Source organism: Tachysurus vachellii, chromosome 5 (assembly GCF_030014155.1).
Source record: "Tachysurus vachellii isolate PV-2020 chromosome 5, HZAU_Pvac_v1, whole genome shotgun sequence".
Lineage (NCBI taxonomy): Eukaryota > Metazoa > Chordata > Actinopteri > Siluriformes > Bagridae > Tachysurus > Tachysurus vachellii.
Window position 1 is genome coordinate 11,488,623 of NC_083464.1, and position 125,668 is coordinate 11,614,290.

General features: G+C 36.9%; 4 protein-coding genes across 30 annotated transcripts in view; all 4 read left to right on the forward strand.

Annotated features, from left to right (window-relative positions):
• The window catches only part of tmem200ca (transmembrane protein 200C, genome duplicate a), a 16,382-nt gene extending 16,088 nt beyond the window's left edge, over positions 1–294 (forward strand). Inside the window, exon 2 of the mRNA XM_060869758.1 lies at positions 1–294. This exon is cut by the window's left edge and continues 2,282 nt beyond it. The gene's annotated coding sequence lies outside the window, so the exon portion shown is untranslated.
• Positions 295–13,529: 13,235 nt separating this feature from the next.
• On the forward strand, positions 13,530–89,989 carry epb41l3a (erythrocyte membrane protein band 4.1-like 3a). 23 transcript variants are annotated; one of them, XM_060869728.1, is made up of 27 exons: positions 13,530–13,686; positions 15,123–15,386; positions 53,715–53,866; positions 54,266–54,457; positions 60,167–60,271; positions 60,364–60,406; positions 61,114–61,189; positions 61,456–61,674; positions 61,826–61,913; positions 65,834–65,986; positions 66,098–66,195; positions 67,305–67,480; positions 69,355–69,438; positions 71,713–71,927; positions 76,186–76,233; positions 76,849–76,884; positions 77,232–77,297; positions 78,987–79,175; positions 80,687–80,779; positions 81,084–81,716; positions 82,729–82,851; positions 83,689–83,814; positions 85,025–85,156; positions 86,324–86,422; positions 87,449–87,529; positions 87,881–87,996; positions 88,915–89,989. In XM_060869728.1, exons 3-26 carry the CDS (start codon positions 53,726–53,728, stop codon positions 87,989–87,991), a joined length of 3,327 nt encoding a protein of 1,108 aa, XP_060725711.1. In that variant the 5' UTR covers positions 13,530–13,686; positions 15,123–15,386; positions 53,715–53,725; the 3' UTR covers positions 87,992–87,996; positions 88,915–89,989. The 23 variants fall into 23 exon arrangements, with proteins under 23 accessions (XP_060725711.1, XP_060725713.1, XP_060725709.1 ...); XM_060869730.1 differs by lacking the exon at positions 15,123–15,386 and adding an exon at positions 15,057–15,117 and having other exon boundaries at positions 13,530–13,685; XM_060869727.1 differs by lacking the exons at positions 13,530–13,686; positions 15,123–15,386 and adding exons at positions 15,072–15,117; positions 35,533–35,623.
• Positions 89,990–94,482: 4,493 nt separating this feature from the next.
• Positions 94,483–97,416, forward strand: zbtb14 (zinc finger and BTB domain containing 14). Of its 3 annotated transcripts, XM_060869764.1 has the most exons (3): positions 94,660–95,007; positions 95,053–95,143; positions 95,594–97,416. In XM_060869764.1, the coding sequence occupies exon 3, from the start codon at positions 95,608–95,610 to the stop codon at positions 96,937–96,939; it is 1,332 nt and encodes a 443-aa protein (XP_060725747.1). In that variant the 5' UTR covers positions 94,660–95,007; positions 95,053–95,143; positions 95,594–95,607; the 3' UTR covers positions 96,940–97,416. The 3 variants fall into 3 exon arrangements, with proteins under 3 accessions (XP_060725745.1, XP_060725746.1, XP_060725747.1); XM_060869762.1 differs by lacking the exons at positions 94,660–95,007; positions 95,053–95,143 and adding an exon at positions 94,483–94,637; XM_060869763.1 differs by lacking the exons at positions 94,660–95,007; positions 95,053–95,143 and adding an exon at positions 94,488–94,642.
• Positions 97,417–97,925: 509 nt separating this feature from the next.
• Positions 97,926–114,772, forward strand: top1mt (DNA topoisomerase I mitochondrial). Of its 3 annotated transcripts, none has more exons than XM_060869756.1 (24): positions 97,926–98,032; positions 98,489–98,605; positions 99,174–99,249; positions 99,329–99,381; positions 99,465–99,525; positions 99,652–99,677; positions 99,804–99,872; positions 100,196–100,229; positions 100,326–100,414; positions 101,541–101,607; positions 101,841–102,196; positions 104,227–104,342; positions 104,429–104,550; positions 104,654–104,776; positions 104,895–105,082; positions 105,360–105,504; positions 106,014–106,157; positions 106,325–106,507; positions 106,676–106,767; positions 106,844–106,980; positions 108,497–108,624; positions 110,237–110,331; positions 110,850–110,999; positions 113,645–114,772. In XM_060869756.1, exons 2-24 carry the CDS (start codon positions 98,529–98,531, stop codon positions 113,745–113,747), a joined length of 2,634 nt encoding a protein of 877 aa, XP_060725739.1. In that variant the 5' UTR covers positions 97,926–98,032; positions 98,489–98,528; the 3' UTR covers positions 113,748–114,772. The 3 variants fall into 3 exon arrangements, with proteins under 3 accessions (XP_060725739.1, XP_060725740.1, XP_060725738.1); XM_060869757.1 differs by lacking the exon at positions 97,926–98,032 and adding an exon at positions 98,118–98,194 and having other exon boundaries at positions 106,676–106,744; positions 106,866–106,980; positions 113,645–114,770; XM_060869755.1 differs by lacking the exon at positions 97,926–98,032 and adding an exon at positions 98,120–98,194.
• The last annotated feature ends 10,896 nt before the right edge of the window (positions 114,773–125,668 follow it).

The window sequence follows — 125,668 nt, forward strand, 5'->3', positions numbered from 1 at the left end:
GTGCCTGAATTCTGATCTACGTCCACCCTCTAGCACAATGAATCATTATCAGGATCATAAACATCTATTCAAACCATGCTTATTCCTTTGAAGTGTTCCTGAAATCCTAAGTGTTTTTTGTAACTGATTATAAGTGTATAATACCATATAATATGTTGAACCATACCATCTCAAATCAGTGTTCCTTGATTCCTATCAAAAACACAAAATCTTATAAGTTGCAGTATTTTCTGAAATATAAACTAGTCTAATGAAACTGATGTCAAAGTAGTCAGTAAGGTTTTAGCATTGAAACACCACCGCACAACATTCAGGTACAAACTGATTTTACAATTTATTAAAGCGATGCATATAGATTACCCATAAAATCCCTCTGTTTTCCGTCAGGATGCGTGCAGGTTACACTTTTCAGTAATCAATTTTTATCTATTTACTTGTATCATCTTTCCTGTTTTTAAATAGAAATTACAGAATAATTACTGATGACTATATACAAACAAAACTAAATGGATGGACTAAATTAAAATGAAACACTCATGCTTATCACCCATGCTAGCTTCATGCATGAAAAACACATATTTAACATTGGAGTGTAAGTTTGTATATAGAGATGGTGCATGAGATAGAGATTGTAAATTCAGGTAACTTTAATGAAATATGATTATATCAATTGATTTAAGGAGAATTGATTTTAATTTGCTTTCTGAAATTCTAATCATAAAAATGTTAATATGGCTTAATGTACAAAAATGACGATCAAGCAAAACATCACTCAATATTTTTAATGCTAACCGTTTTTTATATAAACCCATTATAACGAAACAGCATAACATATTTCTCTCACGGTTTATTAACCATAACTAGTTTTCTACAAAAAATGATGCCATAATCTCATTATATGAACACACAGCTCCAGGGCTTGATACTGAGCTTGGGTTACTGTCTGTGTGTTGTTTGTTGCTCTGTGTGATCTTCCTCCTGTGTTCTCAGGTTTCCTCCCTATGTCCAAAAACATGCTTGTAGGTGCATCGCCTACACTAAATATCCTCTAGTTGTGAATGTGTTTGTTTTGCCATGCTATTGATCAATTCTTCCATTCAGGGTGTGTTTCTGCCTCGTATCCGGCATTCTTCATCGGCTCAGGATGCAGCTATGACCACCGTGACCAAAATAAACCGCAAAATATACAAATTTTGTGCTTATTTTTAGGTTCATTGTTTTGGTAGTGAAAACGTTAATCTGTTTCCTGTAGACATTTCTGTAGGAGATAACAAAAGGCTAGACCTTCTGGTTGGATTGTGTTTTTGTGAATAAGTATGTGACAGAGTTTGGCACTGTTTGGTTGTTGTTTTTGGTACAAATCAAGTTCATATCCAGAATGTTCCTTTATCACAGCTCAATCATGTAGGCTGGATTTGACATTTTATAACCTGATATTAAGCATTAATAACTGAGGTCCACTCTTCTAGCCTAGCTGTTGCTGTTTCATCTTACATCACTATGATTGTTGTGATGTAACTTTAGCACATTATTTTAAATTGGAGATGCTTCATCAAATCTGTATTCTCACACTTCATTTGGCATCCTCTGGAGCAGTAAATGATAACTATTAGTGTTCTAAACAACAAATAAAGTCATAGAAGTGATCATTTTTGGCATCTGTTTTACTGAAGGCATCAGTACAGCTGTTAAGCACCCCCATTGTTTATATTAACATGGATTTGCTAAACATTTGCTAAATTTATAGCCAGGTTTTAAGGGAAATGCTATGACCAGTGTTATGTTCTGCTATTTTTAAAGATCCATTTAATATCATTTTAAAGTTGTTTCTTTTATTTGAAGAGCCCATAGCTTTGACTAATTCACCATGCAGTGGTTTTTGAACAGCCATACGTGTATTCCAAACTGTGTTGTTATTATTTTCTACCATTTATTCATGCAACAGTCTTACAAGAACTAAACAAGTGGGGTAAAATCACTAGAGTAACACTGGCCTAAATGCATACTTAAATATCAGCACATTGTAAATTAATATGTAAAAAAGAGATACAAGAAAACAGCAGTACAAAAAAACAGTGTGTATCATTTAATGACTCAAGTTTCCATTATGCCTCTAAACAAAAACACTTGGGCATAAGTCCTGTAACTATATCAGTTCTCATTTATCACTGAAAATAAGCCATGCATTAAATTAGTTTATGGTGCAGCAGATAGTTTTGTTCTCTCACAGGTCCCTGGTTCAATCCTGAGCTGTGAGGAGTTTTTGTGATCTAATTATTCTTATGTTCTCCCTATGTTTGCATGGGATTGCTCTGGGTTTACTGGTTTCCTTCCACTTCTCAATAATGGCAGTAGGTAGAAGGGCTATTTAAAAATTTCCATTACAGTATGTGTGAGTGTGTGTGTGAATGTGTGGGTGCATAGTGCTCTGTAATGGATTGTCATCCAGTACGGGGTGTACTCCTGCCTTGCATCTAGGAGAATCTGCTGGGATATGTTCTGGATCCATCACAACCCTGAGCAGAATAAAGTGCATTCTGAAGATGAATGAATTTATGTGTCTATCATTTCTACTTTAATCTACTATAGTGCATAGGCACAATTAGTGCAAAACATACAGTAAGTGATCTAGAAACAAATTTGTACTATTTACATGATTCTAATTTTAGGAAAATAATATAGATATTTGAATTAAGGAAAATTCTTCTTACTCTGTGTAATACAATACTCAGCTTTGTAAACTTCTATCTTTCCACCTCTTACTATATTTCTCCCTCATTTTTCTCTGTCACACTTTCTCTGAATCTTTGAATTTTAGTAAGTGCTGAGACTATAGATGCTTTACCCATAACTAAACAAGCATTTTATCTCATCTCATCTCACTCATCTTCTACCGCTTATCCGAACTACCTCGGGTCACGGGGAGCCTGTGCCTATCTCAGGCGTCATCGGGCATCAAGGCAGGATACACCCTGGACGGAGTGCCAACCCATCACAGGGCACACACACACACTCTCATTCACTCACACAATCACACACTACGGACAGAGATAGTCTGGCATCTTTCCAGAGATGCCAATCAACCTACCATGCATGTCTTTGGACCGGGGGAGGAAACCGGAGTACCCGGAGGAAACCCCCGAGGCACGGGGAGAACATGCAAACTCCACACACACAAGGTGGAGGCGGGAATCGAACACCGACCCTGGAGGTGTGAGGCGAACGTGCTAACCACTAAGCCACCGTGCCCCCGCATTTTATCCCATATGACTATGAAATTAACTCAGAACCGAAGTAAATATTTGGCTATTTGGATGGTATGTGTTCATAATAAACTACCAGTAATGTAGTTACATTTACCAGCCCTGACATTATCATTATACACAAATTAATTGTAATAATATAAAGCAAACTTCCAGCTGAACTAATAACCTTGTTTATCCCATTACACTGAATCTTTTCAAGGGTTATTTATATTCAACAACAAATCAATTAACAGACAGTTCTCTGGCAAGCATAAGGATCTAAGTGAGTTTGATAGTCAGAGCTTCTCCATACCAGCAGGTCTTGTGGGATGTTTCAAGTATGCAATTGAGAGTACCTACAAAAGGTGGTTCAGGGAAGGACTACCAGAGAACTGATGACAGGATCATGGGCATGCAAAGCTCACTGATGCATGTGGTCAGCAGAGCAAGTAGAAGAGCAACTGTAGTAAAGTACAGAAAAAATTATGGTTGGTAATGACAGAAAGGTGTCAGAACACACAGTGTATAACAGCTTGCTACGTATCAGGTTTGGCCTTTAAATTTAAAAAAATGTCAGTCTAATGGTGCATCTGTAGGATCTCCGATCCATGGAGGACTCACCTCACAGCTTACAGGATTTAAAGCATCTGCTGCTAATGTCTTGGTGTGTGATACCACAGCACACCTTCAGAGGCCATGTGGAGTTCATGCTTTGACAGGTCAGAGAAGTTTTTGCAGCACAGAGTGACTTCACAATTAGGCAGGAGATTTTACAGTTTTTTTCAGTCGCTAACAAGCGTTTGTCCAAACAGTTGTCACATTTTCAAAACTCTAAACACAATTAGCACAGCATCAGTCTTTTGTGGCCATACCATTCACACATTTCATGTCGTTTTCACACAATATGCAATCAGTGAACACATTTCCACAATGCTTACATTTTCTTAACAGACAAGCTATACCTCCCAACAAAATTATGGATTGTTTTTGTAGTATTCACGAATGTTAACACACAACATCCCACAATAGCAAAAACAATATTCCAAACCTTAGATACAGTATAAAAACCTCTGCTTCTGCAATGATATCAGTTCAAAAACAATATATCTCAGCTGATAATAAACAAACAATTGAATAATTGACACACAGCTGATTTATGTTGGGTGAATTGGGCCAACCACAGCTGATTCCAGTCTGGCTTAGACTCAGTGGCAGGGGTTATTTTTTTCTATTACTATAAAATGAGAACTTTGAGGAGTGATGTTTTTGGAAACAGAAACAGAAAAAGACAAACACTGTAATGTCTGGACGTGAAAGAGGAAGAGCAAGGGGCCCAGGGAGAAGACCAGCTCCAGTGAGAGATGCAGGGCCAGGGAGAGGTGTAGTGAGAGGTGCAGTGAGAGATGCAGTAAGAGGTGCAGTAGGAGGTGCAGTAGGAGGTGCAGGTGCAGTGAGAGGTGCAGTGAGAGGTGCAGTAGGAGGTGCAGGTGCAGTGAGAGGTGCAGGTGCAGGAAGAGGAGCAGGCCCAAGGAGAGGGCAAGGTAGAGGTGTAAGAATGCGTGGTGGTGGCATTCCAAGGGCTGCAAGAACAGTAGTCAGTGATGAAATTCGTGCCACTATCATTGACTATGTAATCAAACACAGTCTCTCACTAAGAGAGGCTGGTGATAGAGTGCAACCCAATTTGAGGCGGTCAACGGTTGCCTCCATTATTCGCATCTTTCAACAAACCAACAGGTAAGTATTGCATTTTACATGGATTGTTTCTATTCTCACTTGACATGTCAATAAGGTCATACAGTAATGCATATGTTGATTTTTTTCCACTCTAAAGAATGCAACATCTTCCCCCCCTCTGGGGGAAGAGGAAAGCTCCTCAATAATGATCAAGAGCTTGCCATTGTAGAAATGGTTGTTGCAAATAATGCAATAAAACTGCATGAAATTAAAACTAGAATTGTGGAGGACCATGAGATATTTGGAAATATAGAAAGTATCAGCCTCACAACCATTACACGGACATTGTCCAAACACAGAGTGCGGATGAAGCAGCTCTACACTGTTCCCTTTGAGAGGAACAGTGAGAGTCAAGGAGCTACGACGACAATATGTCCAGGTATAGTGTATATTCAATTCAATGTCCAGTTCTATAAGCTTTGCACTTTGCAAGTAGGTAACCTACACAGTAATAGGTTACAGTACAGTATGGTATACAGTAATGACATGATATACATAAACTTTGTTTCAGAGAGTTATGGAATTGAAGGCCAACCAGGCCCCTCATGAATTCATTTACATAGATGAGGCAGGATTCAATCTATCCAAAAGGCGTCGACGTGGACGAAATATAATTGGAAAAAGGGCCACAGTTGATGTGCCAGGACAGAGAGAGGCAAACATTACCATGTGTGCAGCAATGGCAAATGCAGGATTACTCCTTCACAGATGTCAGGTTGGACCCTATAATACCGAGTGCCTCCTTGCCTTTCTCAATGATCTCCACCAGCGCCTGGTACCAGAGCAGGATCAGGAGGGTGAAAACAAGAGGACCTTTGTAATTACCTGGGACAATGTTGCTTTCCATCATTCGCAAGCAATAACAGCATGGTTTGAAGTCCACCCAAGACTGGTAAGTCTCTTCCTTCCACCCTATTCACCTTTCCTCAACCCTTTATTTTCTGCATGGAGGTGGAAGGTTTATGACCATCAGCCACATGACCAGATGTCCCTCCTTGAAGCCATGGATGCTGGCTGCAGGGACATCACAGTTCAAGATTGCCAAGGGTAGATCTGACATACCAAGCTGTTTTAACCCAGGTGCATCGCCTTGGATGATATCAGATGTGATGTTGACAAAAGCATGTGGCATAACCCTGAAGATCGCAGGGACTAGATACATTAATTTTGTGATATTTTTAGTTCCCCTCCTCTTATCTGGGCTTTTTGCTGTTTTGTTTTTTGTTTTGTTTTTTGTTTTTCAGAATGCTCTTATATATGATATTTTGTTCACTGTAAGCAATACTGTAAAACTTTTTCTGTTCTATTATATTGTGTTTCTACTGTACCTCCTTTAGTAAACAGTAAAGAAAAAAATAACTGATTTGCTTTTTACTGGAATGCGTTTGAATATGAACATTACTGTACATGTGGACATACAGTTCCCAACTAAGAAATTTTGTGTAAAAGGTGGATTGCATGTGACCTGAAACATAAAAGTCTATGCAGTTTTTCTAATGTCAACAATAGCCAGTATTTTGAAACCTGGTGTACTTTGATTGACTGCATATACCTTGTGAAGTGAAAACAAGTGTTATTCTTTGACAGAATAATTTCATTTTGTGTCAGATTTCCAGTGTTTCGGTAAAGTTAGTGTGTGCAGAGAAAGATGTGTTCTGTTTTGAAATGGAGAGTTAGTATATATTTAACAAAATGTGTTTTTGAGAGGAAAATTATCAATTTGGCCAATTGTGTTTTGTAGGTGTAAGTCTGTGTTAAGAGTTTAGAAAAATTATCTAAAGTATATGTAAGCGCTTGTTAGCGATTGAAAAAAACTGTAATATTATGGTCAATTGGTGTTTGTACATATACACACACTATATATATCCACTCTAGTTTCCACTCTATATAACAGTCTCCTGGATAGTTATATTCATTATTAACCTCCAAATGTAGCTGACTAATCTAATATATCAATTGTATGAAAGCTACAACTAGTAGCTGAGGAGATAATGATACAAAATTACCACAGCTGTGTGTTACTTTACTTTACTCTTACTGAAATTATATTATATAAGAAGGACAGATGCTATGCTCCAGGAGATTGCTCTGCCATACAAACTATTTTTTATATCACTTTAGCATTGTCATGTCGATTAACTCTTGTCTGTGAGTCAGCCGTTTGTCTGAGAAAGAAAGCAGACATTTCTTCACCTCTGTCTATAAATGCAGAGTGAATGTGTATACCCAGTCATGTTCTCAATATGAACTATGTTATTAAATATATATGCTTTCAGGTCAGACTGTCAGGTTCAGTCTACCAGCTACACTGTGATCCAACACAAACCTGCCTCCACATCCATTAGGTATCTAGTTTAATAGCTCTCATGATTTTTGACACTGAAGTAGTATGAGTTTCTGCTATTAATAGATGCACTATATATACAAAACCTATGTCTATGAAATCACAGCACTCCACATTTGAGTGAATAATAATTATTGTTAAAATAATCCATCAAGCTGGATGTCCCGGAGAGTCACATCTCAATTCTTACCATACACAGCTCTGAAAATGCAATTCTTTATGAACTGGTTGATATTACGCATTATACAACAGATGTGTATGCAAACTCCTACTCTAGCATTCTCTTCACATCATAAGAAAAAGAATATGCTATAACATATAAAGTGCTCTACAAGGTTGTTTTTGACTAGCGTGACAAAAAAACGGGATCTTCTATTATTTCACTTACATAAGCTGTTTCCATTACAAACACTGATTAGGGATGGGATGTGGTAGCTTAAGTGGTTACGATGTTGGACTACTGATCAGATGGTTATGAGTTCAAACCCCAGGGCCACCAAGCTGGGCCCCTGAGCAAGACCATTATACCTCAGGTGCTTAGCTGAATATTCAGATAAATGTAAGTCACTCTGGACAAGGACGTCTGCTAAATATTTTTTCTTGGACACACCATTCTTTTTCTGGAAGGGTCCATAGCTACATTAGCTGATGCCACATTTTTGGAACAAAAGTAAATAATAAAACATGTTGATTAATATTTCATTATTGCATTTTACTGAAAGGGCACTGACATAACCAGGACAAGTCAGGACCTATTGCATTGTTAAATCATTTATTTCTGCATACATAAGTATAAAAATATCTCACTCTACAGCTCCATGTTGTAAGTACTGCAATCTCAATGACCATGTAAAATTCAGTGAAAATGATGTGATATAATTAAACCATGAACACAGATGAATGTGTAACAGATGTATTCCATAAATCTTTAATAATAAAATCTTTAATCAATTTTACACCAATTACCAATTAATGAGTAATAACTACCGTACACCTGAAAGTTTTGTATCAAGAACATAATTTTTGTTAAATATAAAGAGTGAGAAAATGACAAAGATTTCTGTTAACAATGATCTCATTCAGTCAGTATTCAATACACTACAGCGGTCATTGTGTTATAGCACAAATAAACACTAAATCTAATGTTCTGCTATTTTTCGGTTCTGTATTTGTCTGTAATTTCTTTAACATGATCCTTTTCTAAAAATAACACATTTTATTTAGGATTTTATTTCACACTGATGTAGAAGTTTGGACTGAATGATGTGAGTATTTACTATTTATTTAGAACTACATTTGTCAATTTTGGGGAGGGGGCAGAAATGCATAAAAAAACCTCATCGAATTGATAACAATATTTTTTTTTAAACAAAAGTAGGAATTTGACTTGTGACTTTCAGTATCTTTGAGCTCTCATCTTTAAGATTCTGTAATTTATTTACAAGTATTCCTCATTTGCCTGCAAGACGTCTGGGCCATGGAGGGTTGGAGCCACATTCTGAGAGCAGACTCTCTCTGGTAGTGTAGGCAATGCAATAGTTTTAGGAGCTTTTTGATAAACATAATGTTATTGATGATTTAGCATGAACATGGCTGGACACCATTAATCTGCTTTGAGAGAGACTATAAAATTCCCATACCATGCCAGGCAGCCATGCACTAAAATGGGCTGAATGCATTCATTCATTCATCTTCTACCGCTTATCCGAACTACCTCGGGTCATGAGGAGCCTGTGCCTATCTCAGGCGTCATCGGGCATCAAGGCAGGATACACCCTGGACGGAGTGCCAACCCATCGCAGGGCACACACACACACTCATTCACTCACGCAATCACACACTAGGGACAATTTTCCAGTTTTTCCAATTTTCCAGAGACGCCAATCAACCTACCATGCATGTCTTTGGACCGGGGGAGGAAACCGGAGTACCCGGAGGAAACCCCCGAGGCACGGGGAGAACATGCAAACTCCACACACACAAGGCGGAGGCGGGAATCGAACCCCGACCCTGGAGGTGTGAGGCGAACGTGCTAACCACTAAGCCACCGTGCCCCCTGGGCTGAATGCAGCCTATGAATATTGAGTTCAGGGCTGATGTGGTCATCTTGGCTTTTCTAAGCCTCCTCAATAATGTACAGTGTCATGAACTGAACATCATTGGAATTAGATGTCATGAAGCCACACAAAATAGCCCACCATTTATTTTTTTATTTTATTTATTATTTATTTATTTTTAATCAAACAGCTACCCATAGATGCCATGTGTTCTAGATACACTTGCTTTTGGAAGACTCCTAAGTTTGATAGAGGACATAATTAAACAATCAAACCCTAAACACTAAGGAGCTTCCAAAACAGTTCCACCAGATCATTCTTGTTTGGTTTAAATATCACAAAACCTGAAAATCCCATAACTCACAATGGTTAACTGAACACAAGAGATTTGATAACCTGTGCCCAAGTGAGACAATTATACTAGCAAAGTAACAAACAAATTAACACAATATTTGATACCTTATCTCCTGCTACACTGTGTTGTTCTTCAGAATAATTTTAGCCAGTGTTTGTTTAAGCTTTGGCCACTAGGTGGCAATATTGTAACATTTTCTACTTGTGAATGGCGACTAATGTTTGAAAAAAAAATGAACAATGCTATCATGAATAATGATCACAATCTTGAACGTTTTGCTGTATATTTGCATCATATATATATAAATTAACCTAAATATTTGATTAACTGATATGATAAAAGCCTCTCCTGCTGAGGTCATCAGTATTTGTTCTTTATTACCAACTTACAGATTTTCCTTACAGACTGTAAAATCTGGGTTTCCTTATCTCTTTGTTTTATTAACCTATGTATTTATGTAAGATATCAGATAAATAGACCAATTGGAACTCAATATTAATGATCATAGGTTTCCAGTGGCAGTCAGAATGTTGAGAGAATCTTCTATCTTTACTGAGTTTTTATGTCATTGCCATAATAAACCAAAAAAATCTGAATATTGAGATAACCAAAAGAGCACCAGTTGTCTTTCATGTGACCTTCCTTCTTCCATCTGTATTTTTCAGAATAATGTTCAAAAAGGTATGACAGAGATAATAAACATTTGTAAAAAATAAATAAATAAATAAAAAATAAAAATAAAATAAAAAAATTACATAAAATTGTGTATATCCTGAAAATGTGTGTTTCAGTTATCTGTGAAAAAACTACAACATGTGTAATCAGTTAACTTATCTGATGCTAGTGGTGGAGTACATGATTTTATAACTGATCCCCCTAATCCCCCTAACTCATCCCTAATATTATCCATTAGGCACACTAAAATAACATAAGTGTATATTAGTTATTGTAGTGTTGCACAAAATAATCCGGTTATAACGATGCTCAACCAACACACATCAAACTCATCAGGCAAATGCTTGCTCTTGTCAATTTAAAGAGCATTACTCATTGACATGTTTGGGAGTAATGAAAGCAGGCAGGCACATTAATAATGATGCATTATGCATGTTGAGCAGAGAGATGTGACCTCAGTGCTCAGACAGAGCATAGAGTCAGTAGGGTGTCCCTGGGTAAGTAACACTCTTTGTGTGTTAGTGTAGCTGTTTGTGATTTTCACGCATGATGGTTATGCATTTTAATGCTCTCTCTTCCTCCTTTTGTCAGTCTGGCAGCCTGGAAGACCTGAGTCCCTGCTCTCTGACTGAGGTTTGTAAGAGTCCCAGACACCCTCTGGTGAGATGGAATTGCATCTGATATGAAATCGAATTCTAAAAATAAGCATATAATCAACATATAATCAGCAGATATAGTTTTATCTGCCTGCTTCTAAGGGTGTTGCTATCTATCTTGTACAATTCATTGCTTGCCTGGCAAGACTGGAATGAGTGATTATCTGAATATGACTAGGAAAATTTGTTTAAAATTACTTTTCAATGTGTTCTATGTGTAAAAGGCAAATAAGTCATATATACAGTATAGAGTATATAAAAAAGTGGTTTTCAAAATGGGGTTATAGCTATTCATGCAAAAGAAAGTCTAATAAACAGACCCCATGATAACTCGTACCCACATAACCAACTGCCTACTTCCAGCTACTTCTTTTTACACAAACTGATTTACTGAAAGTACAAATGCTGCAATGTGCATTTTGCACAATCTACCTGACTATCTAAGGCTGTACAGTACTTACATTCAAGGAAATATGCCCAGGACCACTTTTACTGCATTTTACTGCACCAAAGTTATTTATGCCTTAACCCTAATGTCTTTATTAAAATTCATTATTTGTTTTTATTAAAAATTCCAAATTAATTTAATGATTGGTTCAGGTTCAACAACAAGCGCAATAACCAGAATAACAAAAATGTTTCTTTTAAATTGTTTTAAATCATGCTATATTTAACATAGTAAAAGAGGTACATATAATCTGGGTTTTACAATGATCTATAAAGTTAACATTTCTAATATTCTCTGGAATGCAGTTTATGGGCATTGTAGAAAGGCAGTAGATTATAATCATAAAACTATCATGTGCTGCAGTCGGAAGCGCGTCTGGTTTATTTTTTTTGTTGTTTTTTTTTGCCTGGAGATGTTTTAGAAGTTTAAGAGCAGAAAAATGTTTTATCTTAGCTAAGCAGCAGAAACTGAGGGTATAGCAGGAGTTTGCCTCAGGTTAACACATCACATCTGATTTGAGTGATGCTGGGTAAGAAGGTAGAGTGTTGCTGTATAATGAAAAAACTATGTTCTGTCTGTGCTCTGATTCACTGAAGTAATATCCCCCCATGGTCAATCACCTTTTAGTGTTTAGCTTTGAAAGTCTGGGAGAGGAAGAAGCTATCTTTATTCTAGGTGACAGATTTACTCTGAATAATTCATCAAATAGCAACAGGACAATATTTTAAAAAGAAGACAGTCCTGGCATGGAGTCCATTTGCCTGGAGCAAAGGTGTCCCTTCGGCCACACCTCTTACTAGACCTACAGTTTAGATGGCATGAGGGTATAATAGTAAATCCCATGGATCAGATTATTATAAAGACGTTATTCATGAATTTATACAATACACAAAACACTTTTGTCTCTTCTTTTCTTACTTCACTAGCCTGGCCACATGTTATCTACCCTGAGCCATACAAGTTGCTCGTGCTATTACAAGCCCCTTCAAGCTGTGTGTCTCTCTCTTATTTCCTTGATTGACTGTTCACTGTGTCTTTTACTTCGATATAAAGATTGCAGAGATAACTAGCATAATTAATGTTAATCAATCACAAATACTATAGAAACTGGGATTTGTAGAAATTGTAATTCATTAGAGAAGGTTTAGCTGATTTGACAGGTTCTTAGAGCTCTGCTGAATTAAATGTAAGTTACTGATGTCTTTGCAAATGCTTTTATATGATATTTAATTTTAAAAAATCGACTATAAATTTACAATTCCATTTTAATAGTTTATCAGCTGGCCAACATGTGGGTATTAGAGACTCCAGAGCTCTAAAGTCCTAGCAGGTCCATAGTTTGATCCTGAGCTTTGGTTGTTCTCTTTGTCTCTTTTATGGGTTTTCTCCATTGTATCTGATTTCCTCCCACCTCACAAAAACATGCTGGTGGTTGGACTGGCAGTGATAAATTGCCCCTAGGTAATTAGAAGGTAGAAATTTACACCCAGTTTTTCAAGAAATAATCTAGATGAACTGTAACTCTGACTAGGATAAAGCAGTTAATTCATAGGTGGGTAATTTAACTGATTCTTTTGCTCCTTGCAGCAAATTGATTTAACACACGAAACGTATTATTTGGAATTATTTATAATTTTGTACTATAGTTTAAAATATATTTTATTTCTATTTCTTTATTACAAACGAATTTATTTTTAGCCTTTTTTTTTTTTATTTTTTATTAACACCATCCCTGTATACATTTAAGGGCCCATTTTCATCATGCGGTTATTGTGGTTACTTTCATGTACTTATTGCACAAACTACTGAACTACTGAACATTATTTGTAAACGCAGGTTCTGAATTTGTACTGAATGACACCTGAGTTAGCCAATAGCGTTCCACCATGACATACCAACTTATCATAAATGGGCGTGACTTGGAAAGCTGTGCGCGCGAGGCTGTGTTTCAAAAGGGGCGTCCATTAGAAGGCTGGCTTCAGGTTCTGCAGCTACATCACATTCATGAAATATGTGTGCGCGCGCTCGTGTGTGTGCGCGCTCGTGATCGTGCATGTGTACAAGTAAGTGGCTTTCGGGTCTCCTTTACGCATGTTGGATACGCATGACGCATACTGGTGATTTTTGGCACGCTGTGTTTTGGAGTAACCAAACTGAATTTCTGAACAGGTATGTATGTCTTTATAATGCGCTTCGTCCCACATAACGGTTTAGAGGTGAAACATCTGTTCGTGCGCTTTAGAATCACTAGGTATCTTATATGCTAGAACAGTTTTTAATGACAGTATCATTTCACTCGTTTGTTGTAGTTTCTTATTGGATGGTTGTCTTATTATTACTGTTATTTGTTGCTGCCATTCAGTGTTTGATTTCCAGCCTTGGTTCACTGCACTGGCTCACACTCTGTACATGTTTCTCCAATTACAGGCTTTGAAGGCAGATATTTTGTTTTTAATTTCATACATTTGCCCTATTTGTCTATTGTAGTTTTGTTTTTAATTCAAGAAACTTTATTTCTTTGACGAGGAATGAAAAATCTTTCTTAAAGATTTTAGTGCATCTAAAATCATTTTTTTAGCTACTTGTCAATAATTTGAATAAATCTGTGCACCTAAATATGCAATAAGACATTTTATGAATAAATGAAATGCATTTAAGTTTCATAATCCAATGTTAGCTGCTCAGAACCACTGATCCGTTACCAGTCAGTCTGGAAGCTCCATATGTACACACTGAACACTTTATTAGGAACACAGTAATGCTTATGTTCATGCTTTGCTCTCAAAGCAGCTTCCATTCTTCATGACATGGATTCCACAAAAGTTGAAAACATTCCTTTGAGATTCTGGTCCATGTTGTCATGATTGCATGATTGAAGTTTGTAACGTTCATGAAACCAGTTTTGCTTTGTGATGTGCTTTATCATGCTATTGATAATGTAGATGTAACCATTAGAAGATGATACACATGGTTAGCAGCAATACTCAGATAGGCTATTGCATTCAAGTAATGATTGATTGGTATTAACAGACCCAAAGTGTCTCAAGAAAACCTTCAGTACACCATTATAGCACCTTCACCAGCCTGGACTATTGACACAAGGCAAGTTGGGTCCATAGATTTATGCTGTTGGCACCAAATTCTGATCCTACCATTAATGTGCCTTAGCAGAAATCGAAATTCAATAGACCGGGCTAAGTTTTTCCAGTCATCACTTGTCTAGTTTTGGTGAACCTGTCAAACAATCATTCAACGGTTAAACCACTGGCCTGTATGTGCGTATTTTTATGCATTGCATTGGTGCCATTTGATTGACTGATTAGATAATTTCATGATTGTGTAGGTGTACACGTGCTCCAAATTAAGTGTTTACTGTGCAGTCTCAGTACAAAATCTGCAGACTTTTATTTGTTTCATTGCTATATAAGGATAGCTAAGGCATAAAGCCTTAGTAACTAAATGCTATTATATCAATGTTACCAGACAGTTAATATAAAAATGTTTTATGATTTAATTTCCCATCCCTTTCTATTGTGAACGATCCCGGATCTTCATCGTAACGGATGGATCGACCCTGGATGTGCTGGATGCTCTACATTTGTAAGTACATTTATAAATCACTGAGAGTGTGCTGTGGTTGGATAAAATCTGAATTGTCATGCCATACCTTCATTGCCTACAGTTTATGTGATGGTATAAATCAACAGAGGCATTTCACACAGCAGCCCCATGTGGGCATCAGTGTATCCAGATGGTTTCCATTTTGGGACGCATACTCATTCACAAAACACTCCAAGGAAATGTGGGTTACCACGAGGTGTGCTCACTTCAAAATCAAACAGCTTCCACAACAAGCTACTTTCTTATAGGTCAGTCTTTAAATCTATAGCTAATAGTTTTTACAGCTAGGATTAGTTCTCCCCTTTCCCTGCAAAGCAGCATATCCCTTAACTCAAGTAATGATGACTGTGACATTTACACAGGTCAAGAGAATGCTGCAAATTTTGTTCACATTTTGTAAGATTTTGTACAGAAAAATGTTAGATTATGTTTGTCTATGAGACAGTGTCTTGCTTTGGGTTTTAACTATTTGTCTGGCTTTTAATCTGCTAAACTCCAGCGTGAAGGATTAAATGCAGCAATTTCTGAAGGCTTACAAATGCACAGATTAAAAACACCCACAGTATGACATCTAACCATTTCTTCATTGACTGTGCTGTGAATGTTTTATTGTGCTTTATCTCATTAATATCAAATGGCCTGCTCCCCCTGTTTAAAATGCTGTTAGGAGAGTATTAAGGGAAACATCAGGTGTTTTTCCAATGTGGACCATTGCATTCATCCCAAGCCCTGAAAGCATCAGCTCTGCATAAAGCCAAATGATTGCTATTGATCAACTGTAATAAATCACAGTCCCCTGATTTACCATCAAGTCATGAAGCACTGTTAGAGGAGTGAATCATTATACTTTGCTGTTATTTTACTTGATTGAATACATTGCTGAAAAATTATACATTTCTCTATTCTGTGAATGCCTGAATGCTTATATGAGGTAGTAAATATTTCACATCTTATATACTGCATCTTCTGGTGTCTCGATCCTGGTCTCTGAAGACTCATTGTGCTAATGGAGCATATATGAAGGTTTCAGGTGAACAGAAATTAATTTTTTATTTGGTTTGGTTTTCTGGTGTGTGTGTGTGTGTATATATATATATATATATATATATATATATATATATATATATATATATATATATATATATATGTGTGTGTGTGTGTGTATATACATATATATATATATATATATATATATATATATATATATATATATATATATATATATATATATATATATATATATATATGTATACTTGCAATGACCTTTTAATCTAGGTAAATATATAGCATTTTCTTACATATAAAACAGCTATGTATTTGGTTTTCTGGTTTGGTTTTCTGGTGTGTGTGTGTGTGTGTGTATATATGTATGTATATATATATATATATATATATATATATATATATATATATATATATATATATATATATATATATATATATATATATAATTATGTATACTTGCAATGACTTTTTAATCTAGGTAAATATATAGCATTTTCTTACATATAAAACAGCTATATATTCAGATGTAAAGGTATTCCATTAGAAACAATTGTTTATTAGATGTTCCACAGCAATAATAATAGAGTACTACTTTTTCCTTTTTGCTGTAGAATTATTTATATTAAATACAAATGTAATTGATCTCAGCTTCACAGCTACTGTTTGTAAATGTTAGAAAACCTGAATATTGTGATCTGTTATTAATTGTGATATGTCAACACTGTCAAGTATAATGAGTAATATTCTTACATGCCCACCCTTAAATGACATATAGATTCCAGATGTGCTGCTGTAACTGCTATATCTATCTACAAAATAATATATTAAATCTTAGAATATATGTATAGTGTACATACAGTATGGTTAACAATCAGTGTTCTAAAACAAGACATGGTTAAATATTAATTCATAAGTTATAATTACAATTACAACATCAGATCTCACACATAAACACCACAGCTCTCTAATTATTTCAGTTGCCTCAGGGTTTGTTTGACTAGGAAAATTGGTAGATGAGGACACTCATAGTATATAGTACAAAATAGATGAGGACACTCATAGTATATCAATACTTTAGTGTTAACATGCATGACAAGACAACCACCATTTATTTCTTATATTCTGTACAATGTGCTATTCTATCCAAAAAGGTCAACTTATATACTGTATACACTGTAACAGTCACATTATATTCAGATAAGTTCTCATTTGATCGTCATCACCTTATTTGCAGCTTGGAACTGAATCAGATAACATGTAGTGCTTTATAATTACACAGTAGCTGTCAGGGGTTTATATGGCTTCCAGCTGTACACAGCGATTGCATTATGTGATCAATGCAGAGTGACTCCATGGGGACAGCATTGACTTTTCATGTACTAATATTCATTTACTATTGAACAGATTTAAGTGCCTCTGTTCTTCTAAAGCATACTCTTGTAGCATACTGAGACTGGATGTCATTAGTGATTAAACAAGGGCTGTTTCCAGCTTATGAGGCTTTTTTGCCATATGTTAATATGTTGTATATTTAATGGGAGATTTGAAATGTTTGGGGCTTGTATGCATAAAGTACCAAATTCTCTATCTAGAACAGTCATCTACATCAACAGGCATATCCTATCAACATCAAAAACATGTCTATTTTATCTTATTTTTATGAGGAATTATGTTAAAAATGTAAAATGTGCAGCTCGGTATTAATATGTGAATCAAGTCTAAAAAACTTGAATTAGCTACTGTTCACAAACTTTACAAATCTGTGAACTGAGCACTAAAGCTATAACAGGAATTTCACTTTTATATGATTGAGGCCATTTTATTTGCTGATTGAAAGCTTACTCAAGTGTCAAGAGATTTGTATCTTAGATACTCTTAGATATCTTAGATATCTTATCTTAGATATCTTAGATATCTTATCTTAGATACTTAGGTCCCGATTAGAGTTTTGAAAATAATGAACAGTTGGAGGACTTATGTTCCCTTATGTCTCTGTCAGTGATGAGTTACAAGCACCCTCAATAAAGGCTGTATTCTGCATTCATGACACAGCATAGTAAATGTACATGTACATTAAAAATGTAAAAATTGTAGGATCTCATCTAGGGATTACATCTCTTGCACCAGAGTTAAAAAAAACCCTCTTATTATTTGTTTTTGAATTAGCAGTTACTAAACTAAATGATATTTTCATTAATGAAAATATCATAGTATTTGTTGAAGAAACTGTTGAAGTAATTCAGAACATTTCCTTTTTGCCTTTTTGTTGTACAATGCCTTAGGCCAATATCTCTTTACTTCATGTCATGATTCTACTAGACTCTACACTTATGTTTTGTGGTGTGTCTGTGTGTGTGTGCGCGTGTGTGTGTTGAGGTATTTATACAAAATTACAAGTAGCCACCTGCTGTATCTTGTAATTTAACGAGTTTTTTATATTTGTGTTAGCCATGGTGTATAGAGCAGATCAGTTTTTCAAATCTTCAGGGTGTCTGAAAAGGAACTCATCAGTTTGTTAAGGAGCACCTTTGCTTGTAATCAGGAAGCCATTGTTTTCCCATGGAGAGATAGATTTTGCTTTAGCTGGAGGCATCACAACCTTGAGCATCAATCTTTAAACCAAATTCAGCTTTTTGATGTTTCCGTCTATTCTTTCAAACAGAGATAACTCACTTTATATAGGCACTGAGTATTCTCACTGTTTGGCAGTAAACCAAGATACTAAACAATAGGTGGTTATGTACAAATAAATATAGTGTATATTTTTCTGTTATGAATCGAATATTTTAGAATAACACACTATGGCATTCTGAAATTCACAGGAGGCTGTGTGATTAAAGGTGGGGTTCACGATGTCTGAAAGCCAATGTTGACATTTGAAATCACCAAAACAAACAAGCCCCTAACCCAAAAGGGTGTCACTATATTAAACCGGGTCCTGCTGCTTCTTGCTTTATCGTAAGCCTTTTTTTTCGCTTTTCGTTTTTATCCGCCATGTCAATGTTTCAATTACTTTTTTGCTAATATCAGACATGCGCACTGAACACTCTCTCCTCCGCATATTGACAAGAATTTCTGCTTTCTGCTCATTGGCTACACGTTTGTTTTGTTAGTCGGCCCGGCTCAGTTTTCTGAAGCATTTCTCAAACAATGTACACCCCACCTTTAAATCATAAAGAAAAAAATGATTTTTACAATTATTGTTACCAATGATTTTTCCTGTCCAAATCTGGTAATCTCACAGATGTATTAAGTGCAGAAAATCATATCTATTTAAGTTATAAATGACGGTTTAATTCCTGAAACTCTGGCACCCCTGAACATTTCATGCAATTATGCAATTAGCTATTTATGTGACAGCAGTGTAATACATAAAATCATGAAGATACAGGTCAGGAGAGTTAATTAATGGTCATATCAAACGTCAAAATGAGGAATAGTGTGACCTTGGTGATTTTATGACGTTTGTTGTAGCCAGATGTGCTTGAGTAGTTCAGAAAGTCCTGTTTGACCGGTTGAGGTTTCTAGCCAGTAACAAGAATTTGAGGATACAGTAGTGACTGGCTTATTAACAAACCTGTGCCTGTGACTGGCTTATTAACAAACCTCATTTTTATAAGCCTTAGATTACTTTCCTTTGGCTGACAGAAGTAGAATTCAATGTGGTCTTCTACTGTTGTAGGCAATAGCCTTCATGTCAGCTCAAACCAGTCTGTCTATTTTCTCCTAATCTCTCTTATCAAACAAGGAATTTCTGCTTTAAGAACTGCTGCTGATTGTGTGCAAAATCCCCTGGCAAGCACTTTATTTTAAAAGTAATTGTTTAACATTTCATTCATTGCACACAACTGCATATTCAGATTTTACTCTCAACAATAGGAAAAACTATTTATCTTTGTTCCAGTAAAAACCCATTCTTGTCTTTTCATTCTTTTTAATATTAGTGTTTTCTCCCAAAATTATATTTTTACTAATAATTCACACTTTTAATTCTTCATACTTCTAAAGAGAACTGTCTGTTTCCTGTTTAGGAAGCCAAGAATACTAATTAGTGTCATATAATTAAACTTCATCAATGAATTTTTCACATTTTCTGTATTCTTTATGTGGTGTACAGTATGTGTGTGTGTGTCTGTGTCTGTGTATGTGTGTATATATATATCTTGTATATATGTATATATATATCTTATGTGATTGAGCTTAACACATTGTGAATTAGAATTAGAATTAGAAGCTAATGATTGAATAACGGGTGGACTGGTGTTTAGAAATTACATAGTGCATTTACACTGATGGAGAAGAAATGGCTTTGTGCTTATGCATCTGTCGCCTACAGCACAGTGATTATAAAAAATAAATATCATTTTGTCTTTTATCCATGGATTGCTTTCACCCATTACTATCAAGGTACATAGATCTGTCTGCAGTCAGTGATCCCAGTGGGCAGAAGCACAGAGTGTCATCAGTAACATTGTAGAAAGAACCATATTCCTAAAATAACACCTCAATTTTATATCTTTTTCTTACTCGCTATCACACACAGACACTCACAAAGTCATTCCTCTCTGGTATTCTGTATTCATATATTATCTGATTTTAAGTACTTTGTGTGTGTGTTTGAGTATTGCATGTGAATTAATGTGTTGGTGTCTGAAGCAAAGACCAGACAGGCAGCATGCAGAGTATAATGAAATGAATCATCAACACTATCAGACCAAACTACACTATACTGTATTTGAATGTCTGGCATGTGCTGGTTTTTGTTTGCTCATTTGGTTGGTTGTTTTACTTACAGCTGCTTGAATAACATCATTTTAATAGTACACCTGATATAGGATTTATAAAGAATAAAAGGTTTTTAAAATGATTGTTTAATTGACTATTAGCAACTATTCAAGCTGTTTCTGTGAAAGGTTAATATATAACATGCTAATGTTTTAATGAGCTCTGTTTGTTATCTAAAAATAGCAGCTGCGCTCATTTGGCTAGACCTCACCCTAAATTAAAAAAAATAATAATAATATAATTCATGTAATATGCATTCATATAACCACAGCTGTGAAACTTTCATAAGGTGCTTGAAATTCCTGGCTTATTTATTTATATGTCTATTTATTTTGTAGTGTGTGTGGCCTTGTGCTGCCCTGTTTATACAGTATCAAGGCTTTACCATGATATATTGGAAACGGGAAGAAAAGCAAACATATTTTGCACAGCATGATGATAAAATTTAATAGTTTCTATTGTATTTGCTGCAGTATGTCCAGTCTTCCCAGAATATGCTTCAGAAATATTGTACTTAAGAGAGGAGACAGGAGAGCGAGAGGGCTGACAGGGCAGCGGCAGGTTTACTCCCTAGATCTGCTCAGCCATTCAGAAGAGATGTACAGTAGTGCTGTCACATGAGGGACATTTTGTTTTATTTCAATTTGTTTAATGTGATGTCAGGCTTTTTATATTTTACTTTATGGGAATGCATTCCATATGAAGCTTTGTGTAGAATTATTTTAAAATAGGGTCTAATTATGTGTAACAATCAAAATCAAGAAATAAAGCAACATCCATTTTAAAAAAAAAAATATTGTGACCAAGTAGTTAATGAAGATGAACTCAGGATATTGGTAACAAACAGCAGCAGCAAAGCAAGTGGTTGACAAAAAGCATATGAAAAGCTCCCTAATGGGGAGCTGAAGAAATGTAAGCCCCTGGTTAAAATGAGTAAATAGGAACTGATTAAATATAAAATAAATTGTCATTGCATAAAGTGGCTAACAGACACTTGTTGCTGTTAATGTTACAGCTTGACACCACTTGTAATTTTCAACAATCTTTATAATTGCTCTAAATGTCTTTTCTATGAATCGTTTGTTCTCAGCATTTCACAAGTGCTGATTAAATTATATAATTCTTTTACAATAATTATAGCATATGATTAAATATTCCAGCTATAAATGTCAGTAGATTACAGGGTTTATGTGAGGCAACTCTATCTTTCTGCTTTCTGCTTAAATACAAGCCATCCACAGCACTATGCTCACTTCTGCAGTACAAATTTCCATTAACCAGGCATAACTGCTGAACTCGAAGTTTCTGACCCTACACCAACCCTGATACATTAAAGCCAAATGACAGTTTGTCTTGGCTACAGTGAAGAATGAATGCAAACATTTATGGCTACCCAAATCCTATAGATTCTTTTTCTCTTAACCTCATGAGTACATACATTACAGAGGTAAAGGGAGCATTTAGAGCTCCTTTTCTCAAGAAATTAGAACTGCATAAACTAGAGCAGCTCCCAAGCCTGCAAACTGACATCATTACTGAAGAATCAATTAATATGGTCGTTGTCCCAACCAGTGGTAGTAAAAAGTCTAGAAACAGTGTCTTATCTTGATGACCTTCCCTAAGCCCCTTGGTCCAGTGCTGTCTAGGGAAATCACCTGACAGGGTGACGTACTGTGAGTAATGTTTTTGGAACTTTGAAATCAACCTTTTTTTTTATTTTTTAAAAAGAATATTGATGATCTCCTTCTATCTGCTTTGTATGCATTCCAGTAAAGTGCCTCTGAGGTAATTTAGCATTCATGAAAGTTAATGGAACATTTACAGTAGTATGAATAAAACATGACAAATCCTAGGGTCAGCTGAGGTTGCCAGGCTATTTTGCCCATGGAATATTTGTTCATTCCTTTAATGACATTTTATGTGTTTTAAATGGTTTTGATATTACGCCTCGTTCAGAATTTGGGCTACCTAGTACCTTCATTATGTATGCTGGAATAGTGTTTTGACGAGTAAATTGTCTGGGAAAAAATATTGGGCTAATATTTGCAGTTTTTGTGCATTAACCCCAGCCAGTGCAGATACTAGCATTACCCATTCCATGACCCTCTAGAGATAGTGGGGTTTTAAAATGTAAGAATAATTTGCATGACCCCAGTACTTGCAGTCCATGGATCATTTACCCTAAAGTAAAATGTTATATGAGAATATCTGATAAGATATTAAAGCTTTTTATTCTTTGTGTATTCACAAAGACACACTTATGGACTTGAGAACATTTTGTTTCAAATAGCTTTTACTTTATCACATACTGCTTGGGTGTGAGGATCTTAAAATGGCATACACCCTAAATGTGTGTTTGCCAGCTGGAATTTGGAGTGACATATCATCTGAAGCTTGCCCGCACCCATTCAGTGAACTGTGACATTTCATTCAACATAGCAAAGTATTCAGCAGCAGATACTTCTATCACTGCTATATAGACACAGTTAACAAAAATGATTAACTTATGCTGTATTTCTGCAAATCTACACGTTTAATGTTAGGTGCAAAACTAACAGGGTTTTTAAGTTGAAAACCTAGATAAATAAAGGAGATTGTCTAGAATAGGTCTGGTAGCCTGATCATACACCTCTCTGGCCTCATTACATATAATTATTCTTAAAATCTGACTGTTTTTAATGAAAAATACATGCTCTAACAGCGTTTAAATGTTTTATGTTACCTTTTTACAAGTAAGACTAATAAAATTGCAGGTTTTTATGAAAATCAATCAACAAGCAACAATATTTTAGATTTTAAGGAAAAAAGTAACTTATTCTTAGTTAAAGAACCTCATGCCTATAATAAGGCACTCTGTGGTATTTTTGGGTAAGACTTTAGCAACTGTTATTTTGCCATTTTGTTCCACTTTTCCTGGCAGAAGGCTCCAGATCTAACAGCCTGTGTGGATCACTTGGGCGCTGGCCTTTTCAAGTCATTCCACAGGTTTTTGATAGGATTTGATTTGAAGATTTGTATATAGGATTTATAAACTTTAAAAAGTTTTTTAAATTATTGATTAATTGACTATTAGCAACTATTCAAACTGTTTCTGTGAAAGGTTAATATGTAACATGCAAAAGTTTTAATGAGCTCTGTTTGTTATCTAAAAATAGCAGCTGCGCTCATTTGGCTAGACCTCACCCTAAATTAAAAAAAAAAAATTATATAATTCATGTAATATGCATTCATATAACCACAGCTGTGAAACTTTTATAAGGTCCTGGCTTATTTATTTATATGTCTATTTATTTTGTAGTGTGTGTGGCCTGCCCTGTTTATATCAAGGCTTCACCATGATATATTGGAAATGAGAAGAAAAGCAAAAATATTTTGCACAGCATGATGATAAAATTTAATAGTTTCTATGGTATTTGCTGCAGTATGGCCAGTCTTCCCAGAATAGGCTTCAGAAATATTATGACCAAGTAGTTAATGAAGATGAACTCAAGATATTCGTAACAAACAGCAGCAGCAAAGCAAAAGGTTGACAAAAAGCATATGAAAAGCTCCCTAATAGGGACCTGAAGAAATGTAAGCCCCTGGTTAAAATGAGTAAATAGGAACTAATTAAATATCAAATAAAATGTCATTGCATAATGGTCTAACTGACACTTGTTGCTGTTAATTCTTTAGTTTATTGCAATGCTGGAAGGAGATATTTCTTCATGTTTATGTTAAGCTTAACAAATCTTTAGCCCTGCTGCTAATTGTTAATTCTATAGATAATATACTAAAATGTATCTAAATAACGATACTAGCATTAGAATATAATGCATAGCATTGATCTAGTAGAGATGATCAATTCCATATGATTTACATTTGCAATTGTGTTGTATGTGACACATACTTTTTGTTAAACTTTTAAAAAATAAGAAAGCTTTAATGATTAAAGCAGCTAAATAACATGATGCAGCTAAATAACATGTTAGCAACATGGTAGTCCAATGGGTAGGTCTTGTACAGTAAGTGTAAATGTCAGTTGTTCAAAAGCTGTTTAAAGATTTTTTTCCCATTAAATATCTGTACTTTACTCAAACATGAGTACAGCTATTATAGAAAGTAATAAATGTGCCTTCCCTGGTAGATTCCAGAAGGTTTCAATTCAAGAAGGTTTCTAAAAAAAGGCACAAAAACTTACAAATTTTGAAAAAAGCTATAGCAAAATCAAGCATTTATGTCTGCAACAATCACAGAAAACTCTTGCTGGGAATGATAATGGTATTTATTACGAATACAGTTTCATATGTATCTACATGTAGCCCTGGCTAGTATGAGTCATGAAACAAACGGAATATTAACAGGATTATTAAACTACAAAAATTATAGAATGTTCACCTAAGAAGCACACAATAAAATCTAGACTTCCTTTTTATGAAGTATTTATCTGCCTTTTCTCTTTTGATTTCAATGTTTTTCAAAATTTAGATTTGTTTTTTTTTGCATATATAGACATAGACATAGAATTGTGAACACCTGACCATCACATCCTTATATTGGGTATTGAAAAACTTGTGTATCCTGCACAGAACCCAGACTCCAAACATACGGAGCTCCTTTGGGATGAACTGGAATGTCAGCTGCTTGTCCCTGGCCACTGCATTCAACATCAGTGCCTGCCCTTGAATGAATACAGATCCACATAACCACACTCTGAATTCTACTGGAAAGCCTTCACAGAGGAGTGGGGGTTATTAAAGCAGCAGAAGTGTACTAAATCTTTAACAGGATGTTCAACAATCAAATATGAGTGTGATGATCAGCTGTCCACATCTTCTTCTTCTTCTTTCGGCTTTTCCCTTCAGGGGTCGCCACAGCGAATCATCTCTCTCCACCTAACCCTATCTTCTGCATCCTCAACACTTGCACCCACTAGCTTCAAATCCTCATTAATTACATCCATATACCTCCTCTTTGGCCTTCCTCTTTGCCTCCTGCCTGGCAGCTCCATGTCCAACATTCTCCTACCAATATACTCACTCTCCCTCATCTAAACATGTCCAAACCATCTTAATCTCGCCTCCCTAACTTTGTCCCCCAAACGTCCAACATGGGCTGTCCCTCTGATGTACTCGTTCCTAATCCTGTCCAATCTTGTCACACCCAAAGAGAACCTCAACATCTTCAGTTCGGCTACCTCAAGCTCTGACTCCTGTCTCTTCTTCAGTGACACTGTCTCTAAACCATACAGCACGGCCGGTCTCACCACTGTCCTGTACACCTTCCCCTTGATTCTTGCTGATATTTTCCTATCACACAGAACTCCTGACACCTTTCTCCACCCACTCCAACCTGCCTGCACTCGCTTCTTTACTTCTTTCCCACTCTCTCCATTACTCTGGACTGTTGACCCCAAGTACTCAAACTCCTGTACCTTCTTCACCTCTTCACCCTGTAACCTTACTATTCCACTTCCCTCCCTTTCATTCACACACATGTACTCAGTCTTACTACGACTGACTTTCATTCCTCTTCTCTCCAGCGCAAACCTCCACCTCTCCAGGTTTTCCTCCACCTTCTCCCTGCTCTCACTACAGATCACAATGTCATCTGCAAACATCATCGTCCAAGGAGACTCCTGTCTGACCTCCTCTGACAACTGGTCCATCACTATAGCAAACAGGAAGGGGCTCAGAGGCGATCCCTGATGCAGTCCCACCTCCACTGTGAACTCCTCTGTCTGACCTACAGCACACCTCACCACTGTCCTGCTCCTCTCATACATGTCCTGCACCACTCTGACATACTTCTCTGCTACTCCTGACTTCCTCATACAGTACCACAGCTCTTCTCTTGGCACCCTGTCATACGCTTTCTCTAAGTCTACAAACACACAGTGCAACTCCCTCTGACCATCCCTATACTTCTCCATCAACATTCTCAGAGCAAAAATTGCATCTGTTGTGCTCTTTCTGGGCATGAAGCCATACTGCTGCTCACAAATTTCCACCACCTTCCTTAACCTAGCTTCCACTACTCTTTCCCACAACTTCATTGTATGGCTCATCAACTTTATCCCCCTATAGTTGCTGCAACTCTGCACGTCACCCTTATTCTTAAAGATCGGCACTAACACACTCCTTCTCCATTCCTCAGGCATCCTCTCACTTTCTAATACCCTGTTGAACAAACTAGTTAAAAATTCAACTGCTCCCTCTCCTAGACACTTCCAGACCTCTACCGGGATGTCGTCAGGACCAACTGCCTTTCCACTTTTCATCCTCTTCAAAACCTTCCTGACTTCATCCTTTCTAATCTTATCTACTTCCTGTTCCACAGAGTTCACCCCTTCTACTCTTTTTTCCCTCTGATTTTCCTCCTTCATCAGCTCCTCAAAGTATTCCTTCCATCTCCTCTGTACACTCTCCTCACTTGTGAGCACCCTTCCATCTCTATCCTTAATAATTCTAACTTGCTGCACATCCTTCCCATCTCGATCCCTCTGCCTAGCTAACCTGTACAAGTCCTTCTCTCCTTCTCTAGTGTCTAACCTAGTGTACAACTCATCATATGCCTTCTGCTTGGCCTTAGACACCTCCCTCTTCACTCTGCGCTGTAACTCCTTGTATTCCTGTCTATTCTCTTCAGTCCTGTCCATATCCCACTTCTTCTTGGCTAATCTCTTCCTCTGGATACTATCCTGAACTTCCTCATTCCACCACCAAGTCTCCTTATCTTCTTTCCTCCTTCCAGATGACACACCCAGCACCTTTCTCCCTGTCTCCCTGATCACTTCTGCTGTAGTTTCCCAGTCATCCGGCAGCACTACCTGACCACCCAGAGCCTGCCTCAACTTCTGTCTAAATTCCTCACAACATTCCTCCTTTTTCAGCTTCCACCACTTAGTTTTCTTCTCTATCTTTGACCTCTTCCTCTTACAGACCATCAGAGTCATCCTACACACCACCATCCTATGCTGTCTGGCTACACTCTCTCCCACTACCACTTTACAGTCACTAATCTCTTTCAGATTGCCTCTTCTACAAAGGATGTAGTCTACCTGTGTTCTCCTACCTCCACTCTTGTAAGTCACTCTATGTTCCTCCCTCTTCTGAAAATAAGTGTTAACCACAGCCATGTCCATCCTCTTAGCAAAGTCTACTACCATCTGTCCTTCAAGGTTCCTTTCCTTAACTCCAAACTTGCCCATCACCTCCTCATCACCTGTGTTCCCCTCACCAACATGTCCATTAAAATCCGCTCCTATCACCACTCTCTCACCCGTGGGAATACTCTCAATCACCTCATCGAATTCACACCAGAATCTCTCTTTCTCCTCTAACTCACAACCTACCTGTGGGGCATAACCACTAACAACATTCAACATCACCCCTTCAATCTCTAACTTCAGACTCATCACCCTGTCTGACACTCTCTTCACCTCCAGAACATTCCTCACAAACTCCTCCTTCAGGACCACACCTACCCCATTTCTCTTACTATCCACACCATAATAAAACAGCTTGAATCCTGCTCCTATACTACGAGCCTTGCTACCCTTCCACTTGGTCTCCTGTACACACAGTATATCCACCTTCCTTCTCTCCATCATATCAGCCAGCTCTCTACCTTTCCCTGTCATAGTACCAACATTCAGAGTCCCTATTCTCAGTCCTACACTCTTACCTTTCCTCTTCTCTCTCTGTCTGTGCACTCTCCTCCCTCCTCTACTTCTTCGACAGCTGTCCACATACTTTTGTGTAAATGATAAAGTGCCATTTCACATCATATAGGTTATGCAATGTTCTACTTTAGGTCAGAAATGTTTTTCATGAAAAGAATCCTTTATAGGTATTGTGAATCAAACGTAGAAATAATTTTGTCCTTAATAATAGCTATGTAACAGGTAGTAAACTCTACAAAGGCATTTCAGACACTTTGCATTCTTCATTTTTGTGCTGCTCTGTTTACATAATTTGCTGAAGAAGGAACTAGGTTTCTGCTTAATGACTTGATTGACCTACCTAGCACATCAAAATCAGCCAAGCAGAAAATTAATTTAGTCGCTTCAGCTTCTATTTACTCTATTAGATTATTGTGTTGCCTATGTTAATGAGTGTCGAGAAAACAATAAAAGCCTGCCAAAATACCACTTGAGTAACTGATAGGGCCCTATGCCTCCAAGAGTTCTTCTTGATGGCTCTAAAAGTAAGGAGTTTCTCCTTAAACTTACTAAGAGAAACTTTACTAAGTAACCTCTAACTTATTCCAGGACGTAGGGTTCAAGGCAGTTATTCACTTAGGATGGGATGTCGGTCCATCACAAGTCACCCTGCACATACACCACCACTTCCATTATGGTATTTACAGTTTTTGCCTATTGCTTACGCACTTTTTGCAGAATTTGGCTCATTATGTCAAAACTCTACACACAAGCCAATCAGACATAGCATATGGAGATTAACAACTCACATCTATGCCAAAATGAAACACTGCATTCAAAACTTAACACTCCTTTCTAAAAATGAAATTCTTGTAACAAAACCATACACACAAGCACCATTTGAATTACTCTTTCATATCACCAGCAACACACTGAAGCGCTTTATATAAAACACTGCAGTCTTTGTGTTTTTATTTATATTGTAATTTTCTTAGACTCAGTCTTTTGTAAAACTCAAAAGTAGATTTATTTAAAGATTGATTTGTTTAAACGTATTCAGTAATCAAACAAGAGTTTTTACAGAAAAAACATTCTTAATAAAATAAAGAAAAATAGAATCACAAGTCATGACAATTAGCAACAAAACAAAAGTAAAAAACAAAACAAATACTGGATACACTGCTATTGTGGGAAAAAAACACACTTGTTTTGTGTGTGTGCACGTGTATGTGTGTGGTGGGGGCCTGGGGGGGTCTTATGGATCCCGCCTTCTGTTTGGATCTGGCCACAAGACCTCGTCGACATCACAGGCGATGTCCTCGCGGGCTAGGCATCGGGGAAAATATCGTCTTGTGTGCCTAATCCACCCTTGGATGGATCCCACCTCAATGTCTCCACTTGCTTGCAGAAGAGGCATGCGGGCGTGTGGTTGCCGATCATAGACTTTCCACCACCATGCTGAAAATAATTCCTCGATTGCATTTAGAAAGGGGCTGTAAGGGGGCAGGTATAAAGGTGTAAAATTGTTATGGTTGGTGAACCAATCTTGGACCAGAGCAGCCCGGTGGGAACTAACATTATCCCAGATGACAACAAACCTGGGCTGCTGTGATTTGTCCTGTACAACTGCATGTAGTGCATCCAGAAATACAATGATCTGTCCTATATTGTAGGGACCTAGAGTGGCATGATGATGCAGGACTCCTTGGACACTAATTGCAGCACACAAGGTGATATTTCCCCCACGTTGCCCAGGAACATTTACAACAGCCCTTTGTCCAACTATGTTACGGCCTCGACACCTGGTTTTGGCCAGATTAAAGCCTGCCTCATCCACATAGATGAACTCATGTGGCTGTTCGGCAGCATCAAAATCCAAAACTGTCTGTAACAGAAAATATTGAATAGTGTTACTGAAAACACATACAGTAACTACAATGTCTACATTTTTACACAAGTAGGGGCTGGGTTAGGTTAGTATAGACAAAAACTACAAGATACAGACAGAGCAGGTGGCAGCATAAACCCTCATTCCCACATCACAATATATAGTATGTAAAGTAAAGTGACACATACCTGCACATAATCATGGCGCAGATCCTTGACCCTGACACTGTTCCTCTCAAATGGCACCCTGTACAGCTGCTTCATTCTGAAGTTATGTTTCTGTAGGATGCGACTTATTGTAGAAATGCTGACCCTGTTGATATTGTTGAATACCATTCTATCTGCAATTATGCGCTGTTGCAACTCACGAAGTCGGATTGCGTTATTTTCTTGCACCATTTGAACGATGGCAAGCTCCAAAAAAGTAAGAGTAAGAGGAGCTACCTCCTCGAGGTAGCCCAACCATTCTGTAAAAAATGCCACCACAAGATGTCATTGGTTATGTTCTTTTTCAAATACTGTACTTTCAAACTGTACACAGTACTGTAACATCACAATGATACTCCTTTACATATACTTCACAGCACTACTCATTATTGAATAGTACTTTACAGTAATACTGTAATATGATACAGAATCATGTGACACATACAGTAGGTACAGTCTGGAGCAGAAACTTGAAGATATACCTGTTCTCCAGTCGGAATGTTCTTATTATCGATGCTACTGTGTACCGACTGAGGTTAGGGTGGACTCTTTGCCCAGCCTCCCTCATGGATAAGCCATGATTTATGACATGGTCCACCAGAGTAGCCCTGATGTCATCCGATACACATCTCCGCACTGGTCCTCGTCTTTGTCCTCTTCCACATCCACGTCCACGTCCAACTCCTCTCTCTCTTTGTCCTCCTCTTACTCTTACTCGCATTGCCTCCATGCTTGCAAAGTTCTCAGAATGTCTTACCTGAGGCCTATTTGTAGTGCTAAGGCTCAGACCGATTGGTGTTCTGTTTTCTGTACAAGTGTTTTCAGGTGTGTATGTAAGTGCCTATAATTGCCAGATGAGTTTTGCATTTTGAACAAAGTGTTTTCCCAATGATAACAGGTGATTTCTTTTTTGAAAAATGTGTCTAATGTAAGAAAACGTGTGTAGTGTTTCGCAATAAGTGTGCTACAGAATTGCAAACAAAGTGAAAAGTTGACAATGTGTTTCAGCTATGGTTACACTGTGTTTAAGCATATGCTACAAGAAATTTAGGTAATGAGGCTTTGGTCTAAGCATTCAGATTTAGTGTGCAAGCAATGGGCAAAAACTGTATTGCAAGTACAGCACAGTGCCTCACTACATATGCCCCTGGCTATTGTAGTGGTGAAATAGAACAGAGAATATTAAACTGCCCAGTGCTTTGAGGTATAAAATATATCTAGGCCCCTTTGTTCCTGGGTACAATTGGATAGTGCTGGAATTGTCACAAAAAACTTGCAGAGATGGATGCAAATGCAGCTAAACAGTTCAAAATACAGTCAGAGGTCAGACAGTCAACAAACAGGATATACGCTGTGGCAAAACAAAGGTTAACCAGGTCAATACTGGCAGCAGCATATTAAAAAAGGCTTGGTAATGTCAGATACAAGTGTAGCCTGAGCAAATACTTTGCAGGTGCTGGATGTAGCTTGATGATTATGAGAGTGTGTGTGAGTGTGTGTGAGTGTGTGTGTGTGTGTGTGAGTGTGTGTGAGTGTGTGTGTGTGTGTGTGTGTGTGTGTGTGTGTGTGTGTGTGTGTGTGTGTGTGTGAGTGTGTGTGTGAGTGTGTGTGTGTGAGAGTGTGTGTGTGTGAGAGTGTGTGTGTGTGTGTGTGAGTGTGTGTGTGTGTGTGAGTGTGTGTGTGTGTGAGTGTGTGTGTGTGTGAGAGTGTGTGTGTGAGAGAGTGTGTGTGTGTGTGTGTGTGTGTGTGTGAGTGTGTGTGTGTGTGAGTGTGTGTGTGAGTGTGTGTGTGAGTGTGTGTGTGTGTGTGTGTGTGTGTGAGTGTGTGTGTGAGAGAGTGTGTGTGAGTGTGTGTGTGTGAGTGTGTGTGTGTGAGTGTGAGAGTGTGTTGTGGTAAGTGTAGTCCATGGTGACCATGTTTGTATGCTCTGGTGTCTGCTGTGAGTTGGAGTGTGTGACTGGAGGTGATGTGACATAAAGACATCAAACTTTGAACTCTTTCTACATTCAAACAATAATTTATCTAAGGTCAGTTTAGTGTAACCGCTACACATACTGACATGTTTTTTGGAAGGTGGAAGGAAGCCAGAGACTCTGGAGGAAGCCTGCATGGAGACTTAGATAGGCTAAATTTTTCATATGTCATGTCATATTTCTTAATGTAAATGTGTTTAATTAGATTATCAAAATGCACTGTCCTTATATGATTGACCTCTGTTTACAACTTAGTCTGACTGTTAATTTCATCAGCCTTTCTTATAGTGGTTATGCTCTGCCACCAGTAAAACACTCCTATTCAGTGTCCTTGAGTAGTGTGAGTAGACATGACTTAGCTAACACAAATATTAAAGAGACACAGACTCATCAGCATGCACAGCAAAGAGTGCCAAGATGACCAGGGACAGAGGTTAGGGAGAATGGGAGAAATTAGGGGAGAGAGAATGTGTGAGAGAGAATGTGATCAAGGGAGGAAAAAAGAGTTGGGTAAGGAACTAAAATCTCAAGGAACTGGAGGGTTATTGAAGGAGAAACCGAGGAGAAAACTGTGACATACTGAGAGCAACAGAGCAGAGGGAAGAGAGGTGAAAGACGTCAGTGGAACAGAGAGATGTCTGGGTGTAGTCTGCAGCTGAATATTACAAGTACAAAGCAGGAGAGTTTTATTACTGCAGCTAAGCCTAAACCACAGTTTATGGGACTGTGGATCGACAGCCTCTGTTCAGGCAGCATATCATATATTCAGTTACTTTTAAAGGTGCACAATAAAAGTCCAGTAGCATTTCTAAAGCACTTTAATCTCTTAAAGGAATTAATTCATCAGGTTACTTTTATAATTTATTGTTTAACCTTGTTCATGGCTTGCTGTCTTTTTAGATTGCCTATGGCTGGCAGTAATGGTTAAAAAAAATTGCATGTCCTTGTCCTTTTATGACTGGTTCAAACCATTTCCTTTTTTCTAGTCTCATTTAGTTAGTCACATTGTTAGATGTTTCTTAGTCAGGAAGCTCAAAAGACAGAAGCTGAGGAGATAAATGCCACCACAATAGAAAAAAAAAATAAAGGCCATAACTGTGATTACATTTTTTAAATAGATTTTTGTATGTTTTTATTGTTTACATATCAAGGAGAAAGTGTAAGTAATTAAACAGTCTAAAGTGCAATGAGTATTACATGTTATTGTCTTTACTGTTTTCTGATTTAAACTTGAAATGTATACACCTACTAGGGGGCACGTTCGCCTCACACCTCCAGGGTCGGGGTTCGATTCCCGCCTCCACCTTGTGTGTGTGGAGTTTGCATGTTCTCCCCGTGCCTCGGGGGTTTCCTCCGGGTACTCCGGTTTCCTCCCCCGGTCCAAAGACATGCATGGTAGGTTGATTGGCATCTCTGGAAAAATTGTCCGTAGTGTGTGATTGTGTGAGTGAATGAGAGTGTGTGTGTGCCCTGTGATGGGTTGGCACTCCGTCCAGGGTGTATCCTGCCTTGATGCCCAATGACACCTGAGATAGGCACAGGCTCCCCGTGACCCGAGGTAGTTCGGATAAGCGGTAGAAGATGAATGAATGAATGAATGTATACACCTACTAGTTCCAACATTCTTAGGGGTGGTGTTTGAATTTATGTCCGAATTAAAAATAGCTCAGGTGTTAAAATATTTTCTCTGATATTACAGATACAGTCTAGTTGCATTACAGAGTAGTTGAAGTAGTCATACTTAATCATAGTTATAAATAAGAAATTAGCTGAACAAACAAATATAGCCTCTTATATGGCCTAGGCTAGAACACCTGAATGCTAGTGCAAGTTTGTGACCTTTCATAGTGATGGCCATTTAGAGACGCCTCTTTGACTGGTTTGTTGGATGTTCGTGGCCCACATTTTGCTATTTTCTATTTTCCAGAGCCTATTTCTCTGTTTTATTGCCTGGGATGCATATGAATGTATGTTAATATCTGTTGTGGTTGAACATTTTGGCATCAGCTCAGTGCCAATCCAAATAAATACAACAAGGTTAAAACGGCATCATAATGTGACCAGGATTGTGAGATTACCAGCACTGTAAACTGACGATGTATCCGAATATGAAACATTATTCAAATTGAACAGATAATGTGTTCAAAACAGATACATATACAGATATGAATTATTCAAGTGGGAATTATTCATTTCATACAGGGTGTGAGTGTTCTTGAGATATTAAGCTCTTAGGACAGAGAAAGACCTGAGTTTAAAGGGCAGCAGAATGCATTTACAGCATCCTGACTGACTACCTGGTCAGGATCACAGTGGTTTAAATTAATAACTGCACCCCAGTGCAAATGTGGCTACAGATATGAACATTGGATGTACTGAAAAGATGCAGATAGTGGCTTTTCATTACACCACTACTATGAACAAATAGTGAACAAAATTCACTGCACTTAAAAGGAATTACCTAAAAGGCAGCACACTTTATCACATTTGACACTTATGTTTATCACTCTATTATGTCTTTAATTATATAGTTATTTAAATATATACTCATTTTGAGCTATTGTTCAATGAAATGGTGCTCTGGTAAAAACAGACAGGGCTGTAGCAGGTACACTTTAGACTCTGTTAGGGTGACTCAGCTAATTGATTTAACTCTATGATTAAGAATTAGTGTCATTAAATGCAGAATTTTGGAATTTTGTGCAAGTTAAAGAGAAAGAAGCGACTAGTTTGTTGTATGATTGGGATTGTTTAGTTTATTGGCAAGAATCAAGGGATCTGTTAGGTCTCTCCTTTCCCAGCATGCTGCACTGTCCCTGTCTCTCGTGTGTGTGTGTGTGTGTGTGTGTGTGTGTGTGTGTGTGTGTGTGTGTGTGTGTGTGTGTGTGTGGCCAGTGAGTTGGGCTGCTGCTGAGAGCAGGGAGAACACGAGGAGGCTGTACACCGGGAAACTGCATCACATCACACGCCGTTCACTGAATAACCGGTAAATATGAGCATCTGAATATTCCCGTGTTCCGTGTTTTAGTAAGTGCTGTTTGTAAATGCAGGAAGACGCGTTAATAATGCGCGGAGAGCTCAAAGCGAGATCTTAGCATCCCAGCCTACAGTGTAGCACGAATAACCTTCTGGGAAAAAAAACAACAACAATAAAATAAGCTACAGTAAGGCAGGTTAATGTGTTTCAGTACCCAGGGACATTGTAAACGTGCACATCACATCCAGGCTTGTGCATCGTTTACATTTCAGTTGCGCGTTCTGGCGGACATTTACGCGTCGGGAAGGTTAAAATTAGACGTGTCCATTTTTAGCAACCTTGCGATGAAGATTTTACGTGGCTTTACAGTCGGCCGATGGGATGCGCGGTTAGCTGGATGTACTGATGTGCTTTAGGAGAGACATATAAGCTTCTCTGGTTCTGTTTTGGTTTATACTGGGACAGCTGATGACTTGCGTTAAGTTGCCGGCCTTCTTCCCCTTTGCTTCTGCAATGCGGCGGGTGTGGTTTAGTTTTACAGCACTGTGCTTACACTGTACATCTGCCCTCAGTTATCCCGACTGATCCTAGCAGCAAATTTGCCCCTAATTCCTCTATGTGACTGATTGTAAGTCCTTTAGATGCTTTAATGTACACTCTGTGACCAGAGCCAAGTGCTGATTTTTAGGCCTAGAGCTGCTTATTTATACTGGTGTGTTACATACAAAGCTAAAAACACACTGCACATTCAGCACTTTACCTTTATGTACATGCTCCACTTTACTTTTCATTTGTATTTGTATCCCTGTACTTTTAGGGGAATGCAACTGTTGCCTCTCTGTAATTTTTTGTTTTAATAAAATGCGGCTTTATTTTGTTTCCTGTATCATCATTCCTGGCAACACAAATACAGAAATATTGAAGAAGTATATTACCCGGTCATTTAGTTTCTAGACACACCCTACTGCATGACTCGGAGGAATCAATGGCATCAGCATTAGACTGTAGTGAGTAAACTGTAGTGAGACCAATTCAGGCATATATGTGTATAAGGAGCTGTGTTTCATACTCTTACTTTGTGTTACTGTTAGAATTAGTCATTTATTTAATCGTGCTATAAGAAAATTATAAGACGATTGAGAATTAAGGAAATGTAGGTCTATATTGGATCATTCAGTAGACATAATATTAAGAGATAAATGATCTGATTATGTTTTGATCAGCTTTTTTTTTACGTTTGCCTGTCAATGGAATGCACTTAATGTTATATTGTTATTATATCATTAAAATGAGACGTTGGAGTTTAAATTGTTGAAATGTTTGTACACTGGCACTGTTGCCATTGCTTTACAACCTTTCTTACTAATTTATTTTACTAAGTTTATATTTTTTGCTCCAAAAATATAAAATTGCTTGGAACACAGCATAATTAGCTGGTTCACTCTTTAAAGCATGACATATCATACAGCTAAATATCTAAATAAACAAATAAAGTTATTGTCATATTTTTATTCATAGTGCTTTAGAATAAAAAGTAAACCATATCTGGTGTTCAGATGTAGGCTGGTTTATGGAACTGTTCTACAGCTGTATGGAAGATACATATCTGTATGGAAGAATGATGCTACTCTAGACTTGGGGTTCAGATTCTCACTAACAATTAAAGGAAGAGACAGATAGGAAGAGAAAGAGACAGAGCAATCTGCACAACAAGATTTATTTACTTTACATCTGTGCTTTGCTTTATCCTGCTGAATATGAATGCTGTGTTTTACATTAAAGATGTTTAGCTTCAAGCATTAGTAAGGCCATGTATGAGAAGTACATTCAAAATATAATGGGAATCAAGTATAGAGTAGATCTAATGAAACAAGGGTTCAATAACCTTGTTCATCATACAAAGCAAACACTTTATATATTAACACATGGAAGATAGAACAGCTGCTAATTGTTATGTTTTATGTGTTATATGTGTTACACCTGTATTACATGTGTGATGTGTTACGTCTCTAGTCATGAGTCATGAATGTATATTTTGGGAAATTGCTACTCAAAGTTTTAAAAAATATCAATATTTCTAATAGTAATAATAATAAAAAATATTATTATTATTATAAAAACAGGTAGCGCAATAATAATAATTAGGACAATTATAGTTCTCAGAAAGCGCATCTCATTTATACACATCAATATACAATATAAAATACGATGTTAATATTTAAAGATTTAAAGACTTTTTCTTCACAACATTAAAGCTCTTTGTTTCAAAAAGCCTGTTTGTGACATTTCTGAAGGGCAGCCACATCAGATATGTGCCCTGTCTGCAGGATGACTTAATCAGCTGCAACATCAGAAATTTCACTTTCATGGAAAATCCTGCTGAATCTTTTCTCACTCAGTTGATCAGTTCAGTGGCTGGTGTTGGTTAGACTGGAGAGCTCAGACATTACACCTTTAAGGATGTTCAAATTCTGATGCTAAAATTCTAAGGATGTGGCATCTGGCAAATTCCTTGTTTCACTCAGCAGCTGATACAGCTTTTTCCAGTTTTCTTTCATAGCACTTGATTTGAGGCCCAATATTGCTTCATACAGTAATATTTGGACGTTTTCTACTATATATAGTTCTGAAAGCTACAGGGTAAAATATATTTCCCTTTCATGTATAACTTTAAAGTGTTAATTTTCACATTTGATTACTTCAAATGTGACAAGAAGGAAAAAATCTCATTGCAAGTCACTAGTCTAATTTACTTATGGGAAAATTACATTACTGCCAAATTTTAGGAAATTAAGTAATCACTTTTAGCCTACATGAAGAGACAGAGCCTGTTGGAGTCTGCTGATAAAGTGCTGATAAAACTAAGTTATTGGCAGTATTTAAACACAAGCTTCATCTTTGTCTTTTAAACAGATTACATAACATGAAAATTCAGTATTTTTTTTTTATTTTTATTTTATTTTAACAACAACACAACACAACACAGTGTATCTCACATCAGCATATACTGTACAACCACATAGGCACAGACCAGTTTTACAGTTCAGAAGGTAAACATTTGGAGATAATACAAAAGACTTTCCAATAATCTTCTGAATAATCTTATGGATCTCTTTCCAGTAACCTTTGATTTTTTCACAATCCCAGAACACATGCATCACTGTGCCAATGTCCGTCCTACATTTGAAACATAACAGAAGAATTGGGGAATATTTTATGAAGTCGAACTGGAGTTAGATAAGTGCTGTGGATAAATGTATAATTTTGTTCGTGGGCCGATATTGAGACACCTTTGGGGAAAACACATGTACAAAGAGATAACCACTCCTCAAAATTCAGTATTTTTAAATGTCTTTTTTCATCTGGAGTGAGGTATGGAGAACTGAGTATGGAGTGTGTTCACTGTGTTCTCTCTTCTCTGTTTTGATGATGTGCAGAATCATCACAGACATTTCGACAGCTGGTATAAGATTACAGACTGATTGATTAGGCTTACATCTCGTTTTGCTTTGGCTTGTATCTGTCCAATGTTTTGAACAAATTATGAAGAAAGCATACTTTTCTAGCAAGGTGTAAAAAGACAATAATTACACTGGGGCAAGCTTACGCAGTAGCCAAAATTAAAAAGAAACATAGTTGTGAAAATATGTGTTTTTCTTAAATTAGATATGTGTTAGATAAAAAGTATAGAATTTACAGATAAACAAAACTCGGGAAAAACTTGAAAACGTTTGTGAATATTGTTACGTTTTTATGCGATTATTACAAAATTATACATCCAGACAAAGGGTGTTGTTAATAGCTCTAGTCAGTAAGTGTTTTTTATTTGTTTTCCTTTGCAATTAAATTGACCAGTTCACATGTATTATTAATGCTTGTCATGAATAAAACAAATTCATCTCCACAACAACAACAATTTCCAATAACTAGGATGAATCAGAGATTTGGTTGAGCCAGATCTGACACAGGAGACAAGAAATGCACTTAAACATTACAGCAACATGCCTAAATATAATACTCCCAGTATATTCCAAAGTAGTCTATAAAGCAGAGGTAAACAAATGTAGTTTTTTGTAGCTGATGCTGGTGATGAGAACAGACAGAGAAATTGTTTATTTATAACCTAATGGAATATAACTTAATGGAATTGCTACTGTGCATAATTATGTGTCACAATCCATGCAATGTTAATAACATGAATTAAAGATTATCATATTCATAAATTGTTAATACAGTTTGCCTTCATGTTCACTTATGTTCTTACAGAGAAAAATTCAATTACTTCTTCAGGTATTTATATTTTATTTACATTAAAACAGATATATCAGGCTGTGATCTAGTCATAGATTTATTGTTGGTGCATTGACAAAATAATTTAATGTTATTTATAAATTATACCACAGAGGTGTTGAATTCTCTAATCAGTTTGATCATTACATGTTTATTCATTTTATACATCAGCAGCTCTGACGTTAGTCATTCAAATCACAGGTGTATATTAATATGCTCTTTATGTTTTGTTAGTATTTCTATTGAAATAAATGAATAACATAGCCTTGCAGATGCACTACATAATCTAAACTTAAAAAATTCAATAATTTGTTGTATAACAATGTACTGTATAATTGTTAATTTGGTAAAGCGTTGAGACGCTACTGACCTCCTGATTTGTTTGGGCTGCTTTACAGCATTTTGTGGTGGATTATTTTTCCTTAACAATCCGTCTAGTTGTTTTTGATTATTTATTATTCTTACAGATTTCTAATGAATCTGTAACATACTGTATCTAACTATATTAATTACATTAGCAGAGCTTACTGAGAACCTGCCACACACCTGTTGTTATAGAAACCTGGATGTCCTATTATTGTTTACATCTGAACCCACAGTTCATTTTTCAATAGTTCTAGTCAGCTTTCTTTTCGATCTGCTCCTACCTTAATCCTAGAAACATGTTAATCCGTATGACTGTGCATTGTTATACAAGTGTCATTTTCTGCTTATTTTAATTGTTGACCTGGCACGTACTAAGACAGGAACCTATAACACATGATCCTAACTTTAGTTATACTACACTGTGGCTGAATGCTAGAACCTGATTACTCTGTAGGTTTAATTGTTCTTTTGGTATAACGGCACGGTTCAGTCAGTAGTTCTAGCCATAACGTGAACGGCAGATTATTATTCATAAACTCATTCTAATAAATTGATTTTATAGTAACAGCTCATACAATGGGACTTTTATGGCACACAGTTCACATAAGCTAAGACTAATAATAACCTGATTTTAAAAACATGTAGAACAAAGTGAAACTTATAACTTGTTGTAGTGAAGCATTTTGGTGGGGGTGGGGGGGTAACATATGTGAGAATAGGAACTAACTAACTAAACTAACTAACTAAATAATGCAATGGGGTGGGGGGGGTGTCAGGGATGGGATTCTGCAGGTAGTGCCACTCTGCTTGCACTCTGTATATTACAGCACAGTCTGTGATGTGGTATTTCTTATTTATCTATACTGTGTACTATTATATAACATTAATCTTAATTCATTCTTATGAAGAGTGGTTAGTATATATTTTGAACATGCTATCAGCAAGAAACATACCCAGGTTAAGAAAATACACATTTTATGATTTGTTGGATAAGGCGGTTAAATAATTATTGTTATAATTAAAAGTGACCTGATTTTGAGTTACTGTCTCTGTTGAGTGTCTGCAAATGTTCTACTATTGTCTGCGTAGGCTTCCTTTAGGTTCTCAGGTTTTCCTCTTCTTTTCTGGGTCTATATGTGTGCGAGTGTGAGGTGCCCCATTACGGATTGGCGTCCCATCTTGGGTAAATTCCTCAGGCATTTGATGCAGGAATAGTCTCAAGATGCTGTCTGATGAAGTCACCAAAACTCATTAACAACATTGCTGATATTGAGTTAATTGACATATTATCACAGTTCTTTAAGAGCTGTTGTATTTTTGCTTAAAACGGTGCAGCTCTCATATTATTAAATGTTTACCTACTTTTTCTGCTTCCAGGAATGATTTCTGAAAGGTTGCAAATGCTGGAAATGCTTTAAGGCAGGCTTATCTTTCAGTTTGATTCAGTTTCAGTTTCAGTATTTTCAGTTTGTATCAGAAACTATTCTTGTACTTAATCCTTTTAATCTGCCTTCTAATACACCCTCAGGTCATATTTTTCATACACTCAGCTTTCTAATCTAATGGAATAACATGTCAGTAGAACAGTACGACAGATAATGCTGCCTAACTATGCAAAGCTATGCTTTCATTGGTATAAATGCATATATGTGCACCAAAGTAAATAATAAGGTTAACAGTGTTATTCCAAAAGAACAGCTTGCTTGTGCTGCAGGGAAAGAAAGAAAGCTCAGTCTGAGAGTTCACCGGTATAAAGGTTCTTGTTTTTTGCTTTCAGTTTGGATTATCATTACCTTAGTCTGTAATATCTCTCCATATCTTTCCTTAGGTCCTGTTCAGGTAAGAGATGTACAAACCTTAACTTGAGTGGACTGAATCGTCTTCTCTCAATGTGCACAGGAGGCACGTTTAAAGAGGGACGAAAATGCAGAATGGTGAAGTGGGTAATTGGTGGAAGCTCTTGCAAGCTCAGTCTGGTCTTGGCTTTTTTCTCTAGACAAAAACTTAAGGGGGAGAGATGTTTGAAGAGCTTTGGGGCTAAGCAGCATGGTAGCAAAGAAAAGATCATTTAAAAATTAATTATCGTTGTAGGATTTTATTTATTTATTTATTTATTTATTTATTTATTTATTTATTTTCGTTTTAATAAAAAGCATCTAAACATTTCCGACTTTGACTGAAGAAGAATGTATTGTCAGACCATCCTAATTGGTGATTTGACACTAATTATCACCTCATCACTGGTAGTACATAACCTGAGTTGCAAGCTGGCTGGGGCTTGTCACTGAGGTACTCAAATTAGCAACGCAATTACCTTAAGGATCTGACTGTTCTGACACGTTCATTTACATACTGAAGCTCAGTTCACCAGATACAGTATTAACAGTTTCAGAGTATGAAAGCAAACACATAAACATTCCAACAACTCAGAAATGAAACAAAAATTGCATACATAGTATATATGAGCAAAAGGACTTAGCAATGATTGATCAACTAATTTTAAATATAATGTAAGTTTTAAATCAGTTTAAGTCTAGTATAATAATATATTGTAAGAGTATAGATTACATATCATAATGAATATCCATCCATAAATGGAACCATAACCTTTATTTATAGTGCAGTCCAAGCTCACAGTTTACATAGGATAAGATTTACATGCGCAAGGTTTGGACTTAATGGTATTCATAGATCTTGAGCTATTTATAGTAGCATGAGTATATGTTTTCCATCCTGACCTGCAAGGTACTTCAGTATGTCATTCTGGGTAGACTGCAAACTGCATATAGGAGAAACATGGAGCATTCACTCTGGTATTGCATTTACATTATTCAAATTGTGCAGCACACTGTAAACAATCAGTGTTAGAGCAATTATGTTTTCAGACTTATTCTCAGCGACAGGTAGTGCTTTCATCTAGGACCATGACATAAAATGAAATGCTGTATTTTATATTGTTTATAAGTATAAACCACTAGCTATGATGCATGCAGAAAAATGTATACTTGATGTGGTTGTGGGGAAAATTATCCACCTAAAAGTATAGTCCTCGATTAACTGTAGTCTGTACACACTCACCGACCATTATATCAGGAACACATGTATATTCATTCAATTATCCAATTATGTGGCAGCAATATAGTGCACAAAATATTGCCAGTCCACCTGAAGAGCTTAAGTTAATGTATATGACAAGCATCACAATAGAGTCGGGGTTCGATTCCCGCCTCCGCCTTGTGTGTGTGGAGTTTGCATGTTCTCCCCGTGCCTCGGGGGTTTCCTCCGGGTACTCCGGTTTCCTCCCCCGGTCCAAAGACATGCATGGTAGGTTGATTGGCATCTCTGGAAAATTGTCCCTAGTGTGTGATTGCGTGAGTGAATGAGAGTGTGTGTGTGCCCTGCGATGGGTTGGCACTCCGTCCAGGGTGTATCCTGCCTTGATGCCCGATGACGCCTGAGATAGGCACAGGCTCCCCGTGACCCGAGGTAGTTCGGATAAGCGGTAGAAAATGAATGAATGAATCACAATAGAGATAAAAATGTGATCTCAGTGGCTTTGACTGTAGCGTGGTTGTTTGGTGCCAGAAATGCTGGTTTGACTATTTCAGAAACTAGTGATCTCCTGGGATTTTCACATATACAAGTGTAGTGTAAACAAACAAAAAATCCAGTGAGTGGTAATTCTGTGGACAGAAACATCTTATTCATGAGACAGGTGAGAGGGAAATGTTCAGACCAGTTTCGCTAGACAAAGGCTTTTGATAAGGGTTTTATTAATCCAAATATCCACTCTTTACGATGGTGGCGAGCAGAAAAGAATCTCAGAAAAGACATAACATCAAACGTTGAGGCGGATAGCATACAGCAGCAGAAGACAACACTGGGCTCCACTCCGATCAGCCAAAAACTGTAATCCAAGTTTACACTGGGCACAGGCTCTTCAAAACTTGGAAGATGCAGATTGTAAATAGACAAAACAAAAGGTTAATATAAAGAATAATATAAAGATTCATAGAAAATTTAAGATTAATTTTAGATATATTTATAATGTGTATGTATTTATCCCCTATGAGCAAGTCTGAGGTGACTCAGGCAGCAGTGGCAAGGAAAAACTCCCTTAGATGATAAAGGAAGAAACCTTGAGAGGAACCAGACTTAAAGGGGAACCCATCCTCATATGGGTGACAGTGGAGGGTGTGATTATAAATATACAGTCTAACAAATGTTGTATTGATGCAAAAGATAAAATGGAGTTCACATCTCCTCTTTAGTATTGCAGAGTTCAACTGGAGCTGGTAGATCTCTAGATGCCTCAGGATTCTCGGAGTCTGCCTCATCTCAGTGGAGGTCCAAAAGCTTCATTGCACAGAAGACGATCTGAGCTGGTAAAATCTCTGGATGCCTCTGGATGGATAGAAAGAGAGAAGCAGTGGAGAGGGATTAACGTAGCTGCTGTTCATAATATTTGCAAGTCTGATGTATTAGTGCACAATATTACGGGATGTATTATGTGTACGCTTGACTAAAGAGATAAGTTTTTAATCTACATTTAAACTGGGAAAGTGTGTCTGAGCCCCGAACACTATCAGGAAGACTATTCCAGAGTTTGGGAGCTAAATAAGAAAACGCTTTACCGCCTTTAGTAGACTTAGATATTCCAGGAACTACCAGAAGTCCTTGGTTTTGTGATCTCAGAGAGAGTGAAGGATTGTAACGTGTTAGAAGACTAGTTAGATACATGGGAGCTAAACCATTAAGAGCCTTGTACGTAGTAGCAGCAGTTTGTAAATTGTAAACTAAACAGGTAGCCAGTGTAGAGATGATAAAATTGGGGTTATACGAACTTGTCCTAGTGAGAACTCTGGCAGCTGCATTTTGGACTAACAGTAACTGTTTTGGACTAATAAATAACTTATTTATTAAAGATGCAGGACAACCACCTAGTAATGCATTACAATAGTCCAGTCTAGAGGTCATGAATGCATGAAATAGATTCTCAGCATCAGAGACAGACAGGATGTTTCTCAGCTTGGCAATATTTCTAAGGTGGAAGAAGGCTGTTTTTGTGGTATGGGCGATATGATTTTCAAAAGACAAGTTGCTGTCTAATATAACACCCAGGTCTTTAACTGTCGAGCTAATAGTAACAGTACATCCCACTAAATTGACTTATCACGTTCAGATGTGATAAGTGATGCAATGATATCAGTCCTTAAGTACTAACAATTTTTGTAGTCCAGCCTTTGACCAAATACCACATCTTTAAATTTTAAACTGTTTTGTCTTGGTAGTTCACTTGTCTTCAGAATGTCTTTGCATGTATGTCTGCTCTCGGCTGTGAGTCATACACCGGTGGCCCGAGTGTGACTAAATGAATGTGTAACACACACCCTCCTGCTCACTCGTGCCAGCTGTTCTGGCTCAGCATGATAAGCCTATATGCTGGCATCAGATCACATATTCTAATTATAGCCCTCTGTACACGGGAGTTAAGAAGCACAGTGCATTCAATAAGACCTTCTCTACTGCAGCTCATAGCAGCTGTGATCCTGCTGTAGATCAGTGTTTACTGCGGAGCACAACCACTCATAGATCACGGATGGGAGGAACTTGGTCCACTGCCAAATGTATGCTTTTACAGTGAGTTGTTTTTCTACTGAGTTTGCGCTGTGGTTGCATTATTGAGAGGTGTGCTGGCTATAAAGACACTAGTTCAGTCCATTAGGATTGTTGTTGTGTTGCAAGGCTCTCAATCCAAAGCTTTAAATTGTCTCAAGCTCTGAGATTGGAAGCACATAGAATAGCACAGCTAAGACTCATGCTACAAAATTACAGGCTTTGTAACTGAGGAAACAAGCAAGTGATATGATTTTGCTGCTTCACCAAACTTTAATGATTGAAAGCATTACTATAAATCCACACTCTAAGTTTAATTAAAGTCTTTATTTAGATATTCACATTTTTCCGTGCTACGAAGTATTATGCTGTGCTATACATTTGTGTGCAATAGGGGTGTGTATCAACCCAATGTATCTGTTATTGTATCTGTATATTGCTTAGAATATCTATATAATATATATATTTAGATCAAATCTGAAATGGCTGTGATATAAAGGCTTTTTTATTATTAAGTAGGAAACCTTTCACTATTTTCTCTGAAAACACTGCAGAACATCGGACGGGGAAATTTAATGTAGATATACAATAATTATTTTTAACTAGAGTTAAAAGACTTTTTTAAGCTTGCTCATGAGGTTTTTTTGCATTCAGTAATTTTTAATGATTTTAGTTGATATTGCTTCCCAAAGTATAAACAAACTAGTAACTTTAATTTAAACCTCTGTGTCCCTGTATTACACAATGCCTCAAGTTTGAAGCTTGCTGATGCATAAATCAAAGTAAAAACCTTCCACCCGTGCAGCTTTTTAGTTGTGTCCCATGGTATCCCAGTTCCGACGCACTCCTTTAGCCCCAACCAGATGACCTTCTAGCCTGGCAAGCTTTGTAAGGAAATAAACGTTTAAAAAACAGATAATATACCTCCTATTTGTATCCGTTCACAAATCTGTTACATGTTATTTATTTCTGTTATGAAAGAACAGATAACATGTTCTAAAGGTGTTCATTTCATCCCATGTTTGCACATTTTGCGTGATGCATGATTATACTGTGGTAATAGTTTAACAGCCTTATTGTTTTATTAATTAAAACAAATGGTAATTCTTCTATCAGGAAAGCACATAAGAACTGTTAAATTTCACCTTCTCAATTAAGGCTGGATAAATAAAACTTTATATAGATATTATAAAGGTTTACGGATGATGATTATTTTCATTTTATTTAAGGAGATCACAAGAGTGAAGTCTCCTTCCCATACAGGTTGAGACATAGAGATCAAATAGATATTCAAATTTCAGCTGTCTGGACTTTTAAAATATTTATATATTCTTCCTGCAGTGCTATTGTGCTGCGTTTAAATTTGGTCCATTTGTTGACACCTCCCTACTGTCCTGATTTTGGGGGACAGGATGTGGAGTGTGCAGGAAACAGTAAAAAGTCTCCTCCTTAAGTTCATTTACGAGGTAGGTTTAGGCATACACAGAAAAAATATGATCATTTTATTAATCTTTCTTTTTTTATATTTCATAGATTGATAAGCTAGGATAAGCTACTCTTATGGTGTGGATCAGTTATGTGTTCTCAAGCTTTAAAATTCAAACTTCGAGCTTTAAATTCAACCACTGAAGATACCATATGTCACATGGATGCAATAAACATTGTCTAGCATGACAGTTAGATTGCAAGGTGTGTGGAAAGCAGGAAAGTGTGTTGTGCTGTGTGAGATTTCTATTATTATTTTTGCGCAAGTGATAGAATTCTCAGAAAGAAGAAAGACTAACATACTAGCATAGGTGAGGAAGCAAACATAATGTGTTGTTGTGGTACTTACATTTTTGATCAACATAAGAACACCAAGACCTGTCGTGTAATTTAAAATAAAATTTTAGACTGAATATTTTTGTTCTGACTGTCTTATTGGTTCTGCATCTTGTGTCGTCTCCTGTGTGTACTCAGCACCAGGGTTTAATTTATCCTTTTCCAAGGAATTAAAATAGTAGTTCTGGTAGAGGAAGAGGAAACACAGCTGTTGTTCTTTGATGCGGTGTCAAGATATAATGAAGAGACAGTCTTCACAGGCTAGGGCTTTAATCTTTCTCCATCGGCCTCCTGGGAACTGACTTCTTTCTTTCTTTACCTCTTTGTCACTACCACACACCCTCTGTTTGATATGTATAATGCTCTCTCTCTCCCTCTCTCTCTCTCTCTCTCTCTCTCTCTCCCTCTGTTCCTGGGTTTATCTCTTCATAGGGCTCAGCTATGTGTGATAACCTATATTACATTGAAAAGGCTATTCCTCTGTTTCTTGTGTTGTGTTCGTGTGGCTGTTTTAACCATGTGATGCTCTCTGTGTTTTTAATGTCTACATTGGCATAACACAGGCTTTTAAAGACTTCTGCATTTAAAAAAATTTTTTATGAATAACTCAAGGTCACTGTTTAACATTCTTCCATTGCAACCTAAGATTTTCTCACTACTTCCTTATATAACTCATTTTAGTGATCTTAAAATTGCTAATCACAAAATAAGTCCATGGCTGGCATAATTACTATGCCAGGGGCTTTAGACTTAGACTTTAATTATTTAATAGTTTATTTTATAGTTTATTAAATAATTACAATTATTTTAATTATTAAAAGGTTTGATGATGACAGAAAACTAGCTTATAAATTGCGTAAAGATTCCTAACAATGCAAAATGTTAGTGAGAAAAATGTATTTGTTTTTGTCCTGTTTGTTTGCCTACTGTAAAGTACAATATCATATAAAAGTAGATTCACATCAAAGTGACCAATTTTCCAGTTTTGGATTTGGTCTGATTCTAAATATCAATGATAATAACTAGGAAGTAAAGTTTAGTAATGTTGTGCTAGTGCTTCCATAGGTGATGGTTTATGCTGCATTTCATTTCTACGTTCCCATCTTTAGTATTTTCATGCTTTAAAAATGTAACATTAATCAATGGATGGGAATTATATGAATTTTGTTTTTGTCAGCCCAGATTTCTCCCACCAGTCATGGAAATACATAAATATGCCATGCATCCATTGTTCTGTTTTTGTTCTAGTGAATTAAAAATGATATCTCATGATTGCACAACCATTTCAGTGTTATTAATGATTAGGAAAAAGGTTATAATGTTTTCTATAAACACAACTATGTGCTAATGTTTTTACTGCATTATTGACACACACAAAGAGACTATTTTTTTCCCTCAGACTTTTCCAGTGGCTATGCATTTTAGGCTTGAAGCTGTAAAATATCAAGATGTTTCCAGTTTTTCATTACAGGAAGTGCATTACAGTTAAGAGTTATGTTTGCTTAGACCCGTAAATGCAATATTCTTTCTAAATAGGACATGCACTTATTTATTCATGTGCTTAGCCTATTATGCTTGTCCAAAAAAATTAGACTTCACCATTTTAATGTCAATAATTTTACTGATTTATTACCAAGTCCATCTTTTTTTTTTTTTTTACTGTGAACTGAAAGCTCTTGAGTGGCTGAAAGTGATTTTGTTGATGTGCATTTACGTCTGAACTGTCCATATGGGGTCACTGCGGAAATCAAGTCCATTAAGCTGCTCCCATTTACCTGTATAGTAGTGATGACATGGGGAGCTTATCATAACACTGCTGCTGGTCATGCCACAAGAGTGAGTGTGACCTACTTTACAATACACACAGACACAGTGAAGTGAGAGTTACTAAAGTGAGAGTGTGTGATCTCTGGGGCTGACTTATGCATGATGTTTTTTTTTTTTTAATTCATGTGAGAAAAGCAGACAGTTCTTGAAGCAGAACTGGAGGCTAATGGACAGCTCTTCCAGGGATAGCAGACTCGATGTAAGTGAGGATTTGCAGAGAGCTTACCACCATCCATTAATCAGATTTGTCGCTGCAATTAATTAATTGTGCAATATGACAATAAAAGCAGAACTCAGAAAGTTCTAAAACATTACATTGAGATATGCATATCTGCTGCAGGGTCAAATCTAGTTATTATATGTCATTATTTTGTATTTTCGACGGTATACTGACCAATCACAAGATTTCACTCGGAACAATCTCATGTAACATACAATATTCATCATTAGAAAGGCTTTTTTTTAATAAACATTCAGCCATAGAATTTTTTTTACTTTTTTAGACTTAGTATCTGATAGCAAAACACAATGTATACCTGACGTAACAAATCTACAAACCCACAATCTATTATAAGTATGTCCAGGGTGCCCTTGCAGCTTGACTTGAGATTTTTTTGATAAATCAGATGAGACAACAATAGAATCAGCATCCCTTTACCACATTTTCACAAAGAAACTGGAAAGGACAGACGTAGACTAACGGTAATCGCCCAGCGGATCTGTCACCCATTAGCACCTGAGAGAAAAAAGAAGAAAGAGGGTGTGTGAACAGCTGGTCGCAATTTTCACAGTCTGTAGTCTAAAAACTATAGTACTCAGAACAGCAAAAATAATGCTACAAAATATTCTTTAAATGACTCGGTCATGCATTAAATGATTATTACCACATACAGGGTAATCTCAGAAGCACACTTGTATAAAGGTTTTAACAACAAAGCCTGCAGATCTGCCTGTCAGTTAAAACCAGAATTCTTCGCATTCCTAGTAAAGAAATTATAGATTTTTATGAAATGTTCAAATCCATCAAGATATATCGGTCTTGTATCAAGTGCTAAAAAATATGTACACACTGAACTGAAAAATAATGAAATATATCAAATAAAACACTTTGAGTCAAATTATTATGTAGAGAAGATATTTTACTTTATGACATGAATGGAGCACACCAAAATCTCAACATGTGAGAGAAATACACTACAAAATACCGTTAAAAAGAAATATCTTACTCATTTTTATGTTAAATGTTTGTGTAACAATGCATGTAGTCTTTTTATTCTATAGATAAGGGAACACTAAATATAAAAATGTGAGGGAAAGAAATATGGCAGCATTGCTTATGTACTGTCATTTCTATCGACCTCACCTTGTGCTTCAATCAATCTGTCATCAGAGAAATGGAAGATAAAAATGTAGAAAATGGCTGGCCTTTTCAGCATGCTTTGAGCTTCACATATCACGTGACAGTGATCAGCTCTGGCAGTTTAACTGAAAGAAATTTAACACAGCTATGAGTTGCAAGTCTCAAGATGGGTCAGGTAAAATGGCCAAAGAGAATACTTTGTGTCATCTTCAAAGGACATAATAGCGGTGGGTAATATGACCGATGATCTTGTGTACCTGCACTGAAAAATCATGCATAGATTATTAAACTAAAAAGTAGAATTTCCACTTAAGTTTTAAGATTCAATAGAATATTGTCATGTGTGTAGGAATGGTTACACAATACGAAGAAATTGTCTCTGTGGCTTGTCTGGCAATCTCTGACCTGAACAAAAAAAAGAACAAAAGGTAGACCCAAAAAACATTAGTTAAAAGAGGAAAGGGGAAAAAAGATATACATTTCAATAAAAAGTGTGTATTAATGTAAGCAGCAGTGGTCTGTGATGGTTTTCGAATTTGTTACTGTATGTGTAGTAAGTAAATATGCAGCTTTTACATATAGATATAATGTCCATTTTACTACAGTAAATAAACTTGATTCATTCAATTTATTTTAATAATAATTGAGATATAAATGTTGTGCATATGCTGGTATGAAACCCTTTTACATAAGAAACCAACACAATCCACACAGAATGCTTATGCAACAGAGAAAATCACTGAACAATGCTAAAAAACTTGAATTTCCATCACAGAATCCCCACCGTGTTTATGCGGCAACTAGTGCACAGCATCACTCACCACATGAACTGCAGAAAACCTTTCATTCCTTTCTCACCTCCAAAGTGCTGTCATTGGTCAAACAGTAATCAGAGTCATGTGATGAATTGTTTGTGAGGCAGACATAATGTCAAAATGACCGTGTTGTTCAGGCTCAGTGCCTGCGGGATTCAGCTGAGAAGACAATGCAAAATGGTGATAAACCAGAAACATGATCTATAGATACAAGGCATAAACAAAGACCGTGAGCTAGGCTGTGACGCACAGAACAAACACAACAAAACAAACACTTGATAATAAGATTCCAAAACACAGTATAACTTGTATAATGGTGCCATTCAGGGTGAAAATGAGGCACAGGTGCAGGTAATTAGGACGTGACATGCTGGTGCTAATGGGAAATGTAGTTTAGCTGCCTTTGGGTGCTATCATGACTATAAAGGCTGCTGCTGCTAATAAACATTAGATTATAAATTATATATAATAACTTTGTGGCAGAAAAGAAAAATAACTTCTTATGCTTTCAAAATGATTTCTGTTGGCAATATAAATGTGAGGTTGTTTTTGTTATTCAGCTTACAGTAGATTATTCAGGGGAGATTTCTTACAATCATATTTAATCCATTTTACTCATAAAGCTTACTCACTGTTTGAGGAATACTATTTTCAGCTCTGTGTTTTTTCCAGCTTGGAAACAGGCTTTTGGAGTGACGGTGATGTTAATGCTTTGTTTACACAAATGATTTTGTATGTATTCAGATATACTCGGTAACTGGCACATGTCCCAGGGCCATGTTGTTGTATTCCCTGCAATGTAAAGTGTTGTAGAGTCAAAAAGGGCTACTTTAGACTTTGTCATACACCCAGCCACCATAAGTCTAATATCTTAAAATAGAGCACAGACAGATGGGACATGCCCGCCGATCATTTTACACAGTGACCCTTCCTCTCCTGCTACTCTAAACAGGCATCAATATAAAACTGCTCGATGGTGTGTGTGCGGGTGGGGTGGGGTGGGGTGGGGTGGGGGTGTGTGTTAATGTCTTACATGTTTTGAGAAGTATAGCAAGTTCTAATGATTACTTGGTACTTGGTACTTGGACAACATATATGTTAGCGCATAAATCCAAGCATGTCATTACCAAATGAATTACAATCCTTCTTCTCCAGTAATGAGATTCATTTTCCAAATAAATCAGACCTATTATTAGAAGTGATCCAGATGAATTAATTAATGATAATTTTTTTGTCAATATCTAGACATCCCTTTGCCTGTCTGTTAGGTGTTTGTGATTTATTATTTGGTATTCATTTGTGTTTAAAAATGGAAAAGGGTTGCCAAGAATTTTCTGCATTTATCTGTAATCATTTCAACAAGCACAAGCTACATTTTGGATGAAGGTGTCTCAATCCATGATTTTACTTATTAACATTTTAGGAGTGGATCTTAGATTCCGTGTGTGCAGGCATTTGCCCTGCTGGGAAATTGCGCTTGAGAAATAAATCTGCCCAACTGAAAACAAATTGAAGTGAATATTTCAGCGCCTATACATGTTGTTCATTTCACTGCCAGCATATTTATTTGTAATCATGTGAGATGTGACAACATTCTAATGTTTGAATATGATCATAGAGGGTAAAGCTGAATTATTTTCTCAGTTTGTGACACTGAGCTGTTGGATGTCCTGTCAATCATGTGCTTCAACAATCAGTATTTAATATAGTAGCATTTTATCAGCTAATTGCATCAGATTCACTAGTCTGTGTATGATGAGTGTCAACATTCCTAGCACTGTCTGTCAGCTGCATGTGGATATGTAACATCCATAAACATGAAGAAGCTACCATTTCAAAGCAGTTCCAGTGTTTTTGCTTTACATACCCTCTCTGCTGAATGTTATAGGATCAGGAATGGCACTTCCGTACCAGCACTGCTGGCTACAAATATGTCTGAGAACTGATTACAGTATGTGTTGCTACAATATGTTTGTTAGTCACAGTGTAACTGTTCTTATTACAGTGTGAATTAAAATGACGACAGAGCCGAATTCAGAGTTAGACGGCAAGCCGGAGCAGCAGGGGTCAGGTGCGGCACCGCCCCACACATCCCCACCCATCGACGACCAGCTTCCACCTGCAGCTGCCCATAGCACCCCAGTTAAAAAAGAGCAGGTAGCATTTGGTTTCTCAATCCAAGGTATTTGGTATTTATTTAGTATTAACTTAGTATTAACTTATACTTAGTATTAATTTCTTAACTATAAACCTTTGAATACTAAAAGATAAACGAGGAAGACATGGAGTCTAAGAAACATACATATTTCACACATTTTACAATCCTGCTCCTGCTAAATTTCACCTGCCATTTTGTTTGATAAAATAAAAAAGCAATATGAAATGAACTTATTAAAGGTCGGTCCTTACTTAAGTTCTTGAACATTTCCACACACATGCACATATAGTTAAGTATGCCTCTGACCCATTACCAGAACCAATTTAAAGTCGATTTAGTCAAAATGTGTTCGTGAGAATTAGGAGAATGAGTATCTTTATCTGTTTCCTCCTGAGCAGAACGGTGCGAGAGAGGTAGGAGGTGCTGCCCAGGGGAAAACCGATCAGCAGTCAACCGAGGACGAGTCCACCCCCTACAAGTCCACTTCCAGCAAGCTGTCTAGGTCTCCCATCAAGGTGGCCAAGAAGCCCAAAAACATGCAGTGCAAAATCGCGCTTCTTGATGGCTCAGACTACACCTGTGTGGTAGAAGTGAGTGAAGTGGACTCTTTTTTTTTTATTTTTATTTTTTTTATAAGAACTAGATATTATAATCTGTTTCAAAATAATCCAAACTTGTTTAATCCTGTTCATGTTATTCACTATTTGCCCCACTGATGTAGATCATCACTTTTGTTTAATAGGAGGCATTTATTATTAATATTAATATTAATATTATTTTAATCTGCAACGAAAACAACATAGTTTTTGGATAACAATTTAAGGCATACATTTTCAAGGAGAAAATGACCAGAGTTACTATAAGTAGTTCTTTCATAAATATATTTACGCTTACAGAACCATATGCTTACATCCTACTCTGTCATGTTTTCTAGGCTTACCAAGCTACACCTGTTGAAGTATGCAAATTACACTTGATATGTTGCAAGAAGCTAGTGGTATAATAGTAAAATACTGCAGTATGGGTGTAACTGTTTTTATCTATAGCCCTATATATAAGAATCATTCCACTTAATGTATTACAATATACTTCTGTCAAAAATATATTTTTGTTTCATTTTCATCTCACGTTTTCTCACTTCTTAAATATTATTTCAGAAACCCTTATTGGTATAATGTAGTTTAGTTTTGGTGCTGTGACTTGGCCTGTTTTCTAAGCTGAAACCTTGTCAACATCACTCATTTATGTGTCTGTACTGAATAGGATTGTAGATTTCAGGAAAAATATATAAAAATGAAACCTCCACCAACACCTGCATACATTCAAAGTGAAATGTTTGGCAGAAAACTTTAAGCTATTATTTTCTTCAGTGTTTGGGCACTACAAAGTGATAACAACATCTTTAAAGCCAGAATGTTCCATTACATTCTACATTAAAACGGAAAGTAATTTAACTCAAAGCCTTGGAGGATTGTTTAAAATTATAGGATGCTAAATAAGTTGGTCTTCTAACTGTACTGTGCCACACAGATAATGAGTGAAAAGTCACTGGTTTGTTATGAAGGCGCAGTAAACGTTTGCAGCTTTACTACAGAGAAAATGTTTTTTTAACTGTAGCAAGAATTCTGTTTCACTCATGAAGTAAATTGTCTGTTTCTTAGCACTGTGTTATTCATATATTTACTAAGGCACTTGGATAAAAATGCTACACGGGAACTTGTTAGCAATAAGACAGCCCACAGCTAATCCATAGCAAATGCATCTTGATTGTAATTTTTTATTCTGTAATTTTGTAATTGTAAAAATTGCAATGCCTTGCATTGTTCAGTATTTTGTCCTCTTCAGAGTATGGTCTGAGCTTTCCAACTGTTACTATCAAATTGCTATCTATTAAACAACAATAATAATAATAATAGTTAATAATAGTGATGTATGTTCATACATACACATTTAGACCTTCCAACAATATCATGACGTGATAAATAACACATAAAAATATAAACTTGGCCAGAGCCTAGTGTTGTAAACTTTTTCCAGAGAAGACCAGGAGACTTGGATTTCCTTGTGCAGTAGTCTTTATTATAGATACACGATGAACACAAGTCTTCAAGTTAGAGCGTACTAGCACAGACGCTGCAGTCATCAAGTCTGACCTAAAGTTGTAATACATTGTAATTCTACACATTTCAGGGGCAGTCCCATCAGATAGGGACAAAACACTCAGGTGACAATCAAAGCATGAAAGGATGTAACAGCCCCAGACCAGATCCTGGAATTTCACCCACCCTAAAACTCATTAACATAACAGTCTTTCTCAGACCCCTTCATTATCATAGGAATGAGTTGACTCAGACCTTGAATCAAATGGCCACCTTAAACAATAGGACAAATGTCACAAAGGGACAGATGATATCCTGAGTTACCTTGCCCTTTTCTTTCATATTAATGAGATACAGGAACCACAAGACTAATGTAAATTTTGAATTTAACTAGCATTGTAACTTGATTTGGCTTCAGCATGATACACAAAAGTATACTTGAAATAAAACAATGTCTTAAAATTATTTTCCCACAATAGTCTAAATAATGTACCATGCACTAGAGTTACAAAAAATGAGCATTGTGGGCAATGTTCTATGCTAGCAGGGTGTTCTGACCAACTAGCAAAAAAATGGGCACCACACCTCCGGATGCAAACTCCACTCAATGCACATCCCAGATGCTGCACTATTCTAAATTTTCAGTAAAGGACTTCTTATCTAACTGTGGATGAGCCCACAAGGCAAGACAGAGAGATATGTTCTGTCTTTCACAACACTGTTGAAGTTGATAAACACATACTGATAGGAAAAACTTGGTGTTCAGATGTACAACCTTCAATTCCAGTTGCTTGGTGTCTTGGGGTCTCACTCTATAGAGCCACATAGCCCCTGTGCTTCTGCAGCGCTACACTGCTCCAGAGCTAGAAAAAGTGAGGTGTTGTGTTGAATGTCTCTGATGGGCAAATTTCCCCAAGTGGACCCTTTTCATTAAAAAAAGCCAAACTAGAGCCTGTGCCCCAATAACTGAGACGAGGACAAGTGTCTGTTTGGAGTCCAGCCATAGACGAATAACCCATTTCTGAATAGCTCTTAGTTCCAGCTAGTCCAAGGGAACTACTATGCAATCCGAACATCCTCAACACGAGCCGGTACTGCACTTAGCAACCTGCCTGAATATGACTGGCAAGTACAATAATGTCTCAGTGAATCTATCTTAATGTCGGTGAATCATTTACCAGGATATCTTTTTCGAGATCACCATGAGACTGACTGCTGCATTATATACAAGGATGTTGGCCTAATCTCGAATGCCCCGCTCTTTAGTGGAGATGCATAGTATAGAACTGGAAAACCACTACGCCATGCTAATATTCACAGGCTTTTGGATAACTAGATGGTAAGAGATGTGAAATTTGCATTTGGAGAATCTGAGTGATGCTACTGTACAGTACAACCACAGAGGATGTTTTTAGAGCTAATTAGAGAACAGCATAGCGAGTGATAGCTAATAAGGCCAGCAATGATAATGAGGTTAAAACCAACGCAGACCAGCAGGTCCCAAGTAGATCTGCAGCATTTCACTAGAAAAACACTCAAAATGTATTTAAATGTGCTACCTGCAGCAGAAGAGATAATGATGAGGCTGTAGCCAACATATAGTACCGGATACATTTACCTTTGACACAAAGACGTATGGTTTACATTTGGTTCAATATGTACAAGGCAAGAAGATGAAAAGGAAATCTGGCAATGATATAACAATGATTTTGCTGTAGTGATGAAATAAACTTGGTAAATAGTCAAACTATTATAACTGCCAGAGTAGCACAGCTACTGTAAAATCACTAAAAAATGGCAGCCTACAAGGGCTGGAGTAGCAAACATACTGTACCATTAAATATTTATGCTCACATAAAATAATAAAATGTGCGTCTGTGTGTATCTGTGTTTGGTGATTATATATTCTTCTTTAGCAACATAAATGGCTTGTCGTTACAACGAAAATATCAGAAGGCTAGAAATATCCTGACTCATTGACAATGGATTTGACAGATGTAGGAAATATTACCTATTTCAAATTTTTTAAGAGCTTTATTTAAGTCAGTGCTTGTGTATTTATTAACATTTTATAAAAAATGATTTGAAAGGGTCTAATGATTTAGATGCAGATGCATTGTGAAAACACAGGAGAGCCTGTTGTTTCCATGGAATCCTTCATTTTTCATATGACTCTGTCTTTCACATCCCTCTCTTCTCTGTATTCCCCTCCCTCTCATTCTCTGTTTATTTCTGGGCTCATCTGTCATTACATACAGTTGTGAACCCATTAGCTTGTATCTTAATGAGGTCTATGTTTCAAGTGCCCACAGTACGCTTCTGCAGCATAGGAAGTGCTCACAGCTCTCACTACAGAAAAAGTTACATGTGGTTCAGTGTACGAAGAGAATTATGGAGCAAAATGATGTTAAAGTGATGTGAATTGAAGAAAAGGTATAGACAAAATGTAAAGGAGTACATTTTATTTTTGCTTATCAGTGTAATAGAGGCTGTAGAGGGTTGATCTGTCCCTGCAGCATCATAAATCCACTTTGATCCCTTGGCTCAAGAAATCAAGTGGGATCAGTGGGATTTATTTACAGGTTGATTACTTGCTTATCAATGTGTTGTTACACCAGAGATTGGAGATGCATCAAATTTATTTTGACTATCAGTTGTAGGTCTGATTTCAGTTTTTAACACTACTTTGGTAGTGGTTTAGATGTAACATTTTCATTTCAGTACACTTCCTTCCATTATGGCATGAATGACCCAGTCATTGTACAGAGATTATACACATGGACACAAACTGTGTTAAAGGGCTCTGCCTCTGCCTCTTTTTTTTTTTTTTTAGGTTAACTTGGCAACAGAAACTTGCATTTCTTAATTTCTGTATTTTGGTGTCAGGATATATTCAGAGCTCTGATAATAATATTGTATCAGAAATGGAAAAAAATGAACTTTTGAATTCCTATCCAAGAGCTTTTAGTGGTAAATTTGATCAGAGAATATTTGATCTGTGGTCAAGACCTTGTGTTTCATTATTCATTGAACAGACATGTTGAAACATTTATCATGTGTAAAATAAAGAAAAATAATAACACTTTCATAACAATTTCAGGGTTTAGTATCCCTCTGCTTAAAATGGGTCATTATTACCAGGTGCTAATTGCTGTGAGTAATAATAAATATTACCCTTTATTTGTAGCTGCTGGCCTTTTATCACATACTGAGAATCTGATGCCATTATGTTTCCTGGAAAAATGGAGCAGCATAAGGGAGAAGAACCTGTCCCCCTTTACTGCCCTTATGTTCTTCAGTCTCTGTGATGAGGAGTACTTTTACTGAAATGCTTTCCCCTAAGCCAGACTATAACACATTGTGCCTTACCTGCCATTAAAAAGCTAGAAAATGGCTCTCCCACTGTCTACAGATTTCTACAGGGTGGTCAGTATAAAACTGGAAGTCAGTGCTTGAATATTCCAAAGCCAAGTCAAATGCAATTAAGTGAAAAACAACAGTTTTTAATTGTATTCTAATCAAATTGTATTGTGCACAGGTATTAAATCCAATTTTTAACATGCTCAGTATATTGCTTTGTTTTAAGCATTTTTTTCAGCAAAGGGATATAAAAATGTGTTGCTCTAATATGATGTAAGGTGTGCTGGTGTAATATGTTTAAGTCATTGTAATATGTGTAAGTCTGCAGATGTCTTCCCTTAAAGGATCTTAATGTTTGCTAATTCATTTTCTGTGTTTTTTTTGTGCAGTGTATTAAGCACCTGTGTCATGTTAACACCTAACAGCATTCTCCATAGTACTCTGAGATCTTATTTTTAGACTTTGGAATCTTAGTAACCATAGCATTTCTTTTGGTTGGTTGTGTTTTGTTTTTTTTACGTGAAGCTTATTGGATTATATCTATTTATTCAACCAAAGCACTTTAATAATTGTGGTATTTGCAGAAAATAGTGTAATGTGGGAATTCAGATTCACAATTCAGTGAACATGCAAAGTGCATTTACTCGTCAGAGGCACTACTGTATATTGTATGTACAATAGACATGATATAAACCTATTTTTATTGTTGTTTATTTTGGACTTTTCTGTATTGATTAGTCCTGATCAATTCTTGATCAAAACCAGTAAATGTATTGTGATTAGTGTATTATGTGACTATATGAGGAGGAAGCTGACTGATTCTGATTCATCTGTCTACAGAAACGTGATAAAGGCCAGGTGATTTTTGACAAAGTCTGTGAGCATCTTAACCTTCTGGAGAAGGACTACTTTGGTATCACATTCCGTGATGTAGAAAATCAAAAGGTAGTTCCATTTATTTCAAGTATTGAAAACAAATAATTCCCTTTAAAAATCTGAATGTTCTGAGTGTTTTTTATTTATTTATATATTTACAGAACTGGTTGGATCCAGCCAAAGACATGAAGAAGCAAATCAGGGGTGAGTGCGTTCGATGTTTCAATGTTAGTGTTTTAACTATTATTTTTATTTGTGCTATGTGTAGATAATCTGATTACATTGTATTCACTTCATTGAACATATGGTGTTTTACAAATGATTGATTAATGACTATTCAGTGTTCGCAATTGATTTTATGGAACTTCACACCTAAAGTGCTTTTAGGCATAAAGCACATATCAGATGTAACCTCAAGTATTGATACACTTGACACATCTAGTCATAAATTATAAACAGTATATTCTTGTCAATAGGCTTGTGGTAAACAAACTAAGGAGCTTATTACAGAACTAATAGGCTTATGCTCAGTCTTAATGGAGCAGTTTATCTTAATAGGCGTTTATAATCCAAATTTATAAAAGGTACTATTGAGCAAAGCTTGTCATTAGAAAACGAAAATAACATAGTGTACAGGAACACAACATAATTTCTATGAGTTTTTTTTAGATGTTCAGAAATATTGTGGCACTGCATGACTTGCCTTTCTCTTTTTAAATCTTATGACCTGCTGTCACAGACCCTTGCTTTCAATTGGTCAGTCCAGTTTAAAAAGGCAAGGCAAATGAAATGCTTCATAATGGCATTCAGTTTTGAAAGAGTGCCATCAAAGAATTTGCAGCCTTCAAATAGCTCTGGGTGATTTATTTTCTTTTATTTATTTATTTTTATGTTTCTTTTTCTTTTTTTAGGCGTTGCCTGGAATTTTTCCTTCAATGTGAAGTTTTATCCTCCAGACCCTGCTCAGCTCTCTGAGGACATCACAAGGTCAGAGCAATTCATTGCAGTGCAAGCAGGAACACACTCAAACTGACTGAGTTATTCAGAGGAATATTAACCATGTAACTGTGTCACTGTGTTTCTAATCTATTGCATTACATCAGTGTGAGCATTTTGAGTTGCATTGTATATTTAGATGAACAGTTCATTGATATGTAGCTTCTTTCTTTCTTTCTGATATTTTCCATTGTTTCTTCTGTATCTGTACTCAGTCAGGTATGCCTCTTTGTTGCCTGTTTCTCACTATATTTCAGGTATTACCTATGTCTGCAGTTGAGAGATGATGTAGCGTCGGGCCGCCTGCCTTGCTCCTTTGCCACACACACAGTGCTTGGGTCATATACAATCCAGTCAGAACTTGGAGATTACGATCCAGATGAGTACAGCACCAACTATGTCAGCGAGTTCCACTTCGCTCCAAACCAAACCAAGGAACTCGAAGAGAAGGTCATGGAGCTCCACAAGACCTACAAGTGAGCTTTACATGCAATTTTCCCAGACATATTAACATAATTGTATATTTTGTGTAGTATCTTAATTGAATGTTGAGCATCTTTGTTTTAGAGAAAATTCATGGCAAATTCATTCTATTTTTGGAAAATAATATAATCCATCTTCCATCAGAGGGATGACGCCAGCTGAGGCTGAAATGCACTTCCTAGAGAATGTTAAAAAGCTGTCTATGTATGGAGTGGACCTCCATCATGCCAAGGTAAAGAACCTGTGTGTACCACCCTAAGTAAACAGGAGTCATTTAGTAGCTTTTAGCATGAATCAGCTTTGACTCATCTTCTGTCTTTTTCTTTGAAGTCATTTAAAAGAAATTCTGCATTTCTTTTTTCCATCAGTGCATTTGGGAATAGCAGAGCACAAAGAAATACTGTAATGAACTTTCTTTACCTTGAGGTCATCTTAATTTCTATTTACACATGTCGTTCCCTGGGAAAACAGCTGCCGGTTATTGGCTAAATTGCAATGAAAAGCAGAAAAAGACAAAAAAATGGGTTTTGTCATATATATTCATTTATTTTATTTAATTATATATTTTCCCAAGAACATGCTTTTAATTCTTAGCTTTAAGAAAGCATAAATACACTACTCAAAAAAAATTAAGGGAACTCTTAAATCACTCATTGGATCTTGAACAGAAAATTCAAGTTGAAAATCCTTCTTTATTTACAGTGTGTAATTTGATCACAATTATGTGACAGTGGTCAATGGAAAACAAAATAACATCACACTGAAAATCAAAGAAATAATAATGGCAGATGGTATCCTAGGGATTTCCTCCCAGACCTGGATTAGGGCATCATTGAGCTCCTGGACTCTCTGTGGTACTACTTGTTGGTTTTGGATGCTCCGATACATAATGACCTAAAGGTTATTAATTGGATTCAGGTCTGGGGAACATGAGGGCCTGTAAATGGCCATTTAGACTTCATCTATTTCACCATACAGAAACTGCCTACACACTCTGGCCACATGAGGCTGGGCATTGTCATGCACCAGGAGGAACCCAGGGACCACTGCATCAGTTTAACGTCTGATAGAGGCTCGTAGGATTTTATTCCAGTACCTAGCAGGAGTAAGGCTTTGGCTTGCACATGGCTTACACCATTGGCTTGCACATGGAGGACTTCAAGCATATTCAAGAATATTCCTGCCAAAAATCACTGACACACTGCTAAACCTGTCATTCTGGATGATGCTGGTTGCAGGCAGCATAACATTCCCCACAGCATCTCCAAACCTTCACATTTGTCACATGCTCAGTATGGACTTGCTCTCATCTGTGGCAGGCCTACCAATCCTAGTGTTATTTGTCAAATACCAATCAAGCTGCACGGTGCAGGGCTGTGAGCACAGGTCCCACTAGAGGATGTCAGGCCCTCATGCCACCCTCATGGAGACTGTTTCTAACAGTTTGGTCAGGCATCTTGCAAAACTAATCTTTTTTGGGGGTTGCCTTGCTGTTGCCTCTCCAGTGCACCTGTCGTGCAGGTGACACTGATTCACAATCACTTCTTTCAAATGTTTTCTAACTGGACAGACTGATATCCATGAAGTTAAATTGACTTGATGTTATTCCGAGATAATGTGATGTTCCTTAAATTTTTTGAGTAGTGTATATTTTGGCAGAATCATGGAAAATTTAGGTGAACCTCTGGCACTTCAAAAGTTCCTTTTGAATCAGGAGACAGTATTAAAACCGGTGGTAAAAACAGTCAATCTGCCTAATGATAGCGAAGCTCTGCTTTCCTCACAGTCAATGTCAGGCTTTGATCAATTTGTTTTATAGCTACTTGTGAAATTGAAATGGATATAAGCCTAATTAAATCAGAGTGAGTCGGATAAAAACATGAAAATGTCTGTGATGCTCCTTCCTTCTAGTTTCCAAAATTTCTAGTAGTACAAAATTTCACTATGTGAAGACGTTCTCTGGCTGCAAACATATGGACACCATGTCTCCTAAATCATTTATAATTGTCAATGCCAATGCAAAATGTATGTTTTCCCATCACACTGTTAACAATCTGTTTCTTAAAAATTTAAAAGTGGACTGTAATTTATGTTAAGTGTTGTTCTTTTGTTTTATGTGTTTCCACTGCATTTTATGTCTGACGTACAGTAAAAATGTGTAAATGGTCCATATCTACAGCCAGCACTAACAGTGCTATACTATGCAGACAGTCAGTTATATATTTACCTTCATAAGCTTTTCCAAAATATATACAAATTTATGACCACATCAAGTAACCAACCATTTTTATTTTCTAGAGTACTTGCAAGCTTTCAGGTGACAGCAGTCATTAAAACTTAATTCATATTAGAAACAAATGGTACTTAAACTTATTTTAATTCATATTAGAAAGAAATGGTAGTTCAGCTATGCTTTTTGATATAACAACGTCCCTTTTGGGCTGAGTTCTAATTACATGGTAAACACACTTAATCTCATACTAATTTCATAGAGGCAAACAGAGGCAGTTTGAAGTATATTAGGTCATATTTTATATTACATATTACTAAATCAATATTTTTAATTAGATTTGCTTATGGAAACATTATAGAGCTTGGAAGCATTAATGATTGTTTCCTTGCAGGCTAATTTCAAAAGAAATGTGCACACAGTTGAAAAAAAAAAAATCTTTATCAACATTCATAACACTGCTAACCCCAGTGATTTCTATGTTCAGTTGATGAAATGTAATAGTCAGGACAGCAAATATCATCTCATAAATGGAAATTGAGCGGTCTCCTCTGAAATAACAACAGATCAAGCGATGATGATCATGGAAACTGTCCCTTAATTTGATCAGATCAGCCCTCTTCTTTTTCCTTTTTCTTACTGAATTGCCTAGTTGGTAGGAAGCTTCTTTGAGTGCTTGTCTCCAGCTAAAGGAGAGGTAAGGCTGCATTCGTGCATCTGTGTGTCCTTGTATGTGTGTGTATGCTTCTTTCGTCTGACCCTAGTCTTCGTGCATGACCATGGAGTGAAGAGTCCCATTGTCTGAGCTGCAGCTGATTTGGCCACAATACTTGCACTATTGTGGCTCACTGTTGATTCTCAGTATGCCTGTATGCAGAGGTTAAATTCCCCAGAGAAAGATCTCCTCATAGATCCACATGTTTCTCATGTTATTGTAGAAACACATTGTTCAGTCCCAGGATAATAATATACAAGCTCTCATCTCCATCAGCTCTGTAAACCATTCATTCATTAGATGTGAAACATTTTTTAAGAAGTGCCCAATTATTGTCAAGTAAACACCACATTGACACATCCTTATGTGACTAATGCTATTTGTTAAACACCCACTTTATGACATCCATTATATTCCCCTGAAAACAGTCTAAAAGTCTTTTGTAATATTTTTGTGTTTGTATGTTTAGTGGTTTAATACTCATAATTAATATTGGGTGCAATGCCGCAACAATTGTGATTGTGTAGATGTTGCATTGAGTAGATAGCAACCGTGTTTTGTTCAGCATCTGTCAGCTATGAAATACACACCCATCTTTGAAAGGCTTTTTATTTTTTTTGATGTCATATTCTGAATGCCCAAAAAATCTCAGTAACCCACGTTGTGATGACCCATCGCACGGATAAGAAACTCAGTTGCATATCGTTTGTGTGCAGTCATTTGAAACGGACTTGTCAGTCAGTCATATGCTGTGTTAACACAGCATACAATTGAAGCATAAGGACATGTGGGGCTGACCAATGACATTTAACCAGCCCAAAAAAGAATTTGGCTCCACATTGCCTGTTGAATGTCTAGTGCTTTTTTTTCTCTCTCAGGGGTCTAACCTCATGGGCTGCTCAACATTGGTTCCACACACACTTTTCCTCGCATCTGTACACAGCGTGACAATATTGCAGTGCCACACTGTTTCCAAGTCATTTTACATGATCAGTCATTGATAAAAATAAAAAAAAAAAAGCTTTTCTGACAGGCTTGATATATTGGCAGAGATTTCTGGCTACCAGCAGTTCTTTACTGAAGGCTGTTTTGATCAAATTTGAGATATTACTTTGGAGCCACTCAGAAAACTTCAGCTGCTTGTCCTGTGATTGTCTGTTTGTTTACAAGGCATTGTCTCTAATGTATCCATCTAATCATTCCTCAGGATTCAGAGGGGGTGGAGATCATGTTAGGAGTGTGTTCATCTGGCCTACTCATCTACCGAGACCGTCTGCGAATCAACAGGTTTGCTTGGCCCAAAGTCCTCAAGATCTCCTACAAGAGGAATAACTTCTACATCAAAATTCGACCTGGAGAGGTGAATTTAGAGTTTAAGTACATGGATGACCGTTTTAATGTAAATGCTGAGAAATATAACAAATATTTGTGTGTGTGTGTGTGTGTGTGTGTGTGTGTTACTAACGTCTAGTTTGAGCAGTTTGAAAGCACGATTGGCTTTAAACTCCCCAACCACAGAGCAGCTAAGAGACTCTGGAAGGTTTGTGTGGAGCACCACACCTTTTTCAGGTGAGCATTATGAGAGTGAGAGGAGAATTACCACTTGAGTTGTTCTGTAATTATGCAAAGATTTAAACAACCTTCAGCCAGTTCTTAGATTTACATGATTTAGAAGTAGGTGTTACATAAATTGTTACTGATTGTTTTCTATAAGAGAATGTCCCAAAGGGTTTTATTCTTCTTATACCACATCATTTTGTACATTGTTTTGTTAAATAATGTTGTATCTTTATCTGTTTACAGTTACTTTTTGTGGATTGTTAGTTGCTAGCATCACTTCTTAATAAATAATAACAGCAGAATACAGCCATTCCTTCACTTTTCTTAGACGCTAATAAAATAGTTTTTCATGTTAGAGAATAAAAGTAAAGCTCCAACTTGTCTACCCTTAAACTTTTCTGACTGTTACCAAGTGTAGACACCTTCCGTAAAAGTTAAACATTAAAGTAAAATTAAACATTTAGAAAATAAAAAAGGTTTCACTATATCAACATATAAATGTAATGTTAAATGTATATGTATTTTAATTTATTTATTATTAGACAACTCTATTAATAGAGTTTCTGTGGATCATCCATCATCCAAGTGAATTAGCTGTTCCTGAAAAAAGAATAATGTATTAACAAAGGAACATTAATATAAACATGCCTTGAAGTCATCACTACATAATGTTTGAGAATTAATCAGCGCCTTTGCCCAATCAGATCCTAGAATCAGATCCACTTCTTTTTAAGCAGGTTTTAAAGTCTAAACCAGAAAGAAGCAAACTGCAAAAATTTTAGGCAGGTGTTGAAAAATGCTTTTTAAAAAAAGTTAGAATGCTTTCAAAAATTTAAGTGTTAATAGTTTATATTTTAACAATTAACAAAATGGAAAGTAAATGAACAAAAGAGAAATCCATATCAAGTCAATGTTTGGTGTGATCACCCTTTGCCTCCAAATTAGCATTAATTCTTCTAGGTACATTTGCACAAAGTTTTACATGGAACTCAGCAGGTAGGTTGTTCTTCTAGGCATCTTGAAGAGCTAACCACAGATCTGTGGATGCAGGCTGTTTCAAAAGGTACTGACCTATGAACACTTTATACCAGTAGTTAACTGATGCATTTATTTATTAGGTTGGTATCTCCTGAAACTCCACCCAAGAAGTTTCTGACTCTTGGTTCCAAGTTCCGCTATAGTGGCCGAACCCAGGTCCAAACGAGACGGGCCAGTTCACAAATAGTTCGTCCAGCTCCCTTCTTTGAGCGCTCCACCAGCAAACGCTACATCATGTCCCGCAGTCTAGATGGAGGTTGGTTTAGTCTTACATTCAGTATTTCTGTCCTTTGTGTTTAATAATAATAATAATTTGTGTCTATAATGAGTTTTTAATTACTGAAGCTAAATTGATTGCATATGAATATTCTTTGATGTTATACAAATTAATTGAATCTATAGAGTTATAAGGACTTGTACAAAATTGCTTTTACTAATGACTTAAGTCATTGCTTTTTAAAACTACTGTTTAATAGTAAGACAACCTGAGCAGACATGGATTGCATTATTTTAAACTGATCTTTTATAATGACATTTAAGATATTCCACAAGCCCAAAATTCAGGATTGATTAATGTACAATTTAATGCGTGTCTCTAATTTGAAGATCAGACTTTAATCAGTTCTACCTTAATGAGTACAGAGCTCATGTACTATTCAGTGACATCATTAAAACATTTTGTTCTCTAATAAGGTAGTCTTTAATCAGTGCCTGCCACATGTTCCAGTCACTGTAGTCAATTACTATAGGACATTGTCTTGACTAAAGTAACTGTAATAAAACTGTAACTGTAATACCTTCAGATGTATCATTAGAAACAATTTGCTTTATTGACTATTATAATCTCCATTACCATCGTCTCTTTAATGTTGCCTTTGTTTTTCATTAACTATTACTTGGCCAAGAGCTTGCACACTTCAGGGGTCCAAGCTGTTTCTCACAATGATGCCAACATGTTTTTGTGCCTCTGCTAATGGCAGCATGTCAGTCAACCATACTGGTGTTTGTGTTATTGTTGTCCATTGTGTTCACATTGCCTTTTTATCCAGCATGGCCTTCACTTTCCCTCTACCCACTGTTTTTAATCACCTGGTACCAGACCTGCATTAATGTCTTTCAAGTTGCTTTGTGGTGTCTCTGTTGAGAAGGGCTTGATGCTGTGCTGGGGTGACTCCTCTGATGAAACCCAGCATTATACTGTACCCTGCTTTTACTAAACCACATTGCTGAGAGCAAGAAAGAAAGACACATCACAAGGTTTTGTCCTCTCTGCCTTTAAATGCACAATTACACTTTTCTTTCCTTTCCATGTTTTTAATAAATGAAAATTGTGTGCTTCCCGAGAGATCATGGAAGCCAGCACATCTAAGCAAATCAACACTTTACATTGATATTGTCCTGTGTTCAGTGAAGAAACATTCACTTCATGTGGACAGTAATTCACTTATGAAATGATTCTGAAATGAAACTATGGATTTGAGCAGTGGAAGCCTAATTTACTTGTGTGAGTTCCTATTGTCTGCATCCTCTGTAATTAGCTTTTCTACACAAAAGGGCTGTGGTTTAACTTCCTTTAACCCCCTGTTGCTGCATATCACTCCAGATGTATTAAAGAGTCAACTAGGATTTAATATCATTATTAAATCATTTAATAATTGGTTTAATATCATGCAAAAAGATTATTTTATTACACGGTTAAAGACCAACAGTTCACCCTTTTAAAAAATATGGATCACACCAGCATCTTGCTTAATATACAATAAATATAAACAATGTGTCCTGCATATATGGAACCGAATATATACAAGATACTAGTTTAACATGTAAGAGAGTCATTAAGAAAGCAAATGACACTAGCAACTCAGAAAGTATTTACTAGTTGCTGGAGAGGTATAACTTTTTATGCGTTGTCCTGGCAAATGCATTTATCCAATTCTTGTCACTTTTAGGGCTTTGTACAAGTGTTATTATATTACAGAGATAATTATAGAGAAAATACAAAGAAAACAAGTGAAATGTTAAATATTACTGTGGTGAAATGATGTACCTCAGTTTGTTGCCACATGGCGTCTTTAAAATTAACCAGTCAACTTGTCTCAAGTCTTCTTGTGATGTTGACTTTCTCCTCAGCTCAACGGAGCATCCCACAAATCACAGCGACTGTAGTCCCAGGATCTAAACCACTTATTGCTATGAATGGCACTAAACCAGCAGGTAGCTACATGCATCTACAACCCCCAGCCTAGGAAAGAGCTTTTAAAGCTTGCTAGTTTGGAAGGTTATAGGTGCAAATGGACTCCTCATTATCTGTCTGCTGCAATCCTCAAGCCAGCTCTGCATGTTATTGACTGTTTAAGCTGCTAGCCTAGCATGTACAAGCTTACTGCTAGCTACAGTCTCCTCTTGCTTAGCTTTCTAATAGTTTGTCTTCTGGAAATATTTGTCAGCATGGCTTATACAGCTGGCTGCTCATTTTAGACAAATCTTGTTGACTATACTGTATCTCAGGACATTCCCCAGGGTAATCTGAGGATATTGAACTATTGGGTCATAAAGAGATTAAAGATAAATCTAATTTATTGTCTGAACTTAAAAGAAATCATATCCACTTGTTTCTTAAAAAAACATACTTAATGTATACTCTTCAAAGACAAAAGCTAAGAATAGGGATATTATTTTATATACCAACATAATATTTCATTTGGTGAAGATTGTGGTCCAGCTTGTTAGCTCAGCCTATTTGAGTTTTAGTTTTTATATGATATGGCAGACATATTCAACATTTCATATTAATTAACTTTTTGCTCATGAGACCCACTTGGAAGTTTTTAAGCAACTTTTTTTGCACCATGAATACATCAAACTGATGTTAACTACACCAGTCAGCCATAACATTGATACAACTGAGTGTTAAAGTGAATAATAATGAATATTTCAATACAATCGTACCTCTCAAGGGGTGGGATATATTAGGCAGCAAGAGAACAGTTTTCAAAGCTAATATGTTGGAAGCAGGACAAATTGGCAAGGACTTTGACAAGGGCCAAATTGGTATGCAGGCATTGTGGGGTGTTCCCGATATGCAGTGGGAAGTACCTACAAAAAATTGGTACAAGCAAAGAACTACCAGTGAACCAGCAACAGGGAAATGAACGCCCAAGGCTCATTCATGATGGTGGAGATTGAAGGATAGTCTATCTGGTCCAATCCCGCCAAGGAGCAAATGTAGCACAAATTGAAAAGTTCCAAACAGTGGCTGTTTTCAGCAGGATAATACACCATGCAAGACCGCAAAAAAGGTTTAGAAATGGTTTACGGAACCTGACAGAGTTAAGGTGATAACTTGTTGCATACTGTCATGTTAAAATTTAAAGATCCTTAAATTAGGTATTTGGTATTTGCCATTACCGCTTCCTCCGTACAGTTGTTTCACTCCACAGTTTGCAAAGAAACCTCTGCAGTAAGTGTTTTTAAAGTTAATGAATCCATTAGGCATGTATTTTCACAATTATACAAGTAAATGTTCACAATTATACTGTTCATTTAGACAAAAAAAAGGCAAAATGACTTTTTAAATCTAATGTATGCTGCAATGTATGGCTATTATATGTTCACTATTATTGTTTAAATGTTAGTGTGGTAATGGTGGACCACCGATGGCCTCTGGAAGTGCCACTTGTCATGTAAAAGTTCCAATAATGTGGCTAATATCTTAATATGATAGTAGCACCTGCTACAATATATTGTATTTCCTCAAATTTTATAACACCTACTGTTTGTACACAAACCTCCACTTAATAAAACTAAAAGTGTCTTTTGAATTTAGGGTATTTCTATTTAGACTTTCTCATGCACAAAACCCACTATAAATCTAAAAACAGTAGCAATATAATATAAGTACATGAATCTTTAAAATTAGTCTACAAATCTGATGAATTAGGGAAAAAGACCTACAGATGCAATGTTAGTTTTAAATTAATCCAACTAGAGAAAGTGTTTTGATCGTTGTTTAAAGAATGTTACAGTAAACTGACAATCTGTAAATCTGACAATCTATAGTGTAATAGCAGAAGGAGTGAAAAAGCAGTAACACATCTAATTAAAAGAAGATCTTTAGTATGGTATAAGAATTACAATATTTTGTAGTTACTGGAATGAAATACTTACAGCACTTTGACTTTGTTTATAACGTAAACACCAGAATCATTATTGTTCTACTTGGAAAATGCTTTTGATTCTAGTCGAGCAAGGCTAATATCTGGAAATGAGGGCTGCATTTTTGTGCTTCTCGTATGTTAATTTTGCCTTTGCTTTGATGCTGGTCCCATCATCCCTATAGGTTTGAAAGTAAATGCAAGATGGCTTTGCTCGTTTTGATTGCCATGTCATGACATCAGCAACCAAGCTTCTGAACTGCATCCATCAAATTTTAATTATTATGCAATGAATGAAAAGCTCTGTGTGTGTGTGTTTGTGTATGTGTTACAGAGATGGGCACAGCATTGTACGGGGCTGCAAAGGGCATCGCCATGAGTGACCTCATCACCACAATTACACCCGAGAAGAAGGCAGAGGAGAAGAGGTCAGAAGAGGACGAAGTGGTGCTCGTAGAAAATATGGTTGTGGAGGAGGAGGACGAGACGACCAAGGCTACAGAAGTATCCCAGCCAAGTCCACTATCTCCTGTCCAATTAGACACAAGGGTATGGTGACTCTTAACATTTTGCTACAATTGGAAAATATGTTAGTAAAATTTTTGTCTTGATTTTATTGTAAGATTTTGCAGTTCATGAGTAATTCTACTAAAACATAATGTTTATTACTTTTTAATATCTATATTGAATTCTCCATTCAATTATCATTCAAGTATCAGCAGCTATAAAGAATCTTAAGAGTTAAAGGGTAGCTCCAAAGTGGCTGATTTAGAAGTAAAACTTAATCAGGATTGTTGATCTTAACATGAAGACATTTTTCTAGCAGTAAATCAGAAATTGCAGTACTAAAGCAGGTCCAGAGGAATCCTACGTCATCGCACAAATCCCAGACCAAATCACAAACAATCCCAGATGTCAGCTGCCAGTATTTCCAACTGTATTACACTGATTGCAGGATTATCTCATGGGTTTTATATTAAGAAGAGCAATCACCACATCTCAGTAATGATGTACAGATCAAGATTTACAAAGCTGTCCACTACGAAGCCACAGGATAATTGCAGATGTGTCATTTTTGTTACTACTGATGATTGGCTGTACAGTTGTACGGTTCTTTACAGTAGATTCATAAATGAACAATTGAATTGATTTCATACTGCACTAAATGTGAAATATGTTCATTTTTTCCAAGCTTTCTTCAGTATGTGGGTGTGAACACCTTTTAAAAATAAATTGAGTAGCACATTTATATTCCCTTAACTACTCTAATATTAGGAAATGCTGGGTGCACATAAGCCATTCAGTAAACAGATTTTTATTGGTAACATAATAATCATAATTGGTAGTTTAATACTCAGAAGACCCTGAGAACTCATAAGAATTGAAAGGAAAGGGTTTTTACTTTCTCATTATTAACATCACTTTATGTGAGACATTCAGCCTGGAGCCATAATAAACACTGAGCTATCTCTATTCTATATCCCTTTTATTTGGTCCTTTAGTCCTGATTTAAATTAAAAATTTTAACCTCACTATTGACAGAATTTTATTATTTGTATGATCTATAAGGAATAGAACATGACAGGGTGGTGTGACACTGACAGACACAAGGAATAGTTGACTATTTTTCAATAGCAACACATTTTACACACATTTTATCCATTTACAGTTACATTTATTGTTGTGGAACATCCATTTTGCAAATTAGTTTCTGTTAGTCATTCCCTTAAATCATATTTTTCCCTCTCTTGAAGTTAAGACAAAAAAAATTGCATTTTGTCACATGACAAAGAATCCACAGTGTAATGATGGAGGAGTCGAATTTTTGTGCGGAAAGAGCAGTTTAATAAATTAATCTTGAAAAAATTCAAATTCAAAACATCTGTCAGAAAAGCGGGGTCAAAGAACAGGCAAAGCCACAAAACCTGTAAACACAGTCCATGGGGCAAACAGTACAAAAGGGCAAGATAAAACGCGAAAAATCCATACACAGAATACACAGGCACTTTAACGCAGAGTGAGTTTATCAGGCATGGATATATTATCAGGCATGGATGTAACAGAATCCCCCCTTTAAGAACACATCTAGGTGTTCTTCTTGGCCACCCCCTGGGTCTAGGGCCTGGTCGGACAAGGTGGGGGTATGGGGGGGGCTAACCCAAGATCTCTTCTCAGGGCCGAATCCTCCCCAGTCAACCAGGTACTGCACTTACCCCCTCCTCCTCTAATACCCCTTTTCCACCAAAAAGAACCGGGTGCTGGTTCAGAGATAGCACTGGTGCTGGTTCAAAGTTGGTTCTACTGGCGATCGTTAATGCTCATGGCTTTGAGAACCCACATTGGCATCCAAACTCGGCGAATCCAACGTGTACATGCAGCTCCAATTTGTATAGACAAAGGTTGTAATCGAGAGAGTACATAACACTATTTGATCATTATTTGATCATAATTGTCATAATTATCATAATTGATCATATTGCGGTAAAGTAAAAGTGTATTAAACATTGGTATATTATCAAATGCGCTAACAGTAGCCCCGCCTCCAGCCCCGCCCACAGCCCCTGACACAAGCGGTTCTTAAGTGTAGATCAGCAACGTTTTGGGGGGGGGATAATGTTGCTGTTTGCTGGGTTACTCCTGTAGACAGGTTTAGGAGGGAGACGTGGAAGGATGGGGTAATGTGGTAGCTGGCTGGTAATTCCAACCTCTGGGTAACTGGGGTGATTTGCCTGACAATTTTTAAGGGGCCAACATTAAGGGGTTTAACTTAGGATGGGAGCTTGAGGCATAATTTCTTTATGGAGAGCCAGACCATTTGCCCAGTTACAGTAGGTACAGAGGGCGGGAGTGTAGTTTGCGATTGGACTGTGTGCAAGGTCTATGTATCACCCTCTGTAGGTGTACCTGGGTGCTCTCCCATACCATGCTGCTCCTTTGGTATCACTTGTCTACTGCTGAGATGTTCTCCCGGCTAGGGGAACAGTGGTGAATGATACCCCAGAATCCATTAAAAATGGTGTGAGGCCAGATGCTGTCTGTGTTAAGGAATTTTGAGCATATTTGGGCAATAGGAACCTTCATGAGCAGAAGGCACAGGGGTGGAGTTTTCCTGGATACCCATGGCGCCAGGACAACAAGGCTCTAATCCCACAGCATTAGGCCTCTACTTCAACGATAAAAGGGAGATTGGGGTCAGGTTGGCATAGGATGGGGGCTAAAGTGAATCGCTCCTTGAGTTGATTAAAAGCCAGCTGGGTAGTGTCAGACCTGTAAAGCTTTTTAGGTTTCCCCTTCAGCAGGTTTGTGAGAGGAGCTGCCACTGAACTGTAACCTTGTATGAAGCGACGATAAAAGTTTGCGAACCCTAAGAAGCTTTGCAGTTCTTTTATACTTGTGGGTGGGGGTCACTGCGCTGACCTTGCTCGTGTCTATCTGTAACTCTTGCCGGCTTAGAAGGTGATCGTTTGATTGTGGAATTCGTTTTTCTCCCTTTTGATGTACAGTTTGTGTTGCAACAGTTGCTATAATACTTGGTGTACCTGGGCTATGTGGGGTCCTTTGAATATATCAATGTATCATCTATATCAGTCATATATAGACTATGATACATTGGTTCAGGTGGTCTCTGAAGATTTTGTTGATGAACGCCTGGAACACCACTGAATTTGTTAGCCCATAACAGCATTACTAGTTATTCATAGTGGCCTCGTGAGGTGATAAATGGTCACAAACCAGCTGGTGTCAGGACTTTCTATGGAGGTAAAAGGTAGGGCAAGTGCAGGGTACGTTTCAGGCAATGGAGGCGACAATGGGAGGACCAGCGAATAATTCCCTTATTAATAATTGGGTTATGGACTCGGAGCCAAGAAAAGCCTAGGATGATTTCGTTAGCAGGGGGGAGATAATTAGCAAGGTTCTCTCCTCAAAGTGGAAGAATCCAATCTGGATGGTAAGGGGCAGTGTTTGGTGCATGATAAAGGTTATGGCCTCTGGAGTCTCCACTTACAAAGCGGGACAAAGCGTGTTTGGGGCAGGGGGGCTTGGTTACTCTGATTCACGATGCTACATAGCTAGAACATGGTATAAATATTCTCGAATCCAGAAGCATACAAGAAGTGTCAATACTCAGGCTCTCTCTGGTGAACAAGGGGGAACTATCAGGCATGGAGGTAACACACAGACTGCAAAGCCTTCTGTCCTAAAACCAAAAGACTGCAAAGCCTTTCCTGTGTTCTATACAGATATAACTCCCACTGTTGCAAAATGCTGACAATGTAAACACATAAACAACAAATGTGTCCTTAGAGAAATATAGACCTTATTTACACATTTTCAAGATCTATTTACAGTCTGTGGAAGTCCCTGTGGAAGTTGGTATCATAGAAATGTGTTAGAGCAAGCATGTTCATTTAAATGTGTGATTTGTCTTGTCTGTTACAGAAAATTAATCCATACCGTAATGAATGTTAAGTGAAGGTGATGGCCATCTAGTACAACTATCAGTATTACATGGGTCATATGTCATGAAGCAATTTCGAGAACCACTGTGAAGCCTGTAAAAAATCACCTTTTATTGCGCACTTCTGCTGATTTATTAATGGATAAAATGTAATGAGGTCAATTAAAAAGTAAAGTCATTATAAATTACCACTGTGATTGCCCTTGTCTCAGCGTACTGACAAATATGCAGTAAATACTGAAATACTGTGCAATTTATTCATAATATGTATGTATATACAAGAAATAATAGATTGATTTCTTTCTTTGCATGCTTTCAAATGGATGTGTGTTTGTTTGCACATTACAGACTGATTTTACAGACACTGCTATTGATGGTGAATTGACAGCTACTGAGGTTTGTAATATAGGCTGACGTTCCTGACCCTTTCATACATATCAGCACATTTATTTATTTGTTTGTTTGTTTTCATTAAATATATTTTTATATTTTTTATGTTGTAAGATATTGCATATAGACAACATATTTGAGCCTGATATATTGACGTCTTGCATATTTTTACTTCTTACTCATTGTATTACTGTTAAGAAATTCATATAGTGCTATCTACACAAAGTTTATAAGCTGTGTATCCCTCAGATATATATCTGAGGGATATATGTTCATTCATGAAATGTATGTATATATACACTTCACGAATGAAAATTTCAGTAATTGCATTTCAGTAACTGTTTATTGACATTTTAGCTATGCATCACTATATTGTATGTATTTAGCCTTTTAACCCCTAGATTCCCACTCAGTAGGGAAGCAGACATTACACTTCTAAACAAGAGATTTTCAATTTAGTCGGCTACTGTTATTTCTCACCCTTTTGGCTCATCTAAGAATAATTAATTCTATACGTTTTTTCCAATTATGATACTTAGTTTGCAATGACACTTGTGCTGCATTATCGTTTTGTTGTTTTTTCTCTTATATGACGTTCAATTTTGTGTCTCTTCTTAGCAGTCGGATCAGGAAGACGAATCTGAAATAAGGATCCAGGTGAGAAGACTCTCTGAATGCAATGGGTTTCATTGTAAAAAGACATCAGCCTAGTTTCAGTTGAAGCACCATAATCAGTTTGAGACATTGTATAAAAATGATTACATTTTCATCTTTGTTTAAAAATGACAAAACATTTTATGTGTAAAATTGTGTATATGTGGTTAATACATGATGTGGCACTTGGGATGAGAGATCCATGTGAAGAGAATGTAGCATCTGTACTTCCAGCAACAATATATTACCAGAATGTTAAAAAAGAAAATTCTTCAAAAAAAAAAAAACCTTATCATTTGTGACAGTAGGAAGCTCTCGGTTGATATTTCGATGTGTCTTTCCCTCTGCAGCCCAGTTTTATAAGGAGAATTAAAGGAGAAAATGTGTTTATCAGACATAGTAAACTGATGCTGGAGGTTGGTAAGGAATGAAATATGTAGTGCATGGAGTGAAACAAAACACTAAAAATCAAGTGTTTGTTTGTAGCATGGTTGGTACAGGAGCTCAGCCATAGACTTATGCTGAATTTATTCAACAGAACAGTTGTAATAGGTGTGACATTCTCATAACATTTGCAGTCTCAGATGTGCTTGCAGTTCCGTATTAATGGTGTAATTGGTAGTTTGGCTTGCTTTTTTTACTAACAACTGAGAATATAACTGTATACTGTAACTGTATACTGAGTATATAACTGTAATATATAGTGACCATGCAGCAACCACACTAACAATGGAGAAACTTGTTTTTGTGGATATTACATATGCCGCTAGTCAAAGTATTTGGACACATGGAGTTGTTTCTACATAATGTTACAGTTAAACAAGGAAAAAGGAAAATGTAATTAAATTAAACAAGAAAAAAGGTTTAAGCAAATGTTGCACTGAATTCTTTGTATTTAAGGATGTCTTCCTTGTTCACTATGAGGTTTTAAATGAATGCTTTATTAAAGGCAATTGTGCTTGTTTACTGGAGCGGCCACTGTAAGTTTAATTACCCCAAATGGGCTGCATTGTAATGGGCTGCATTGTAATGAGCTGCATTTCAAATCAAAAACTCTGACCTTAAACTACAAAATATTTACTAATCAAGAAAATCTGTAAGACTGGTATGCAAAATGGACCTTTCACTGGTTTTTAAGGCTACAGTCTAGGGTTCAGGAAAATCTGTTAGTGTTAGTATTTACTATTAGTCTAGAATATTACATACATACAGTATTGCAGTTTGAGACATAACGCTAGATTGTTCAACAGAAGAAGATGACCAGTAAAATGTCTCAATTTTTATTCCTGCTCAATTGTTAGGATAGTGAAAACGGCTAAAATTATTTCATTTAAATGTGGCTTGTCTGAATATGACATCCAGTAACATTACAATCTGTAATACAATACAAAATCCAATTGAGACATTTCCAACACTAAATTGCATTAAAAATTAAAATAAATAAAATAACAATTGTATTTCTCTCGTGACTCCTGTTCTATATCAGTTGATTTGGGTCATGTCGGTCATGACCCTTAGTTTAAGAATCCCTGTATTAGATATTAGATTTTTTTTTGTTTCATATAATATGAGATTTTTTTTAGCACTTTTAATGCTGGTTGTAGTTTAACCAAAATTATATAGTGTATTTAAAGACTTTCAGTTGGTAGTATAACTAAAATCATTTTGATGTGCTTTATTTTAGAAAAATATAATGTTTCACTTTAATGTGTATATTTTATTTTAAAGAATAGAATTGTCTTTTCCACTTTACTGTTAATTTAGTAACATGTTCTTCTTAGACTGTCTTCTCCATCACTGTGTCCTCCTTATTATAGTCTTCTTACCTTTAGTACTTTCATCTTCTTCTCCTCTTTTTCTATTTCTACTCACATTATCACTGAATCATGGTATCAGCATTTAATATGGAATGGAGTAAAGTACAAACTGTGTCAATCTGTTGATTAAAGATCACTGTTAATTGTAAAGAGGAGCAGCTGGAACTGAGTGCAGGAAATGACAGACACCAATCTGTGATTTGTGCATTGACATTTTAATATATTATTATTATTATTATTATCATCATCATCATCATCCCTAGTAATAATTATTTTCTGTTATCTCAGGAGGTGGATAAAACACCCGAAGAGCTGGTAAAACACCAGACCAACATTAGTGAGCTGAAAAGGACTTTTCTGGAGGGGGGCACTAATAAATCAGGTTTAACAGAGTGGGAGAAGCGTCTCTCCTCATCCCCCCTGCGATCCCCCCGGCTGGACGAGGCTCCTATGATTGAACCCCTAGTGCCTGAGGATGTAAGTAATGTACTGCCCCAATCAGTCAGCTAGCATTCAGGCAGATATAGTATTTTTTATGATGGGCCATTTTGATGCTGCGTCTCACACACAAATTACTTTCTTATGAAACATTTTCAAGATGACGTGCAGGTTACTAAATGTACCTAGTAAAAGCTGAATTATTCCCAGAGCTCTTAACCTTGAGGCATTAGAGCTGTGACCGCCACAGCTGACAGATGCTGGGAAAATGATTGGGGCTTGTTTAAAAAAAGAAAGAAACAAGCTCTATGGATTGGATCGGAATGAATGCTGAAGATAAGAGCGAACAATGATTTACTGATTTTCTTGAAGATTGTCGCATTAAATTTTGCTGCATGGCTATAAATAAGGTTTCATCAAATGGTTCACATAAAGACAGTGAGATGGGAAGTAAAGATAGTCTCAAGCAGCTTCACATAACCATTTCAAAGGAGGAATCATTTTCATCTCCACAGAGATTGCAAGATGTCTTCTCTTGATTCTGTAGCACATAAATGGAAAAATTAAAAACAAACAATGTATGAAGAAAAAACGTGCTTTATTAATCACACTTGTTATCAAAGCTCAGTTTTCACAGCACGCAGAAATCACCAGATTGTAGCCAAATTATATTCTCAGTATGACTGCGAGGCATGTAGCCATGTAAGTGACAGCTGCTGCTTAGGTTGCAATCTTCCATAAACGTTATGTGAGTGATTTTCAGAATATGATGAAACCTGCCTCTTATAATAATTTTATCATGATGTAGTTTAAAACTTTTCCAGATATCAGTGTATAACTTTAAAGGTCCCCAGAAAATAAAAAATGGTCATTATTATTGTGTTCACTGTTATAACTGTAACTGATCTAATGACCTGTGCTTATTACATTAGTGACAATGATAAAACTCCAGTGATGTAAAACAATTGCAAAACAATGACAAAATGACATTTAAACAAGTGAGAATATCTTAAATGTAGTCCAATTTATTTTATATTTCCTGTTATATGATTACAATAAATCAAATGAAAGATTATTAAGCATGTTTCTCTGCATTTTGAATAATTTCAAGTTTAAACTGTTTTTATTCTTTTGGCAGATAATTCTGCTTCTTCTCAGAAATGTTTAGAATTAGAAAAATTATTTTCCATTAGAAAAAAAAATCTATTAGAACAATCTAGATTGCTTAACAAGGCTTCGCAATCTTATATTGGGTTTATTGGGTTTATCTAATGTGTCTTCCACTAAGATAAATGTAATATGTAGATATTTTGTCATGCTTTATCATTTTGTCATGTATATTAATACATTATTTATCATTCATTTAAAGCTAATTTTTAGAGCACATAAATAGAAACAGAAACATATCTAAATTTTAAAAGTTTACTCATCCTCTTATACTTTTAAGTTATGCAGTATGTACTTTAAAATAACAGTGAAATATAAGGTCACTCTCGCACTGTAAATCTCTTTGAGCATCTGATATCACTCTCTTTCTGGACTTCATTCAGACCAAAGAGGATTCAGTAGCAGTGGCTGAGAAGGTGGAGATTGATAGAGGTACAGAACAACTGGACAGCCAGGATGACAAGAGAGATGATGTGGTAGGTGAATTTATAATTTTCTTGTCATTTGTATGTTTCAAATCTTACCTGACCAAATACATTGTCCTGAGTGTGCTTTAAAGTCTGAGTTATTGCATCTCCTCTTTGTAAGCAGGCAAAATATCTGATTGCGTTCTGAATCTAGTCCAGTTTTACTGAATACATACAGTATAAAGATTGTTTAAGATCTTTTAAAGATCTATCAGCATGTGTTAGTGGCTACTGACTTGTATGTTGGCTGTAAGTGTGTCTTCCACTTCTCCTACAGAGGTGCTTAACATGCCTTTCTGTATCCTATATGTAGGAGTCTGATGGTTGGGTAATTATAAACAAGGTTCCACCTAAGGTATCTGAAAAGAAAAACATAGTCAGCTACAAAGTAGTGGGCATTACTAACGCTGTTACTGCTGACGAGGCTTTGGGAGACGTAGCTCTCAAAAAGGCATCAGCCATACAACAGGAAGTACGTGAAAAGGCTTTCGCGCTCGGCAAGTCCTATGACACAACTACAGGGAAGATCGTGACCAACGCAAAAGATGATTTTCCTTCTCCGACAGTAGTGAAGAAGTTCTCAGATCAAAGTAGCACCACAACTGTGAAGATCATACCGGTCTCCACTGAGAAGCATGACCCTGCAATCCTGACAGACACAGAAGGCATAACAGAACCAGTGATCACAGTTAAGGAAGCAAGCACCCCTTCTCCCTCTGAGACTACAGGTGTTGTGAAAAAGGTGGTGGAAACTGAAGAGGTGAAAAAGGCTGAGGTGAAGCTGCTTACAGATTCCTCAGTGATGGAGGCAATCACCCCTACACCCAGATCACCTCTAAGGTCCCCTCTTAGATCTCCACTCAAATCTCCATCGAAATCAGTGGAATTGGTTGTGAGCCCCAGTCCAGGCCCAATTGTAATCAAAACATCTCCAACAGCCAGAGTGGTAGTATAACACCAACACTGATAATACCAGCACTGTGCTTCCCACATGGCACCCTTCAGCTTCTCAGGCCTGGCTTTCCAAAATAATTACCATTACTTAAAGGCCAGCGCTTTGCAGTGTCAATTCATTATTATGAATGGTCTCAAAATATATTGTGTTCCTTTGTCTTGTGTTTCTTTTTACTTTTTATGACTCAAATACCTGTTTGTGGAATTTGATGTCACTTCTACTTTAAAACCTGAGCCTGCTGCTTTTATTGAGGCTAGCTTTGACCCGCTTCATTCTGCACACAAATGAGCAGCTTATTTTTTTTCTCATTTATTTATTTTTTTATTTTACTTACACTTTTTTAAAACAGACTTCTTGCTGCCAGTCACACATGCAATGTCTTTGGCTTCAATCACAGATTGAATGATGGCAGATTTTCCTTTTATGTTCCTTCTGATGTTTATGCTGCTTGATGTGAAATGATGAGGGCTTTATTCATAAGAGGGTACTAAATCCCACTGGAAACTGATGTAACTCAACTCTTTTTAGGGCTTTTGTGATCTGAAATTCATCTGCAATGAAAGGGAAAAGACAGTGTATCAATTAAACTCTAAAATGCCAGTTCGCACTTATTGCTTACTAAACAATTGACCGTGACAATCTAGGAAGATTGATTTATATTTGAACCTCTTTAAATGTTCTGGATATCTGTCACTGGAAACATATTGAAACATACAGGCAGTTAGATTACTTGTTGGCTGTGGAAAATAAGGAATTAATTGCCTCTCTTATGAATAACCCAAACTGAATATGCTAGATTTTGCCAAATGTCTCAGAGCTTCACTCGGCACAATATTCCAGTCTGATGTCCTTGTTTCCAAAGTTTCCAGTCTGTGTTTTGCTAAATGGTGTGTGTATGTATGTGTGTATGTATGTGTGTATGTATGTATGTGTGAGTGTGTGTGTGTTCATTTTAACCCCTTACCTGCGTGTTTGTATGTGGCTTTTGTGGGTCTTTGCCCAGCCTAAGCCCACATTTGAAGAGATGTCCCCGGAGCTCACTGCTCTGTTAAAGTCTGCTCATGAACATATCAGCACCTGGTCCTCCTCCTCTACAACTACTGGGCAAACCCTGGCCATCCTTAAGGTGGACTACATTAGAGATATCATTCTAAAGTTTTAAGCTTGTTACAACAGCCATACCATGCAGTTTGATCTAAAGAATAGGATACAATTTCTATGGCTGTTTACAATATAATAGCTGTAATAATATAACATTAAATGTTCTGATTTTATAGGGCCTTTTTTTATTCACAGAGCTTTTGCATCCTAGCCTAGTGCCTGCTTTTATAGGGTTCTGTGTCCCCTTGTCCTTGTAATGTTTCGTCTATAGCCTTTTTTGTCCTTCCATTATGTATTGACAGATTTATTGCTTGGAGTACCAGCAGAGGCAGCAGACGATTTTGTATTCAAAGTCACATTAGCCGTGTGTAATTTTTGCATTCTTGAGGATCAGAGAACATTCCTAGTGTCTTTTCAAATGTAATATATCTCTAGTGAATCTGTCAAATATGTGCACTAAACATAAAAGCTGTTTAGAAGGACAGGTGTTAACTAGCTTTTAATTATTTAATGAAATGTTAATTTTAGTTAGTTGCATCATTCTGTTTACTTCTTAATGCACAAATGTAATATCTTCTCTCTGCATTAATTTACAAATACTTTTGACTAAATTCAACTGTCCCATCAAATGCCTTTAGACTTTTCTTAGACATGAGTTTTAAGTAATTCTTTAGAAACATCATTACATAATGTAGCTTTTTTTAAGCTTTTTAGGTAAATGAAATTATTATTTAGCATGTATGATAGTTTTATTTTCTTGAATAAAATATTATAATAAAATATTTTCATTCAAGCTAATATTGTTTAATTATTTGTTGGATGGCATATGCTTCATTTGCATGTGTTTTATGTTTTATTGTAGACATCTACCGGATCTGAGAGGACTCAACAGCTAGCAGATACACAGAAGCTTCCAGAAAAAGACCAGCCAAGGGAAGAGGAACAAGCAGATGAACCACAGCAGTATACCGTATCGAAAAAGTCACAGGTAGAGGCACTTATTTCTCCAGAAGCGTTGGAGCCTGGTGTCTCTAAAATTACCTATGATGAGCCCAGTAGCTCTGTGCATGTCTCAGACCATTCTACATCAGACAGTGACACACAGTCTGACAAGGCCAACAGTGAATCAAGCAGCATGGCAACTGCTGAATTCAACATGCCCATATCCTCTATGGGTAATGCCCTCAGTTCCATGACCACTCAGCCCCTGTCTCCCAGTGACAGCGAGTCTGGTGATGAGAGTTTTTCTCTGTCTACTGATGATGATGATCCAGCTTCTGGAGACCAGTCACCCAATATGACACTCTGCTCTACTATCATCCTGTCGGAGCAGAGGGGAGATGCTGAGGGTCACAGTGAGGAGGTAGAACTCCATTTTTTGTGGTGTCTTTGACCCTATAATCCACAAACCAGTACCCAGGCTTCTGCTTCCAATCCTAACCCTAAATCCCCTACACTGCCCATGTACTGTCATTTGAGCCAGTAGTTCCAGTTTGTAGCAGTATCTGTGTGTGCATCACTGTGCTGCACTGAGGGTTATGTCTAAATGAAGGTTTTATTAATGTGCCCAAAATGGTGAACAAGAGCTTTTCAGCTTTTTAAATGTGTGACCACCTCTGTGTTTAAGAGCACACACTCTTCACATATTTTATTCTACCTATACTGAAGCACTATGAAACAAATGCTAATAACATCCTATTATTGTATTATTTGTTTTATTTGTACTTCGGAATCTATTTAGTGAGCTTGATGGGAACTTTATGTAGTATAACTTTCTTGTTGTATTTTCATTCACACACAAATTTCATCCGCAGAAGATGAGATGAGCATAAAGATGACTTTAATGCTGACAGCCTTATTTATAAACAGTTTTGCTGTCATTAAATTAACAGTGGCAAACTCTAAAAGATCTACAATGTGATAGACACAAACTTTACTCCCAACTTGTGAGTGTAATTGTAACTGCACTTTTTTTTATATTTCTAAGAACTGTTTGAGAGAGATGAGTGACCTATAAGAGCATCACACTTTTTTAATGTAGTTGGACTCTATAGTTTTCTAATAAATAGGTTTGGCGTATGCGTGTGTGTTCCTATCCATGCCATAACGAAAGTTGACATAGGATGTGTCCTTTGTGAGCTTTGTGTGTATGTGAGAGAAAAGTGTTCAGACTTTTTCTTTTTCTTTTTTTTTTTAAGGTTTCATCACTGCTCCAAACAGGGGTCATAACATTTAGCAGTGCGTTGTCAGGTGAGACGGAGAGACTGGAGTCACAGGAAATGCCAGTGGTCCATACGGAAATGAAGACCATAACATATGAGGCTCTAAAGGTACACAGCTACTCTGCAGGGATAAGAAACACATCACAGCATATTTTAGCATGTAGAGACAGACTGAAATGGTGAAGATGTTACACTGGGTCTCTATGCACTTGCTTAAAGTAAAAAAAAAAATATATATATATATATATATATATATATATGTATATATATATATATATATATATATATATATATATATATATATATATATATATATATATATATATATATATATGTGTGTATATATATATATATACATATATATATATGTATATGTATATATATATATATATACATATACATATATATATATGTATATATATATGTATATGTATATATATATATATATATATATATATATATATATATATATATATATATATATATATATATATATATATATATATATATATATTCAAACTGTTTGTATTGTTTTAGATGCATAAAAATAATTTTTTATCATTTTAAAATGTTAGAGGAAAATGTAATGCACTAAAAAAAAAAACAAAGCCAGCATAATTGACCTTTATCTAAATGGCATTAATGCTCAATTCCGATTTAGTTTTGTCCTTAATAGGGTTGTGGAACTGTGCTGCTGTATGAATGCTTACGTACTATTTTAATCACTGTTTTAAACACTTCTGTGTTAACTTAGAATAATCCACCAATCAAAAATATACAATCAACAGCAGTCGGGTGATCCGAAATTGTCACTAAGTAAAACAAGCTTGATAAATTGTACTGGGGAAAATTAACTGTAGTTAGCAACTGTACACCTACAATGTAAACCAACAGAATAGGCATGTCTAATAAAGTGACCAGCAAATGTACACAGTGCATCATACAGTATAGCACCATACACACACCATCATTCTGCTACTTCTGCTTTGGTCCTGCAGTGGTCTCTTTTCATTAACTGAAGGCAAAGAAGATGATTCTGCACAGTTATAGACAGACTGCAGTGACTATATGGACAGCAGGCATATGTTAGGTTGTGTGTACACAACAGGTAATTTGGAACAGGTGAATCTCAGGAGGTTGGGAGACCAGGGAGGCAGAATGCTGGGGGGAGAAATATTCAGGAGCAGAGATAAGCCTGGAATGTGAATATGTGAATGGCATTTTCTCCATCTGTCTCATGCAGTCTAACACACCATTGCTTTCTCTTGTTGACAGGGTGATACAGAAGGTGACACAGAGCCAGGGATTCTGATGAGTGCTCAGACCATCACCTCTGAAACTACCAGTACAACCACCACCACACATATCACTAAGGTACAGCCAGCTTTTTCTTTCTCATTTTCTGCTTGTACTTTCTCATGTTTGTTAAATCATTTATTAACGATGTACTGGTGTACAATATAAAAATAAAAATACATCCATATTCAAAAAAAACATTGACTCATTAGATTTGGGCTTGTAGTGATGCTGCCCTTCAAGATTATGTGTCTTCTTGATGGATTATAGTGCATGAAATAAATCGTCCTTGCTCATCTCAGCTGTGAGATATTATTCAGTTCAATTCAATTTCCTTTCTGTAGTTCTTTTAACAATAAACCTTGTCACAAAGCATGGAAATCTAGATCTAGATCCCTAGATCCCCAGTGAACAAACCAAAGGCAAAAGAGAAAAGGAAAAACTGAGACGACATGAAAAAAACTTGAGCGAAACCAGACTCAAAAGAGAATGAGCTTATTAGATTATTATTATTATTATTATTATTATTATTAAATTATTAGGATAATTAATAAATTAATATGAATAAGCATAGGACAGTCTTCAAGATTACAGCAGCAGTTCAGAAGATGTGCTCTTTTGACAGGAGAGATGATGTACGCTTTCTCCCCGGCAACAAAAGCAACACTAGCGAACAATGTGTGTCTGTAAACTTCATGTATGCAGAAAAGGATAGATAGCACTTTCCTCTGAATGAGTTTGAAAAAAGTAACTGGCTGGCTTCACATTTCTCAGAGGAAACATGAGTTGATCTTCACCCTGCACTACTAGTAGTCCAAGCCTTTCAGGTTTTCATGTGGAACCATCTTATAAAGTTTGTGTGTGAGAAAATAAATGGATGGATGGATGGATGGGTGGATGGATGGATGGAAGGATGGATGGATGAACCTCCACAAGAAACAATTCAGTAATTTAACAAAATATAAACAAATGGTTAAGTAATGACCTCATGGCTTTTTGGCAAGTGAAAGTTCTATTATTTTGCATGTCCTAAATTTAAACATCAAATAGTTGCTTTTTGGCTTATTGTAAATGTCTTTTCCATGTGTTCTCTTTTGCTGACAGACTGTGAAGGGAAGTGTTTCAGAAACCCGGATTGAGAAACGTATTGTCATCTCAGGGGATGCAGACATCGACCATGATGAGGTGAGAATCACACCATTAATTCACACAGAACAGCTGCTTTAGCCGAGACACTGCTTCTGCAGTTTTAACACATTACAGGATTCTGAGGACCAAGTCCTCTTAAATACTTACTCTGCGCTAACTCTGAGCAATATTATTACGTATACTTCTTAACACTTCTCTGTATTATTTGGTGTCCTCCAATAATGCTCTTCCTTAAAAGTAAATGAAATTACATTTACACTCCAGCTATTTATATTCTCTATACACAGTAAACTTCTTCCATTTATCATTTTGATAAGACATAATTCTTATTACTTGCATTCCCACAACCTCTTTGTGTTGCCGTTATGGGGTGCCATTGGGGGCCAGGCCCTGGCTCAGGCCATTAAAGAAGCCAAAGAGCAGCACCCCGACATGTCAGTGACCAAAGTAGTGGTCCACAAAGAGACTGAAATCACACCAGAAGATGGCGAAGAGTGATGCAGGTAAGGGAAGAGCCAATCACAAAAAATGCTCTTTAACTTGGCTGACTGCAAACTAATGTACAGCTTTGCCAATGCTCCAACCCTCTAGGAGCTGCCATTCTAACTCCTGTCAATTTTTCTGCATCTGAATCCCATAAATAGATGCTCTGAAGACAAATCTTGTTTCCCTCATAATGATCATGCTGGACATTTTGAAACTAGATGTATATATATATATTTTTTTTTTTGTTGGTATGTTTGGTTTTGCTTCATGGTGCTTTGACAATAAGGAATGAAAGTGTTGCTTTGTGGCTGCTGCTGAAGTAAACCTTCACAGAGCTATTGCTTTTTATCAAGCAAGAAGAAGGGTGTCCTCTGCTGGACATGAGTAGTAGTACAGTTTACTTCAGGTAAATATGGCCGTAAATAAATGATTTAATGACGTATACATTTACATCATTTGATATTTCCTCCAAACTATCCTTTAATCGATTTTCAAATAAATCAGTAAAATTAGTCAATAATTGTGTCAAGTTAATTAATGGATATATTGAAAGCTTAGCTAGTTTGTTTGCTTTTTACTTTTTAAATATATTGGTGGATTTAATGATAGATGCTTTTTAAATTTGTTTGTTATTCTTGATTGGTATTTCTTATTGTCAAATATTGTGCAAGCATGTGTTAAGAGGCCAATAAAAGCAATAATTATGCATGGCAATTTCAGTATATACCATTGTTTATGCTCTCAGTGTGTTTAATCTTCTGCACACTCATAGACATGTGCTGTTGTACTGTATGTCATGCTTCGCTGTTGATAAAATGGTATATTCATCATTCACATTATGTCAATGGTAAAATGGTATATTCACCATTCACATTATGTCCTGCTTCATCCTTTTTATGAAATAATATGCTAAGCTTTTGCCCATGTGTTTGTAGGATTAGTATGTCTTCATATTTTTCTCACCTACACCATGGGAATTAAAGGACATTTTGGAGATGCTGCCAAAGGAAACAGCACTACAGACACATCAATGGATATAACTTCATCTGAGTACTTCTGGAGTCACCTTCTAACAAACACATGCTCACGCTGACCTGCAACACTTGCTTACAGATCTCCTGGCTAGCCTGGTCCAGCACTGGTCAACGGCACTGCATGACACGGGATCAACACCTTTTCTATAAAGAAAATAAACGCTAAATAAAATGTAGGAAATGCTCAATGACCGCAGTGTAAATTTCAGTCTCCTCTCCACACTCCTACTGAAGGAGAAAAGAAAGTATGTGGCCAGAATTTTGAAAATAGTACTGATATTATGACCTACATTTTATTTATTAGAATACTTCTCGATACAAGAAGATAAGACTAATAATAATAATAATAATAATAGACTGCATCTGTATGAGCTCCAGTATTTAATCATGCAATAGGTGTGTCATTGAGTTCAGTCACCATGTCCTGTTCCAGCCACCTCGACCCCTTCTCTGACATGTTCATGCTGAATGTATGTGTGAGTCACAATATGAATGATGTACACTTGCTTTACAAACAATGCATATTAGAAAAAAACGTTTTTACAAGATATATGGCATTTTTTTTATGTTTTTCCTTCATTTTACTCAATGAAATTTCCAAATTTTCAGTGAAATGAATGCACTGTGACCGTTTGTCACTGACTCCTTGCTACCAATGATGGCTTTGCAAGGTGACATCTGCCCCAGTCTCTCTTTTTAAGTCATTTCCCAAAAATGTCATTTTGCCCCAGGTGGCATAACTGAGCCTTAAATTGTACAAACTGAACAGAGAATCAGAAACATCACAACTGATGTGGTTTTTAATCTTTCTATTTCTGTTTCCTCTTTGTCTTCTTTTTCTCATTATTACTATGATTATTATAATTATATTTGTTGTTGTTAGCCTGTGTGTGTCCAAAATTATCATGCTGCCATGTGCTGCACTTCACGTTGAATGTGTTTACCACAAAAGCTCAATAAAAATGTTTAAAATGTTTTTGCAAGATTTATTGGGTTTCATTTTCTAAACAAAAGGCTACTGTGCAAATTACTGTATAAATATTGCATTCATGGGGGGCACGGTGGCTTAGTGGTTAGCATGTTCGCCTCACACCTCCAGGGTTGGGGGTTCGATTCCCACCTCCGCCTTGTGTGTGTGGAGTTTGCATGTTCTCCCCGTGCCTCGGGGGTTTCCTATGGGTACTCCGGTTTCCTCCCTCGGTCCAAAGACATGCATGGTAGGTTGATTGGCATCTCTGGAAAATTGTCCCTAGTGTGTGATTGTGTGAGTGGATGAGAGTGTGTGTGTGTGCCCTGCGATGGGTTGGCACTCCGTCCAGGGTGTATCCTGCCTTGATGCCCGATGACGTCTGAGATAGGCACAGGCTCCCCGTGACCCGAGGTAGTTCGGATAAGCGGTAGAAGATGAATGAATGAATGAAAATATACAGCATTGTCAGGAATGACTATATTGCAGCTACTTTCATAAAATACATTTACATTTTCATGTCAATGGCAGAATCGGCATTGATTAGTACAGCGTTACAAACAAACATGACTACTGAAGACTACAGTCTCTAACAACTGTCACAAACTCTCCAGTTCACCTTTCCACTGATTGCACATTCATGGACTCATGTACACAATTACTGTCAACAGTAAATAAGGACATTAATTTCATCACCTCTTATCTTACACCTCTGATTCTAAGCCTTTTTTCTTGCCAGAATGTTTGATGTTGCCCTGGTTACTCACATCACCTGTCTACTGACTATTTTGATTTCAGTCTTGATTACATTTATGTATTTGTTTTTCTATTGTAGTAATAAAACTACAATTGACAGTCCTGCAGTCGTATTGGACTTAAATGGTCACCAATTTTGCAGAGTGCCTTACTACAACACCACCTACAAAACAGCTCCTGTGTTTCTGCTGTGTTGAAAATGATTCAACACTAAAATAACACCTGGGCAGCGGGGGTTCCACAATGATCCCTTTTCATTCTCAGATGGATTAGGGGTTAGCTAAGAAATTGTGCACAGCAATAAAAGGGGCACAGTCAGTAACAGCATAGGTATAATTCACACTTGTATGGTAATTATACCTGTTATAAGAGACAATGAGAGTAGATACAAAATAGCGTACCTAATAAACTGGCAACTGAACATATGTTTCGAATTGGAAACTTGTAGGAGAGTCAAGCATTAATATTTCAGAAACTCTTTAGCCTTTTTGCAATAAATGGCTTGGACACTGCTCAAAAAAATTAACGGAACAAATAAATATTACATTGGACATTGTTTAATTTATTGAAACCAAAAAAATGTGATAATGGACAATGGAAAACAAAATCATTAACCCAGTAAAGGCTGGATTCAACATCACAAAAAAAATAAAAGTTAAAAGATTAAATTACAGGCTGATCCAACTTGCACGAATCTCATCATGGCAACTCAAAGGGTGCACTCCTGACAACTTCTGGGCATACTCTTGATGAGATGTGCATGGTATCCTGGGGTATCTTATTTCAGTACCTAACAGCAGTAAGGGTATCTTTGGCTAGAACTGGAAGTATATTCTTGCCATACCATCACTGGCACACCCACCGGTCATGCTGGATGATTTTGCAGGCAGCATAATGTTTCTCACAGCATCTCCAGACTCTTTCACGTTTGTCCCATATTCCCATTGAGAGCCTGCTCTCATCCATGAAAAGAACAGGGTGCCAATGCGGACCTGCCAGTTCTGGTATTCTCTGTGAAAATGCTAATTTAGCTGCAAAGTGCTGGGCTGTGGGGACCTGTGCTCATTTCCATTTTTTCCATTTTTGAGTGTTGTTTTGTTGTTTCCTCTTTGGTTCACCTGTTGTCACTTTCATTTGCAACAAAGCAGGTGAAACTGAATCAAAATAACTTAAACTTCCTAATTGAACAGATTGATATCCCTGAAGTTTAAGTGATTTAGTGTTATACTGTGATGATTAACTGTTTCCTTTATTTTCAAGCTGTGTAGATCATATTTAATCTTTTATGTAAAACCGTAGTGAAATCTTTTTTAATATTTAAAAAAATCGACATTAGGTTCATGTTGATTAAGACAATCGATTTTCATGAGCTAACTTTGGACTTTTTACATTTTGTAACGTACTCCAGAGTTCAAGTTTCATTTTCTCTGTCAAAGGCAACAGCTGTATGTCATTATGCTTTCAAATGTACAGAAACTGAGGGACCTACAGTAGGCACCTTTTCAGTCCTCTGAAACAACACAGCTGATGCTAAGGTTTGCTAGTACTTGTGGATGTGTTAAGGTTTCAAGACTAGTGGATGCTGTGCACCACGTCTACAGTTTCTCCATCTGCATGTGGTTCCTGGACTTCCTGAAGTCAGTGAAAGTTCTTGGTTTTCTTGGGGTAGAACATCAAGTGATTGTTGTATTGCTAGGTTCTGTACTTCCTCAGACTCATGGTCTAATTACTAGTCTAATCATTGGTGCATTAGTACCATTGGCTTAAAGATGGGTGTACACATGCTTGCACACACAACCACACATAAAACACACACATCTCTGATTACTCCATAAAACTCCATGTAAAAAAAGCCTGAAAATAAGCTTTTTTTGCACAAGCCTGTGTAATGGGTCAATAATAATCTGTGTAATTTGGCCCAATTTTTTGGTCAACAGTAAAGGGAATTTTACCTCTTCTTAGCTGAGGGAACCATAAACAAACAAGAATGCATGTTTTTTTCATGCCATGGCCGTGCAATGAAAAAACGTGGTTATAATAGCAGGCAATGGGGAAAAACAGCCCTGATATGTAGTAATAAAAAAATAAAATCTAATGCTGCACAAAAACAAACAATGCATAAAAGTTAATGTTTTTAATAATCTTTGACATATTTAAGACTGTAATATTTATATATTAAATATAAGTCATTTTTATGTAAATAAAATCAATAATGAAATGACTAATCACTAAGACATCACTAATTAATTAGTAAATAAAAAAGTACTTTTTTTTAAAGGTTTTGATTAACAGATTTATGCAACAAAAATTTGAAAAAATATTAATCTGATATATTTACATATAAGTTTAATTTAGTGTACATTTTAGGTCACGAAAATCATGACAGTGTCCACAAGGGTTAATGGTAATGGTGTTAGAAGCATGACTGCAGCGTTCAATGTGATCCAGAATAGTGTGTTTGATAATTGCCATGGTGTCATTAGTGGATCTACAGTATTTGTCTGATGAGGGCTGGTAGAACAATGCTCTTTATGTAGAACTTAATAAAATCTTAATATTTTAGATTATATAATTCATATTTATATTTCACTGTGAATACCCTTTTGAGAGAAAGACTTTTACAGAAAGTACATTTAGATATATAAATAATTTATTTATTGTTTTAACTAAGAACACCTTACAAGCTATTACAACATGTAGGTTTCAGTTAACAATGCAAAGTAAATGCAGTGGTTTTGGAAACCTCTTGGGTAATATCCTTCTAATAAGCAATCATAATGAACATGTACAATTTCATGAATGCGGATCAACTAGAAACTGAGATTTTTGTCTCTGGATACAGAAACTTTTTCAGAGATTTGTGTTCATTCAGACACAAGAACATTAATGAGGTCAGGCACTTATGATGGGTGAGGAGGCCTGGTATCCCAAAGGTGTTTTGTGAGTTTGATTTCGGGTCTTGATGTACTACATCAGCTTTGGCAAACTATGTCTACATGGACATTGCTGTGTGCAGATGAAACAGGTTTTGGGTCTTGAAAACTATGGCTTTACAGGTTTTAAGTCATTCTGTGCAATTGTGTGCTTTCAAATTTGTTTAAGGAAGACTTACATATGGGTGTTCTGGTCAGACGTCCACATTCATACAGCATACAAATGAGAAAACAAGCTTTTCAGGTATATGTGACGTGACGTCATTATGTCAAGAAGGTCAAGCTTACATCCTTTATCTGAGTTGCCAAATTGTGTCCAATGGCAGGTGGACAAAAATAATTTTCCTGTTATTTCTATATTTATATAAGTATAGCTAAAGAGGAGATGAATTGTAGATGCAACCTATGGATCAAAATGGTCTTGACTCATGAATGCATGGAGGTTCAGATAATAATAAAAAAAACAGCTATTTCAAAAGATGAACCAAAGAAGTTGCTTTTTTATTACACTTCTACTTTTTTGGTCGTTATAGATATACAAGGGTGGAGAGTTTTACAAAGAACGAGGGCATGATTTGTGTGATATTGTGACACAGAAATCTTGACACTGTTCAGCTCTCTCTGTTACAGTGGCGCGCAAACTGCGTGCACTTTCATTTCCCGCTCGTGACAGTCTTTCGCGCCGCCAGCAGCTCCGTATCCGCGCTCCAGAGATTCATATTCACCAAACTAACGCAAGCTGAGCTGCCGCTTGCACTGAGTGTGTGCCGCTTTGCGCTGTTTGCGTAAGTGCGCTGGCTGGCGGCACGGCTGCGCACGCCCTCGCTCTGTCTGCAGTTCCGTGCTGGCGCAAGCGCGTCCTCCCGCGTGTGTGCGCTCGTCCTCAGGCCAACAAAACACAAAGTGCATTATTCACTACTGGCTGCGTGACATTCAACGTAGACTTCTCCAGGGGATCAAAACGCCACGTAAGGTTGAGAAATGCGCTTTTTTCGCTAATTGGAGCAGCTTTTAAGATAATTGCATAATGTTTGAGCAGGATGCCTGCGCGTTCTCGGCTTCGTCATGTCAGGAGTGTTCATGGCTGCTCGTGCTTGTGTCCGTCGTGAACGGCGTCCATATTACTAGCTGAAGGGGGGAAGATATATACACACACACATACTCACACACACACACACGGAGTCCCGTGTTCAAAAACTGCCGCCATGTAGCCTGGTTATAACGATTTAATTTGATGGACAGACATTTTATTCACCTTGACGGGGATTTTAGTTGCGAAATAGATTTGTGTGAGAGAACAATGGTTTATTTATGATATTTAGCTACACTGCTAGCTAGGTAGCTAGCTAGCCGGCGAATGTATAAAGCTAGCTGGCTAGCTAGCCGTCATGCTAAATGCTAAATACATAATAGCCGCCGCCTTTAGGCAATAGCATAACAAGATGGTTGCTAACCGGGGTGGCTAATGCGGCAGGTAAATAATACAGATATAATTATTAGCCCAGACAACCATTAACTAACACAGAGCATGTTTGATATTTACAGGATACAACAAATGTGTTTATAAACATGTTTTTCACACCTCCGGCCTCGGAATGTCAGTAGCCTGCTGCTAGTTAGCAACATATTTTGACTCAGAAGCTAATATATTAGATGTAAAGATGTAAACTCATTTATTGATTATCGCTCTTAAATAACAGCTTATCCTGCAGGGTAATGTGGGGAAAAAGCTTGAAACGTTTAGGCTTTACAGGAATTTATCTATCTACTCATGTTTGAGTTAAACTGTTCAGAATCAATGAAAACATGTTTACATCTTGATCTCGTTTTAAATCTGTATCAAAAGTACAAGTTATTTATAGCATAAGTGTTTGTGTTCCTGAATCAAGAACAATAAACATCTCATTTCTCTTTTTCCCACCAGAACCCTGTTCCAGCATGTCAGAAACTTTGAAATATGTGGATGATGAACACAAAACTATTTTCCTGAAGATTTTGAACGAGCAGAGACTAGAAGGCGAGCACTGTGACATAGCTGTGGTGGTCGAAGACGTTAAGTTCAGGGCACATCGATGTGTGTTAGCGGCTTGCAGCAATTATTTCAAAAAGCTTTTTAAGAAGCACGAGGTGGACAGCTCCTCCGTCATCGAGATTGACTTTATTCGCTCGGACATTTTCGAAGAGGTGCTGAATTACATGTACACAGCAAAGATTTCAGTAAAGAAGAAAGATGTTAATTTAATGATGTCATCTGGACAAATACTTGGAATACGTTTTTTGGACAAGCTCTGCTCTCAGAAACGCGACATGTCCTCTGAGGAGAAAAATGACCATAAAAATGCCAAATATCCTTATGACCTTGTGAAAATGGGGCTTCAACCAGATGAACCCCAGTTAAACCAAGACAGTGATGTCCAGGTCATTGGGGACCAAGATGACACGCCTGACGATATTGTTGAGGAACCTCAAGGCAATCATGATCTAGACAAATCACCAAACAGTGCCCTGCGAGTGGAGGAAGCCACCTCACTATTAAAGGAGTTAACCCAGGAGGATGTACACAAGGTTGCCTGTTATGATCAGGACGTTGAAGCAATGGACACTGAGCCAAAAGAGCTTGCCGCTCACACCCAGACACTTGCATTTGCTGACAGCATGGGGGATGTTAAGGATGAGCAAGCTCCTGGATGGAGCACAGCTACTGCAGACATGAAGCTTGAATACCTGCTGTACGGCACCAGGGACCATTTCGCCTGCCAGGTTTGTGGGAAGACCTTTGTGGATGAGAACCGGCTGAGGAAACATGAAAAGCTGCATTCTGCTGAGAGACCGTTCATATGTGAGATATGCACCAAAGCGTTCACCACACAGGCACACTTGAAAGAGCATTTAAAAATCCACACTGGCTTCAAACCATACAGATGCGAAGACTGTGGCAAGTCTTTCATCCGTGCCCCAGATCTGAAGAAACATGAGAGGGTGCACAGCAACGAGCGCCCCTTCAACTGCCAGATGTGTGAAAAAGCTTTTAAACACAAGTCCCATCTGAAGGACCACGAACGGCGACACCGGGGTGAAAAGCCTTTCAGGTGTAGCTCCTGCACCAAGGCCTTTGCCAAAGCATCTGATTTGAAGAGACATGAGAACAACATGCACAGTGAGAGGAAGCAGCTGTCTTCAAACAGCTTGCAGAGTGAGACTGAACAGCTGCAAGCAGCAGCAATGGCAGCAGAGGCTGAGCAGCAACTGGAATCCATAGCATGCTCATAACATAACGTGTGTGTTCAATACACTCACACTAATGCACTGTAGAACAATCTTTTCTTACCCATTTCGATATGGTGAACAGATGCAGTCTTATTGTTTTGGTCATGTCTTAAGTTCATTTTTCTGAACTATTAGAATATCAGATCTTGATAGTTTATTAATTTTAGATGAATAAGTTGATTAACACTGTTGAATGTTTTTATTTTCTTCCAAATGTAAATGGTGCAAGATTTTTTTCCACTGTAAACTTCATACCAAATGTATTTGACTATTTGTGGCAGTGCAATGGACAATGGATTGTACTGACTACACTTGTTGACAAAGTACACATGCACAGTGCCAGTTTTGCTAAGTAAACAGAATTATCAAAATGCTGATGAAAATTGTCTTTGATGGTAATCTTTCCATCAACTATCTTGCAAGATGAAAAGATTTACATTATTGATATTTTTGCTGTAATAAAAAAAGCATTTCCAAAAATAGAGACCTTTGTGTATCTGTTGAATTTTGTGCGTTTGATCCAAACCTGTTGAACATTAAGTCATTCCTAATCATCACAATTTAGCTTCTGAAATGTAAAAACAGTAAGTGAACTGACTCGGCTAAATTGTTCCTAGGTATGAGTGTGAGTGAGTGTGTGTGATTGAGTGTGTGTGTATCTGAGCGCACATGTTGCCCTGTAATCTACTGGGTTTTCTTGATACGCTCCAGATTCACAGTGGACCTTACCAGGGTAAATTGGTTACTGAAGATGAATGAAAAGTCAAACCATGGAACATTTTAGAAAAGATTGTCCCAGCTGTGAACGATGAGGAGACACGTTTAATCTTGTTGCTGCTCATAAAGAGAAACGTGTGACCTTATTTAAAAACGTGTACTAAATGGTTAGTAGGTTTTCCTTGCTACAGAACAACCCGAAGACATTTAGAATAATACCTTTCCTAGTCAGTGAAACATTGCTTGTCTTTATTGGGCGTCACGTTTCCGACTGCTGTGACCAGATGAATAAATTAGCAGCGTGGCGTGACAATCTTGAGAGTTCGCACGGTTAATGCGCATGCGCAATTGGCGATAAGGAGCACTTGGTGTGAATAAGGTAAACTACCTTCGTCACTTCATTCCCAAAATATGAGTGTTATTTACCCAATTTAGTTACGCTGTTTATCTCTTTTCAAGCTTTTGTGTTAGGTATAGCTTGAAGACGAACAGTTCTGGGGGAAAGTGTATAATATATGTAGGTGGTGATTTCTCAAACTTGGTATGTTGAAGTCTCAGGTTTGGGTTTTTTTTTTCACACTAGACGCTTTTTTAGATGCTCATAAAAAACGTGGGATTTATCTTGGTCACTGTTCTCAGATAAGTTGTAAATTTTGCTTTAATTTTTAGAATAAGTTCAATTTAAAGTCTAGTGTTTGACATTCACTATGCTTTATTCTCATGAGCGCAGGTTATGAGTTTAGAAACCATGTCAGTGAATGTTTGCTGTTTTTTCTTTTAGTCCTTGACGGATCCATTCAGTATTAATGATTTTATTTTTCTCTCTTTTTAAAAGTTGGGAGAAATCACATAGTGCTCAAACTCAGTGATGAAACATGACAGAGGAAGGTGACCGAGCCAGAGAAGGCCATTCACACAGCAAGAAGAGATCAGCTGAGACAGGTGACCCCAGGTACAGAAAAAGAGCCTGTAATATTAGTATCTATGTTTAGAAGCAGTTTTTATCCAAAGTTCCTTACAGATAAGATTGCCATGTCTGATTGACAAAGCTAGCCCGGTTGCCATTCAAATCCATTACACTGCTTCTTCAAACGTCATTACTGGCTCTTCAAAATACACCAATTGAGCACTTTCCAGCAACATTTCACAAAATTTTAGAAACATTTCTTAGAGATTCTGGTCTATATTGACATTTTCAAGGTGCCTGCAGATTTTCTGGTGCATGTTTATGCAGCAAATCCCTGTTCTATCACATCACAAAGGTTTTCTGTTGGATTCAGATCAAGACTTCATAACATTTGGCTGATTAGATAATTACATTAATGGTTTGGTGTACAGATGTTCCTAATAAAGTTTTTCTGTGTGTATATATATATATATATATATATATATATATATATATATATATATATATAGACATTTTTATTCCGTTATTTAGCATTATGTTGCAAAATTTTATTTAAAACCCAAAATTGTGACCCCTTTCCCTGCCAAATGTCATAAATCATGTTTAATGCCAGGGTTAGGAAGAAAGCAAAATCAGGATCCAAGGAAAAACATGAAGTAGATGGAAAGCACCACAGATCATCTGCAAAGGTATGCTAGACATGAACGTTCATAATTTCTATTAGCCACACATGTATAACAAGGCTTTTTTAATTTTGCATCCACGCAGAACTCGCATTCGGGATCTGGACGCAAGCCTCTGCAGGAGTCTAAGATCACAAGGTGTGTTTGAGGTCTTTGGCCAGATAAATGAATCCATATTGTTAGTCATACCTCAGTATCCATACTATATGTGCTTCATATAGCTCTAAAAAATTGAAGTCTGATGCTGGGACCAGTGGATCTGAAGCTGAGGCCATTAAGTTGGTATGAGCTATGAAACCTTTTTTTTGTGAAATGTTGTCCATGTGATATCACTGTAACCATTCTTCTGGTCTTTTGTAATATTCTTTGAGCTTTCTTTTATGTAAGCAATATGCTTGTTTCTGATAGGATTCATATGAAGACTTGGAAAAGAGGCAAGTTATTTATTAGCTGTTTGTTTAAATGATTCCAAAATAGTATATATATATATATAGTGAGTAATATAAATGCTAGACAATTTATAGCATATCATGAATACAAATTATCTGTTGTTTTCTTAGAGTGGATGGAAACAATAACTTGGAGAAAATAATGCGACCACAAGGAACAGAAAATGAAGGATGTGAATTGTTAGTGGCTTGAAAACCTTTCAAAAATGTTTTATATTTTGTTGAAGCTGGGTAATATGACAGTATATTCTCCATATTGTGATAGATTTTCACAATACATGTTGTGATATAATGGTTATTGTCAGTATTTTTTTATTTAAAAAATATAATTGAAAGCTGTTTATTAGAGGTTTACATTTTATGAATCTTTGCATTTATAAAGTAATGTAACTTCAGCGTTAAAATATGTATCTTGAACTCAAAGGCAGCACTGCTGTTTTGCTGGCAGCTTGTTAGCAAGACTAAATATTATACTATATATTGATTTGTCTCTGTATTGTTAGAGATTTTTTACCTGTGGAAGCTAAGAATTGCAAGGTATGTGGTTTTTTTTTTTTTTTTTTCTCTACACGGTTGTGATTTGGATAGTATTAGACTAATTGCTTATAATTGTTTATCTTAATTTATTTCTAGTTGAGCAATAACGGCAATCAAAGCAGCCACAGTCACAAGGATCGCCACAAGATTACAGACGACAAAGATCTTAAACCCCAAGGAAGCAGGTGCAATTAAGGACATTGTCATTTCATGGGACCTAATTTATTAATAATAATATTTTAAAATATAACTTAATTTAATTCACATGAGATAATGTGAATACACTTATCAATTTACTCAGCATTCTCTAAAAGTATGAGAAATACAGCATGAGTGAATATGCATGAATGGTGGGGTGATTATGTAGCTTCTCTGTGGATGAACAATCATGTACATCAATAATTTCACAACTACTTGTAGATTACATGCATGACCTTGAATCCATTTGACTGAAGTCTTTACAGTTGATGTAGTTTTATTTGCATACAAATACCAGAATTCTCAATTAATTAGAACTGCAGTGTCAAATCCAGAAAGGGCCAATGTGGGGGCAGGTTTTTATTCCAACCAAGCAGAAGCCACACCTGAATCTTCTGAAAGCCAAGCTCAACTGATTAGACACGTGGAAATGGGTATGGTTCCTGCTTGATTGGTATGAAAACCTGCTCAGACACTGGCCCTTTGCAGATTAGACACCCCAAATAACAAATTAAGCAAACTTATCTATACCTGATCAAGTTTTGAACACATGATCTTCACCATATGTGGAACTGTTGGAAAAACACAGTTGTCTAGAATGTCATTGTATGCTGTAGCATTACAGTCTTCCTTCACCTGAGCTAACGGGCCCTGTTCTAGTATGATAATGCATCTCTGCACAATATCCGTGCTTTTTTTGGTCAGTTTATGAAGGTTGATGTGGAAGAACTCAAGTATCCTGCACAGAGAACTGATCTTAACCCCACTGATCCCTTATGGGATGAATTTGAGATCCTCTTCACCCCACATCACAACCTGACCTCACGAATGCTCCTTTTGTGACTGAATGAGCACACCTCACAACTCCTCAGCTTTGCCCCTAAATCTAGTGTAAAACCTTCCCAGATGAGAAGTAATTATAATAGCAAAGGGAGGTTGCATCTATAATGGGATATTCAGCAAGCACATATGGGTGTGATTGGTCAGGTATCCACATATTTATGCCAGGTGTGAAGCAATCCATTCATTCAGTGAGGAAACAATGAATATCACATAGCTACATAATACTAAATGGTGTGAAATAGTGTGCGTCTGATCTCTTCTGCTTTGCAGATCAGAAAAGGATTGGAAAAAGAAAGACAGTAACGGTTCGACTGATGTTAACTGTAATAAAATTCATGTAAGTGTAAAATTCAGGTATTTCATAAAATCATTTAAAATCTGTCAAATAATATTGATACTGTCTTTTTCAGAGTGATGCACATTTTAATTTTTCTGTGCTTTAACATAAATTGTTTTAGGTGATTTATTTCATTTGCTGTAATTAGAATAAGGTTATTGCATCAGATTATCATATGAATTTCATTAGTTATTCATCGTTTGTGATGCTGTTAATATGAAACTGTTTAACAGGCAAAAGTGAAGCAGACTGATAACAGCCACACATCTCCGACAGCTTTAAAAGAAGACGACGTTGGAGTGCAAATCTATGATCCCATCTCTGGCTGTACACAAGCCTGTGTGCCTGATGAGAATGATCTAGAGGTGAGAAAAGAGAAATCCAAGGCTGAAAAGAAGAGGGACAAAGAGTGCACTGTCAATACTACAAAAGATAAAACACAAGGCCAGAAGAAAAAAAGGAGCTCTCACAGCACAGAACATAATGAACCAAAGAAAAATAAAAAGCCCAAGAGGGAAGAGAAGGGCAAGAAAGACCATAAAGAAAAAGAAGCAAAAAAAGCTGAAGATGAAGCTGGTAAATGGAAATGGTAAGGAATGGAATGATAAACACTTAAGGATCGAGTACATATTTATTTCTTATTACCCTTTCAGCATGTAACCCAAACCAGTGGCTCTGAAAGTGAGGTCTATGAAACTTTTTTTAAGTTAAATACAGCAGTGTGAATCACAACGCTATACTTGTTGTTGTTGTTTTTACATCCAGGCCTCACGTGTTCACTTTGGAAAGCTCTAATAAATAAACAAACAACACTATTGTACACATTAACCTATGTTTATGAAATGAATGGATACTTGATGAATTAAACTAAGTACGTTTCCAAATCTATTATTCGTAAGCTTATTGTTTTGTGCGGAACTCAAAACCATCACCCGTTTCCGGCAGGACTATAGCTTATGTGACACAGTCATTGATTTGCGTGTATTTTAGTGCTCTGACTTAGTTTTAGGCTTTACGTTGTTCTGTATTCTTTTTTTTTTTTTTCTTTTCTTTTTTAACTGGAATGAGAGAGTGTTATGGTGCTTTGACTCTGCTGATTCGCTTTTCGGTAAAGTTTCTTGGGTGTCACTCAATCAGAAAACATGCTCGTGTTGCTGCATGTGTGCGCGTGCCAAGGTGAGTTAGCTAGATAGGCAAGTGGTTGCCATGGTTACGGTGGCTTTAATTCTCACATGGATGTTAGCCCCAAGTCTTTGAGCCATTTACTACCACATTTTTCTGTTCTAACATTATCAGAGTAGACAAAAAAAACAACAACAATATAATAAACATACCTCCTTAAGTTTTTTGTTTTTGTTAGGGTTTTTCTGAAAGAAAAAGCAGGTCAAATATTTTTCCTTATTTCAGTCCACCTGAAAATAAGTGCATTTAGCTTGTACCTGTTCTCATGACCATTTTGTCAAGCCTTCTCTATTAGGTCTGTAAATATGAAAGGCATATAGGACTGCTGTATGCTGGACAGATTCAGATACCATGAAGTGCCTGGTGCACAATAATTGTGTTGTTAATGCCAGTGGAAATTTGGAACTGATCAGCTCTGAAATCAGCAGCACTTTGGTGACTTTTACACATCATGTACCTCAGCACACTACTCTGTGTCTGTGGTCTTCTGTTTTGTATCTGAGTTGTTTCTATTCTTACATGTTTCCAGATTCCAGCAATAGGACTTGTGCTTGACTGTCTAATATCTAGCAGGGTGAAGTTTCACAAATTGACTTATTGTAAAGGTGGCATCCTATCACAGTACTGCGCTTGATTTCACTAAGCTCATCAGAAAGAATTGGCCTAAATGTTCCTAAATATTTGTGAATGCCGACTGCACGGCTGGGTCCCGAAATGATTGAAACCTGATACTTTTTTACATAAGTGTAGTTCATAAAAAATAGAATAAATATGTAAAATAATTAAATAAAATGTCACTATATCACTGCTGTATGTATTGTTACATATTGCAAAGTTGACAGCTTTATTCAAAATGTTTTTTCTCTTTTTTTTTTTCATTTTGATCTTACTACACCGTGGTTTTTTTTCCCCCTCCCCCTGTTTTTTTTACATGTTTGTTTCTTTTTCATTTACATTTACATCATTTGGCAGACATCATTATCCAGAGCGACATACAAAAGTGCTTAAGTCTCTATCAGTGGATGCATTAACTCTGGTTCACTAGGCTACAGACTTGTTCCATTGTGGTATTTGTACACTGCTCAGAAGTAAAGAAGGAACCCCAAGCGGTTGTATACTTTGAGTACTAATTTTTTTTGTAAATCCTTCTCTTAACAAAAGATATAATGCTTCAGTGATTTACACAAATGTCAGTGATGCTCTTATAGTGGGATAAAAACTCGCAGAATTCATTTATACATTATAGGGAGGATTTGTGATTGTAAGATATGATGTGTCTAATAAACTGGTAACTGTCATTTTTACATGCTGTTTTTGATGCACTTAGACATCTCACAGACAGGTTATTTGTTTGCTATAATATTTTGGCATTTTTTCAGCAACTTCCATAAAAGCTTTGAGTGCTTTTCAGTTATTTTAATCATGACTGTTGTGTAGGTGGGAGGAAGGGAAGCATGCTGATGGTCAGAAATGGAAAAGTCTTGAGCATAAAGGGCCTCTCTTCCCACCAGAATATGAACCTTTACCAAGCAATGTGCCATTTTTATATGATGGTGAGTGTTTATTCTACTATACTACATGGGAGATTTTCATTTGTCCAAAGCTGAATGCCATGGTTTTTGTTTTGCTTTTTTTGTAGGAAAACCTTTGCAGCTTAGCCTGGTTGCTGAAGAAGTAGCAACTTTCTATGCCAAGATGCTGGATCATGAGTACACCGCCAAGGAGACTTTTCAATCTAATTTCTTCACTGACTGGAGGGAGGTAAGCAAGCAATTTATCTTCTGTCCTCAGTACCTCACTTTTTCTGGTTTTGCCATCAGAAGCAGCTTCTTCATTAGGCTAGTATGTCCTGCTCTGTCTATAGGTAATGACAGAAGATGAGAGGAAACAAATCAAGAAGCTGTCCAAGTGTGACTTCGGCAAAATACATCAATACTTTTTGGAAAAGGCAGAAGAGAAGAAGAACATGACCAAAGAAGAAAAACAGGTTCTGTTTGGGACTTTTACTGTATATTAGTTCTATTGCATTAGGTAGTTAACTTTGCTATTGTACTTTTATGCATCTGAATATATGGCATTCATATATTATTATTTCTGGCACTTAGGTTTTAAAGGAGGAAGCCAATAAACTAACAGAGGAGTATGGCTACTGTCTGCTGGATGGACATAAGGAGAAAATAGGAAATTTTCGTCTGGAGCCTCCAGGGCTGTTTAGAGGACGAGGAGAGCACCCTAAAATGGGCAAACTGAAGAAACGTGTCCAGCCTGAAGATGTGATTATTAACTGCAGTCAGTAAGTAAAAGCTCAGATGGATAGAGGTTAAGGATAGAGATAAGCAGTTGATAACTTTACACAATACATTATACCACAGTAATATGGCCCCAGTAGGTTATTCTGTAGGTAATACAGTTATTCTGTATTGTTAATCAGTTTCCAATAAATGTTGGTCCATGGTGGTGTCATTTAAATGTGTGAACCGCTGAGACATAAGCAAATCTTTATGTAGATCCTGTTAATTACTTTTAACTGATGGGTTTTTTAAATCCTTAATGATCTTTGTTTTGGTCAGAGACGTGAAGGTCCCAGAGCCACCTGCAGGCCATCGGTGGAAGAGAGTTCAGCATGATAATGCGGTCACATGGCTAGCATCCTGGGTGGAGAACATCCATGGACACATCAAGTACATCATGCTCAACCCCAGCTCCAAACTGAAGGTGTAAAGCCTTACACATAGCTACTCCTTGTAATACTACATAAAACTAAAAGCAGTATTTTATTTTAATATCTACAGTGTATATATATCTACTATATACCTATTCTTATTTCTCTGAATATGCAAACAAAATTGCACAAAGGAGAGGTTTACAGTTGTATTAGTACTTTGGCTAAACTTTGTGCCTCTGTTACCTAGACATTTGACATGTCTAGAACTTTTTACAACGGAAATTATGTATAATCCCACTATTCAGTTTGGTTTTAAACGAATTTTAAGAAGTGTGAAAATGGCCTTAGATACACAAATGCAGTCCCTGTTGGTTTGTTTACACACTTTATGTATGTAAAAACTGCATGTTATAAAATGTTTCTATAGTGACATGTTATCAGAGACTGAGTATTAGTTTACAGTTATGTCATTTTGTTAGTTTGTGGACTGTGCGTCTAAAGAAGCTTTAATGTTCATGCTGAATTTTGTGTACTGTATTTTGTTGTCTTCCCTGTGCAGGGTGAGAAGGACTGGCAGAAGTATGAAACTGCCCGTAAGCTGAAACTGAGAGTGGATGCTATCAGGCGTGAGTACCGACTGGCCTGGACTGCTCGAGAGATGAAACAGAGACAACGAGGTGTCGCTTTATACTTCATTGACAAGGTGGGTTACTTCAGTGCTGTGCATCATGTTAAACATGGACCAATCAATTCACTAACATTTATAGCGCAGTATTAAAAAAGATACACAACCCCACTGTTGTGTATATACAAGCGGTGTATATCGTGCAGTATCTTAATAGAATACTGTGTGTGTGTGTGTGTGTGTAGCTAGCTCTGAGGGCTGGTAATGAGAAGGACGATGATACTGCAGACACGGTAGGTTGCTGCTCTCTGCGTGTAGAGCACATTACCCTCCACGAGCATCAGGATGGTCAGGACTACGTAGTGGAGTTTGATTTCCTGGGCAAGGACTCTATTCGCTACTACAACAAAGTGCCTGTTGAAAAAAAAGTGAGTACTGCTGTTCCACTGTAAATGTGTGAGTTTATGCTTTAAATATAACTCATTTTAATTAGGTCTGAGAGTGTGTGCACACCAGCAGAGTTCCACTGCTTACAGAAATAAGTAGATTTTTTTTTTTTTGCCATATTCACTACCATGTATTATATTTGTCTTCAGGTTTTCAAAAACTTGAAACTTTTTATGGAAAACAAGAATCCAGAAGATGACTTGTTCGACAGAATTTCTGTAAGCCTCGTGCTTCACTTTTGGTATAATCCATTACATATATTTATGTAGAGATCTATTCACAATCAAGAACCGCATTACATAAAATAAATGCATTAGTTTCATGTCCACCTCATTGCAGACCGTCTACCTCAATAAAAAGCTGAACGAAGCAATGCCTGGACTGACAGCCAAAGTGTTTCGAACTTTCAATGCTTCCACCACTCTGCAGGAACAGCTGGATAAACTCACCACAGGTCTGTGCACACACACACACCTTTCAGTAGGAGCAAATATACTGGCTCAGATTCTTCCTTTTCATATGCTTCAATTCCAGTGAGGTGGACTGGAGAAACTGAGCCAAGACTGGAACTTGATGACTGCATAATAAAAAATTAGTCATAACCTTTAGCAATCAAAAACTAACTTGCATCTGTCTGTTGGACAATTATGTAAATATTGAGTACTTTGTTGATCTCAATGTGTTGAAGCATTTTGCCAACTTCTGATTGTTCCATCTGCAAAGGCCACTTAAAATGTTGATTAAAAACACTGCATATGAAACAATACTTTCCAAACACAGCATAACATATTTACGTAGTTATTTCCCTTTATATAAGTCAAAGTACTACATTGTCGGGCACAAATACAGCTTATGATCTTTTTAAAAAAAAAAAAAAGCTTTTTTGTGAGCATTCAGCTTTGCAGTAAAGTTGTTCAAAACACTTTCAGGTTCTGTCTAATCTAGAGAAACAGAGCAGCACAAACTGGAGTGATTATTCTGCTCTAACGTGTTATCTTTATTTTTGATCAGTCACTAATTACAGAGATTCAGAAGGTTAAATAAAACAGTAAGAATTGTAGTATTATATTTTATTTGATGTATCTTAAAGGGGGCACGGTGGCTTAGTGGTTAGCACGTTCGCCTCACACCTCCAGGGTCGGGGTTCGAGTCCCGCCTCCACCTTGTGTTTGTGGAGTTTGCATGATCTCCCCGTGCCTCGGGGGTTTCCTCCCGGTACTCCGGTTTCCTCCCCCGGTCCAAACACATGCATGGTAGGTTGACTGGCATCTCTGGAAAATTGTCCCTAGTGTGTGATTGTGTGAGTGAATGAGAGGGTGTGTGTGTGTGTGTGTGTGTGTGTGTGCCCTGCGATGGGTTGGCACTCCGTCCAGGGTGTATCCTGCCTTGATGCCCAATGACGCCTGAGATAGGCACAGGCTCCCCGTGACCCGAGGTAGTTCGGATAAGCGGTAGAAGATGAATGAATGAATGATGTATCTTGTTGCATTCACATGTATCATTCCTAATTTATTTTATTACATATTCTTAATTAAGAATTATTGATTAATAATCAACTTAAGCATAAAAGAATTTCTTTCAATCACAGATTAGGAGTGAGTAACCAGGACAAAGTTTTGTGTGTCAACTCTGATGGAAAAAATACCTGATCTATGAAAATTGGGCAGTGCAGAAACATTAGCTTTCTCTTTCTGCCTCAAGTTATTATTAAATATTATTAATAGGTTTAGCAAGAGGTAATTTTGTAGACATGGTGTCACATTGACCTTTTATTTTCTGCCACTGGCTGTGTGTGTCTGTGGGCAGGTGTAGGGTGGGTGGGTTGTTGGGTAGGAGTGTGTGTACATGTGTGGGTGACTTAATGGCAGATACATTGGTGTAGATCTATTCTGATTTTATAGAACATAAAATGAATTTGGTTCATGTATAATGGCTTTTAAACCCTTACGCACGTGTCCTGTGTTGGTCAGACAATATGACCGTGGAAGAAAAGCTACTGGCATATAACCGAGCAAACAGGGCTGTGGCTATACTTTGTAACCACCAGAGGGCAGCACCCAAAACATTTGAGAAGTCCATGCTGGCTCTTCAGGAGAAGGTGAGACTGAGATTTCCTGTTCATTTTTACTTCTGTAAAATTGATCCTGTAAACACATTAATTATATGTATGTTTCTGAATTAAGTCTCATGACTTAAGATGTTGTGTCAAGTGTTTTTCCTGTAATGTGGTTTTCTAATCATTAACTTCAGGTCCTTGTAACATTTTAGTCCGAATCAAGCACATACACTAGTGCTGTAGTTAGCATTGAGGACCTGCAGCATCTTAGTCACAGCATTTAACAGATTTGGTACTGTTTATAACCCTGAATTTGTCTTCATTTTTTTGTATAAGTGTATATGTATAGCATAGTTAGTGTGTACAGGCTGAAATGAGGAGCTGATTGTAAACTACATTTATGGAGTTTGGCAGAAGGCCTTATCCAGATGCACTGTGGCAAATGTCACGGTGGCAAAATCAGGCAATGATTTTGTGACTGGTATAAGTCATCAACTTGTCCTTTAAATATCAGGTTTCTTTTACTTTGTCCAGTTCTGATCGGCCTGTTTTTTACTGATTTGAGACAGAACTGCAGCTCATTATAAACTTCAGTGTGGAAGATGTACTGGACTGTCTTAATGTTCTTACTGATTTGTTGTTTAGTTAACTATATTGGCACCAAGAAAACGACTGACATTGAAACTGACACACAAGCCAGGTTTATTAAAATCTAGACGTTGATGAAATTCAGGTCTTTTCTTTTATTTATTTATTTCTGCTAATTGCTTTTGGCAACAAAAAAGGAAATTCAACACTAAGCATGTTTGTGCAAAAATATCCTTAGGAATCTTGGCGTCGATTAAAATCAGAGATTGAACTACTTTGAGCAAATGCTTAATTTATCTCAGTGTTACTTGTGTTGGGACAATTATTACAGCAACGAGCCAGAAGAGATTATTCTTTTTTTTGTATTACATTGGTGTACTGAATGGATTATAAAAAGAAGACAAACAGGACAAATCATTCACATGGCACCATTAGTGCTGCAAGACTTGTGGCAAATGTTTTAAATGAAACGATTTATAATATGGAATTTTTGATCAGGAGTATATCTTCAAATACTAAAAGGACAAAATCGGCATTTACGGATTTCATTCTGACACGATGTGTCATCACGTCGTATTTTGACAGCTGGTATCTGACTACAAGCTGATGTGATTTGTCTGGTGTCTGTTTCACTACAGCAGATAGTTATCCAGCAACTGGATCAAAGTCTGACATTCACTGTGTGAGAAAACGACACTTCACATCAATGTTTTAGACGCCTTAAGTAGCCTTTTGTTAAATTGGCTCTTTACCAAATATAATCTCTGCAGGCACATAGCCTAAATTAGATTCATTATTTAAAGAACATGTTTTCAAAAATGAATTTTGGTCATATCCTGTTTGCATTTTTGAGTGCTTGCCAGAATTCATCCACAGTGACATCCGACAGGACATATGGTACACTGATTGATGATCGCAGTCGGACAGACATCAGAGCTGATTTTATCTAAATAGACACTAGGTTATCGGTAGCATATCAGTAGTAGGCTGTCATTGCATTCTGTGTGTTCTGCTCTTTCTCTATCCATGTGAAGATGCTTAGGTGGGTGTTTTTGTGTTTCTACAGATCAAAAAGAAAAAGGAGGAAGTGGAGAAAGCTAAAATGGAACTAAAGCAAGCAAAGAAAGATCACAGGGAGCAACCGTCGGAGAAGTCAAAGAAGTAAGAAGTCAACACTGAAACGAGCACCATTGTGTATTTACTGGCTTTTGTGTGGTGTTTTGGAGTTGATTCAAGGTTTGCCTGATGAATGTTGTGTTTTACACAAAGCCTTCTGACATTTTTGTTTAAGAGAATCTATTCCGACTGGCAACGGCTGTGATTGTTTAAAGAATGAAGTGATATTTGTGCAAAGAATAGCAGGTTTTAATTGTGACTTTCATTTGTAAATTTGTATCATTTCACAAACCACAGTATGAGCTTGTGGAGTTATCTGTCGTTTTGCTTTACTAGCAGGTATAACTATAATGGTAATAATACAGCAGAAAGAAACAAAATAAACATCAATGCGTATAAATGAATCTTAAACTCGCTAAAAGCTGGAAACGCTGTAAGTAAAGGCACCAACGCTCTGCAGCATGAACACACAGCAGTACATCAACGCTCATCTGCATATTGTACCTGAAGCATGTTATTTCTCTGAAAACAAGCCTCCCTCTCGTTCCACTGCTCCCTGTTAGGCTGGTGGAGAAAAAGGAAAAAGCTTTGAAGAGACTTTCAGAACAGTTAAAGAAGCTCAAGCTGCAGGAGACGGACCGAGAGGAGAACAAGGTCATCGCTCTGGGCACTTCTAAGCTCAACTACCTCGACCCCCGCATCACTGTGGCCTGGTAACATGTTCCACATTTCACACTACAGCATGCAATTTTCTGCTGCTGGTTGGCTTAATGAAAGCTGCAGTAAAGTGAATTTTGCCTTTATAAAATATTAGGTAAAATATTAAAATATTGCCTTTAGTGTTTGTAAACAAAAATGGATTAATACGCAGCCTGTTTTCAAAAAGTCTCAAGTAGCCGAGCAACTTGACTCTGCTATATATATTCGATTCAAATATTTTCTTTATGAATGAGTGACATATTAAAGTAAAATGTTACCTGCCTATTCAGCTAAACTAACACTTTTCTTTGATATGGTGTAACTCTAAAAGATTCTTATGCTTTGGTGTCCTGACAGTGGCTAAATGATTCAGACAACGCCCAGACAGATTTACATACCTCGTAGTAGAGCCAAGGCTTTACACTAGAGACAAATTGAAGGCATACAAGTCTCTTGTGAGCATGTTCTATCTTATGATTAGAACATCAAGGATGCCATGGTACTGATAGCAGAGATGTTGCCCAAACAGATGCTCTGAACTCATTTGAAAGCTGAACATGGACTTTATAGGCAACGTCTCAGTAAGAGCATGGTCTATTTATTAAGTGAAATCTAGCTATTTTCTTAATGTCTAATTCATATTGTTTTTGCAGCTCACCTAGAACCTATGTTCGCTACATAGAAATATAAGTGTTAAATCGCTAATAGCAAACAGACTTTACTTGTATGATAATTAGCTACTTGGCAAAGGACATGAATGCAAAGATGGAGTGCCACAATTCAGTTTTAACCCCACCCTCAACTTCCTGTAACTACACCTGTCCTCTGTTGGCTGGGAAAGGTGTCGGATTCAATAGTGTGTGCTAAAAATGAAGGTGTTTATGAATGTTTTTCTGAATCTGACGCCCAACAGCATAATGCGACATTTTAGAAAACAAATTTTGGCTTGCAATTGAAATTCACTGTAGTCTTTTGATATGATTTTGCAACCAGGAGGTGCAGCTGACATCAGACTGATGTATATTACTAAGGACTATAAAATCATAATTCATTTATGTGCATACATTATGGAAGAGGTTTTATTTATGTGAATATCACTTTAACTCCTACCTAAGCATCATTGCAGTCCTGCTTACACTCCTTCTTGGCAATTATACTTCCCTGATGGCAGTGGCCTCTTTCAGCAGAATAAGACACCCTGACACTGCACACATCGAGGCTCATTTATCTTTTAATAAAGTTGTATTCATGTTTGCTTAAGCCAAAATGGACAAAAATTTTCTGCAAGGTTTACAAGTTGCAGAAAGCCTGATTTTCTTCGTACTAATGTGAATATGTTGATCACTCGTATAGTACACAGCGCATACCCAACACATCTCATTAGCATTTAATGACACCCACAAAACTAAAAGTTCAAGGGCACAGACAGCTGATCGTGGTAAAGACTGAAATGCAGCCTATGGTGATTTTCATTCAGAATAACTGATGAGGGAAAAGCTGAAGTGGAAGGTATTTTGTCTCACTTCTATGCCAATAAAACTATTGACTAATGTATAATACCAATAATAATAAGTGTGTGCTAAATCATCTGTCAGCAAAGCCGTTTGTTTTACAGCCTCTGGATTTGCCCAGACGGTCTGTTGGTGTAAGACCCACTAGTTTTATCATTTTAGAAGCTGCTGCTGCCCTCCTGGGATTTTCATACTCAACAGTCTGTCTTAAAAAATCCAGTGAGCAGCAGTTCTGCAGGCTGAAATGCCTTGTTAATGAGACCGGTTAGAGGAGAATGGGTTCTCGGGACTAATCCGAGCTCAATGAAAGGCTATGATACTAAATAACTACTTTTTTAACCACTCGCCTACATGGTGAGCAGAAAAGCATCTCTGAACACACAATACACCGAGCCTTGAGCCAGATGAGTTACTTCAGGTTCCATTTCTGTCAGCCAACACAGGAATCTGAGTGGGCACTGGCTCACCAAAATTGGACTTTTGAAGAAAGGAAAAACATTAACAGGTCGTTTTCCAGTGTTCAAATAATATATATTTTATATTTCATAGAGCAGAAGGTGACTTGGTGATAAAATTGGCAAATTATGTGATGTGACCAACCACAAGCGAGTTATGTTACTGGCAAATCATGAAGGTGATAGTGAAATTGTGCATTTATTATTTAAAAATCATTAATTAATGATTTGATGAGGGATTGTGCACATGACTCACTTGGCTTTCCAGCGAAGCCCTGAAGGTCTACTCTGATTTTTGGGACAGCACTCTGGTGACCATGACGCATCTGGTGCAAATTATAAGGGAGCAGTAAAGACAGTATTTCCCCTTTTGAGTTCATGTTTTTTAGCTGCTTTTTTAATTCTCATTGTCTTCAATTTTTGTTGTATGGAACCACTGTGAACAATGAAAACTGAAAATGAAAGCTGTAGCTTTGCAGGACTTTGCCTCACAGGTTTACTCAACAATGCTTTTTTGCTGTTAAGTACATTATGTAGTAAAATGTAGTGAAATTCCAGACCTCATCTGTTCTAGTCATAGATGATTAGTGTAATGTAATTACTCTGTTTTGTTATAGCTTGGTGTTGACCAGTCTCTAAGAATTGCATGTGTGGATATTTCATCTGTACTGATTAGAGAAATGTTTGTCACAGGTGTAAGAAGAACGGCGTTCCTGTGGAGAAGATCTACAACAAGACTCACAGGGCGAAGTTTGCCTGGGCAATTGACATGGCTGATGAAAACTTCCAGTTCTAACACTTTTTGTTTCTTTGTTCATTTGTTTTTCCTTCTCATTTCCAGTCTTTCATTTTCTTTTCCTTTTTTTTTTTGACCATATTGAATAGCTACTATTCATTTTTCTGTGATGCGTCTTCTTTTTTGACAGCCTTGGTTAAAAAGACTCTTGTGAGATGTCTCTTGCGGATTTATTTGTGTAGTAAAATGTGAATACAAAGCTGAAGGTCATACTTTGGTTTCTTTGCTTCTGAATGAAAAGGTGTGTGGCTCATGGATCCTCTATTTTCAGCAGCGCAGAGAGGCTATTTGTGAGGAGGGGAAAAAACAAACCTTGCCCTACAGTAACACTGACAACATTTGTGCTTAAAAGCTGTCCAAACATTGGAATACAACACCAAGCCTTTTAAATGGTTTGCAAAGAAAATGTTTCCAAGTATAGACAAGCTTGCAAGCACAAGTTCAGTATATTCCTCTGCTTAGACTAGAAGCAATAATAGCATTTTAGATGTGAGTGGTAAGGGGATGTAAGCTGAAATTATTCCTTTTATTATGCAAACTGTAACACATATAGTGACTACAGATTGAGTGTCAGGTTCACATGTATAATCTGTGTGATGTCCGTAATCGTTGCAGTGTAAGTCTCAGACAAATCCTGCCTTTTCATATGTCCCATGATTTATTCAACAGGGTGTCCAATATTGGACATGGGGAGAACAAATGTTCAACAAATGTCAATCTGAATATGTTGAGCAAAATCTGCCAAAACATGACACAGTGGCTGCATAGGGATTAAGGTGAATGTGTAGAACATGTTATAAATAATAAATATCATTGGTTCCTGACTCACACACACTGTATATGACCATTAATTATTGAAAGCACTGAATGAAAATATTTAATTTAAAAAGGAAAACGAATAATAAAAATATCAATCAGGGATTTTTTTAGGTGTCGAAACTAAATAAAGCAGTGTTAACAGTTAATGATTGTGATTATAGTTATCTTTCTGCCCTTATTGCAAATAATTAGAAAACTCGGGTTAAGACAGTAAAAAAATAATAATACACACAATAGAGTGTGGGGTATGCAACAAGAAGATGCTAAGATGCAGCTGAAAGCAAAGTGCTTTTACCTTTACAAGCCCAAAATGGGTGTTTTGTGAAGTGTTTTTATTCTTCTTATTCTCATCATTTACATGGCTTGTGTGTGCTTTTTTTTTTTTTTTTTAAAACTGATAAAAGCCATGTTCTATTAATCGATTTATAATTTACATCAAATTTATTGTAACATCTGTGAAAGAATTTACTTCCTGTTGTCACTTGTTATAGCAACTATAAATAGTTTTACCTTCTCCATCGTTGCTTTTTCTTACACACAACGCAGCTTGTCATGTTGCCAAGAAACTGCAAAGGCTGCAGTCTATAAGAATTTCCTGTAACTGAAAATGTAATTGTAGCTTCACGTCTGGATGTTACACAGCGCTGACCCTGGGGACTCGACTCAAAATGCAAAATGTCAAAATCTACACGCAAAAACTTTTATAACAACTTTTTTCTTCATCTACGAACATGAGTCTGAGCTAAACTACTGTCTTCAATTGTGCGGTTATATTCAGGATTCAAGAGTTTCTCAAGTGTACAGTAAACTAGTAAACTGTATGTCACACCCTACAGTGAAATTCTTACTCTGTGAATCCTCCAGCAGCCTAACATATTTAAGGGCATAAAAAAATGAATAGACCTACAAGGATGGAAATTATGAATTTACAATTACAAAATTACTAATAGCGCAAAATGCAATAGACGAAAAGACAGATATTAATAGATAGATGTGTATAGATTATGACTAAACAGAATGGAGAATGCAAAAGTTCTTTGTTGTAATTAAAGTGAACTATTCTCTTAGTCACTAAGATAAAAGTAGGCCTCATCCACACATGTAGAAAGTTGGCTCTTAAAGCAGCCGTTACTAAAAGACAGCAGAACAGTTCATATATATATAAGAAGTGGTGCAGCAGAGCCGACAGGTTCTTTTAAATTCAAACTCAAAAAAGTCTTTGAAAAGACATCCAAAGCCTAAGATTAGGAGAGCATCTTTGATGATAGAGTGATCCAGTAATAGTCTATGCTGCTTCTTCCTGCACAGAAATGTGTGTGAAATACTTGAGCTGGAATGTAAACCCCATGAAGGACAGCTTCTTTAAGCAATTAGTGGTTTGTTTCTCTTCAACCATGGCCGCCATCAATCTCTATTGTTCTTTATTGTTTATTGCTGCTTTTATTGCTATAGTCTTTTGCTAAGGATTTTTTTTCCTGAAAGGTCTTTGTAGCAGGAGAAATCATTAGCTAACATTTATAACTAAAAATACACCAATGATTTTATTGCAAAATGGCATGACATGGCTATTTATGGTTCTTAAAACAAACTCAGCACATTAGACACAGTTTGGCAAAATGAAAGCTATATTGTATTTTACTGAACCGTATTTAGCATGATAATGTGGAGTCGGGGGGGCACGGTGGCTTAGTGGTTAGCACGTTCGCCTCACACCTCGAGGGTCGGGGTTCGATTCCCGCCTCCGCCTTGTGTGTGTGGAGTTTGCATGTTCTCCCCGTCCCTTGGGGGTTTCCTCCGGGTACTCCGGTTTCCTCCCCCGGTCCAAAGACATGCATGGTAGGTTAATTGGCATCTCTGGAAAATTGTCCCTAGTGTGTGATTGCGTGAGTGAATGAGTGTGTGTGTGCCCTGCGATGGGTTGGCACTCCGTCCAGGGTGTATCCTGCCTTGATGCCCAATGATGCCTGAGAGAGTCCAATGATGCCAATGAATGTGGAGTCAGTCTTTGGCCTGACGATATTCTAGAGTAGAGTTGAATGATCAAACTATTTGCCTCTTCTCCACATTGCAGTATGCAGTGATATTAGCATGGCTGAAGGGAGGAACACTACCTGCTGTAGGATATGGTATTTGGGAATGATAATGTACTTGTTTTATGTTTGACATTTGGACTAACGTCATCTCTTTCATTTGATGATTGTAACTGTCTGTCTTGAGTGTGATGTTTTTGTAAATTTTTTACTTGGATTTAAAAAGGCTGAAAATGTTTCCATGTAGAATACAAAAAATGGTTTGTTTGCTGCAGAAAAAACAGTCTGATAAAAGGTAGGGTAATAGTTTGCAGCTACAGTACCAAATGTTTTCCTTCCTGTACTTACGCATAGATCTTAAAAGCATACTTACATCTGAATAGTTGACCTATTCCTGCAGCTTTCTTTTTTTTAATTTTTTTTCCCCATTTTTGCTAAAAGGACTGAGTTAGTAAGAGCTCTATGGTGAAGAGCACACAGGCCAGTTAGTGGCCAAAGGTACAAAGAAGAAATTGGAAATAAAATGGTACCATTCAATCATAATAAACATGACTGTGTGTGTCCTTGTACAGAATCAGTGTCCTACAGAGGTTACATCTTATTGCAGCTAACAAAGGTAAATATTTTTTTTTATTATTTGTGGAGTTCTTTCGGAGGAAAAATATTTTAATCTGTCTCTTTTGTGTGCATATGTACGTGTGCACGTGCTTATTAGAAGGACTTCTTTTGTTGGTAAGCTGCAGAACAGTACAGCAGTGCTGTGTCTGCAAATGCCTTGAATCTTCATAAATATTCCTTCAGCACCAGTGAAGCGAAGCCCCATCTGGTCGCTCTCCGTTTAGTGCCCTACCCAGCACCACATCAAAGTCCTGTGCAGCCCCTCCTGAAGAATAAGAGGAAATCTGGAACAAAGTCCACTTCCTTTCACAGCCCAGACGCTCACAGGGTGAGTGCTACTTTGTTTTCCAGCTACACAGAATGACTGGAGGACTGTGGGCTTTGCTTATGAAACCCCTCCATTTAATGTGGTTCGTGCACTTTGAATTTGCTTTGAGTCAAAAGCATTGTGACACTGAAAAATAAGTGTGTTAGTGACTTCCAGCAGGCCAACTGTAAAATAAAATAAATCAAAAAAGAACCAATTGAAACTGTGTGCATGATTTGATCTTATTGATCCATGAGTTCACATAAATTTAATTTTCTGACACCTGCATCCACTCGCTCATTCCTGTTTGATGTTATAGATGAGCTCTGGCAGCAGAGTAACTCTCATTAATATACAGCACTTGTTTTCACTCTCTGTGGGATATCATACAGTGGTATTGGACGCCCACAGTATATTAGAAATGTTTTGAGGGTCTGGAAGATGTTTGGTGGGTAAGAAAATGCATAATTAATTGAAACTTGAAGCTTAATTTCACTCTATTCATAGAATATGCAGAATTAAAAGGACAGATGGGATAGATAGATAGATAGATAGATAGATAGATAGATAGATAGATAGATAGATAGATAGATAGATAGACAGACAGATAGATGGACAGAGATGAAAAAAGATAGATAGATAGACAGATAGATAGATAGATAGATAGATAGATAGATAGATAGATAGATAGATAGATAGATAGATAGATAGATGGACAGATAGATGAAAAAAGATAGACAGATAGATGGAGATAGATAGATAGATAGATAGATAGATAGATAGATAGATAGATAGATAGATAGATAGATAGATAGATGGACAGATAGATGAAAAAAGATAGATAGATAGATAGATGGACAGATAGATGAAAAAAGATAGATAGATAGATAGATAGATAGATAGATAGATAGATAGATAGACAGACAGATAGATAGATAGATAGATAGATAGATAGATAGATAGATAGATAGATAGATAGATAGATAGACAGACAGATAGATGGACAGAGATGAAAAAAGATAGATAGATAGACAGATAGATAGATAGATAGATAGATAGATAGATAGATAGATAGATAGATAGATAGATGGACAGATAGATGAAAAAAGATAGATAGATAGATAGACAGACAGACAGACAGATAGATGGACAGAGATGAAAAAAGATAGATAGATAGATAGATAGATAGATAGATAGATAGATAGATAGATAGATAGATAGATAGATGAAAAAAGATAGATATATAGATAGATAGATAGATAGATAGATAGATAGATAGATAGATAGATAGATAGACAGACAGACAGACAGACAGATAGATGGACAGAGATGAAAAAAGATAGATAGATAGATAGATAGATGGACAGATAGATGAAAAAAGATAGATAGACAGACAGATAGATAGATAGATGGACAGATAGATGAAAAAAGATAGATAGATAGATAGACAGACAGACAGAGATAGATGGACAGATAGATGAAAATAGATAGATAGATAGATAGATAGATAGATAGATAGATAGATAGATAGATAGATAGATAGATAGATAGATAGATGAAAAAAGATAGATAGATAGATAGACAGACAGACAGACAGACAGACAGACCTTGTCATACTTATATGAAATGAAGCAGGATGACCTTTCATGGAATGTCAAATCTGCATCTCATATTGCTGTATCAGATCTCTGTGGGTTTAATTCTCCTGCAGCTTAGTAAAGCCCTTCATCCTTACTGTTTTATTTCAGGAGCTTGCAAAGTCACTCTGATCCTAATCAGTAGTCTTAGCTGCTCCACCGGCTTTTTTAACAAGGATTTTTTGCCTCTGTTTGCCCTGGGGATTAGCAACTGGGGTTCGGCAGCTTCAACAGGCTTACACATGAGATCCAAATCTGATACATTTTTGTATTTCAGTGTCCTCTGTTATGTGTCATCGTGTAAATTGGCAGTCTGTCCTTGGAGAAGTGTGTACTCCATGCAGGATTTCTGCCATTTCACTTTGATCAAAGCATCTTGTTGCCTTCTGGGATTGTTTTTAGGACTTCCTTGTAGTGGCTTGCTATAAGGAGGCAACCAATAATCATAAGCCCGGGACTGTTAATGGACTAGCTATATTTACATCCTGCTTTAGAGGCAAGCCTGTATCTAATTGCCATTGTTTGGCTCTGATATTTGAAGTCAGGAAATGCAGGAAGGAAAATAACATAATTTAGCCAAAGTCATGTGCTGTATCAGGAACATGGGATATATTACAAACAAGCACTTAATTTTTCTTTTCCATGTTGGGAATTGCAGTATCATCCACAACAACTTATAATATTCAGTGGAACATCCTACTGTTGTGGAAATTTGTTCTGGCTCCTTCTTCTTCTGTGCAAGAATGTCTGTTTGAACACAACAGCTGGAGTGACGTCTCACCCACATCGGCGTCTGCTCATGTCTTCCACTCGTACACTGTCGTTGTCAGCGTAACATGTGCTTGGCAAACACTTGCAGATGTTTCAACAACTGAGATTTGACAGACGTGTTCATCAAATTCTCTGTTATTCACTGTGGCAGTTTGGCAGGAACGGGAAACATCAAAAAAGTGTTAGAATTTGCTCTGCATGGTAATCAGCTGAATGTGGCAAGGTTTGTAAAACTAAAAATTTTTTTTTAAAAAAGCCCTTAAGATTTAGGCTTCTACTTTTAATAGCGTTTTGAACAGAGATATCTGATTAGTGGTGGGAAAGGCGTCTGTATAGTAAAAAATAGAATAGGAAAATTAAAGCATGCACGGTTTTAATGAAGTTCCACAATTTAGGTTTTGCCCTTGATTTTTTTTTTTTTTAGTCCATTTTCCATAATATTGTGCGCTTTCTACTTGTTGGAGCATAAGCTAATTATCCATTCTGCCCTAATAGCAGATGCAGTCTGTAGCTCTGGCTCATACATTTATTCATAGCTTCTCAAAAGATTCTCAAGTTCTCTGCATTTTCAGAAAATGTGTTTTCAGGAAGTTATTGTATTTTTTTTTTTTATTTTTCCTTAATCAAGGTCCGTAGAACTGAGTTCAGCTTGCCTTTTATTCCTTTTATCCTTTTGGTATGCTGTGACATGGGGGGTCAGCTAAGTCATCTCAGTAGGACTATATGACCTTTAACCCTGACTAACCATCTCAACTAGTGACAAAGGACCACAGGATTTCACCCTTAATCTGCAAGAGTGACCCCACTGAGGGCAAAAGAGAATTGCTGGTCTTTTCATCTCACTTCTGCTCACTCTCTGCCATTTGCATTTTCCTGTAAATGTAGTTTGGAGCAGCTATGAAGTCAAAATGAGTTTTTCCCTCACACTGTTAGGACTCTTCAGTCATGTTGAAAATTTGAAAATTGCACTAATAAAAATGATGTTGTATAAATATTAGTGCTTCAAATTGCAGACGCATTTAGTGATGTTGACAAGAAATATGAAGGTGGGAGGAAGAAATAAATCTAAAAATTAGTGTTTGCAAGGTTCAAAAACCTTTGTATGTTTAGAGTCTGTTTATTTACATTCTCAAATAATTATTTACAAACATTTATGCTGCTATAGATTTGCGGAATCACTTGCATATTTTTCTTAACCGTCGTAAATGCTCTCTGTAAGCATATTTCAGTCTTGTTTAATATGCTTTGGATTCCAGATGGGTTGGCGGGTGAGTGCAAGTCTTTGCAAGCAGGCTGGCAGACACCCAGGCCAGCGCGGAGGAAAGGCCGTCTGTGCACTGCAAACAAACACCCAGGTGAGAGCTGCCATCACTGAAGGAGCCTTTATGAGAAGCCAGCATCAGAAAGCTGCTTCTTGGGAGAGGTGTTGGAGAGCTGTCAGAGCTGTGATGATGATGGAGTACCTGGCGCATAAGATAGTGGTCACATGCAGGCACAAAATACAAGTAGTTAATCCAATAAAGAAGCCATTTTATGTCTGTTAGAATGAAATGCACTGTTTTCTTTGCAATGTTGCTTAGTGAGGGGAAAAAACAAAGCAGACCTAAAATTTGGTGGGTACACATTTTCTTTATTCAGCAGAAGCCCAGTTCAATGTTAGGAGCTTATATTTGTCCCATGTGATGAGAAGTGGTAGATGTGTTTGGCACCAGGCTAAGTGTGAGTCAGACATGGACATAAATTCCAGTTTATTTTGAAAAGTGTAGATGGTGTTTAAGGTGTGAGGTCTCTCTTTTTTTTTCTCTACAAGTAATGATGAATTTCTCTTCACACCTGAGCTGCTTTTTAATTTTTTTCCTCCTAAATCTCAGCATATAAAATACTTTTAGTGTTTGCGTGACTATGAAAAGAACTTAAATAATTAAAAATTAAATATGAACCTGACAGATCATAACTGAACACTTTCATACGGATAATATGATATTAATGAAAGAGCAAGACGCACTTATTATTCATATTCTTATATATATAATTATTCAGGTAACATTATCTATTTATACTGTTGAATGCAAGGAGAAGACAGATTTCTAATATCTTGTCTGTGCTTTATATTTGATAATAACCAGACAGATCACACACACACAATAAATATCCTGGGGGCTAATTGAATTTCAACCAGACTATTGCCCTCTTTCACACAGCTATGTTGTGTCACAATTAAACTGGTGATGACAATAGCAACTCATCATCTAGTAACAGCTCCCTAACCTAAAATCCTGAGCCACAGATTTTAATGTGCATGATGATTAATGTAATATCATACTCTCATGGAATATTGCAGTGCCATTTTCTTCACATAGCTGCTTAAGATAGAATGGATAGAAAATATGGGCCAAAAATATTGAAGTAAACAGGTACTTAGTTAATCCTGAGTGATTAGATATCCTCTTCCATATGCTCCACTAATTGTGTGGTGTATGTGCACTTAGGAGCAGGAGGCTGGGCACTGTGTTGCCAGTTTGGAAGGTTTTCCACTTATTTTCATTGTACATTTTTATCATGAAGTTCTTGGGTATTAATTTTTTCCTCCCAAAAACTAGTGAACTTCTGTAATTGTTAATAATATTTGTCATCTTGGTTATAATTGTTAAAAAGTCAGCTGATTAAAATGTTCAATTTATTGTGCAAATAAACAGGTTAGCAAAGATAACAAAAATACAGTTTATTTACATTTTATTCTTTACATTTGTGTGGTTTGTTGCATCTAAAATAATATTTATTAAATATTCTTTAAATAAATTTGTCCAGTATGGATAGTTTTGCTCAGCCAATTGTGTATTGACAACAAACCATGTGTTGCTCTGTTGGTCACAATTACAGCTCTTCACATATTTCTGAAATGTGATAGTTAAAATCCCAATATAATCATATTAATATTTTAAATCGACCCATTTAAAGTTATATTTAGATACTATCCTACTATCATTATATTAAAGCAGAAATATGTCTCAGTTGTAGGTTTGAAGTAAATGGCATTGGTCATAAGACTAATAAAAGTCAATATTTTCATACGAAATCAACAGGCAGCCACTAAAAATATCTCAACTCTGTTAGTGTTTTCACACTCAGACATTTTTAGCATTCCAAAACATCTTCGATCAATGATGGTTTTTGTGCATTTCTGAACACATCAAATGAATTCAGATCACTCTAAAATGGCCCACAAGCAAACCACACTTAGAATACCTTGTCAGATTGGCTTGTTTGGTTTGTTTGTGGTTAATTTTGTGGTCTGCATGTCTTGCTGTCCACATTTTCTAGTCAACTCACAGATAAAAATAAAGTGGAAAAATTCTCTAACGATGGCCACTGAGGTTGTGAGGTCCTATGTCACAGTAAGCCTTAGTAGAAGCATTAATGTTAATAGAGGAAATGTGACACCAATAATTATGCTATATTGAGGTTCGGTATAGAGAATAATAATAAATATAGCTGCAAGCAGCGATGGCGGGCCCTCGCACGTTTTTTTATCACTATACGGTGCCTCCCAGAAAACAATGCACGGTGGGCAAGTGCATCAAGTGGGTAAATATCAGTGGACTATTTTATGTTGTTACTGACCCATTTGGGGACTGTAGGTAAATAAAACCCCACATTTTAGACAAACGGGGGCGCTAGTGAGCCACTTAAGAGACACACCTTTGTCTGACCTTTTTGTCCACACTTAACAGCCGACAAATGTGATGTATGTGTCAATTTTTAAGTTGATCTAAGCAGCCAAAAGCCTTAAATATGCCTGAAATAAAAGTAAACTTTGACACGATGCCATGGCAACAGTGTTTGAGATATCAAAAATCCGTTCGCAATTTCGCATCTCCAATATCTCTGCGTCATGGTGGCCAAGTCTGGTCTCAATTGCATGAATCCTCTAGGAGGAGTATTTAAAAGTTTACTGCATGCAGCTGTCAAAAAATCCACCTTTGTGACTGACACACTTCCTGGGGCCTGTTGGTGGCGCTATACCCGGGACTCACAATAAGCACATCGATGCGATCGGAATCCTTGGCTGAACATACACACCGCGTGTCATCACAATAAGACATTTTTTGCTATAGATATTAGACACTTTCTGTTTCTCTGAATCCGCCATAACTTTGTCGCCTCGCCATGGCAGCACCGTTCGAGATATCAAAAATCCCTTCGCAATTTATCAAGTGCAATGTCTCGGCATCATGTTCACAACGTTTGATGTCAATCGCATGAATTCCCTAGGAGGAGTATTTAAAAGTTCACTGCATGCACTTATAAAACAATCCAAAATGGCCGACTTCCTGTTGGGTGGAGCTCATAGTTTAGAGCGCGAAAGTTGTTCGGGTCGATGAGATCTATATGCGTACCAACTCTCGTACATGTGCGTACATAATTGCCCGATCTGTGCACCAATGTTTGTTTTTGCATTACAGGGGGCGCTACAGAGCCCCCCTGCCACGCCCGTATTCCAACCTTTGTCCAATCCTAGTGTCGCACGACTCTGACGTGTGTGCCAAATTTCAAGAGTTTTCGAGCATGTTAAGGGACCCCAATTGGCCAATGTGTGGAGGGAGAAAAAAAAATACTCCCGAGCAAAAACAATAGGGCTTCGCACCATTCGGTGCTCGAGCCCTAAAAATAAAAATATACTACTACTACTACTAATAATAATAATAATAATTCATTCATCTTCTACCGCTTATCCGAACTACCTCGGGTCACGGGGAGCCTGTGCCTATCTCAGGCGTCATCGGGCATCAAGGCAGGATACACCCTGGACGGAGTGCCAACCCATCGCAGGGCACACACACACACACACACTCTCATTCACTCACGCGGGACAATTTTCCAGAGATGCCAATCAACCTACCATGCATGTCTTTGGACCGGGGGAGGAAACCGGAGTACCCGGAGGAAACCCCCAAGGCACGGGGAGAACATGCAAAATCCACACACACAAGGCGGAGGCGGGAATCGAACCCCGACCCAGGAGGTGTGAGGCGAACGTGCTAACCACTAAGCCACCGTGCCTTATTATTATTATTATTATTATTATTATTATTATTATTATTATTATTATTAATAATAATAATAATAATAATAACTAAATAAAATAAAAATTACAATAAAATAATAATTATAATAAAATAAAATAATAATTATAATAAAATATAATAATAATAATAATAATTATTATTATTATTATTGTTGTTGTTGTTATTATTATTATTATTATTATTATTATTATTATTATTATTATTATTATTATAATCCTCTGCATGGTACTATTGTAGTAGTGTATGTATGCATTTCAGATGTTCTAACTTTTTATAAATTGAAGGACTCTAGCATGAAGCACTAATTGGTTTTCTTTCTCCTCAATGTTTTCTCTTTCCACAAGCCTCTGATGTTTCAATAGCTAAGGTTTTGAATCATTCTGAATGATAATTCCTTAAGTCATGTTCACTCACCTTGTCTCTGAGAGAGGTTAAACAGCAGCTAGTCTGAGAGCTGCACTGATCACCTGCCTCTATTGTTAGGTAGAATTAATGGGGAAGTATGGGTCGTTTCAAAGTAACTACATCTGAACATAGTGTCGGTCACCGTTGGGATTAAATGATTTTTTTTTCTTCTTCTTATTTTGTGAATTACGTGTGATTAACTAAGAAATTAGAATCAATCTGGCAACCCTGGTGCTGCGGCGCTCGC

What these genes read in the sequence shown, in the direction of transcription:
- epb41l3a (XM_060869728.1), top strand. Translation starts at nt 53,726, where the DNA reads ATGACGACAGAGCCGAATTCAGAGTTAGACGGCAAGCCGGAGCAGCAG. An exon ending in GTGATGTAGAAAATCAAAAG is followed by an intron (nt 60,272 to 60,363) that starts GTAGTTCCATTT and finishes ATATATTTACAG; the next exon opens with AACTGGTTGGATCCAGCCAA. An exon ending in TAACATATGAGGCTCTAAAG is followed by an intron (nt 85,157 to 86,323) that starts GTACACAGCTAC and finishes TCTTGTTGACAG; the next exon opens with GGTGATACAGAAGGTGACAC.
- top1mt (XM_060869756.1), top strand. Translation starts at nt 98,529, where the DNA reads ATGACAGAGGAAGGTGACCGAGCCAGAGAAGGCCATTCACACAGCAAG. An exon ending in CTTAAACCCCAAGGAAGCAG is followed by an intron (nt 100,415 to 101,540) that starts GTGCAATTAAGG and finishes TCTGCTTTGCAG; the next exon opens with ATCAGAAAAGGATTGGAAAA. An exon ending in TGCTGGCTCTTCAGGAGAAG is followed by an intron (nt 108,625 to 110,236) that starts GTGAGACTGAGA and finishes GTGTTTCTACAG; the next exon opens with ATCAAAAAGAAAAAGGAGGA.
- zbtb14 (XM_060869762.1), top strand. Translation starts at nt 95,608, where the DNA reads ATGTCAGAAACTTTGAAATATGTGGATGATGAACACAAAACTATTTTC.